The sequence below is a fragment of the Panicum virgatum genome, chromosome 2K (assembly GCF_016808335.1).
Source record: "Panicum virgatum strain AP13 chromosome 2K, P.virgatum_v5, whole genome shotgun sequence".
Lineage (NCBI taxonomy): Eukaryota > Viridiplantae > Streptophyta > Magnoliopsida > Poales > Poaceae > Panicum > Panicum virgatum.
In genome coordinates, this window is record NC_053137.1 from 51,874,121 (window position 1) to 52,013,606 (window position 139,486).

Sequence of the window (139,486 nt, forward strand, 5' to 3'; positions counted from 1 at the left end):
CACAACATGCACCGGCCGCTATATATTCCGCTTCCGCGGTGGACAAGGCCACGGAATTTTGCTTCTTACTTGACCAAGAAACTAGAGAACACCCAAGCAAGTGGCAACCCCCGGAGGTACTCTTGCGATCCACACGGCTTCCGGCAAAATCCGAATCCGAGTATCCCAAGAGATCTAAACTAGCGCCTTTGGGGTACCACAAGCCTATGCTAGGAGTGTGCTTGAGATACCGAAGGATCCTATTCACAGCCGAAAGGTGTGACTCCTTTGGGTTAGCTTGAAAGCGGGCACACAAGCACACACTAAACATTATATCGGGCCTAGATGCGGTAAGGTAAAGCAAAGACCCTATCATAGAACGATAGAGGGATTGATCAACCGGTTTACCGTCCACATCCAAGTCGAGATGCCCATTGGTTGCCATGGGTGTCTTGATTAGCTTGCACTCATCCATCTTGAACTTCTTCAAGATATCTTTAGTATACTTTTCTTGATGGATGAATGTCCCTTCCTTCATTTGTTTGACTTGAAAACCAAGGAAGAAGGTCAATTCGCCAATCATGGACATCTCGAATTCCCTAGACATCATGGTAGCAAACTCATGGCTTAGTAAATCATTAGTTGAGCCAAAGATAATATCGTCAACATAAATTTGACAAATGAAAAGATCCCCGTTGACGTCTTTTGTGAACAACGTGGTGTCCACCCTCCCGATCTTGAAGCCTTGCATGATTAGGAAGTCACGAAGCCTCTCATACCAAGCCCTTGGAGCTTGTTTGAGCCCATAGAGTGCCTTGTGCAACCTATAAACATGGTTAGGATTCCTCGGATCTTCAAACCCGGGAGGTTGCTCAACATAAACAAGTTCGTTAATAACGCCATTTAAGAATGCACTTTTCACATCCATTTGATATAACTTAATGTTATGATGTGAAGAGTAAGCAAGAAGGATACGGATAGCTTCAAGTCTTGCGACCGGAGCAAAAGTTTCACCAAAATCCAAACCTTCGACTTGAGAAAACCCTTTTGCCACAAGTCTTGCTTTGTTGCGTACCACCACCCCATGTTCATCTTGCTTGTTCCGAAAGACCCACTTGGTGCCGATGATGTTCTTGTCTTTTGGAGGAGCTTCGAGGACCCAAACTTCATTGCGGGTGAAGTTGTTCAATTCTTCTTGCATGGCCATCACCCAATCCGAGTCCTCAAGCGCTTCCTCTATGCTAGTGGGTTCAATACAAGAAACAAACGAGTGATATTCGCAAAATGAAGCATGTTTAGAGCGAGTTCTTACTCCCTTTGATGGACTACCAATGATTTGACCAATTGGATGATCCTTGGAGATGCGACCATGCTTCACTAGCGGTACTTGCGTTGATGCTTGTTGGGGTGGATCATGAGTGACTTGTGCTTGTGGTGGAACACTTTGCTCTTCTTGTTCTTGAACTTGGGGTGTTGGCGTTGGCACATCTTCTTGAGGTTGTGTATCATCTTTTTCTTGATCTTCATCCACTTGGGGCGCCGTGGAGGTGCTTGGTGTAGATGAGGAAGGTCCTCCCCCTTGATCATTGTCTTCATGCACCTCTTCCGGCTTGATATCCCCAATGGACATATTCTTCAAAGCTTCATCAATCTCCTCATCACCTACATTCTCATAGCCAACAACCTCCTCTTGGGAGCCATTAGATTCATCAAACTCCACATCACATGTTTCTTCAACTATCCCGGAGGTTTGATTGAATACTCTATATGCTTTGGAGTTTGATGCATAACCAAGAAAGAAACCTTCATCACATCTACTTTCAAACTTACCGAGCCTTTTCTTCTTATAGATGAAGCATTTGCAACCAAAGACTCGAAAGTATGATATATTTGGTTTCTTCCCGGTGATGAGCTCATATGGAGTTTTCTTGAGGAGTCGGTGAGGATATACTCGGTTTGATGCATGACACGCCGTGTTGATTGCTTCCGCCCAAAACTTCTCGGACGTGCCATAATCATCCAACATTGCTCTAGCTAGGGTGATGAGAGTCTTGTTCTTTCTTTCCACCACTCCATTTTGTTGAGGCGTGTAGGTGGCGGAAAACTCATGCTTGATGCCCTCTTCATCGCACCATTCTTCAATCTTCATGTTCTTGAACTCGGTGCCGTTGTCACTCCGGATCTTCACAATTGGGGAGTTGTACTCCCTTTGAGCTCTTCTTGCAAAGGTCTTGAAGATTTCCGGAGTTTCACCCTTATCGCCTAGAAACATAACCCAAGTGTAACGTGAAAAATCATCAACAATTACTAGGCAATAGAGGTTACCACCAATGCTCTTGTATGTAGTTGGACCAAAGAGATCCATGTGAAGTAGCTCGAGCGGCTTGGAGGTAGACAACATCGTCTTGATGGGATGATGTGTTGCAACTTGCTTCCCGGCTTGACATGCTTTACATAGCTTGTTCTTGTCAAACGTGACATCCTTCAAGCCGGTGATCATCCCTCTCTTGTGGGCTTTCTTGAGGTTGCTCATGCCAATATGAGCAATTCTTCTATGCCAAAGCCACCCAAGAGAAGACTTGGTGAAGAGGCATGTCATGGTGCTTGTTTGCTTTGAAGAGAAGTCCACTAAATAGATGTTGCCATGCCTAAACCCCGTGAATACCATTGACTTGTCTTCTTCAAGAGTTACTACAACACCATTCTTGTCAAATGTACACGTTAGTCCAAGGTCACACAATTGAGCAATAGAAATAAGATTAAAACTAAGTGCTTCTACAAACAAGACATTAGAAATTGATAAATCTTTAGAGATAGCTATTCTACCCAAACCTAAAACTTTTCCCCTTGAGTTATCACCATAGGTGACATGTTCATGATCGCCGGGGTCTTCAAGGGAGGTGAACATGCTATCATTGCCGGTCATATGTTGAGAGCAACCGCTATCAAGTACCCAATGTTTTCCACCGGCTTTGTAGTTCACCTACACACATGAGAATTCACTTTTGAGTTTTAGGAACCCAAACAAGCTTTGGGCCTTGCACATGTGTGACAAGAGCTTTTGGGACCCAAAGTTGCTTGGGGAGCTTCTTCTTTGACTCCTTAGTGAGTTTGCCAATGAATTTGGCCTTCACCTTACCCTTCACTTTACTCAAGAGAAAATGGTTATTTTCAAACATTGAAGAGTAATTCTTGGGTAATTTAGGAAGAGGACGTGATGGTAAAGTGCACTCCCTAGTGTGGTGCCCGGTGACTTGGCAATGTTGGCAATATGATCCAACTTCCTTGATGAAGCTAATCTTGATCTCCGGAGAAGGAGTAGTAGCTATGTTTGGCTCCGGAAATGAACCAAGACCTCTCTTGCCATAGTCACGGGCATTGTTGAAGAGAATCTCCTTGTGGATGTATTCTCCTCTTAAGAGCTTCTCCACACTACTCTTGAGGCTTGCAACTTGATCCATCAATTCCTTTTCCCTAGAAGGTGCAAGCTCGGGCAAAGCATTAGTAGCATTTGTATTAATGAGTAGGTCATCACATGAAGTAGAAGCATTGACCTTCTCAATAGTTTCATGAGCAAAGTTCTCAAGACTTGGGTCAATTGCTTCATAGGCAAATTCAAGTTCTTGATACTTGTGAGCCAACTCTCTATGCTCTTGTTTAAGCTTTTTGTGGCTCTCTTCAACTTGCTTAGCAAGTACAAGTGACTCATTGTGCTTTTTGAGCAAGTCATTGTACTTGCCAAGCAAATCGGAGTGGGCAAGCTCTAACTTGGCACGAGTGCTCTCAAGAACCTTGACTTTGCCCTTTTCCCTCTTGATGACGGATGTATACTCATTAATGAGGTTAGCAAACTCATTAGGGTCAAGCTCATCATCGCTATCATCTTCACTCTCACATACCTTAGAGTTACCTTTGGCCATGAGGCAGATTGGAGGTGGAGGTAGTGATGGTTCTTCATTTGTGAGGGCGATGGTGACTATGTCTTCTTCATCACTTGAATCTTCGCTTGATGAGACATCCGTCACCCACTCTTGTTTTTCCACCAAGAAGCTTCTCTTGGTGTGCCCTTTCTTCTTTGGGAAGAGCTTGGTCTTCTTGTCATGGCTCTTTTTCTTCCCAAGTCTCTTGTTTTTGTTCTTCCTTTCTTCTTCTTCATCATCGCTTGAATCATGGCGATGCTTGCTCTTGTGATCCTTGTTTCTTTTGTCCGGCTTGGGGCAATTTGGACGGATGTGACCTTTTTCTCCACAATTGTAGCAAATTTTGTTCTTGACATCCATTGGCCGGAACATTCCCTTTTTAGAGTCAAAGTTGAACCCCTTCTTGTTGATCTTGTCATTCAAGCGGGTGAACTTTCTCATCATAAGAGCAAGCTCTCCATCATCTTCAACATCGGATGAGCTTTCATGATGATCATCTTCTTCATTGTTTGAGCTTGAATCTTGCTTGATCATCTTGAGCTTGCGGGCTTTGTTTGCCTTGGTCTTTAGAGCAATTGATTTGCTTGAAGTTGGCTCTTCGGACATACCAAGGATACTCATCTCATGAGCGCGAATTTCGCCCACAAGTTCTCCTACTTCCATTGTGTCAAGATTCTCCTTTTGAAGCATAGCATTGATGATGTTATACTTGGGCTTCGGGAGGAGCATGAGAATCTTGCGATTGATGGAGGCACTGTCAATTTTGGATATTTCAAGTGCATTAATGTCCTTGACAATGACATTCAAGCGAGAGTACATATCATTGCAATTTTCATGAGCTAGCATTTTAAAAGAATCATACTTAGCTCTAAACAAGTGATATTTTTGTTCACGGACTTTTGTGGAGCCTTCATGAATTTCAATTAGTTCTTTCCATATATCACTTGCTAAGTCCATGCCATTAACTCTAGCAAAGACTTCCTCACTAATGGCTTCGAAAATTGCATTTCTAGCCTTAGCATTCCATTTTAATTGTTCGGTGGTGGGAGTTCCGGTGAACCCGGTCTTAGTCGCCAACCATACTTCGGGGGCAATCACATCAAGGTATGCGGCCATGCGAACTTTCCAATAGGCAAAGTTCTTGCCCTCGAAGTGAGGCGGCGAACCACCCATCTTGGCCATAGCTCTAGGCGGTGAAGCCTAATGATCCAAATGAGCAACGAGGCTCTGATACCAATTGTAAGGATCGATGGACCAAGAGGGGGGGTGAATTGGGCCTTTTTCAAATTCTAAAACAGAGTAAAGCAACCTTAACCTATGCAATGCTAGTAGGGCACCAATTCACCAACCGGATAACTAAGCTTCTAACACAAGCTAAGAGAGCTAAAACAAAGTAAAGCCTAGCAAGGTAGAGCTAAGTTATGATCTCTAAGTCAAGCACATGAGTAAATTGCATGAAAGAAAATGCTTGAATAAAAGGAATGGACAAGAGACAACCGGATTTTTTCCCGTGGTATCGATGTGTTGCCACACACCCCTAATCCACGTTGTGACACTCACAAAGAGTATTGTCACCTCCCAAGTCACCGAGACGAGGGCGCTCACTAAGAGTCTCCGTTCACCATCCCGGCGTGGTGGAGATCAAGCCACGTACAATCTTCTTCTCCGGGCTCCCACAATCCTTGGCAAGCTCCGCGAGAAACACCTCGATCACCAAGATCGCCTAGGTGATGCCAATCACCAAGAGTAACAAGCTAAGGCCTTCACTTGAGCAAGAACCGATCACCAAGAACGGATGCACACTAGCTTCTCTCTACTCAAGTCCTTAATCTTGCTTCTTGATTGATTGAAAGCACAAGTATGTGAATGATGAAGCTCAAGGTGGCTCTTGACTATGGTATGAGTGTTTGGATGTTGCCTGGTGTCAAGAGTGGGCGAAATGACCCATTGGAGGGGTATATATAGGCAGCTCACACAAATAGAGCCGTTGGAGAAAAGCTGCCAGAAAACTGCGTAGCGCCGGTTAATCCGACGTACCCCCCATTGTCATCGTCGGTTTAACCGGTGAATGTAAACTGCCTCTTCTGAAAACTAGCCGTTACAACTGGGGCAGATTAACCGACGTAGCATCGGTTTAACCGGTGAGTGTAGTTGTCCACTGAACCACTGAAAAACCAAGTCTCTGGACAACTGTACCGACGTTAACTCAAACCTATCGTCGGTTTAACCGGTGAGTACAACTTTTAAATTCCTCTGAAAAACCATCTCACTGGTCAATTGCACCGACGTCTTGATTCAAACAGCGTCGGTTAATCCGGTGAATAGAACTTGAATTTCCCTGGAAAAACCAACTCTGGACCAATGCACCGACGTTAAATTAAAACACGTCGGTTTAACCAGTGTATTGAATTTGTCCAGACTCTGCTGACTTCGTTTAACCGACGTATGGAAAATTGAGAGCGTCGGTTAAACCGGTGTATAGACTTTTTCTGATTTTGTCTTTTCTGATTTGAGTCTTGAATGAAATCCAAATATTCTTGAGATATAGTTTGAGAACCACTTATTTGAACTTCTAGAAACCTGAGTGACCATAGTGTGCATCCATTTTCAAATGACCATGTCCATGCTCAAGTTACTAAGCTTTAACCCCTCTTAATAGTGCGATCACTACAAAACTATAAAACCTATACTAACCTAAGTGTCCTTCTCAACCTTGTGACACTTAGGACTAGAAAGATCCTTAGCCTTGACATAAAATTGAGTTGAATACCAAGATCGCCTTTTTGAATAATGAAATTGAGGGGCCTCTTTTGACATATGACCAAATGAGCGATAATGATCTATTAAGCTGCACAAACTCATTAGTCACAATGATGGTTGTCATTAATCACCGAAACATACCTTGAGGGCCTAGATGCTTACAACCGGTAAGCTAATTACCTGATTTGCAACGATACTTTGAATTGCGACCCGCTACTCTGGGAGTGGGATGATGGCGGGTGTTGGAGTGTATATTGCCTCCGGGTTCTCCGGGAGTTCGTCGTGAGGGGCCCTTCACCCGTGTTTTGGCAGGCGTGATTCAGACGTCATGGTAAAGTGGGGAACGGATGACGTGTGTGACCCGACGGGGTTTACGCGTGTCGTGTGAGTTAGGTTCACCTTGCAAGGTTAAATCGGATCGATTTGCCGTCTCTCTCGGTTAAGAGAACCTTGGTCACTTCGTCACATCGTAGTAAAGGATGGACTGAGAATGGAATGAAGACGTTTGAATTGTGTTTTACTAGAGGTTTAATGTAATCAACCATGTATGCTCTAGATACTTAAGCTAATTTAGTTAATACTTGATATACTAAATGGAGCTAAAATATTGAAAGTAAGGATTCACCGCTAGCAGCCTTTCAGCAAAAGAACTCCAGAGCCAAAAAGCTTTGCATGTCTAGTTATTGGGCAATGGATACCCAGATTCGGGTAAGCCTTGCTGAGTATTAGTATACTCAGGATTGTCGTTGTAACCCTTCTGAGCAGGTTGTGTCCCCGCTGACTTCGAGGAGGTCTGTGCGTCCTGGATTGGACAACCGCTTCCTCCTGGTTGGACCGTCGAGTGGGTCCCGTCTTCTCCGTAAAGTTTGGGCCAGTTGGCAGCACATCGTGGGCAAGATGTGAGGCCCACTTTTATCGTCGCTCGTAGTACCTTATTGTATTTCGAACTCGGTTTTAACTTTCGCTGTGTTTGAACTCTGTTGTTTGTATTCAAAACTTTTATGTAAAACCCATGTTGTAAATTAATTTGAGAATCTCTGTATGCTTGTGTCACATGTGCTCGTCTTCGTGCGAGTCTTCTAGTGCAAATGTGATCCTGGAGTATAGTAGTTTAATCTGGAATTACCCGACGGACTGCCGGATTACACCGTTTTAAGTGCGTGGTAACTTGATTATTCATTAAGATGATAGTTAGCGCACTTAAGCCGGTTTAATTTAGGCGGGTCTGCTACAGTAATGGTCCCTACTCCCACCCCTCTTTGTTTCGGGGCCTGCCCTGTTATTCGGGAGGGGGGATCTGCATCCGTCCTTGTTTTTAACGGGGCGGATCCTGTCGGATCCCTGCCTCCACGGTAAACTTTGCCATCGTGACTCGGGGTTGGCGTTCGGTTCTTCAGTTCGGTTGTTTGATTTTGAAAAATATCGGTCCTTAGAAAATAGGAACCGACTGGTTCCAAAAAAAATTTGGGAACCGAGTATTTCGATTCTCGGTTATTTCGGTTTGGTTTCTATTCTAATCGAACTAACTGATTTTTTTAACCAGAAGCTAAGATAACAAGAAAAATATACATGTTCTATAGCAAATTTAGATAATACTTCCTCTATTTTAAAGAATAATAAGTGAGGAGGGAACAATAACAACATAGCAAGAGAAATACATAGCAATTGAAGTATGATACATCACATTTAATACTAAATATACTCTTACAAAATGCAAGGTTTATATAATTTGGTTCTTTCGGTTAATTTGGTTACTTGAGAGTAGGAATAAAAAAAATTGTTATTTCGGTTCCATGATTTTTGGAACCGAATAGGGAACCAAATTTTCCAGTTTCAATTTCAATTAGATTTTCGGTTCTCGGTTAATTATGCCGACCCTGAATCCTGACGCAAGGCCAAGTCTTGAGATTTTTTTAACCTTTTTTTCAAATATGTATGTGGATCGGGATTGATTTGTAAATGATTCTTTTGTGGTTATGATTGATTTTTTGTTGCAATTTTGGAGTAGTTGGAATCGGAGAAGAAGGCGCGTGCTCAAATGATTTGAATTTTTTGTAAAAAATCACGTTGGTCCCAGTGGCGGAGGCAGGATGGGGGACAAGGAGGGGCTGAATCAATGGAGATGTTAATTTGCATGAAGATTTAATGGTGATTTAAGGCTTTTGCTACAGTATTTTAAAGGTAACTAGTTGCTCTTAGGCTTAGTTTGGCAGCAGGCGTTGATTATCCCTGGGAAGAAAGCCCCTTTGTGGGAATTTCCTTGGACGTTGGAATCCCCCTCCATCCACAGGGACGATATCCCCCACAGGGGAAATTACCCTGCTGCCGTTTGGAAGCTAAATGCTCTGTTTATTGGCATTTGCTTTATTTTTGCCGGTGCGTTACAATAGAGAAACTGTGGGCATCATATTACTGGTCCATGTAAGCAACATTTTATCAGGAGATAAATGAATAACTGAACATTCTTGGGGTATTCCAAGGCCGATGCATATGAGTGCATCTCAGATACGAGTACAACAAATGTGCAGATTAGAGAACTAGGGAACTATGCGGTATCACAGACCATCTTTATTTAGTTCAGAGCTAAATAAAGTCATCAACTGAACATCGCGAAGGCACAAAGCTCCTCCTGTTTGTGCACATACAATCTTCAGCTATCATAATTGTAGCGGTCACGGTGGGCAAGTGCTCCTCTTTCTCTGCACTGTTTGCAGCAAGTGCTCTACAAAGTAACACAAAGAAATTTCACATTAGTTAAATAAGCACCGGTGAAAGAATTAATGACACAATGCTTCAAACCACCAGCATGCATGTCAACATTACGTTTCTAAACACATAATCTAATGGTTATGCATTCAAATAATCAAAACACTAAAAATTTAAAGCATGAACCCCTATTGCTATATCATGGTCCTGTGGTCCACATGGACAACAAATCAGTGAGAGTTAGAAACTCTTCTGCATGTTGCTAGTCACTCATTATCCATCCCCTACTTGCACTGTTTGTATTAGGGAAAATTCATGTCCATTCCTATTCATATGTTTATCACATCAGAGAGAAATTCTGTTCATTGAAAAAGATTTGTACTATGTCAAAAATGCGGTGAATTTTCAGACACCCCTTGTTTCTATTTATTTTCTGCAAACAGTGAGATGCAGACCACAAGAGATGTTCCTTAAAGACCTAATCAATGTCTTAGATCATCAGTCATTGGGTACTTGATCCATCAGCCATCTTATGTATGCCTTATGTGTTTTACAAGTTTTTAAAGTTGCATAGACTAAAGATTTAATCAAGCTAAAGCCTACCTACAATTTCACTCAGGATGCATATTTTTGAACTCAAATCAAGGACAGAGTAGCTGAAACAACTAAACCGCTTTCCAAGTAACAGATCAATCACCAAAACGATCCAGATCCTACGACAAGAAGAGCCGACATATATAATGATCACAACTATATATAATGATCAGGCAAACAATTTTTCCCTAATCCTTTTGTGACAAACTGACATTAGTGATTCAGAAAAGATTTCACACAAATCTGGGAGAAATAAATTAAACTTGTTGGTCAGTTTACCATCTATTAGGAGCGATTAATCTTATATGATGACTACACATACTAAGAAAAAAATAAAGTAACTAGGCTCTCTGGTGAGGGAGATAAGATGCTGCCTGCACTTTGGTTGTGTGGGGGAGGAAACTAAACACACACAGGCATCAGGAACAAATAGCTAGGCAAGCATATGCTGTCTAGACATATATAACTAGCTAGCTACTCAAACAAAGAGTATGCCTGCAGTCTTTAATTTGTTGCATTGGATGCATGGCACCCTGGAGATCGTTGAACTTCCAGTTATTCAGGAATCAACAGGAATGCACTAAACAATGAGTTATGCATTGTTCTTATGGCACAAACATAGTTCATATATATGTAGCATATGCATCGTGAGATCTGCTTTTCAAGTGGCTGCTTGGATAATTGTCAGTTTGCTTTACCTGTTACAAGCGCCGATCTGGGAGGGTCAGGGAGGATGGAGAGAAGCCTGCGTATCAGATCGCCCACTCCCTATGTTGAATCCACGCCAGGATCTCCTCTGCTTCTTGCCGTGAAGCTTCTGGCCGCGAATTTTCTTCAGCAAGATGTACAAGAAAAGATGTGAGGATGGGAGAAACCCTAGCATGAGGGGCAAGGAGATGCGGGGGGGATGAGGACAGGAGAATCACCTGCGAAGGGAGGAGGCGACTGCAGGGACACCGGCAGAGGAGGCTGTCGTCGCGAGGTTGGAGCCTTGGAGGAGGAGATCAGGCGGCGGCGGCACTCCCGCTCGACCTCGGGGAGTCGAGCGAGCGAGATGAGGACGGGGACTGCTCCCCGATGTGTGTAGGCCAGGCACGATTCCGCGGGGATATTGGGCTCACCCGGGCTGGAAATCCCCACGCAGTGGACTTCCAAAGGCGCATGCTGGACTCCGCGGGGGTGAATTCCGCGTGGGCTGCTGGCGCGGGGAATCGACGGGGATCCTTGCGGGGAAGTGGGCTTACAAACTAAGCCTTAGGGGGGCTGGAGCCCCCCTTTGGTCCGCCACTAGTTGGTCCTGTTGCATAGTCGTTGGAATAAAAAAATCTGCTACATATATAGTCCCGGATACGTAGTGCCGGCAACAACCGGAACAGAAGCCGTTCCCAACCAGGACTAGACTTTCGTAGGATTCTGTACTAGTGTCCAACACATACTCATTCGAATGTACAAATGTATTTGAGAAACTCCCCGTGAAACGCATGCCCCGACCTATACAGATCGTCCTTACATTTTGAGACCCCTGCTTTCCAGCAAAGAAAACGGCTTCGGTTCCGGTTCCCTAGCTCGACAGAGACAGACAATCATTGATCGGCGATTGCGAGCAAGATCTCCCGGCTTCAAAAAGAAGAAAGCATCAAAACCCTCAAAGGCACGCCGTACGTGTTCAGTTGCCACAGCAGCACGGGGAGCACGTGTGATTCGGTGCAGCTAGATCCAGCGCGCGATCCGATTCGCTCTGAATTCGCGCTTTTTTTTTTTTGAGAAATCGCTCTGAATTCGTGCTGACGAGACGATCAGCAAAGCCCACGCACACAGAGAGGCAAAAATAAATTAATCCAGTCACGGCCCACGGGCAGCGCGATCGAGCCCACAGCATCGGGCATGGATCACACGGAAGCAGCCAAGAAAAATCTAAAAAAAACAAAAGCGACGCTTTTTTTTTGAATTGAAACAAAAGCGACGCCTTTATTAGCCGCGCGCTTTGGTTGTTAACGGTGGATTTGGAACTTGGGATCCGGGGGAGCCAATCTTCACACTGGGGCAGGTGCTCCTTGTTGCCTGGTTTTGGAGTTCTTATTCTGAAAGAACTTAATTACCTAACTGGAATGCTAGCTTTCTCCGTATCCTTTTCCATCTTTTAATTTCTTGCCCTGCATGGAGAGCTTTTTGGTTTGCTTCCACTCCTAAAAGCTCTGTTCTTAATTATTGGAGTATTGGAGTGCTTACTCGACATAGCAATTGATGTCTCCAAAGTGTTCTAATTCATGCTGCTTTGAGCTGTTAAAAGCAGGCTTGATCTTGACATGATGAACGAATAAAGCTGCACAGTTCAGTGTAAGTGTATAGTGCCCACCTAGCTGCTGATGCCTATATATACCTTCATGCTGCATCAAGTCAAGGGCTATACCACCGAAACCTACTCATGCCAGTAACTCTTGCTGCATCTCACGATCTACTCATGCCAAGCTTGAGCCACTGCAGATCATCAGAAATCATCCTTGATAAGCGCCTTCATCATCGGCGGCTCTCATCATGTCTAAGATGAGGATGTGCAAGGCCCCCGAGCTGCTGAAGAAGGCGGCTACCGTGTTCAAGAGCAAGACTGAAGCCCTAAGAACGAAGCTCGCCGTCCTGGCCTCGCTCCGCCGCAAGATGGCGGCGGTCCGTGCAATTTCTCGCCGGATCCATGCGCTGGTGTCGTCGGACCGAGAGAAGCAGGCTAGGTTGGAGTACGGAGACGGGGCACTCGTCTCGCGCACGGTGGCGACGACAGGGATCCTCCAGGGGCAAGCTGATCATGGACATGATGATGGTGTCATTGACCTATCTGAGGTGGCGATGTTCGAGGAAGATGATGATCATGGATACCTTGACTGGACGCACTCACTGTTCAACGACAGTTGTTATAACGACGATGAGGATGACAACGGTCATGATGATGATCTTGATGTGCTCGGCGAGCCCTCGGTCATCGATGTCATCAGGAGCTACCGGGAGGTGGAAGGTTTGGAGTTCAACATGGATGATGAGATTGATCAAGCTTGTGACATGTTCATAAGGAGATTCCGGAAGCGGATGAATAGGAGCTTTTAGTGATCTTTGTTTTCTGTAAGGATGAAAAGAGTGCTATTGACAAATTGAGTGACAGTAGAAGGTGGGTGAAATATATATATATATATATATATATATATATATATATATATATATATATATATATATATATATATATATATATATACTGTTTGAGTGGCAATAGTTGTACTACCAGAAAAAAATAAAACACATTAATTAAGCTGTCAGGGTCTCCTACCTGACCCCACTTCATCTCTGATTCGCTACCTGGAACCACACAAGAACAATGCAGAAAAATTGCTCAAAAGTTTTTTTATTGCTCAAAAAAGAATAATGCAGAAAAAATGAGATAATTTCATTATTATTATTATATATCTATTTTTTTGGAATTAAGGGTGTATTTTAGTTTATAGTAACTGATGTACCAGTCCATGCATCTAGCTCCTTTCTTTACTGATTATTACTTCATTATTTTATTTTACCGTGTCTAGTTCTTTGATGTTTCATATTTGTGGATTTCCACATAATAATGACCTCTTTGTGCATGAATTGCATGTGAAAACTGGCTTCCATCCTCGGAGAGATATACATTAATCTTTAGGCAAAATCCGCAGCTCGTTTTCATTCACTACTACAAAAACGTTGATTTGTCCCGGTTGGGAAACCGCTGTTGTCCCGGTTTCCCAACCGGGAACGCCTGTCCGGGACAAAAGGGGGTGCCCTTTTGTCCCGGTTGTGGCAACCGGGACAAAAGAGGACCTTTTGTCCCGGTTGGTAACACCAACCGGGACAAAAGGTGCAGCCAGCGCACGTGGCTGGCGCACCCTTTTGTCCCGGTTGGTGTTACCAACCGGGACAAAAGGTCTCTTTTTTTTTCATGTTTTTCTTTTCTCAATTCTTTTTCTATTTCAATTATACTTTTGCATTTCAATAAAACTTATGTATTGGAATTCAGTGTGTATGATCTCCACTAATATATACATATATATATAGTTACTTATATAATATTTGTCCTAGATAGTTTTCATATATAAATTAATTCACTTATATATATATGTATACACATATCTATACATGTGAATTCCTTTACATATGAAAATGTCTAGGACCAATATTATATAAATATATATATATACACATATATATTATTGGAGTGCTTATATATATAATACATACATACTCCATCATATTTGCATAGGTATATTCGTTCTTAATTACATAGTAGAATTTGCCTTTTGGAAATTTAATACATACATACATACTCATAAATAGAAATTTAATACATAGACACACATATATATTTACATAGTTATATTCGTTCTTAATTACATATATACGCGTATATTGTCATATTTACTGTGATTGTCAATATTAGATATTCCATCATAGTAGAATTCGCCTTTTGGATCGAGGACTTGCTCAACAATAAATCCGGAGAATTGTTCTTGAATCGCCATAACCTTTTCCTCCGGTATGAGTTTATCGCGCATCTCCCCGACCTATGGAAAAAGGGGATAATTAATTTCGACTAATTAAAATACGAGTTCAAATATTAACAAGTTTTTTTACTTACTTCCTCCTCCCAATCTGTCCAGCCCTTTGGAGGACCTACCAGACCATGGATGTTCTCGCATACATAGTATGCGCACAATACAGTGCCTGGTTTCTGCCTCATACACTTTAAGAGAGAAGAAATTATCAGGTATTTACATGAATATATAATAAAACTAATGAATCGTGCAACGAATCATCCAAGCGCGTACCGGAAAATCTGTCTTGATCTTCAATTCCTTGTCAAATTTGCCTGGATGATTTTTAGCGAATTCTTTCCAAACCCTGTGCATGATTAGAACAATTATAGTCAAGTAACAAAGTGATTCAAATTATCGGTCATGGACGGAGTAGTGGTAGAATTACCTTTTCATCATGTTAAGAAGATTTTCGTATTGTTCTGGAGGTCTCCTCAATGAGTCCATAACCACGAGTAGGCTCTTCTCGGGAATTATGACAATTAGGATCCAGTGTTCACTGCAAGATTATACGGAGGCAGTTCTTGGTAGTTAAGGTTTAAACAATTCGATTACAGAATAGAAAGAGTTAGACGGAAGGAATCACTCACGCAAAGTTGTAAGGAAACAATATCATTTGCTTGTTGTGATAAACGCTTATGTACTTGAACAACATTTGGAATATCTCATCGGTATTGTCGCGTAGAAGCCTCCAATTACAAGTAATTGGGTCGATGAAGCCGAGGTGAGAGTATCCCTTTCTTCTGCAAGTATGTATCTCCATTCTACATGATACCGAATAAATCAAGAGATCAGTATGTTGAGATCATGCAAAACAATACGTAAGGAGAGTAAAATACTTACAGAACCCACAAGGCGACCATAGAGATGTCGAGGGCCTCCTGATGGAATAGTTGGTAAATTTCTTCCCAGTTTATCCATAGAATGGCCTCCCCCCGTAAGAAATCGTCATCTTTAATCTTTGCGCCCTACATGAAGATGCAATCGGCCATCGCACGCATGTAGTGCTGGTGCAGCTTATACATTTGCGTTGGAAGCACAGACACTACTTCGGGGGGTACAAGAGTTTTGCCGATCTCAAACGTCCATTTGACGACCACATCGGCCTTTGGAATATCTTCTCCCCCTGCAATCTGAGCGGCCGTCAGGTTTGATTCTTTCAAAAATGTAACAAAGTCTTGTTCTTGCGTCGTCTGTCCCACTACGAGAGGCTCTATTGATTGTTTCTTTTGGGCTCCGAGCTGTGGAACGTCGGACGACGACGACTTTGATTGTCTCTTCTTTTTCTCAGTAGTTTTGATAATTGTGCGTTCGTAGTCTGAAGGGGGGTCTCTCGGAATGAATTTTCTCTTATTTGCTTCGCACATTCCCTTAAAAAATTTCAAATCTATCGGATTTATCACTTTCTCGGGCTCCGGCTTCGGCTTCGGCTTGAAGTGCTCTTTAACTCTTTCTTGAGTTATCCGATCGCATTCTTCAAGGCTCATGTCCCAGGGTTTAATAGGAGCCTCCTTGGTTTTCTTCTTCTTTTCCTTCTTCTTTGGAGGCTCCCTAGCCGGTGCAGCTACCTTCTTTGCCGGCGGCCGTTTCTGCTTCTTTGCCGGCGGCGGAGGGGGTGACCATGGAGGCGACGGTGACGCTTGAGTGTTCATCGGCGCATGAGATGATGGTGATGGAGAATGTGCCGGTGAACCTTGCCGAGACAGTGCTGCCCTTGGGGAGTTTTGCGGAGATGCCGGTCTTGGAGAGGCATGCTGAGATGCCGGTCTTGGTGTTTGATCATCCGACTTTAGGACAATGTAGCGCTTATCCCATAGGATGTAGCCATGAATGGCTTCTGCTAGTGTCCTCTCCCCATCGCCTCCAGGAATATCAAGCTCGAGCGTCTCCCAACCCTGGCACACCTGCTCCACGCCAACTCTTGTGTATCTAGGCGGAATTTGCTGCCCGTGGTACACGTCGCCTGGTTCGGTTGGCATGGCGGTACCGTACGCAACAGTGAACATTAAGTTCTTAACGGCAGTCTGCAGGTCACAAGGTGTCCGGTGGGTGATCTCATCCACTGGAAATCGCTGCGGGGCCGACGCTTCAACTGCGGCCTGGATCCCCGTGGGCTCGGCAGCGGCGACGTCTGTGGAAGCGCAGCTACTTTTCCACTGAGACAGGTGATCGGCTGCGACACTAGGCTCTGGAGGCAACGTTTGCGCTTGCTGTTGCTGGCTCATTGCTACGGCCACTTGGCGTTGTACCTCTTCCTCCAGTCTTTGATCGTGTGACATGAGCCGTTCCTCTAGCCTTCGCAGGTGCTCCCGCTCATCATTCTTTCTTCTTTGCCGGCTTCTATATGAATCAATGTAATCCCTGAACCCATACTTCCACGGAACCACGCCTTTGCCTCTTGTGCGGCCCGGATGCTCTGGATTCCCAAGGGCGTAAGTCAGCTCGTCCCTCTCTCTATCTGGCTGGAATGTTCCCTCGGCCGCTGCTTGTATGGCCTCCTGTAGTCTCTGGGCTGCTCGCTGGATGTTTGGCCCATAGATGCAGTCACCAGTCATTGGGTCCAAGCTTCCCCCGTGACCATAAAACCAGGTCCTTGACCTTTCAGGCCAGTTCATGGTCGCAGGTCGGATGCCTCTGTCAAGCAGATCCTGCTCCATCTTCTCCCATTTGGGTACTGCAAGCTTGTAGCCTCCTTGGCCTAGAGTGTGATGGTACACTTTCTTCGAGGCGTTGTCTTTGGCCTTCTGCACCTTTTGAAGCCCAAGCTCTGAAGACTTGTATTCCACAAATGCATCCCAGTGACCCCTGAGCTTTTCGAGCTCGCCGGTAAATACGGGTGTGGTCCCGGTCTTGATATATTTCTTCGTCAAAATTTTCTTGAATGATCGCAGTTGTTCGGCCATCTTACTCAGGGTCCAGCGCTTGCATATCTCTTCGGATTCAGCTGGAACCGTGAAGTTTTTCTTAAGCTCCCGCCAGCACCATTCTTTTTCTCTTTCGGGTACCGCATCCCGTTCCTCGCTTGGATTGGAAGCTTTCCAGAGCCTAAAGCTGATCGGGATGTGGTCCCTGACAATACATCCGGATTGTCTTATGAATTTTTTGGCGGCAGCTTCTGGAGCGATCGGTTCGCCATCTGGACCAACTTCCGTTATAATGAACCGCCCTTCCAGTTTTTTTGTTGGGCCTCGCTTCGTCTTTTTCTGCTGCGACGATGATCCAGACGGCTATAAAAAAAACATTCATAGTATTCATATAGATTCAGATGAAAATATGATTGTCACTACAAATAAGTATAGTTTTGATATGTACATTAGCACTTTGTTCAGCAGCAGCGTCATCCTGAATAGATGGTGCCTCAATTCCATCACCGGACATATTCAAATATATGTCGGTATTGCTGCCATCATCAGCTTGTTCAGCGACATCTCCTTGACCTTCGCCAATCATATTCAACAGGAACTGTTCGTCTTCCGCGTCTGTGTGTCGCGGGTCCATCGTAACTAAAATATGAATACAAATAAAACCCTTAAAAATTATCTAAATAATCCACTCCAGAAATTTGCGGCTAGGGATAGGCGGAGGGCCGAGGGCCGAAGGCGAAGGGCTCAAAGCCGAGGGCCGGAGGCACACTGGGGCGAACGCGGAGCGGGGGGGACGTGGGCTCAGGGCGAGCTATGAGCACAGCTCAGGCTCCTCATCCCATGCTGCAGAGAGCTTATCAACACTGTTTGGACCAGAAGCCCAGCCAGGCAATAATGTAAATGGACACATCAAGAATGAGATGAAAACAACTCGCCTTCTAGTCCGCTGAAGAAGGTGTTAATAGTAAGGTCATGTTTAGTTCTCAAAAATCTTTAAGATTCACCGTCACATCAAATTTTTAACACATGTATGAAGTATTAAATGGAGTTTAAAAAATAACTAATTGCATAGCTTAGCTGTAAATAACGAGATGAATCTTCTGAGCCTAATTAGTTCATGATTGAACACTAGTTACCAAATAAAAACGAAAATATTATAGTAGCCAAACCCAAAAAAAAATTGGAAACTAAACACGCCCTAAATTTTATAGATTTACATATATCTTTACAATATGAAAAAAAATACACTCTAAAAACCTTTTTTTAGGAACTACACATTCATTTTTTTCTCTCCAACGTTTCTTTAATTTAGAAACTACACTCTCAGTATGTTTTAAGGGGTTGGTCCACTCGATAGAATCAGCTCAAACAATATATGAGAGGAGACCAACATTAAAAAGAAAATCTCAACAGAAAGCTCTTCTCTGCTTGTGTTATGATTTTCTCTTCTTTCTTTCCTCCCTTATTGATCCCTGCACGAATCTTTAAAAAAAAACAAAATTGATCCTTGCACGCATAGTCGATAGATCAGTACCCTTGCTAAAATTCTAAACCTTCAGGAAGCAGATTTGTTTACAAAAATACATTCTTTGTGGGACAAAATACATATAATTAAAGCAATACTAATTATACTCTCTCCATGTCAAAATACATCACTATATTCATACTCAAATCAAACGAACTCCCGATCTGTAAAAGAACAGAAGAATACCCACGCACACAACAGGGCGGCGGCGCGGCGGCGTGCAGTGGAGGCCGCCGACGAGGGCGTGCGCGCGGAGTGGAGGCCGGGGGCGGCGCTCGCAGGGACGACGGCGCTCGGTGACGTGGGCTCGCGCGGCGGGGCTCTGGGCGGCGACGTCGACGCGGCGGTGCTCGGGGAGCTCGAGCGGTGGGGGGAGCAGGGGAACGGACGGCGGGAGGGAGGAAGGGCGAAGGAGGGAGGGAGCTAGGAAATATATGGGGGGGGCCTTTTGTCCCGGGTGAAGCCACCACCCGGGACAAAATGACCTTTTGTCCCGGGTGGTGGCTTCACCCGGGACAAAAGGCCCCCCCTTTTGTCCCGGGTGAATCCACCACCCGGGACAAAAGGACCTTTTGTCCCGGGTGGTGGATTCACCCGGGACAAAAGGGGTTTTTGGGCGGGCCGGGAAAATTCCCAGCCCGCGGCCCACCTTTAGTCCCGGGTGGATCTACCACCCGGGACAAAAGGGGCCCGTTTTCCCTCGTTCCCGCCTAATGTTATGTTTGTTTTTGTTTCTTTTAACTTCTCTTTTAAAATTGGCTTTCATTTGTTAATTCAGTTAATAAAATTATGATTCCAAAAATTATGGAACAAAATTTCTTATCTCTATATAAACTTGATACACGCAACAAAAATAATTAATTTTCATTCAAGTGATTGGGTCAATGAAATATCTAACTTTTTTGAAATCATATTTGTTATTTTGACCATGCAAAAATATATTAGGTGAAATTTTTTTTCAAACTGTTGCTTTTCGATAGAAAGTGGATTCTATCACGATATTAACATTTAAAAAGTGAATTTTAGATAAAATTAAGCAATTTCATGATATTAATGAGTAGTGTGTGTGAGTTTGAGAGATAGTGTGTGTTAGTGAGATTGTGTGTGTTAGTGAAAGAGTATAGTGTGTTAATGTGAATGTAATTTCATGAAATAAATAAAATTAGTTGAGTAATCCATTATTGAATGAAAATTATAATTGAGTCTAGTAATTAAGTGAAAAATATATAAAATAATATAAAGAACACATAAAATATAATTGTACAGTACATATATAATAAAAGTATTCGAATTGCGATTATGTTTTTATACAATAATATAAAATGATTCAAGTACATGAAGGATTAGCGGTAACAGACTTTCTCTTCACAAATGTCCCTTGATTATGATCACGGCGCAAGTATGGAGCATCATCATTGGCTAGCAGGATGCATGGATCAGCATTTACTTCGAAAGGTGGAATGGCAACAAAATTATTATATTCTTCTGAAAAGTCTGTCTTGTCCTCCACTCCAACGATGTTTCTCTTTCCTGATAGAACTATGTGTCGCTTAGGCTCATCCTTTTGCTTGTTGATCCCCTTCTTTGGCTTGCTGGACATGTCCTTAATGTAGAAAACCTGAGCGACATCCTGGGCTAGGACAAATGGCTCGTCTCTATACCCAAGATTGTTGAGATCAACTATTGTCATCCCATACTCATCTTTTGTTACCCCTCCTCCAGATAGCTTAACCCATTGGCAACGAAATAGAGGCACCTTGAAATTGGGACCGTAATCCAGCTCCCATATCTCTTCAATGTAGCCGTAATATGTGTCTTTTTTTCCATTATTGTCCGTGGCATCCATACGAACACCGCTGTTTTGGTTGGTACTCTTTTTATCTTGGGCTATCGTATAAAATGTGTTTCCATTTATCTCGTACCCTTGGTATGTTAAGATATTCCAAGATGGTCCCCTAGCCAATAAGAACAGTTGTTCACTTATATCCATGTTATGCATTAGATGCTTCCGCAACCAGCTACAGAAAGTGTTCATGTGCTCACGTGTAATCCATGCCTCAGACTTTTCCGGGAAATTGGAGAGCAGAATTTTCTTGTGTTCCTCGATATATGGGTCAACCAAGGATGATTGTTGAAGAACCGTATAATGCGCTTTCTTGAATGAGAAATCATCTGTGCAGACATAAGATTTCTTTCCTAATGTACCCTTTCCAGATAGTCTCCCCTCATATCGCGATTCAGGGACTCCAATCAGTTTAAGGTCATCAATAAAGTCAACACAAAAGTCAATGACCTCCTCAGTTCCGTAGGCACTGGCGATGCTTCCTTCTGGACGAGCTCTATTACGAACACATTTCTTGAGTACCCCCATGAACCTTTCGAATGGGAACATGTTGTGTAGAAATACTGGTCCGAGAATATAATTCTCTTGGACAAGGTGCACTAGAAGATGTGTCATGATGTTGAAGAAAGATGGTGGAAATATCAGCTCAAAGCCAACAAGACATTGCACCACATCGTTTTGCAGCTTTATCAAATTCTCCGGGTCAATTATCTTCTGAGAAACTGCGTTGAGGAAGGCACATATCTTCACGATGGTTAACCGGACGTTATCAGGCAGAATCCCCCGCAGCACAACCGGAAGAAGTTCGGTCATAAGCACATGGCAGTCATGGGACTTGAGATTTGTAAATTTCTTCTCTGCCAAATTTAAGATTCCTTTTATATTGGATGAGTATCCAGATGGAACCTTTATACTGCTCAAGCAGTCAAACATGGTTTCTTTCTCTTCCTTGCTAAGAGTATAGCTGGCAGGACTTAAGTATTGTCGTCCATTATCTCGCTGTTGTGGATGTAAGGCATCTCGTTCTTCCATACGTTGCAATTCTTGACGTGCTTCTACTGTATCTTTTGTCTTTCCGTACACTCCCAAGAATGCTATCAGGTTGACGCAAAAATTCTTCGTGAGGTGCATCACATCAATTGCATGACGAACATCTAAGACTTCCCAATATGGTAGCTCCCAAAATATAGATTTCTTCTTCCACATGGGCGCCATTCCATTTTCGTTCGGAACAGGTTGGCTACCAGATCCCTTTCCAAAAACAACTTCTAGATCTTTTACCATGTTGAAGACGTCTTTACCACTACGGTGCATCGGTTTTGTTCGGTGGTCCGCTTGGCCTTTGAAATGCTTGCCCTTCTTTCGTACCGCATGCCTGATGGGAAGAAACCGACGATGACCCATGTATACAACCTTCTTACAGTGAGTCAACCATATATTATCGGTATCATCTAAACAGTGTGTGCATGCTTTGTATCCCTTGTTCGAATGTCCTGACAAGTTACTAAGAGCAGGCCAGTCATTGATCGTTACGAACAGCAATGCTCGTAGGTTGAAGTTTTCCTGTTTGTATTCATCCCACATCCGTACACCTTCATCGCCCCAGAGCAATAAGAGTTCTTCGACCAATGGTCTTAGGTACACATCAATGTCATTTCCGGGCTGCTTTGGACCCGGGATAAGCACTGGCATCATGATGAACTTTCGTTTCATGCAGAGCCATGGTGGAAGATTGTACAGACAAAGAGTCACAGGCCAAGTGCTATGACCACTGCTCATCTCACCAAAAGGATTCATGCCATCCGTACTCAAACCGAACCTTATGTTTCTCGCATCCAAATCAAATTTAGGGTACGTTCTATCTATTTTTCTCCACTGCGACCCATCAGCGGGGTGTCTCAACATCGAGTCTTTCTTGCGTTCCTCTTTGTGCCATCGCATCAACTTAGCATTATCTTTATTTCTAAACAGACGCTTCAAACGTGGTATTATAGGCAAATACCACATGACCTTCGCAGGAACTCTCTTCCGGGGAGGCTCTCCCTCGACATCTCCAGGATCATCTTTTCTAATCTTGTAACGCAATGCACTGCATACGGGACATGCATCCAAATTCTCGTACTCGCCTCGGTAGAGGATGCAGTCGTTGGGGCATGCATGTATCTTTTGCACTTCCAGTCCCAAAGGGCAAACAAGTTGTTTGGCTTCATACGTTGTGGCAGGCAATTCATTGTCCTTAGGAAGCATTTTTTTAACAAGTTTGAGTAATTCACCAAATCCCTTGTCGGATACACCATTTGTCGCCTTCCATTGCAGCAACTCCAAGGTGGTGCCAAGTTTCTTAAATCCATTTTGACAATCTGGGTACAACAACTTATGGTGGTCCTCTAACAACTTCTGGAACTTCAACCTCTCCGTTTCACTCTCACAGTCTGCCTGCACATTGTGCAATGCTTGCCCCAGATCGTCGCTGGGATCATTTTCTGCTACATCTACTTCGGGCTCTTCCATGGGAATATCGTCATCGAATGCACCGATTCCAGCATTCCCGGGAAAGTGGTCGTCAAAATCTTCTTCTTCATTGTCTTCCATGGTAACCCCCTGTTCTCCGTGCTTCGTCCAACAAACATACTTTTTCATGAAACCATTTGCGAAAATGTGGCTGTGTAGGATTCTTGAAGATGAGTAATCCTTGTTATTGTTGCAATGAACACACGGGCAGCACATAAAACCATTCTGCTTGTTTGCCTCAGCCACAGACAAAAAATAATGCAGGCCATCAATGAATTCTTTCGAACGTCGGTCAGCATTGTACATCCATTGCCGGTCCATCTGCATTTTAAATAAATCGATTTGAATTCTTTACACGTATCGAATAAATAAAATATATCAAACCTAAATTAAACTAAATGTAACATAACATGAATAATTAAAAGATATGCAATATCTATCATACATCTTGATTAATTAAAAGGGGTACTTAATCCATTACAGAACTTAACAAAGGAGTACTATACATGAAATTTAAAAATTCGGTCAACAACACATAGGTTTTCAACCGTCCTTGCGTTGGAACGCAGAATGTTCTAACGGATTTCTTGCTGGCGCAGAATAAGATGGCGGAGCTGAAACCTCCGAGTTTGGTGGTGACGAACCGTAACGCCGCAATAAATCCTCAAGATCAAACGGAGGTTCCTCGCCCCTTGCCATGCATTCTCTATATTCTTTTTCCAAATAACGGAGCGCTGCCCTATGAAAAGCACTAGGTTTTTTGGACCGACGACCTACTCGAGTTGTGCCCTTCTCTCCAGAAGGACAACGATCACCCCCACCGGCGCCACTCCCTCCAGCTGTTGAAGCCATATTTTACTGAAAAATACCTTTATTTTCCACAAAATTATAAATTCTTACCATTACAAAGCAAAAATTATTTACTATTACAATTACAATGATCAGATTAATAACTCTTGCAAATAACAATGAAATTATATAAAAAAAGACAAAATGTATCATTAATCCTCAAGAAATCTCTAATTAATTGAAAGAAATCTCTATAACTTCTAATTACTTTGACACCCTTCAGTTCCAGGAGTACACTCTTTTCAATATCCAGAAACCCTCTAGAAGAAAAATAAACCTTTATTTCTGAAAATGTATATGTCAGTAACCTCAACCCTGCGGTGATGACACTGCCTTTCGGGGGGACACGGTGCGGTACAAGGATGTCACCAATCGGCTAGTCGCAGCACCAACATTTACGATTAATAGGCACAGCACTTGGCACAGGCAGCATGCTCGTTCATATGCTCTCAGTACAACAACGGCATGCTGACTGCGTCAAATGCTGTCTTCTTATCAATCGGAAGTGCTGGTGATGCGACCAACCGATTTGCGACGTCCTTATAGCGCATCGTGTATCCCTGAAAGGTAGTGCCATCACCGTTGGATGGAGATTAACGACGTATACTTGTTTCGAAATAAAGATTTTTTTAGCTTCTAGATGGTTTCAATGTGAGCCTGATTAAATACATCACTAGAGTGTCAAAATAATCCATTCATAATACAAAAAATTCTATAATATACTCATTTCATTAATTCATTCACGAATAAAAAAATCAACTATCCACAATATGGTCATATATACAAGTACATCACATGAAGTATCTACACTCATTCTAAAAATTTCTACTATCCATATACTCATCTAAATCTAAAAGAAAATTACGCCTACATATGCAATCTAGCTAGCAAAATAATGTCCAAGAAATGAGCTAGCTACACATTTTCTCTATTTCTAAAGTATGAAATGAGCTATACAAGCCAAGGAAGAAGAGAAAAACAAGCCCCAAACCTTTAGAGCAGATGGATGGACGGGGAATCAAAGATCTTCACAAATGTGGTGAAGAAATGAGCAAAACTCCTCTATCCCGAGCCAAGAACAGAGAAAACAAGTGAGCTGAATGGCTCGGGCGGGGGGAGAGGGAAGGGGATAAGGGGCGCAAGGCCTTTTGTCCCGGTTGGAGGCACGAACCGGGACAAAAGGGGGGACTTTTGTCCCGGTTGGTGGTTCCAACCGGGACAAAAGGCTATGCGGGCCTTTTGTCCCGGTTGGAACCACCAACCGGGACAAAAGGCTCCCATTTTGTCCCGGTTGGTGTCTCCAACCGGGACAAAAGGCCCCCGTCCCCCCCGCTGGCCCGGCTAGCCGTTGGACCCGGGACAAAAGCCACCTATTGTCCCGGGCCCAAAGGCTGCCGGGACAAATGGCCAGGAACAAAGGCCTGTTTTGTAGTAGTGATTTCAGCCATTTGACAAAATAAACATAATTCCGCTCGTCAGCTTTAATGTATGTACTTTGATAAAGCTGTACGTACTGAAAATGTATGTACTTTAACAGGCTGATTTGACTACTTGGTCAGCTTTAAACTTCCAGTGACCCCATGATGGTACTGCAGCTCAACCCCAAAGCAGCAGGAAGTGCTTGACACACTAATGTGGTGATAGGTAAGTTGCTACAATCATTCATTTATTTAGTTCAAAAGGGCTTATAAAGTTTAATGCGAAACAATGGAGCATTACACCGACGATTAGCACTAATCGGGACAATTACAAAAAGAGATTAGTACTATATATATGATGACCGAATGTTCATCAATTAATAAGTGCAGTATACCCAAGGGTTCATACTGCATAAAATCTCATCATGATCGTCATAAAACATATCAAACACACGGCATTCAGAGATAGATGCATTTTTGGAGACGGCGCCATCATCAGTTTTCTTGCAGTAGTTCATCTTTCAAATGCTAAGCCCCCATATTATAGTAACTGAAATCAAAGTAGTAAGGGGTACGGTCGCCCTACAAGTGATCAAAAGCAAACTCTAGGTGGATTGGAGTATTATTTTTCATATGAAATCCTTGCTTCTGTCAAAGAAACGTTCTGGACAGGGATTATACTACAGCTGAAAGGCCACGGTCATGCGAATGATAATAATGGTGTACTCATCCAAATAAAGTTGCAAACAACAAACTCGATCTGTACAGTTATATATCTGTCCTTCTTCAGGGCAACATATATAGCTCTGTTGCGGAAAAACGGCTTTGCATTGGTGCAGTGACTGCCACTGGCCGCCCCGGATTTTCATGTACTCTTACTAGTACCGACGACGCGATTGACACCAATGTTTCCCACGTACGTTTGCATGCATGACACCTCAGAATTTCAAAACAAATCTAGCACCAGAGGAATCAATCCACCGTAAGAGATCACTGGCGATGCTTAGCGACCGTGTTGTGGTCTCCTAATAATGCAACTACTTAGAGCATGTCATATAATTTAGACTGCTGGCTACAAATAATTGATATGTTGTATTGAGCTAATAGTATAGCTAGCCAGCTCATACATGAACCGTACAGACGTGCTTATTCAGCCATTAGATCCTACTGAAACATATACCGACCTTAAGCAACATAGAGTTGTTCATTGTAATATCTAGTGAACGAACAAGTTATGTTGAGGCAGCAACAATGACACATAGCACCATGACAATGGATAACTAAGCATTACAGTAGTTCTATGAAAAAACATTAATCTGCATTAGCCAAAATACTGCAAATAAGGTCTTCGGCATACAGGCCGTTAGTTATAGATCTAAATGTATGTTGATAAAGGCACGACGACACCGTAGCTGGATCTTTGGTTCAAAGGAGAAGCCAACCCATTTGCATCAATTGTCACCAGAAATACTGCAAGTTGAAAAGTACCAAAATTAATACATCAGATCATAAGGATACTGATAACTGATATGAAAAAGGAAAAAAAATGATGATACATCTTTTCGCTATGGACATTGGGTATTTGGTTATTATCACAAGATGTACTTGGCATGTAATAAGTAATCCGATCACAGACAAACAACACCATGGATGTGGTGACCAAATTAATTGTATGGATGCCCTAAAATATGTTGGATTCAGCGGAGCATCTAGGTTCAACAAAAATTAGTACTTTACCAATAAAAAGCAATAGGTTATAAGCAAAGCTTTTCAGTTAATGAAGATAACACATTCTATTGGAGAATGCATACCTGCAAGTAGAACCAGCTGCAATCACTATATCATGGCAAGGTCCTGAAATAAAATATATGTATGATATCATGTTGATGCTCTGTTATTATTAATTGGAAAAAGGAAGGAATCGAAACATGCAAGCAAGCAGCGCTGTTTGACTGGTGAGTATGGAATTATCCGGTGGCAAGTGTGCGCGGTGTGCCTGAGGTGGCGATTGGGCACAGCGGCCCTGACAAGGTGAGGCCTAGCCTTATTGCTCTGGTCTGACATATTGCACAAACGTTACTACAAAAATGATTTTTAAGGACTCCTTTCCTTCTTCTTTTTTGCACATGCGGTTTGCAATGGCTACCTAGCAAAGTAGCATAATGGTCAGGGACCATGCCTTAGAAAATGTGGGTAAATCTTAGGGTCAATAGTGGGATGGAACTAACCGCTACTATTATGACTTAAGTCAATCATCTTAGATATACTATAATATACATGTTTACTACTCCCTCCGTCCCACAAAGATTGTTCGCTTAGAAAATTTTAGACATATTACTAGCAGTGAAAAATGACAATGTTACCCCTATTAACAATAGGGGTTGTGATTGAAGATCATGCTATTTTTTGGTTCCCTAGATCATCAATAAATGCAAATGCATTGGAACCAGAAAAGTAACATCTACTTAAACTTTTGATTGGCTCTATGCTCTTCTCAATGCAATTATTTCTTGATATTTGATATTGCTTTAATTCGATAGATTTTACTACAATCTAAACGAACAGTCTTTGTGGGACAAATTTTGAAGCCTAAACAAACGGTCTTTGCGGGACGGAGAGAGTATGTATAGGTGTACTACTATTATGTATATGTGATGAACATTAGTGTCTTGTATTGTTCATTGACATATAAGATGGTGATGGCAAGTTAGTTTTATATATTGAATCACTGTTACACAAGTTAGTTTTAATATCAAATTGGTGGGTACCATTTTCTCTTAACCTCGCTACCTAGAGGTAGTTCTTAATTAACAGTTGATCACCTTTCGCACTTGCCACTAGAAATATGTTTCCGTAGGCTATTGCATGGTTTCCGGTGAAAATGACGCATTTCCGCGTACCATTTTAACCATTGTCTAAAATAATTTTTCTAGTAGTGAGTGTGCTGGTATTATGGCAATGAACAATTGTGCATGCTCATTGGCTCACAGTCGAATGGAAACTGGGATAAGAATATAATTAAAGAAAACTTAATGAAAAAGGTATGATTATTTAAATTATTGTGTTCTCAATGATGCATCACCAAATGGCAGAAGGTTCTAAGCATAGCTGGTGTGGAAAACCTGCCTTTGGGGTAGGGACAGGACTACGGAGTTTATTTATTGCAGACAATGGTGGAACTATCTATGATTTCTAGATATTAGAGCCACAACCTTAGGTCAAGCTTTTTTTTGTAAAGAAAAACAAGGACAAGTTTTGTTGTGGCCACAACAGTTTGCCAAATTTTTCTATATGTTCTATGGCACAACTGCACAAACCAAGCATCTTGTGTATAAAACCACTTGAAGCCAGTACAATGATATTGTAGCAAAAGTAAAGCAGAAAGGCACAACCAAGTTGATGCTTGAACAACATAAACGGCACATCTATATACTAGATAAGCAGTAAAGCAAATCTCAAAAAAAAAGATAAGCAGTAAAGCACACGGCCAAATAAGAAATGAAATGTACTTGTGTAGCAGGAGAGTACAATAAGATATTAATGATTTAGGCCGCATCAATATGTAATCCTATTATGGGTGTGTTTAGATCCCCAAACTCCTCCAAACTTTCCATCACATCGAAATCACATCGAAACATTAAATATAGCAAATGACCCATGCATGGAGTACTAAATGTAGGTAAATAAAAAAACTAATTGCATAGTTTTGATGTACGTTGCGAGACGAATCTTTTGAGCCTAATTAGGTCATGGTAGGACAATATTTACCACAAACAAACGAAAAGTGATACAGTGTGCTACAGTGTCCGATGTGACCTTTTCTACCCGTTTTCCAAGGATCTAAACACAGCCTATAACTCCAGTCAAATAGACCTGACACTCGGCCATCCCTGTCTGTAATCTGTCCCCCCTTGGCAAATTAGGAAGTTTAAGCGCAGGGCAAGTTTAGTACTTTGCTAGTTGAGCTTTTGTTTGATTGCTTTTATTCGTCGTGCATATGTAACTTTCAAAAGGTGTTGTGTTGGGTGTGCTACTTCATTTCTCTATTCTTAACCTAACGATATACACAACTATTCTGCGTATTAAAAAAACACAGAAATATTATTTAATGAGAAAGCAGAGGCAACATTTCAACCCCTAGTAGTCTGTAAAATGCAAACATAGTACCACAGCTAACTGAAAGTCTGAAAGTAAACAGACATATAGTTTGCCTTTTAAATTCAGAACACGCACATCATATATGAATAATCAACAGCACTCTAATGGTCCGTACCTCAACAAGGCTGAACGACGTCTCAATCATATTCTGATTCGGGATCATAGGCAAGAAATTCCTCCATGCAACGAGCAACAAGATCCGGATCCAGAGCAGACAGGGCAGCAGATATCTTCACCGACTGATGAAGTTCAGATACCGGGACAAAGGTGTAATTGCAGAGGAGCTGAACGACCGTGAAAGGTGGAGAAACCTCCGGGGAAAGTGTAATCGGATTGAAGGAGTCTATGGCTTCACCGGCCCACACTTCTATCAAATCCTTGAGGCTGTAGACTCCGATCTTGAACAATAGTTCGTCCTCGACGACGTCGACGTAGTAGATGCAGTTGGCTTCAACAGAAGGGAACTTTTCAGCATCGACAGCCAGGCACCTGCAATCCCCCACGAAGAGGGCACGGCTGCCCAAATCCTTCACTGGTTCGAGCGTATCGCTCCTGGCGTCGAACTTGAAGACTTCGATGCGACGAGGCATCTTGAAGACCAACAGCATTTCTCTTGCAGATTCCACAAAGAAGCAGCGGTTCTTCTCTAGTGCTTCCGGTCCAGGAAAACAGTCCCTGATCGGCTTAGATGCCACGTCAAGGATCTTGTTGGCCGCAGGAACAAGAAGCGACCGCAACGATCCACCCTCATGAACGGCAGCGTAGATGCCGCCTCGGAGGGCCATCTTGGTTGCAGGAAAAATGAAGCGTTCGCCCTTGGGCTCCATGAAACTTTCGCTGTCTGGATCAGCAACGGCGATCGAACCACCGGATTCGTCAGGCTCAGAGACGAGGATGAGCGTCGGCGGCGAAGAGCCGACGACATGAGCAGCGACCATGCTATGTGACGGCGCAGGCTCCTCGAAGCGGAGCAAGGAGCCCGTGAAAGGGTTGAGGAGGCGCGCGGCGTGCGGAAAGCCTCTCTCGGCGAGCACCACCGAGCCGCCGGCGGCGCCGGCGATGACGAAGTACCTGCGGACCAGCGGCAGGTCCCTGCGGACGAAGCGGCCGGTGGCGACGTTGACGAAGAGGCGCGCGTCGGTCTGGTGGACCTCGTCGAGCATGGCCCACTGGCGCGGCAGGAAGCGCGGGTCACGCGGGCTGCCCCTGGGGTCGGCGGTGGAGGAGCACCAGCTGCAGCAGACGGCGCGGAAGTCCATGTAGTAGTCGAGGTCGTCGGTGGCCAGGAGGCGGTCGGCAGCGCGGTTGATGAGGTCCCCCGGAGCAGTACTTCAACGACCACCCCGCCATTGCCGTCCGGTACGTGTGCACGGCTTGCTTCCGGGGAATTGGATTTGAGGCTTCTGAGCCGAGAGGATGCTGCTGAGTGTTCTCTCTCTCTCTCTCTCTCTCTCTCTCTCTCTCTCTCTCTCTCTCTCGTAAACCCATCGTCTGCAGCGGGATCGAGGAGCCGGAACTCCAAACGGCGTCGAGGAGGGCGGCGGCCATTACTGTTCCATTTCGTGGGAAAATGATATTTCGGCTTGCTTGTTTACTGCTCCCGAGTTTCACGGGAGTCGGATCCTTGAACTTCCGAGTAGTTGGGCCGCCTGTCCACCGTGCTTAAGTTTTTTCGATTGGGCCATGCCGTTTGTGGGCCTAAATCACTTGCCAGTCGAGCCCAAGTAACCCTTGTGATGATTTCCTTTGAAAAAAAATCTACTTTCCCTTCCCAACTATAAAATCATAAAAGCCTGGTTTTCGTCCATCAACTATAAAATCGGATATCTTGTCTCCCTCAACTATCAAAACCATTTACTTTACATCCCTCGATGGTTTCACAAGCGGTTTTGCATTTTTTTCATTAATTTTTGTTTCTTATCTCTTTTCTCACTCAATTGAGGTAGCAAACGTGGATCAAAAATCATGAAAATTAGCATAGCGGTAGAGAAGAGTACAAAAAATCCAATTTCAAAACTTTTTAAAGTTGGAATTCAAAAAATTGAAATTCAAAATTTTAGATAAAGAGATAAATCAAAATTCATTGAATTTTTAAAAGCATCAAGATGAGCTCCACCTTTGATTTAAACTGTATATTAGAGGCGCATCATCAGGGAATTTTTGTGTATATAGGCTCTCTAACAAAATTCTAAGTCTCTTATGAAGGGTCAAATCTGAGCCAAATTTGATTCCTTTTATGTATTTCACATAATTTAAAATCTACTCAAGAATATGCAAATTCTTGAGTAGATTTTAAATTATGTGAAAATTAAAGAAAAAGATAAAATTTGGCTCAAATTCGATCCTTCGTAATAAATTTCAAATTTGCTATAGAACCTATACTCACAAAAATTCTCTAATGAGTGTCATTCAAATTACTCATTAGAGAATTTCGTCAAAATAAAATGTGTCAGGCAGTTCAAATTTTATCAAAGATAGGTCATCTTGATGTCTTTAAAAATCAATGAAGTTTGAAGTTTTTTTCTTTCTTTAAAATTTTTAGTTTCAAATTTCTTTGAGTTTGAACTTCAAAAATCCGCAAAATTGGGTTCTTTGTACTCTCTTCTACCAGTATGCCAATTTTTATAAGTTTTGAACCACGTTTGCTATCTCAATTGAGTGAAAAAAGAGAGAAAGGAGAAAAAACTATGAAAAAAGAATGTAAAACCACTTGTAAAACCGTTGAGGGATGTAAAACAAACGGTATTGATAGTTGGGAAGACACTTGTAAAACCGTTGAGGGAGATATAACAAACAGTTTTGATAGTTTGGGGAGACTCTACACTCGGTTTTGTAGTTGAGAGACGAAAATCAAACTTTTGCGACGGTTTTTCTATATTTCCCTGACGGGTTTTGGTACACAGGAAAATTCCTGTTTCCAGTAGTGTGAGGGATGAAAAGTAAACTTTTTTTTTACCTTTGGTCACGTGGGCTTGTTTGGATTCACTTAAGTTAGCCAATTAACATTAACTGGGCTGAATCACTAATTGGATAGTTACTATTCAACTATTTAGAAGGATCTTATTAACTGGGTAAGCTGGCCTGGTCCACTTGAATCAGCACTGGGCTGGTGGTGGATCCAAAACAATGATCAATATACACGTAACTTGCTTAGTTCTTGGTAGCAGGTTATATATCACTACGAATTGCTATACATAGATGAATAGATGACCGCTTGAGCACGCATATCATGCCATTGGAACTGCCATTCGCATATACATTGGTCATTTTGGTAGTGCAAATATTCACACCCTACTTAGTATCATTGTAGCAAAAATCACTCCACTATATGGACAGCATTCTTCGAGTCAACCCCTTTTCACTGATGTAGACACTTCATAGCAAGCTAGTCGACGTCGAGTCAAACGTATCAAAGTGCTTGCATTATGCGACGGCTCCCAATTTATGAAAACATGGTAAATTGCTTAAGCAAATGCACACTACCGTGGTTTCTACGACATAGCTAGGGGATATTTGCAGCAAAGTGCCTTATGGGGATGACAAACTTGAAACGTAGTCCTTTAGCTGCCAAGTTTTGGGCCTCTTATTCCCCATTTTTATATTATGGCGAGTTGTGCAAGCATTTTGATAAATGTACACACCGCTAATGTTTGAAAAAGCTAATAGTCCTTATATTGAATTTTTTTTTGTGTGATCCATAACAAACGGGGTCTTCTAAAAGATGGTAAGTCACACTCTAAGTCGGCAATATTGATTTTTTTACACAACTAAGAGCAACTCCAAGGGAGAAGGTAAACCACTTTGTATCCATATCTCGCTCGGTATACCAGCCAAAAGGTCAATCCAATAGACTCGGTATATCGGTTCGCTCGGTATCCAACTCGGCATCTGGCGCAGCTCTCTCAGCAACGATGCCGAGGCAGAGCGTCTCGCCATCCGCCCTCCTAGGCCCGTTCGTGCACTCCCGCCTATGCCTCCTGGGCCCGCCCGCGCCATCGCCAACCTCATCGGAAGCCGCGTCGAGTTGTTGTCCTCCCCGGAAGCCATGACTGGAGCTTGAGCTCATGCCGCCATCGCCATCAAATTCCACCATGGTGTGGGGCCTACAACCAATTCCCTCCGACGGGAGCTTTGCGACGACATCCATGACCTCCCAAGAGCTCGCCTAGGCCTGCGTGGGCCCTAGTGACCTCGCACCCCTAGCTCCGCCGCTCACCCACGACCCCCCACCAATTTCGCGGTCTCCTCTTCATGGTGGTGCCGGTCCCACAGAAGCCGTCGGCCGGACACCGCCGGTTGGCTTGTTGCCTTGGCTCGGCCCCACGTGCAGAGAACAAAAAGAAGGGGTTAGGATGGAGCTGCGTGAAAAAAGAAAAATCCAAAGGAGAGGTATACGAAGAGCCAAATTTGCCTTGCCTGTTGGTTTCTCCACCCTTTGAAAAGTTAAACAACTAGCTAAACGGCTAGCTAAATGTGAATTTAGCAAGTGGGATTTACCTAGTCTTTTGGAGATGCTCTGCAAATATATATAGATCATAAACATGTTTTTGTAACAAACCTCTTTAATTATATTCCGTCGATCGATATTGACCCTGTACGTTAGATAGAGTGCTGTGGTGTTTTTCGGACTTTCTTCCTTGCTTTGTGTGGCCTCCTAGTCCCGCAACTATTTCAGCTCTTCCAAATCGTGATGGCGAAAACGTTCAGGCGCGTTGCGTGCATTACACCTACGTCGTGTTGATTCTCGGATCGGAGGAAGAGCCGGAAAGCGTCGCAGAAGTAGCAGAGGCGCCAGAGCTAGCGCCCCGAGTGGAGAAAGTTCGTTCACTGCTGGAAACGGGGATCGAGACAGGCTGCATGCAAAAGACTAGCCGCGCGCCGCCGCATCTCTGGCCGCCGCGCTAGCGGCACCGGCATGCAGTGCGCGCGGCGGGAGAGGAGCAGGTCCGGCCGTTTGCGTGCGAGGTAGGCGTGGCGGCGGACACGCAGCCGTGGAGTTGGTTCGTCCAACACCGCGTCGCAGTTGGGGGCTCGCGCGCCGACCGTTCGACGTTCTGCCAGGTGCGCAATTAGGCCCATCTTAATTTGTTTTCATATTATAAAATTGAGTCCGCGGTAATTGTGGGCCCCTTCGCTTACATGCAAATGGGCCTAATCATCACTGGCTACTGGGTACTACCGTACTGGGTAGTCGAGCCCATGCAAGCAAACCGCGTACCCCCGTCTTCCTACTTAGGTCACTGAGACCTCCACACCGCGCTAGCTGCTAGAAGGGAAGCGCGGCGCGCGTGCCCGAATCGTCGTCGTCAGGTCGGGACAGCCAGCGGGGGGCTATGGCAGTGGCGATGGACCTGGACGCCCCGGCGTCGCCGGAGGCGGAGCTGTGCTCGATCTGCCTGGACCCGGTGCCGGCGGCGCCGTCCCCCGGCGTGAGGTCCATCGCGCTGCTCCAGTGCGGCCACAAGTTCCACCTAGGTCCGTCAGGCGCCCTTTCTCGATCTCTCTTTCCCTCCCTCTCACACTTCTCGCGCCCTGTTCGACCTCCTGATCTGATCCTCGCGAGCTTTTTTTGGGGGTCGATGGGTCCGTACTTCAGCTGAAGTTTGAGCTCGAGCGGCCGGGGAAACTCTCCGCAGTCGATCGTGGGTGGGTTTGGGGGTTCATGGGGGGCAACCCTAGCTGTAGTAGCTACGGGTGCCGATTGCTACCATCGTGGGTCAGATCTCGCTCTCTGGGCACTGCTGCCTAGTGTTAGCGCGCGAGATGGTTTTAGGTTGGATGATTCTCGATCGGATCTCACAATCCTGAACTTCTTAAGCTACCTACGGCTGATGTTTAGTTCATACTTTCGGTAAAGCTTCTACGGATCGGAGAGCTAGCTTTCTTCTTTTTTTTTGAAGAATTGTGCTACACATCTGGCGACAGATTTTTGGATCCATTGAATTTTCATACTTACCAGCGGGAGACTATTTACAGCAAGTCGCTTCATCTCCAGCGGCGGCTATGTTAGTGTTAGATTCAGGTTAGGGTTTGGGGTTGTGAGGGTTGGGATTCGGGGGCTGCCTGCCGAAGGGGGATCGGAGGCCCGGGGCCGGGCGGTCACCGGCCTGCCAATAGATGCTGTATGTGTGCAGAACAGAGGTGTGGGGTAGCTGCTATCCGCAGTGGTGGTGGATTGCGATTAAGCGGAGCCGATGACAGAGGCGTCATGCTTCACCATATTAGCGTTGGAGTGGTCATGCCTGCTGCCAGAGCTAGTTGGTGCGATGGTGGAGGCAGAGAAGGAGGAGCTCGGCGGGAGATGAAGTTGGGGCAAAAGCGCCATGCATGCTAGTGAAAAGATGAGGGGGGGAGCAGCTGACAAGTGAAGAGAAGGATTAGGGTTAGAGCAAGTTTAATAACTGATTGTAAGCAGGCGGATGTCTACGTAGACCTGAGAGAAAAAAAAAGGAGAGAGAATGGAGCGGGCGTCTTGCAGTGCGCTCGCCTGAAGCCGGCTGAGAGGCGCTACCACCCCTGTTATTGGCTGAGAAGTGCTGCTATGCATTTAATGTTGCTAGGTCCGCCATACCGTGTGCCAGATCACCCTGTCTTGCAGCCGGCAGATTCATTAAACTTGCTCTTAGGGAAGCTCTAGCGTGCGTTCCAAGGAGATGTGATGATGTGAGAGAAACGGCTGGCACCTTGACTAAATGCTGGAGTGCGAGGGTGTGAAGCCAAAATGTGAAGCCAAAGTGGGTGGTGGGACCCTTTGAGGGAAGTGTTAGTTTGAAGCTTAGTGAGAGATCGAATAATAGACGAGAGGAGAGATAAGAGCTACTTGAGGTATTTTTTATACTCTATGGAGCCCACTTTGGAGAAGCTTGAAAAGAATTGGAAGTTTTGCACCTACAGAGTACAGACATGTCCGTCATAATACGCTGGTGCTACTATGTAGGCCCGCTCAAGGATCTTTTCCGACTTTGCCCCTAGGACTATATTTCCTTATATAAAGCATAGATAGATATGTGCCATGATTGGTATCTAATGTATGCATGAAAATATAATAGAATTCTTGTCTACAATCTTATTTAAGACCGGACGCTAACTTCTATTCACTTTTACTAGTACCTAGCATTGTATACATTATTCAATTCACATAGATATCTCAAAATGAGAGATGAAAACTTAAGAACGAGTTACCTAGCATTGTATACATTATTCAATTTCACATAGATATCTCAAAATGAGAGATGAAAACTTAAGAACGAGTTATGTCTTAGTATGAAATATGATATGATAATATGGATTTGTTGTAGTTGTAGGCTGTAGCAAGTGTCTTTGCAATACTTTGCACAACACAAATTCATCAACCTGCATGCAAATTTCACTTGTGCACAAATAAAACAGAGAGACATACTTCTCGCTCAAATGCGAGCTTTGGTTGCATTTAGTTTTGCTGATCTAATGTGAACCTATCTTTCTGTTTACTAGACTGCATTGGATCATTATTTAATGCAAAAGGAACAATGCAATGCCCAAATTGTCGGAATATTGAGGAAGGCAACTGGCTGAGTGCAAATACAATCCCGCCATCTACTGACTCTAATTCTGGTTTTGGTAACGGAGTGCCCAGTGAAACACATGAAGTTCTCATTGACCTTGTAAGTTAATGCTTGATAATTAATTCTTGTCTATGATAGAGATGTCAATTTATTCTCCTTAGATTAGCCTGTGAATATAATGAATGTTATTTTCCCGGAAGGTTTGACTTTCCGCCCTGCCATACTAAATGGGAAAGTATCAGTATAGTCATTTATAGGCCACTGCTATTCAAAATTTGGGAATGAAGTTCATAATTATTGTGTAAAATACATTCACTCTGTCAAACTCATGCATGCTTCAGTAGTGCCATTTTGTAGACCTGGGTTAATATTGAAGATATAGATGGGGCACGGTGTCTATGTCGAATAGGCAAATCTGTTTAATTTTTCCTTATATTTTTATGAACCCCATATCGACTATTATTCAAGTCATCATACAAATCCCATTCTTAAATTATGGGAAAGGGCATGCATGGAGTACATAGTTAACAAAAATATGGTTTCCACAATTTTAGATTTGTTAAAATCAGCATCTAGCATAATTTCTGTTATATGATTCTATGGTTTTAACATATGTTCCCTCACTGGTTTAGTCGCAGCAACCTACTGTTGATCTCCTAACAGTTGATAGAGCGCGTGCTATTGGGGAATCCATTGTGCTTCTCTCTGAACTTGTAAGTGATTACCTTATAATTAATTCTTGTCTATGACACAGCAAAATTTATCTACCAATTTATTTATTTTTCTCAAATTAGCTTCTGAATATAATGAATATTTTCCCTGCAAAGTTTGACTTCCACCCTGCAGCTACCCCTGCCATTACCTAAATGGGAAGCACCGGTCTACTATAATTTAGGCCACTGCTACATAGTTTGGGAGTGAATATCATAGTAGCTGTGTAAAACAGTTTTGCACATCATCTTTTTGTTTGGCAAGTGCAAGTCAAACGCATACATTCACTCCTGTCAACTATAGTGTGCTACTGTAGCAACATTTGTAGGCTGGGTTAAAATGAAGATTTGAATGGGTGTTTATGTCGAAATGGCAAATATGTTTAATTTTCCTTATGTTTTTATGGGCGCATATCTTCTATATATTGGTCTTATTACACAGTTAGCAAAAATACAATTTCACAACTTTAGACTTTTAAATCAGCATTTAGCTTAGTTTCACTTGTTATCTGATTATATGTTCTAACTTATCTTCCCTCATTTGATTTAGGCGCAGTCATCTAGCATTGATGGGTCCACACCACTGGATTCTGTGCTTCAGTCTGTGTTTCTGTAAGGATTTCTTCTGTACCTTTGTACACATAATTTCTAGAATAATTTCTTACATTAATGTTTCATCCAAGTATCACATTTACGTACACATATTATTCAGCTTCAAAGAATTTATGTTTGAAGTCATTGGATTCTGAAATGGTATATCTTTCTCTTTGTAGGGACGATGATGAGCTAGAACCAATTTCCTGTAAGTGTATTAGTAATCCCTTGACTAATCAAATCTTTTTTTATTATTATAATATTTTTTATATTCTTTCTCTTGTATGAAAACTGCACGGTTGAAGATGGCTCAAATTCTGAACCAATGCCATTTTATCATCAAACAACTGGCGTGGAAGGTTATCCAACTGCCGATTTGAGCAATATTCAAATTTTTTATGGAACTGAGTCAAGAATCACTGTGATAGATGAGGAGCCCTACCTAGGTATTGTTCCACTGCTCGATTTTGTCAGTCATCCCACAACCCCATTTGGGTTTGAGGTACCAAGATATGATGGTAGCAATCAGCGACATTCCACAGGGTATGCACTCCCATTACCTGTTCCATCATTATATTAAGTAGGGATAAGTCTATTTTACAACCTCGAACTAGTCAAGAAGTCCGTTTTTTAACCTCCAACTACGAAACCGGGTAACCTAGGCCCTCGAACTGGCAAAACCGTCCGAATCACCCCCTCGAGCACTGTAGCAAGCTGTTTCGAGGGCGGTTTGCTACAGTAACATTTTCGAATTTCTGGAATTTCACACCTCTCTCAATTAAATAAGAAAGAAAGCATAGTTAATATTGTCTAAAAATCATGATATTTTTTTGGGAGGTAGATAAAAAGACAAGGAATTTATTTTGGCTAGATGTAATACATTAAACATAATGAAATTTGAATTATAAAATTTTAAAAATGGGTAGAATTCAAAATTTCTTGAAGTTTTGGATTAGCTAAACCTTTGATAAAAATGAAATAAAAATATGATAATTCATAATTTTTTATTTAGTTTAATAAGGTATTTTTTATTGGCCCAAGTTTTTATGAAAGTTTTTGAATTCCTTCGCAATGCTCAAATTTAAATCAAATTTGATTCCTCAAATTTTAATTTATGAATTTTCTATAGAACTTGGGCCAATAAAAAGTACCTAACTAAACTAAATAAAAAATTATGAATTATCATATTTTTAATGCATTTTTATCATAGGTTTAGTTGACCTAAAAATTCAAGGAATTTTGAATTCTACCTATTTTTAAAATTTTATAATTCAAATTCCTTTTTGTCTATTGTAGCACATCTAGCCAAAATAGATTCCTTGTCTTTTGATCTAACTCCCAAAAAAATATCATGATTTTTAGACAATATTAACTATACTTTCTTTATTATTTAATTGAGAGAGGTGTGAAATTCCAGAAATTCGGAAATTTTACTGTAGCAAGTCCGCTTTTGGCTGAGCCAGGGTTGTTTTTCAAACGGTTTCATTAGTTGGAGGTGTAGGATGTCCGGTTTCGTAGTTCAATGGCCAAAATCGGACTAGCGTGATAGTTCAGAGTTGAAAAACAGACTTTTCCCTATTAAGTATTTGCTTCTATGATAAACTTTAAATTTAGTTGCATGTTTCTAGATATGTCAGCTATCATGGTGTTCTTAATATTTGTAATACTTTTGCACATAGCTATGCTAGAAAAACCTGCAAGGTATTAATAGGCATTTATCAATATGTAGAGCTTAAATTTTGCTCAGTTTGTTGGTTATCAGTCCTAATCCTAACTAGATAATCACACTGATTTAGAGGAAAGATAGTACAAGTCTAGTATGTTGTGGTGACCTATGCTGACATTAACCATTAAGTGTCTTCTCTATCAAACCAGTTTTCTTGCTAAGTTGTAAGTGCGTACGTCCAATGCAGGTCCACACCTCAAAGCGGGAGCAGTTCTGTTGCACCATTAAGGCCATCACCAGCTGTTACATCTGGAGGCCATGGTAATGGTCTGGGAGGTCATGTTGTTCAGCAGACAGTCCCTCCCTCCACACCAAGCTGTCCATACCCTCCAACCGGCAGATGGAACCAGCTGAGGGCTTTCTCAATCACATCTTCCATTGCATCATCAACGTTCTCAATCGCATCTTCCATTGCATCATCATACACAGGGGAGGATAGGGAGCCTCGCAACATTTCTCGTGCTAGGGCTGCAAATGTGCAAAACAATAACATTCCCAGTCGGGAGAATGCCTCTAGACGTGCTGATCAACGGTACCCGTACCCCTTGGGTTGGGATACCCAGTGGAGACCAAGTGCGGAGCGGGGCACTCTCAGCAATTCTCAATATAATCAAGGATTTAGTAGAAGATCAACCTCAGAGCTGCCGCTAGGATTTCCCTCAGAGAATGGTCATCCACCTTCTTCCTCAAGGAACGGTTATCCACCTCCCGGCAGGAGGCATCCATTTCTGTGATGACTGTTCAGCCAGAAGTTGAAAAAGAACTGCAGGTTCAGCATCAGGCTGTTATCATATCTTATGTACTCTATGTAACTTGTAGTTGTTGGTGTTGTTTTATCTGGCACCCTGTTCGCTGTTGAATGTGCAAGTACTGTATGGATACCGTGCTGGTTTAGAGTCATGATAGATCGTTCCGGTTGCTCCCAATATTACCTCAGACTGCTAAAACTCTTGATCAATGCATCAATGGTGCTGCGGGGGGTACCGTGTAGTGTTGTAACTTGTAAGGTCTGTTGTTTGTGGATTTGTGGTCGCTGAGGCCATGGGCTCAAGACTTTAAACTCCATAAAAATATGTTGTGGCTTGTCACTCCTTCCAACCTCATTTTTTTAGGCAATGGTGTTGTTGATGTTGAATCATCTCTATGCCAAAGAAATGCTGCTTTGTTTGGACATGTTTACATGAGAATAGTTGACGCTATGGTTTGGTGCATGTGAAGGGTATAGTCCACATCGAATGTGATCAGTGATTGTGGCCAAACCGGTACGATAAGCCACTCGAACTTCCTATCATAGGGTAGAAAAAGGGTGATGCTACGGTCAACTTTTATTACCAAAAAAACAATTTGTAGGAACATCCTGTCTTCTTTATAGGGGCAGATCAAAAATAACCCCCGCTCCTACAAAGCAAGCGGGAACACACACCCCTAGAAGTAGCATTTTAAGGGGCGGGTGATGGCACGGCCTACCCCTAAAAACGCATGTTCCATTCATCCTCGAGCTATATCTATTTCCTTTCATCTTTATTCTCTATTCTTATCTCTTTCCTTGCATCATTTGTATTCTCTCTCCACTTGTATCTTCCTAATTCTTCCCTTCCAGTAGCTGGGCACGACGGGCGCGCGGCAGCTCCAGCGACTTGGCCCCGGTGACAGGCGGAGCGCGGGGCGACGGGCTCCCCTTCTACTTGTGACAATCATCTGTATGAAAGGAGGTATGCAAATATGCAATGCAAAATGCCACAATATAGATCAAAATCCAAATCTTTGTATCAGTCATTTAAATTTAAGTCCATATGCAAAACAAGCAGGGAAATCTGTAGTTTCTTACAGCAACACAATGCATGCATCCCCTTTTTTGTGTGCATCACGCAGGGAAACATCAAACATGCACCAAACCATGTCGCCCTGCCATCCTAAAACCCTAAAAAATGTCGACAGTACTCAAATAAAGATCAAATTATTCAATTCATCCCGCATTTGTCCAACATATAAAAGGACTGTATGCCACCCAACTACACCGTGCTTACACGTACTAAATTCTTTCCACCTAGAGGGTGCTCATCAATAGTAACTCCCCTGTCACTAGAGTGTGCTGATCACTGGGAGTAAGCTCCGTCGGGCAGAGCCACCGGCCTGAGCTCGCCACCCCGGAGGAAGCTGGAGTACCACTTCGCCGAGTGCCTCTGATACCTTGTCCTTTCCGTCGAGTTGAAGTCGACACCGTAGACACCGAACCCGAGGCGGTAGCCGAATAGGTACTCGAACACGTCCAGGAATGACCACACGAAGTAACCCTGCACGTTTGATCCGTTCCTGTGCGCAAAAGAGAGCGATGAGATTTCAGAGCAAATTCGGCATCGATTTCAGATAGTTTCATGCTCTATCATATCAGTTTCAGTCTTTCAGAAGGCTTGCTTCATGACCGTCAGTTGCACAATTGAATGATACTGCTGTATCAGTACCTGATGGAATGAAGTGTGGCTTCAATGTAATCCTGCAAGAACTGTGACCTGAACTCGTCGTCGTAAGTGTTGGCGCCAGATGGGTCCGGCTGGCTGGCTGCTCCTGGTGGCCAGGATGAGTGTAACATATGAGTACATGCCATGAAACATTACGCATTTCATAGAAAAGTGTTTCAAGGTATCACTGTGCCCAAGTTACCATTTTCATGGATCATCACGGCAGGGTTCTTGTATTTCACTTGGAGATGCTTCAGCATTTTGTTCAGAGCCCAGGGGGTCGACGTCATAAAATCGTTCGTCAGCCCGAACGGGAACTGGTTATTTGACTTCAGGACTGGCACTGTAAAAATGAACTAGGCTATGCATTCTTCTCATTGTATTCTGAAGCATGATAATAAAAATAAAGGTCCTAAGATTCTTACTGTCGTATGCCACAGCCGCATCAAACATGTAATCTCTCAGTTTCTGATCCAGTCGGCTAAGATCAGCTTTCACGTAGACAACAATGTAGTGGTTAAATCCGACAAAATCAAAAGACCCCATCACTCTTTTCCTCTCTTCATCGGTGAAGGACGGTAGCCTGGACCCTACATTCTTCCTCATCACAGGAGGGTAGTCTCCATACACCATAGGATGCATGAACCTGTATTATGATTATGAACACCTGTCTGCATGTTGTGACACAATATAGTTGTTTGCATGAGAGTTGAGATTCAGAGAGAACCTAACCATCCAATGTGGAAGTCATTCATCCTTGCAGCTGCTGCTATGTCATCAGGAGTTTCCGTTGCAGGCTCATACCACCAACCAAGCAAAGTTAGCCCAATTCGTCCTCCTTGCTCAGCCTGAACAGAGAGGAACAAAACAAAACAAAACAAAACATCATGTCTGCAAAAATGCTTCATCCTAAAATAATGGCAGTTCTGCTATAAAAGGACATGGCAATAGCTCAAACCTGGTACTTCTCTCTATATAGGGACACTGCCGAGGCATGTGCAAGCAGAAGGTGGTGTGCTACTATGTATGGCTCTGTGGTGGAGTTGCCTTCCTCACAAGCTAAGCCAAATGGGTATGAGCATCGCCGTGGCGGGTTGATTCCTTGGTCGTATCCGCCAATTGGTTCAATGTTAGGCTCATTGACAGTGCTCCAGTACTTCACTCTGTCGCCAAAGTTCTTAAAGCACACATCTGCATACGCTGTGAAGTCCTCTCTGCACCAAAGTGACATAACCCGAAAGCTAATGTTACCTCATCTCTCATAGGTGTGGCTGCAGTAAGGTTAAGAGTAAGTAGGAGGCAATGAGACAGTACATGAATCTAGGACTAAGCAGTCCGTTGTACTCATCTTGAAGAGCCTGAGGAAGATCGAAATGATAGATCGTTACATGAGGTTGTATTCCTACATAAACAGTGAAAATTGCATCATATATTGCACGATTAGTTATTTTAGAAATAGATCAGATTGGTAAAATTATCGAAGATAAATACCGTAACTAAGGAGTTCATCTATTAGATTGTTGTAGTACTCCAGTCCCTTCGGATTGACAGCTCCTCGACCATCTAAGTGGGGGTTACAATGGAACAAACTTTTGAAAAAGGCATCACACAAAGGAAACAAATAGGCCAAAATTTCTGAAACAAACTTTCTAATATATGTAGCAGTTGAGTGGCTTTATTGATCCTGTATGTAAGGCAGGCCTTACCAGGAATAAGTCGAGGCCAGGCAATTGACATCCTGTATGCATCGACACCCATCTCATGCAAAAGCTTTACATCTTCCTGTCGTCAAACGTAAAAAACCCATGTCTGTTAGTTCTGAGGTTTTTCCATCTGAAAAATTGTTATGGAAGCACTTTGCTTGACAACTTACCTTGTACTTGTGGTACTGGTCTGCAGTTACATCGCCTGTCGCATTGTTAATAGAATAGCCTGTGAAATTTCAGCAAGATCTTGTTAGAATTAAGAAGCCAAAGTACATGATAGATTCGAATCACTGACCACCAAAGATAAAACTAACCTCCATGCGTGAATGTGTCCCAGATGCTAGGCTTCCTTCCATCCTCTGCAACTGCACCTTCAACCTGCACTAATCAGGCGACCAGTACAGTAAACATAAACTAGATCAGGTGACCAGCTCAGTAAACATAAACTAGTTCTTTAGGTGAAATAAAAATAGGTAATTAGATATTTTGTAGGAGTTGACAAGTGATTTTTGCTGTACTCACTCCAACTACTCGTCCAACCAGGACACTTACATATACTCTACTGTTAGAAAATTGATAGTTTTTCCCCAGAACAATACCATACTAGTAAAAGCATGGTGACTGGTTATTTAACCCAAAATAGTTTTTCCCCAGAACAATACCATAGTTTAAAAATCTTTATTTAACCCAAAATAGTGACTGGTGAGAAGTGAGAGCCGTAAACTCTAGCCCTGGTTATAGATGGCTAAATGGGCCGTGTCCAATGGACGACAATGAGGCCCAACACTAAAAAAATACGACACTAGCACGGCCCAGCCTAATGGCACAATGAGTCGGGCCGTGCTTGGGCCGCAACCTCAGCACAAACTGTGCCGGTCCAAATACAACACGATTTTGTGCCTGGCACGATTTGGTCCGTTAGTGGCCCATAAACTTCCCCACTCAAACCTAATCCCCATCTCCCCCTCCCTCCACTCCACCGGACTGCCACTCTCTCTTTCTCTCGCATGTTAAGCCTGTTCCCCACCCCTTCACTTTCCCCGCCGGCAGAGGGGCAGCGGCCAGCGCGCACAGGGCCACAAGCAGGGAACGGCCGGCGAGCATCGACCGACGCGCGGGGGCCGCGGGCAGGGGACGGCCGGTGAGCAATGCCCGGCGTGCGTGTGATCAACCGGCGAGCGCGGACGGCGGCCGACAGTGGCGGCGCGTGCTCGTGATGAACAGGAGGCGGCATGATAGGTGCGGGCCGACCATGCCATTTGTGCCGGCACGGCACGACCACGCACCCTTCATGTCATGCCTGGCCCGCGGCGGCAGCACAGAACCGTACCTCATGGTGTCTAGCCCAATCGGGTTAGTGCCATGTTGGACCATGCCGCTTTTCTGGCCATCTACTTCCTCCGTCTCATGAAAAGTGCAATTTTGAGCTTGAAAAAAATTCCACAAATAGTGCAATTCTAGAGATTGGATCTCAATTACCTACCTAATTAAGTGGTTAGATTTGAATTGCATGTCAAAACTAACTATATGTGGCAAACAATTGAGGGCATGAGAGTCTTTTCACGCCACCACTAATATGTCTGAAAAATTTAGAATCGCAGTCTTTATGAGACGGAGGGAGTATAGCTTTGGTTGGATTGCACTTCTCGGTAAAACTCTTGCCCTGTGAAAGGGCGGTAAGCACCGACAGCTGTGGCCTGTGCCCATTGTTTCTTATGGCCTCGTGGGAGCACGGCTCTGGACCTCTGGTGGGAACGTGGTGACCTCCGAGGCACTGACGTGCTAGATGACAAGGGACAAGTAGAGTACGGGTTCTACCAACGGAGAGCAGCAGTCAGGCAAATGTCCCGGTCAGATTGCAGCAACTGAATCTACGCATCTAGAAGGAGCACGGGCTCTTGTTTCACAAGGAGCCAGCGCTGCGATCAGATTAGTTTGTTAATTAAAAGAGAGCAGATGGGAGATTGAGTGAATGGACTTTCTGCCGCCGGCTGCTTTGCTCGATGAAAACGAAGGGCGGTATAAACTAGTTTATCTGTTGTTCGCCTACTAGTTCAGAAAACAAATCGTCAGAGCACAAATCAAAGCCCTACTCCAGGTCCACCACATGAATGGTAACCAAGAGAGAGGGGAAAAGAGAAAAAAGCAGGGGGGAAAGAGAAAAAAGAGAAAAAAAAAGGACTTGGGCCGTGCTATTTTTGGGCGGGCCGCGGCACGATCATTTGGTACGACCCAAAGCACAGCACGACACGAAATGTTTTGGGTCGTGTCGGCACGATACGAACACGAGGGCCGTGCCGTGCCTAGGATCTCAGCACGACGGTCTGTATGGCACGACTCGCATTTTGAGCCGTGTTTGGGCCGGCACGGCACGAAAACAGCCCGTCGGTCAGTATGTAGCCCCTTGTTCTGTTATGACAGTTAATCTTCCTTTCTAATTAACAGCAATCATGAAAAAAAATATTATTCATTCAAAAAAATCATGTATCGATGCATATAAATCCAATTGCAAGTATCCGGAAGGCCGTGCTTGGGCCGGTACGGCACGAAGGCGTGCCGGCGTGCTATGGGCCGTGCTTGGCCGATCGTGCCTAAAAAAATCTAGACCCGATATGGCACGAGGCACGAGAGGGCCGGGCCGGGCCGGCATGGCCCAAGTCCCAGCTCTATCCAGGACAATTCTCCATGTAACCTCACGGTTTTCAGGTTCCATGATGTTTGCTTTTCCCTGGGTTATTGTGTGACATCGGAAAGGTTCCTTCAGTTCGGACGGAGGCACCGACCGGTTACTGGGCATGGCAACATTCCAACGAAGACAGTGACTGGATGACTGGTCGTAGTGCGGTAGTGGTTGAATAGGAGGAAGTAATTTTGATACGGCATTGCGTACCACAGCATTTGATGGACGCTTGTGTGTGTGTGTGTGTGTGTATACACTAAAGAAAAAACAATTGACAAATGTGCGGGACGAGAATGTCACAAACTGCAATTAAACCGCCATCGGGGGTAGATTTTGTTTCGGATCAGGTAGGACAATTGCGCTAGAAGAATGGTAACATGTGACCATCTGCAGAATTTAGGCATGCGTTGCGTTGGCATCGACGTACGCCTGAAAGCAAAGCTGCTAGATCGTATCGAACCCAAAACAAAACCCCTCCTCGACTACGGACTAACCCCCTCGATCCTCATGATCATGAACACCCAATCCCGTATTAACGAAATCGTAGCGGGTTTGCCGTCCTCCTAGCTTGCTGGTGCAGTTAGGGGTGCAGAATCGGTCAGGGGTGAAGCCAGATCAAAATAGCGCCCGGGTCTTGTCTGTTGCGAGTCAGGGTCTTTCTCTTCGAAGAACAGTGCAGCACTGTGTTTTCTATAGAGTTTCTACAAATCCATCGGGCTCGGCGGACCCCAATAACAAAGAGCAGCTCCGCCCCTGAAATTGGTGCAACTCAAATTCTTTTTAGTTCAAATATTTGTACTATATTTTTTAAAAAAATAATAGGATTTTATTTTGGAGAAGTAGTACAAATAATTGAAGATAGGAGGGGGAGTGGAGGTGATTACACCCCTACGTGCAGTGGTGCTGGGGGGTTTTGTTTCTGACGCAAACGAGCTTTCATATAAGTGACTACTCAGATCACTGCTTCGTATTTACTCCCTCCGTTCCAAATTATAAGATATCTCAAGAATCTTGAAGAGTCAAAGTAATATCAAGTTTGACCAAAATTATAGAGAGAAATATAAAAATATATGATATTAAAGTGATGTACTATAAAAATATAACTAATAAAGAATCTAATAGTACTTAGTTTATATAATAAATGTCATTATTTTATTATATAAATTCGGTCAAATATAGAAAACTTTGACTCTCCAAAATTGTTGGAATGTCTTATAATTTGGAATGGAGGGAGTACTGTATAGAGCAGATTGATTCCGCTTGCTACGCGCGCTCTCTCCGAGCAATCGGCTAAGAAATCGCTACTTGGATAGCCTCATCCCAGGATTGGGTGGCGGCTAACAAGCCACGGATTAAACGGTTAACACTAGCACACATCCGCCATGGGGACCGGATAGATCATAGGCTATGGCCTACAGGAAGCTTGCGGCCTGCGCAGCGTACCTGGTAGGCCGAGGAGCCGACGCCGAAGACGAACCCCGGGGGGAAGTCGGCCCGGGTGACCGCCTCCGCGTCCGGCAGGAGGAGGACGACGAGGAGGAGAGCAGCGCAGCCGAGCGCCTTCCCCATGGTGCTCAGCCGAGTCAAGTCCAAGCGCGCGCCGCCGGCCGGCCTCGTGTCCCTCTCTTCGGCCGGCCGCGCGGGGCGGACGGGTTTTATACGCGGCGACGGCCGGGGCCCCGGGCCGGCCGTCCTCCTCGGTGGCAAATTGTCCAGTTCCCGTGCGGACGTCGTCGCTGACATCCGAGGCGCGACGGCCACCGTGTCGCTCTGACGACACGGCCCCGCCGCGTTGGAAGGAGAGGCGGCAGCCGCGAGCTGCTGCCGTGCCCGGGGCGCGGCACGTGGGGACGCCGGGCGTCGCCGTCCCTCCGGCCTCCCACTCTTTCACCGTGTTCGGCTCTAGCCTACAGTATTTCTCTCTCACACTACTCCAGCTCCAGCCTCCAGTTACCAGCCAGATAACAGTATTTTTCTCCTACACCACTCCAGCTCCAGCTTTCAGCTCCAACATGCCGAACACGGTGTTTGCGTACGTGATGCGTTCGGCCGGCTCGGGCCCGCCCCGTGTGGCCGTGTGCTGTGCCGGCGACATGATGCTTCGGCGCGGCGCGGACTGCCGTCACGCGTTCCCTCAGGCTACTACCGGCCACATGCTGATTTCCGCCGCTAAATCTTCCAGTTCCAGCGCCTGCTTTTTTATGAAATAAATTCCAGCGCCTGCTATAGCCTGGACATGGAGGTCATCGTCCAGCGCGTCCCTGTGCAGTGCACGCACAGGGGACGACTGGCAGTTGGGGACTGGGCGTGCGCGGCGCCCCCGGTCTCTTCGAGAGACGGAGATACTCAGCTCGGATCGGCAACCATGTCCGGCTCGTGGCCTCTCCTTTTTCTGACCGGGACTTTGCTCGTTTCATCCATTTTGCATCTACAAAGACGGACGCGGAGCACAAATTTCCCACGCTCAGCTCCGCTACGCCTACGGCCTAGTACCACCACGGGAATGCGTCGCATCCGGCCCGGCTAGCTGCCTGGTTTTTCAACCAGGACACGTGTGGATCAAGTAGTCCACGACAAAAATCGTGACTTCACTGGTGACTACTCCGCCGCGATCTCAAGTCTCGATCCACGCAAAGTCGGAAACAGGAAGAACAAATTCGATCAACCTTTTACTTATTTCATTATTTATTTGCAGCTTCATCAATGGCTGACGGTTCATGCGCGCGTAGTTAGTACAGTTCCAACCCAGCGGGTAGCACCTGACACGTCATCATCGGACGTGGTGCGTGCCGCTACACGAATCTTTTTATTCTCGACCCGTCTCGAGTGGCCTCCCTGTCGTCCTTTCCACAGTATCTTCGACGATGACTCCTCACGCAGCGGCGTACGGCCGCCTGGCGGGAAGAGCCGGCGGCGGCGGCCGGAGCTCGCCGCCGCGGAGGAAGCCGGCGTACCAGCGCGCGGAGCTCCGCGCGTACCGCGTGCGCGCCGCGGCGGCCATGTCCACCCCACACAGCCCGAAGCGCAGCCTGTAGGCGAAGAGGAACTCGAACACGTCCAGGAACGACCACACGAAGTATCCCCGCGCGTCCGACCCGTTCCTGCACGCACCGCGCCACGATTAGCTCCCCACATCCCTCTTCTTCAGAAAAAAAAAAAGAATGCGGCAACGAAGAACACGTCTGAACTGGCACGCACCGTATGGACTGGTAGAGCACCTCCAGGTAGCTCTGCAGGAACTCGGACCTGAACTCGTCGTCGTACTCGATGGCGCCCGCCGTGCCGTCCGGGGCGTCTCCTATCCCTGAACCACCGTGCAACAACGCCAACACCCCGTACAGTTCAGCCAGTCGCATTCAGTCATGTGTACTGGGAGGTTTTCTTGCGCCTACCATTTTCATGGATGACGACGGGAGGGTTGCCGTACTTCACCTTCAGGTGCTCCAGCAGCTTCCCCAGCGCCCATGGCGGAGACTCGATGCGGCCCTGCACACGCCAATATCGGTGTCAGTGTCGCATCTGCTGGAAACTTTTTGTACACCCACTCCTTGGCATGTACTACCTCCGTGATGGCCTCGAGTGGATCTGCATCATGAGAGCAAGAAATGGTTCGGTTCAGCTACGCAATGCAGCAACTCTCTTCGTCGGACTAAGGACCAACAGGGAGTCGGGAACCGTTGCTCCGCGGAGACAAACATGTGCGCATGAATCGGACAGGGGTTCAGGGCTCGTTACCCTGGACGGCCGCATCAACGTAGTAGTCCCTCGGTCTCTGTCCGGAATCCTCCTCCTCCCCGGCCGACCGGACTCGTAGGATGAGGTAGTGGTTGAAGCCGACGAAGTCGAAGGCCCCGCGCACCGCCGCCGACTCCTCCGCGGATAGACGCGGCAGCCGGTCGCCCACCCTGCTCCTCATAACCGGCGGGTAGTCCCCGAACACCAACGGGTGCATGAACCTGTTTCACTTTCCACATGGTGGTGAATTTTCTTCTGTGGTGCTGTAACTGTAAGTCTGCAATGAACTGCAAGCTGCCCAGTGCTAGCAGAATCAGATAACAGAGTTTCAGAGCTACGGGCGGACCATCCGATGTGAAAGTCGTTCATCCTCGACGCAGCAGCTGCATCCTGTGACGTGTTGGTGGCAGGCTCGTGCCACCAGCCCAGCAGAGTGATCCCTACCTGGCCTCCTTGAATTGGCTGTATAACGATCAGTTCGAAGTTCAGGTATCATTCGTGTGTTCAGTCATTCTTGGCAGGTGTGATGTGTCGGAGTTCAGACAGTGAAAAGCCTATCTGAAGAGAGATACCTCGTACTTGATCCTGTACAGGGACACTGCGGAGGCGTGTGCGAGGAGGAGGTGGTGCGCGGCGATGTACGGCTCCGTCGACGAGTTGCCGCCGGTGCAGTTCTCGCCGAAGGGATAGGAGCAGCGCCGCGGCGGCTGGGATCCGTTGTCGTAGCCGCCGATGGGCTCTATGTTGGGCTCGTTGACGGTGACCCAGTGCTTCACCCTGTCCCCGAAGTTCTTGAAGCAGGCTTCTGCAAACGCGGTGTAATCTTCTCTGCAACACATGTAAAAGCAATTTTCAGCGCAACCATGATCTGAACTTTGTGATGGCCAGATTTGTTTCAGGAGGTGCGAACGTTTTTTTTTTTATTGATGAAAACGAGGCCTGAAGATTGCCCTTACACGAATCTGGGGCTGAGGAGTCCACCGTATTCATCTTGAAGGACCTGAGGAAGATCAAAATGGTAGATGGTGACATGAGGTTCAATCCCTACAAACAATGACAGGAAATGGAGCCGGATTAGTCAGAACAGTCAGAAAAGCAAATTGATTTTTTCAGGAAAAGAAGCCGACAAAATAGCAAGTAAATGTTGGGCGGTCAGTACTTCAGTCTTACGACAGAAGTGTTGCAGGGCATTCCATAGCTATAAAAGAGCAAAAATGTACCGTGCAGTATCAGTTCATCTATGAGATTGTTGTAGTATTCCAAAGCTTTTGGGTTGATCTCTCCTCTTCCATCTACACAATGTGGTATCAGTAAGGAATATATTAGTACTGCACTTTTTGGAAAATAACATTACTACTCTGTTTGTATTTACCAGGAATAAGCCTGGGCCAAGCAATTGAGAATCTGTACGCATCTAAACCCATCAGATGCATAAGCTTTACGTCTTCCTGACATCGAATCAGACTCGAAACTTTGGTTAATCAAAGATCGCAATATAACTGAACTTTTTACTACAGACGCACGCTACAAACCTTGTAGTGGTGATACTGATCTGCTGAAACATCTGCAGTGGATCCATCGTACGAGTAACCTATCATTTACACACAAAATTCAAAACCTTCAAGCTCGAGCATGATTTGAAGCACAGCACAAAGCCTGTAATTCTTCGAAGTATATTAGCAGTTATGTAAAGAAAATAAATCATCTGGATCGATCATGTACCTTCACCCAGCACAAAGCCTGTAATTCTTCGAAGTATATTAGCAGTTATGTAAAGAAAATAAATCATCTGGATCGATCATTTACCTTCATGGGTGAAGGTGTCCCAAATGCTGGGTGCCCTTCCATCCTCTGCAGCTGCCCCTTCCACCTACAGTATGCTCAAAATTTAGCTCTCAAGCACAAAATTACCGGAAGTGAAAGTTTTTTTTTATAGGACTACTTGACCCATTCTACATGAAAATGATAGGAACTCTTGGAATACTCCAAATCATGCATGAGTATCCGTCCAACATGCGTTAGTTTTGGTGGCACGGTCTTAGTCGAGTCGAAAAAAATAGGTAAGCCAAATCACAAATCAGAACTTCCCACTGAATATCCCCCTCGCATCACAAATTCAGCAGAACAGCATCGAGAACGTCCACTGATTCGACGGAGCTGGACTTCACATTTGCAGAATTGGAGTCTGAACATACGGCGGCGGTACCTGGAAAGCCGATGAGCCGGCGCCGAAAACGAACCCCTCGGGGAAGTCGCGCCGGGTGATCGCGGAGGCGCTCCTTGGCACGACTACGCCGCCGGCGATGACGGCGAGCAAGAAGAAGAGCAGCCGCGGCTCCCGGTGCGCTCGGCTTCGCCGGAGCACGGAGAAGCTGCTGAGCGGCGGCGCCATGCCTCTGCTCTGCGGGGAGCAAGCGACCGGCTGGCTGCTCCCGCCGCGCGGTGGTGGTGAGTGGTGACCAGTGACCACGAGCGAGGGTGGGTGAGGACTTGTGCTATTCACTGACGTGATTCCATGGATCCTCTGGTCGCTGCTAATTCTCCGCCGCGTCGCTGTCGTTCACTTTCGCTGATGAGGACACCGCGCGAGCAAGAGCGGTCGCGGAATCTCTCGGGAAGCCGGGAAGCTCAGCTGAGCAAACGAACAAAGGGGTCGCTGCTTCACGGCGGTCATGAACGAGAACGACGTTGGCGGAGGCTGGCGTACGGGCTGAACAGCTGGGCCCAACTTCTGATACCTAGGCCTGGGCCAGTACATGGCAGCGTCAGTATGTCAGTTTCACGAGAGGCGATCTGTTTGCGTCGGCTGGAAACTCTCTTCACACCGACTCCTTGGCATGTACGTACTACATCCGTGATGGCCTCCGCGGATCTGCATCAGGAGAGCACAAAATGGTTCGATTCAGCTATGCAATATGTTGAAAAATCCTTCTCATGGTGGGGACAAATAAAGAGAGTAGATGCTCATTGTGAGTAGCCCCATCTGTAAGAGAAATATAGAAAAATCTAGTGTGCTGCTTTAAAAAAAAAGAAAAAGCCTCTGAAATAGAGAGAGAGAGGGAGCTACGAGATTTCAAAACAGAGCCTCCAAAAGGAAAAGAAAAGAGAGGGAAGAAGAAGGAGATTGAAGAGGAGATCTTGCAAGGGAGCAAAAGGGATTCGTTCTCAAGGTTGTGAAGCTTCAGATCCACATCTTTGGTGTCTCCAATCTGTCGTTCCACCATTCTTTGTGAGGTCCTTCTATACTCAAGCTTGCAGCTCTAAATCTTGTTGCTGTCCAAGATAGTGAATTTTGATGTATGTGAGCCTCTAGTGCTATCTACATACAAACTTATTGTAATCTCACAAGCATATAGTGGAAGAAGATTTAGCTGGCTTGGTCCCGTCGTTTTCCCCTAATTTGGGGGCTTTCCACGTTAAATCTGATGTCTTTTGGTTGATTTGATGCTACTGCGATTTTCTCTATAATATGTATAATGCATATGTTGCTCTATGTGAATAGGTTGACATCATGGCTGATTTCGCTGCCACTAACATGTTGTGTTAGTGAGGTTTTCCCAAGACAATACGACAACTTTCTCTTCGTCAGACGACTAACAGGGGACTGTTGCTTTGCTGAGACAACATGCGCGCATGAACCGGACAGGGGTTCAGGGTTTGTTACTCTGGATGGCCGCATCTACGATCGGACTCGTAGGATGAGGCAGTGGTTGAAGCTGACCAAGTCGAAGGACCGGCGCACTGCCGCTGACTCCTCTGCCCATAGACGCGGCAGCAGGTCGCCTACCCTACTCCTCCTCATCACCGGCGGGTAATCCCGAAACAACAACAGATGCATGAACCTGTTTCAATTCCACATGGAGGATTGGTGGTTTGATTTTTTTAATAGTAAGTAGTATGTGTTGTCTATCTTTTGTTATTCCTATAGTGATCTACATGCCTAAAAGAAAGTTGGGTTTACTGAAATAGTCTTCTTCTGCAATCTGCATACATCGTGTATGACGAAACGATGGCCATTGCTGAATGCTACTGACCAAGACAAGGTGAATGTGGTCCTGGAGAGCTAAAGGCATGGCTGAGCTCCTCAAGACCTGGCAGCACCCTAGTTTCTGACATCGTTGAAATATGAACTTTGTTGAATGCCTAATGTTGTTGATCCCTTAACACATAAGTTTATATTAGGGTTGTGATCTAGCTCCTTTTATATTCGTACAGAGTTGTGAAACTGATCTATCCAATTATATTAGTTGTAAAGAACTATTCACATTCAATAATAACAGAGATATCACAGATTGCTTGGCGCTTGATGATTGTTGTTTTGTTTGCAAATTTTGTAGGTCATAATTACTCTATTATCACATTATGGTTGAGTGCTCTATTTATGTCCGTGAGTCCCTCTAGGTCTCAAGAACTGGTACTAGTCTATATAATTTCAGTACATATTATCTTGAATGCACATACCGTGCACGAAAACCTCAATTAGAATCCCAAACAAACCGAACACATTAAGGGGGTGTTTAGTAGGTGAAAAAGTTTGAGTTTTGGTACTGGAGCACATTTCGTTGTTATTTGGCAACTAATGTCTAATTATATACTAATTAGGTTTAAAAGATTTGTCTCGTCCTAATCAGTTAAACTGTGTAATTAGTTATTTTTTTCAACTACATTTAATGGTCCATACATGTGTCTGAAGATTCGATGTGACAGGTATTATAAAAAAAAGTTTGGGAACTAAACACCGAGAGAGAGAGGGGGGGTTAAACAGAGGAAGATAGTTATTCATGGTTTGGGTGACTTGTCCATGCTTCACTGGATGAAGTTATTTAACCATTATATAAAGAAACATGAGAGGGAAGACACCAAGAAGAGTGAAGAAGAAAGAGGAGGTGCATGGTTGCATCAAGTCTGCAGGAAGCACCAATTGAACGTTGAGGAGTATGAGCCGAAAGAAGATTGGATCATGTCACATGGATAAGAAGGCTCGGAATGGCAGAGCGCATAAGATTCAAGGGCAATGATACACAATGATCTAGTTGCCGAAGATAAGTATGCATTGAGGGAGAGTGTTGGAAATAACAATGTGTACTTGAGAAGGTTCTAGAATAATTTGAAAAATAGCAAGAGAGAGGAGTTGTCATGTTGAATGGCAGGACAAGAATTCTTTACAATTAGATATTTTGCATAGTTGGATAAGAATGAGAAAAATTTCAGAGTTACATATTTCGTAAAGAAGAGTATGAAAGTTGCCACATGGCAACACCACAACACCCATGAGCACCTATAAATATAGAGATGCTCCCATCCCCTCTTACCATACCAAGGCATAAGAGGTCTCAAGTAGATAGTAGTATAGTAGCTATGCAGTGTAGTTTTGTTATGAACTTATGACAGGGTAGCGAAATAAAGAGCACAAGAGTTTTATGTGGTACCATGTTATAGTGAATAAAGAGTCGAGTTTTCTTGTATAGACTTAGTCTCCCACGTTTTGGTGTCTAGGTGAAAGTCTACTTGATGTAGTGTGGGTATAGGGTCCGCAGAAGAGGTGGTATTACACTACTTTGCTACCGCTTCTCAAAGGTCGGTGTTATCAGGATCACCAATTTCTCAATAGAAGCAAAGGAACAAAATTCCAACCAATATTGCAACCCACCAACGAACACAACTAGGCAAAGCTGAAAACACAATTACAAGGCATCGAAAATAATGACCCGCCCGCCCTAACAGTTCCCTGAACACAAAGCATAAGCAAAACATATAGAAATCCCATACATAGATTTCCCCAACATTCAGTGAAAATTAGACAACACATTTCCTTGTTAGATTTCACAAGCATATAAGTTTTAGCCATCAATTTTTAAACACCACAAATGCCCATAGTGATTATAGTGCATCCATCAATTTCAAAGACTAATCAAGATTTACTTATGGCCATATTTTTTAAGGCGTAATATTCATCCACTCTAGCCTGTAGATACATAAATTTAGACTCACAAGTAGACTTATCTCCATTGATGTTACAAAATAATAGCAATATTAAATATCATTAATATAAAAAGTGTGTGCAATAGTATAATTTGTTATTTTGATGTCTAACCGAATAGAAAGTGGTATGGTAATCTTTCCAGCGTCCAAATGCCGCATTCCAATTATACCCTTATTGAGTCCACCCATCACCTTGTTATCACCTGGATTCAAAGTACAAGAATCAGTTAAACCAATCGAAAGCATGACATATGGTAAAGAAAGAAAAAAAGTGTACGGTTCATACCAAGAACAATATCAGATGCCGCGATATGGGAATCTTGTCATTCTCTATTTTGAACTTGAATCTAACTCTGAAATATAATAGGACCAGTTTAAGATAGTCTCATATAAAAATGACACAAATGAGCTAGCGAAAAAAAGGGCAAAGGCACCTTTATGAACAATCGGATATGAAATTTCAACCATAGATTAACTTGCCGCGACCTTGTCATTCTCTTCCATAACCTTCGATCCCATCTCAGCTCTTGGATTTTAGCCCCTACCATTTCTCTCCTCAATATTATTAATTTTGTTTCATAAAATTTTGAAGGTACAAATGTAATCCTCTTAAAGTTTAAGCTTGTGGCTTCACTTTCTTTCTCATTGATTGGATTGGTTGCGGGCTTATCATCTACATCATAAATATAAGGTGCGGCATATATAAGGTTGGACGAAAAACTTGTCGCTCGTTAGCTCGCTCGGCTCGGCTCATTAGTGGCTCGGCTTGGCTCGGCTTGTTAAAAAATATTAACGAGCCGAGCCAAGGTTTTAGCTCGGTCTGTTATCGAGCCAGCTCGAGCCGGCTCGCGAGCCGCTCGCGAGCCGAAACGAGCCGCTCATTTGAATTTGAAGTGTTAATCTTTTATGCTCATATGTATTGGCTATGCATATTGTATGTGTTATATGTGTGTTGGGCACTTAATATTTGACTGGTTTGCTTAGTGATGGTTGCATACTTGAAAGTTATATTTCTACATATATTCATACATTCATTTTGCTAGCTGGTGGCTTGCTCTGGCAGCTGGCTGTTGTTTTTTCGAGCCGGCTCGCGAACCAAACGAGTCAGCTCGAGCTGAAAAACAAGCCGAGCAGAGCCAGCCTTTTAGCTGAGCTTGTTAACGAGCTGAGTCGAGCCGAGCCAAGCCGGCTCGATAGCCAGCCTTAGGCATATATAATAACACATATGGAAAGTTGTTATCAAATATATCATATAGCTCTTGAAATCACTTTACCTTCATGTGGACGGAGAAGAGATTCTTTCTTCTCTATCTAGGGATGCAAGTTAGATATATTTTGGGTCACTAGGTCGACCCAAAAATTGATAAAATAAACTAGAATCATTGTGTACCTACTTGCAACTTATCTCTATCAAATCAAAGCCGATGCTGAGTAAGCGTGGGCAAAATTTATTGCTTGGACTATATATTGACGTTCAATTTTGATTGGGCATGGTGAAAAATGGATTTTGCAGCACATCGATGGATCATTTTAGTATGCATCTACACTCAACAGCCTATCATTTGACACAAGTACCACATTCTGAGGACATGTAGACTGAGATTATTTGTAGATTTTGATCTATGCAATTTCAAAAAAAACTAATCACGAATTCATTTACCCAACAGACTTCAACACTTTGTTATTGGGCACTATGGCGGAACTCTAGATATCTTCATTCCCAAATAATTCATTTGGATATGCTACAGCAAAATAAGCTTTATGTTCTATGACACTGCAAAATATCTGCTTAGTAAAAGTGCCCGATACATTTATCATATGCATTGTGTGGTCCCGTTTTCCATTTTAGCTCCAATGTGTTCTGTTCCAGAACACCTTGTCCGGAAATGATATACTTTGTGGCATCGTTTAGGTTCTGCATTGTACTATTTAGCCCTCCAAAATCCAACTCCCAACATGACGACTTATGCATGACTCTCATTTGGGTTTTCTTCATTTTCTGCATTTCTGATTTATCTGCCGAGTGCTGACTGATTGGCATTCCTTCGGCCATAACAAATTGATGAAATGACAAAAGCCTTATACACCACTGTAATTAACAGTTTTTTTGTGAAATCATGCAACCATCAGAATGTGAAATCACCTCTGACAGATAAATGGCATGTTTAAGTGACCAAGGATGAAGGGATTTTCTTATCTACACTGTCCCATGTTAATTGTGATTATCTTGCCTCCATCATTGATTTTCCATTATAAGAATTAGATTGAGGTATAGGAATTCAGATCAAGCTATTGCAGTGTCCTTCCAGCTTCAGTTATTTTGTTTTCCATTTGGTATAATCTAGACAAAATCAATTCGGTCATTGTAGCAAAAATCATGTGCTTGGCTACATGTAATTGTACTTAAGCATGTTGTTCATAGCTTACGGACTTGAATGTCATAACCAAATAAAAATTGCATTATGTTCATAATTATATCACTTGTAGTGTGATAGCTGGGTGCCTGAGGCTATCCACACTCATCCTCCTCTAAAAGAATATTTCTAGTCTGGTCATCAAAATTTTCTTCTCTATATAGAATTTTTCTGCACCCATCCATCCTCTAAATCTCTCCTCTATACCAACTACCAGCTAGGGGACCGTTCAAATTTAAGCAGAGGATCGGTTGTAACTTTTCTTGCGAGTTTCCTTAGCCCGCGTCAGAATTTTCTATCTTTTTTACCCCCGCCCCGCCCCCTCCCCTCCCGTTCTCTTTCTCCCCCCACCCGAGCGCCGCCGCCCGCAGCTCCTCCTCCCCTCTCCGCTCGCCCGCGCGCTGGCCACCACTCCCTTCGTCCGTGCCGGCCGCGGCGGCGGAGCTCCCGCTTGCGCGCGCGCCGGCCGCGGTGGCGGAGCAGGGCCGCCTCCCTCCAACCTGGCTCACTGGCGCTCCTCCGTCCTCCCTCCGTGGGCCCGCGACACATCCTCCCTCCTCCTCCCTTCTCCCTCCTCTCTCCGCTGCGAGCTCCGCGCCGGCCGAGCGGAGGCACGAGCCTGGCGACCGGAGCCGCGGGCCTGCGCCACCCTCACGCATGGCGGCGAGCAGGGCGAGTAGGGCTGCACGCGAGCTTCCTGCATCGGCGGCCTCCTCGACCTCCCCGGTGGGCCTCCATGGCGGCGGCGCAGCACGGCTCCCCTCCTCCCTCATCCTCCCTCACGGTCGGCAGGCTCGGCTCCAACGCGGCGCGGCTCCCCTCCACCCTCCTCCCTCGCGGGTGCCCCCCCCTCTCCCTCTCTCCTCTGGCCTCGCCCGGCGGCGCGATGGGCGGAGCTCGACCACGGCCCCCCAGCAGCGCAGCGGGCGGAGCGGCGGCCATGGCGTGGCGGCCGGCCGAACCACGGCGCACGGCGGGGCAGTAGCGGGACGGAGCGGAGCGGCAGTGCGCGTGAGGGAGACGACAGGTTGCGTGCCCGGCGGCGGAGGCAGCGTCCAGCACCGTGGGAGGAGGTGCGGAGCAGAGGTGGCATCTCCTCGTGGCGGCGGAGGTCATCCAGCACGTGCGCGCGCCGGCCGGGGCCACGGAACTCCAGCACGGCGGGCGGGACGGCGGCGGCGGGGTGGGCTGCTGGCCCCACGAGCTGACGTAGGCGTGTAGAGGAGGTTCTCTATCCCTCTGAATTTGCAATCGGGATTCCCTGACTTACTGAAGGCAAGTCAGAGAACACTGTAGCAGTGACTTTGTGTATTTCCGGCCGTCCGATCCGAGATGGATGGCCAGGATTGATTGCTACAGTGTAAAACCGGAAAGTTGGACCCCTGAATTTGGAGGAAACCGGGAGAAACTCAATGGTGGAGGATGCTTTGGAGTACCCAGTTGCAGCTCCACCCTCCTCTGTTTGCGTCCTTCAAGATCCTTTAGAGGAAGCCGGTGCGAGTAACCTGAGGCCCGTGTAATAGCTGGGAGGACGGCGGCGGGGCGATTGACCCGATTCCCGCTGCTACCGCGTGGCCTATGGGGAGAAGAAGCGTTGACAGCCTCGGCGCGGCCGAGTTTGTGAATGTGGTGGTGCATGGTAGTGAGGAGGCGGCGTGGTGGTCGCGCGGCGCACGGGGCAGCCACATTCGGGCTCGACGCGCGGGCGAGACGTGTGATTTACCGCACTGACTAGCGCCTCCCACCCTCGCCATAATAGCTCGGCGGTAGGCCTACAACGAAGCCCCATTCTCCAACTCCTCTGCTCCCTTCCCGCAGCCTGAGCGCCGCTAGGCGGCAGGCCTGCAACGAGGTGGGGGAGGCAGATCCGGTCTCACCTAAGGTGCAGGCGCGTCGGCGGGATCAGGGGCGACAGCTACGGCTCACGGGTGCAGGCGGTGTGCTGAGACTCATCAGAACAAATCAATTCGAATCCCAATCGAAAACCGGATAATAATACCACGCAGCCATGACACGGGTTGCATGTAGAGTTTCTTTTAAAAAATTAGTGGTCTCATATAAATATAGATAAAATTTATATTACTCGTAGCAACGAAACAATATACTAATAAATTGAAATAAGCTGAAAGCACACAACCCAAATCATATTGATCGAGATACGAACGGTCTAGATTTCCAAGCAGTCTTGGGAGACCCCCGATGTGATGTCATCCGACCAATGGGAGGCGCCCCAACACCGGATCTCCGGGCCCACTTGCCGTAGCCTTTCTAAAGTCCTCCCTGACAATCATTAAATTAGCAAACAAGTGCCACTCCAGATGGAAATCAGGCCGCAATTAGAAAAATTGAAAGTCTATGTACTTAAGCGAAAATATGTTCCCGATGCATATAAATCCAGGAACCAACCCCCACGATTTCGAAAATTCGATCACAAACTCCCCCTTTCCGGCTTTCCCTGCTGCTGTTGCTGCTGCTCCTCCACCTCTGGAAGCATCGATCTCTCTCTCGAGCCATGGCGAAGGCAAGGGCACACTCGTCGAAGCGAACCACCCATCACCTCCTACTCGCGGTTTCCCTCTCTGTTTGCGTTCTCCTCCCGCTGCTCTTGCCGGCGGCGGCAACCGCCGCGGTGGCGGTGGCGGAGGGGGATGGGGAGATCAAGTCGGCGCTGGGGGCCGGGAGGCAGTGGGTGACCGGGAAGGACGAGGTGAATCTGGTTGCGGAGGGGGATACTGCTCGAGTCGGTTCGGTGGAGGAGGACGAATTCGCTGGTGGCTTCGGCTCCCTCGACAGCATGCTGCAGTGGGCTATCGGTACGGGAATCCCAAACCCCCTAAATTCTGCTGTACAGTCTTTCGATTTTCTTTGGGAATTTAAAGTTTTGCAGGAAAAGGTCGGGCCAGTTGATAATTGATGTTGCATTTGTGTTTGTAGAGTTTGGTTGGGTTTGAGCGTATAAAGACAACTCTGTATTTTGCTGAATGTTTCTGGTCTTTGTGGGGCAGGAAATTCTGATCCGGAGAAGCTGAAGGAGGAGGCAGCTGATGTGCAGAAATTGTCTGCAGATGAGCTGCTGAAGCGGCGTCAGGAGATCAAGGTAATAAACGCTGCTTCACTGCGTCAGTATTCTGACTTCTGTTAATTTATTATCAGCTTTGTGGTGTGATATTCCATCATCCTATTTATTTTGTAGTTGTTTGTATGCTTGGGCAGTACACATAAGAGTTTGGTTTGATCATGATCTTGATTACTTGTGCTGTTTTGGAGCGCTCTGCTTTACTATACAGCTCGTACATCTAGCAGGTGAATTAGTACTTCAGTGCCTGGAGCTGGGGACATGCTTTTGCGCTTGTTCTATCATTTGGACTTCCAGAGTGGAAAAAACTTATTCCTGCAGTGCCCCAAGTTATTATGATGTTCTTGTTATAGTTGTAGACTTCACAAGGTTTGAATTTTGCTCCACACATTGTAACTGTTATTAGCCAAAGAAAAGATAAATCTATTGTGTATGCGTTCTTTCAGTAGTCAGAGAGCTGGTCCTCTATTTAGTTGAAAGGCAAAGGTTAAAACTTTGTTATACACTACACTGAATGTATTTTCTTGCAGGAGTTGATGGAGAAGTTAAAGATGCCATCAGACGCTGACTTAATGAAAATTGCAATTGCTGACTTAAAAAACTCTTCCATTTCTCTGGAGGATCGCCAGCGTGCATTGCAGGAACTTTTAGTTCTTGTTGAGCCCATTGACAATGCTAATGGTAAGTCTGCTCCTTTTTTAGTTCATCTGTATGCTACTTACTGCTATGCTATGCACATCAACAAAAATATCTTCTTATATCCACTGGAAACTGAGTCATCTAAGTCAACACCTTTAGAGTCTAGGCTGCTGACATAATGTAGCCACTGTTTTACTACTTGTATTGGTTGTATTCCTAAAATGCTCAATGCTTGAAGTGTATGTACAGTTCACCACTTTGAAAAATACCGAAGGCATTGTTTGAAGTGCTCACTTGTGTTTCTGTAAACCTCTCAGCATAAAACTGTATAACCATGCAACTATAGCTTGCAAAGATTTCTCTTCCAGAAAAGAAAATAGCGTGTGACAGCTTGTGAACTCTTGTGTCCTGTTTGATATTTGTTAGTTTACTTTTTTCTAAGATTTTCTGAAACTCTGTTGTTCTTGCATATGCTCAGATCTTGACAAACTTGGGGGTCTTCTTCCTGTGATTCAAGAGCTTAATAATGCAAATGAAGAAATACGGACCACCTCTGCATGGGTCCTTGGTACAGCCAGTCAGAATAATGCACTTGTACAAAACCAGGTAATCGCATTAACCAAGAATGAGCATTCTGATTCCACTTTTGTGCCTTTTGTAGTCAGGGAATGTGCATCATTATTCATTATCCTGTCCATGTCCTGTAAATACATTTTTTTCTTAGCTAGCCTTGCAGATTCTGATTTGTTTGGTTAGTTGCCAACAAAACTTTGCGACGCCAAATGGTGAGGCACCCCATAGTTTCTTAGGTGAAGTTTGGCAAAGTGTGGCAACGTGTGCAGGACAAACAAAACCAGTGTTACTGTAATTTAGCCTTACAACTTAATTACATGTGCTCCAATATGATGTTTACCCTGTGTAGCATACCATTTCATGCATGCGATTGTGAGTGCTTTCCTTTTTAATATATTTTATCTGTAACGTGATCAGTGGATTTCTTATTAACAATTGTTTCCGTCGTGTTTCTGGTCAGAGCACAGTTGAAGTACTTTGATCAGTTCTTTCTGTTCTAGTTATGCAGTATGCCCCGATAATATGCTTAGCCATGCTAATGCTGACCCCTTCACCCTTGGCTAGATCCTCGGTTATGGAGCTTTGGTGAGGTTGGTGAAGATGGGGTATTCGACATCTACAGAAGAAGCTGCAAAAGCATTATATGCTATATCTGCTTTGATCAGAAACAATGTAAATGGTCAAGAGGCATTCCATTCAGAAAATGGGGGTTCAATGTTGCAGGTAACAACCTTTTTTCGACTCAGAATATGGACACAGAATTGGTTCACGTCTGACAACTTTGCCTGTTTTGCAGCACATATTGGTGAGCAACAGTATTGATGTTAGGCTACAGAAGAAAGCAGTGTTTTTAGTAACAGATCTGGCAGACTTTCAGCTAAATTCTGGAAACCCACAATTTCCTTTCTTAAGTGACCGCCTTTTCTTGAAGTCAATGGTTGATATGTTGTCAAACTTTGACCTAGATCTTCATGAAAAGGTATGGTTGGAGCTGCCTCCAGTTCCTATTATCGTGAACATGCTTGCTGCTACCATTATTAAGCGGTTAGCATTTTTCATGACAATTTTACTTTTGCATAATAATATTGCCATTTCCCTAAAAAGAAGTTTATCATTTTTTGGAAGACAATAATCTTAGCGGTACATGCTTGGACATGCATTTTTAGTGATGCAAAGATAAAATCTTGTCATTGAATATATGGATATGTAATTTCGGAGTTATTGCCATAGATGCATATGTTACTACACTAGTACCTTCAGCATTTTGGACACGTAATTTAGTTTTACAAGCTTATACACACAACTTATTTATTTATTAGTTTGTCATGCCATTCTCCTTCATTGAGTTTTGGCTCAAGCAGTCATGCATATCTGAAAAATCTGATTTGGAAGGTCTAGGTTGCAACATGTTTCATTGTTCAGATATGGGAGTGGCTGCTACACTTCACACGAGCTTTACACTGTCTATAAAAACTAGCTCGCTGGACCTACCTAGTAAATTGATCTGATCCTTCCTGTGCAGGTCTTGTTGGCCATTAAGAGTCTGCTGAAACTTTCCTCAACTGATGTGGAGGATTTTGAGTTCTATGACCTCGAGGGTGTTCTGCTCAGACTAGGGGTACAGTTGGAGGATTTGACACCAGAGGATCAAAAGGAGTTCGCTGCGGAGGTTGATGGCCTTCGAAGGGAAGTTCAGACGCTCTTCCAACAGAAGCTCAAGCAGGTGCATAGTTGACCTTGTACCTTAGACCGAAGTCCAGCAATTTGCTAAGTTAACTTGCATTTCTTCTGCTAACGACCAGGGTAAAGCGACTGCGACATGATATTTGGAAAGCCACCAGAAGATTTGCCCTTTTGGATGCAGTATAATCCATCATTTTTTGTGGGATTCTAATGTTACAGACTTACAGTTAGATGGGCAGGTTTGGGTCCCCTTTTCTTGCAGTATTCAGGAATGACCAGTCGGAGTCGGAGGGGCGGGAGGAATGTCAGGTAGTAATGTCGTGGTGTTGTAGTATATGATGGACATGATAGGTTTTTGGATTGTTGGAAAAATAGACAACTGTAAGTTTAAATTCCGAACTAGATTTATCATGACGAGAATTAAACCTAGCATGCATGACTCTAACATACTAGACAGTACGTATATCATAAACATGATCTCAGAAAACATGATAATGAAACAGATTTGATCACAAAATACGTATTGTGCGGGAGCCGCCGGGAAGACGAAAGGCGCAGACGAGACGAAGATGGTCCTTCGAACAAAGCGCAGCAACCGGCGTTGCAGACGACGGTACGCCGCAGCTCCTGACTTGGACGGAGGACGAGCCGTGGCGAAGAAGATGAGCAGTCGCGCTTAGTGCTTCCCAAAAACCTTATTCGCCCTCTCCCGGTGCAGGATCACAAGAGCGAGCGGTTCCGGAGACCTGCTCTCCCGTTCGCCGGTGCACGCCGGCGCTTGGGATGGAGAAGACTAGGTGACGGCGCAGCAACGAGAGGAGGCAAAACCCTAACTCAGATTAGATCTTCTTATGAATTCCCAAATCTTGGGGACTCCACGTATAGCGATCTATGGTTCACTTTTTCCATGAGGGAGATGGTCCGTATTTAAAGGAAGAAAAACCCCTTACACCCTCGTCCATTAGCAATACGGGACTAATAGATGGTGTACCTCCTCTTAGCGCTAATGGGCCTTTGAGATTTATTAGGATTATTTATATGGGCCAAGCCCATAAATCTAACAATCCCCCACCAGATCTCAAATACCTGTAGCAGCACCGCCCAAATTAAACTGGCTTAAGTGCGCTAACCATCATCTTAATACTTAATCAAGTTACTGTACACTTAAGACGGTGTAATCTGACAGGCTGTCGGGTAAATCCTGATTAAACTATTGTACTCTAGGATCACAATGGCACTAGTAGACCCGTACGAAGATGAGCACAGGTGATACCAGCATACAGAAATTTTCAAATTAATTTACAACACAGGTTTTACATAAAAGCTTTTAAGTACAAACGACAGAGTTCAAAACACAGGGGAAGTTTAAAACTGAGTTCGAAATACAATACGATAACCACGACGACGATACAAGGTGAGCTCCACATCCTGCCCACCGATGTGATGCCAACCTGCTCGATCTTCACGGGGAAGATGGGGACCACTCGACGGTCCAACCTGGAGGAAGCGGTTGTCCAATCCAGGACGCACATACCTCCTCGAAGTCAGCGGGAACGCAACCTGCTTAAAAGGGTTACAACAACAACCCTGAGTATACTAATACTCAGCAAGGCTTACCCGACTTTGGGTATACTTAGCCCATTACCTAGACATGCAAAGCTTTTTGGCTCTGGAGTTCTTTTGCTGAAAGGCGGCTAGAAGTGAATCCTTACTTTTAATATTTTAGCTCCATTTAGTACCGCGAGTATTAACTAAATTCGCCTAAACATCTAGAGCACACATGGTGGATCAAATTATTATCCTTCAGTAACTCACCAACCAACCTTTTCCATTTCGTTCTCATTTCACTTTCTTACTACGATGTGACAAAGTGACCAAGGTTCTCTTAACCGAGAGAGACGGCGAATCGATCCGATTTAACCTTGCAAGGTGGACCTAACTCACACGACACGTGAAAACCCCGTCGGGCCACACACGTCGACTGTTCCCATCTTCACCCCGACGTCTGAATCACGCCTGCCAAAACCCGGGTGAAGGGTCCCTCACAGCGATCTCCCGGAGAACCCGGAGGCGACATACATTCCAACACCCGCTATCATCCCACTCCCAGAATAGCAGGTCGCGATTCAAAGTATCGTTGCAAGTCAGGTAATTAGCTTACCGGTTTCGACTACCTCTGTCGTGGGGATTCTAGGGGTACCCACAGCCGGGTGGCGGAACGCACCCGCCTATTCCCAGTGAGGGAGTACTCGGGGAAGAACTAGGCGATGAGGCTGAATCTACGCTGGGATAAGGACTCAAGAACACACGATTTAGAGTGGTTCGGGCCGCCGGAGCGTAATACCCTACGTCCACTGTGAGATGTATTGTTCTTGGTTGTGTGTATGAACCTATCCTCTGCTGGCCTTGGCTCTTGCTCAGCCTGAGGTTTTCTAGCGGCGTCCCCCCCTTTTATAGATCAAGGGGGAGCGGATACATAGGGCGTTGATGCCCCGACAGGTGGGCCCAACGTGACTGTGGCTACAGTGGTAGCGAATCTTTACTGCTGCTCTCCTGACTCAGGGGGGTCTTTTCTTGTCCCGTCAACTAGGCGCCCGTTGGAGTAGCGTAGCTTGCGGCGCGGCCTGCTGAGGCTATTATGTAGCGTCATAATGGGCGAAGCTGAGCCGTCGTATCCATCTGGTAGACGCAGTATGGGCGGCGCCGGCGGCTCCACTGCCTTAGTAATATGCGATCAATAGTATCCCCTGGTCAATGAAACGCCTCAACTTCTGTCATATCAATGCAGACGTTCACCTACTGCAATAAATGCAATGGTGGGTGAACGTTGGTATGGAAACCCAAACGGCCATGTCTGGCAGACACGTGGCGGCCCCGGACCACCCCGACGCGGGGCGTCGATCTCTTCCCTTAGCGTGGGGCCCGGTTATTATACAGGGGTCCGGGACCCCATGAGGGGTCCGGGACCCTGCGGGGGTCCGGTCTCCTCGGGGAGGTCCGGAGCCCCGACTGCTTGCGCACGAGTTCCTGCCTTTTCCGGGACACGTGGTGTCTCCGGACCTTTCCCAACTGAGGATCGGCCCAGGCCGCTGCTGGGAGAACAGGATTCCGGACCGCAGGGGTCCGGCTGTTTGGATGTAGTTAAGGATAACTACAAGATCCTTGCCTAGACACAGCAAGAGGGGGTACCCCAGTCCTGGGGTACCGACAACCTCCTACTTCCGGCATGTGGTTAGTACTGTTCAAACTCGGTTAGCACGGCCAACAACAGTACGGTCCTCAATCGACACAGGCGGAGGCTTACTTTCCATCCACTCCATATCCATAACTAAATCCATCTCCGCCCGGTCTCCATTTATCCTTTCTTTTTCTCAAAGATTCATTCTCCACTAACTTTTTCATAAGAACAAGACCTATCTCTCTCGCGAGTGACATGAATCACTCGGCTTCTACCGGGTTCCTAATTAGCAAGCAGTTCTAACGGTGCCTACATACTAGTAGAGACCCAAAGGTACCTATGAGAAGCATGCATACTAGGGTTTCATTCAACTCCTAGAAACTTAAATGCACAATATTTAAATAATAACGTTGAATACTGAAAATAGAGGTTATGCTCCGGGCTTGCCTTGCAGGTCAGCGGGGTCAGCAACTTCTTCGCAAGAGGGCTCGCCTGCGTCTTCATGCTGCTCTCCCACCTGCGGCTCCTGGATCGGCTCGGCAATCAGCTCGTAGGCGGCTTCGTTCGCGGCGTCTACACGTATGAAAAAGAATGTCATGCAATAATTAGGACACAGAGCAATGCATGGGTGCTTATGATGCGATTCCAAAGTTTAACTCATTTTAGCCTGAAGTGTTTCCTTCAAAACAACAACGACTAAACTTGCTTAGGGTAGCATGGATTAAAACAGAGGCTTGCTTTGCTAAGGTTGCACATGCATGAAATAAAAATCAAATAACCACAAATAAAACAGAAAAGAGCAATAGCTAGGGCAATTTAAAAGCAAAAACTTAACTTGCATACATGCTCTAGGAACAAAAATTTACCAACTTAACGTGATATTGATAAAACATGCCATCTATTTTTTCCAACATTTATTGCTGCTAACAAAGCATTTAAATAACCCTAGCAAGGTAAACAAAACATAAATAGATCTACACAAAAGTGCACAACACCAGCACATGAAATTTTTACAGTCGATTACACATGTAAGGAGTAAGCCACTGCGAATTTTTCATAATTTTTAGAGCAACATAACAACTGGTATTAATTAAACTAGATTAATCACAAACCAAAATATTAATAGGGGTAACAGTGACATAATTCATGCTTGAGTATTTCTCCTCTGAAGATCTCGATTTTAGAAACCTAACAAAATTTGTTTGGCATTTTTCGCATTTTTCCGTGAATTTCTAAGCAATTATGAAATTTCAGCCGAGATAACTAAAAGGAAAAACATTAAAAAGGGGGGCTGACAGCCGGGCCCCACTTGCCAGTGGGCGCCGGCCCAGCTGCCTTCCCCCTTGCCTTCTTCGCCCGCTCGGGCCAAGGCCGGCGCACGGCCAGGCCAACCGCGGCGGCGCGGCTCCCGCCGGCGGTGGCCGGCCGGCGGCGCGGCTAGGCCGAGCCGCGGCCAGGGCAGGTCGAGGGTCAGGGGTGTGCGTGGGGAGGCGCAGAGGGAGGGGCGCGTGCGCGTGGAGGCCCACGGCTGTGCAAGCCAGGGCGCGCGGCGGCGCTCGGTGTTCCGGCCCGGCCACGGCCGACCGGTGGCGGAGGCGGGGTGCGCCCGCGACCTGGGGCTCAGGCGGCCCTGGGGCGCGCGGTGGTGGCGCGCGGCCCCGCGCAGGAAGGCCTGGCGGCGTGCGCGGGCGACGCACAGCGCATCCGCGGCGGCGCGGCGGCCAATCGGCGGCGGTGGCGGCGGATTTGCTCGGGGAGATGGTCGGGGAGGATGAGGGGGTTGCGGGGGAGCTCACCGTGCACCCGATTTGGGCGGAGAAGGGTCGGAGGAGGGAGCTCGACGGAGATGGCGAAGCTCGACGGAGCGACAATGGCGGACGGCGGTCTGCGTCTCGATTTCGGCCGGCATTGGGGCTCGGCCGAGCTCGTGGAGGGGCGGAGTGGGTTCGGGGCGAGGTGCAGTGGCTTGGGGCGCGAAGAATCGAGGTGGGACGGCGAGGAACGGCCGGCGCGGCATTGACGGCGAGCTCTGCTCGTCTTGGCTCCGTGTGAGCGCAAGGAATGGAGAAAGGAAGGACGGAACTGGAAGCTTCTCGGGACCACGCGAGGAGAAGAGCGGCGTCAAGCGCGATGGCCGACGCGTGGAAGCTCGCTGCCGGCCACAGTCGCCGGTATGGCATCGGGCGTCTACAGGAGAAGCACTGGAGAGCACAGTGAACTCATTTGACGATTTTTGACTCGATTTTGACCAGTTGAAACTCCAAATTTCATATAGAAACTTGGAATTAGGTCAAAATAGAAGTTGTAGAGCAAAAGAAGAGCTTCAACTTTTGTTTTGGGCGAAAGTTGATTTGAGGCTCGGATCGGTGAGAAAAACGAGATCGAAAACGGCTAAGTAGACGTTTACTATGCGAATGCAATTAGCGCTAATGACAAACTTGAGTCCACGATTAGCGAGCACGATTAACACAGGGGTGTTATAATACCCATTTATAGATTTTGTCTGTTTCTCACTACTGTTTGATATACCAGTGTTTTAGTGAGGACTGTTAAGTTGAACTCTCACCTAGAGCTCTAAGCTACACTTTTCCACAACTTTAACAATAGACTACGCCTTGAATTGCAAGTTTGGTGCGAACAAGTTTCACTCAAAGTCATAACCAGTATATGGCTTCTAGTAGCCTTCTCCGCGGGTGGAGCATATACGTCGTACTCCCTGGTCTCTTCATGAGTTTACTAGAGATCACCCAAATCTCACAGACTGCGACGTTAGACAGTCAGACTCCTATAGGTGTGTTCTTTCAAGAATGCTCTATAGGACAGCACCTTTGCTCATTAGAGCCAACAGAAACACATTGGCAAATAGCCAACCTGCCTTACAACAACTGAGAGTATTGCATCTTTTCTTAGAGAGGGTTTAACCATTACTCTCCTCAGTTCACCATCAGTTTGTTCTCCCCAAGTCCTAATTCACGGGATCTCCGATCATATAGGTTGGGTTACCACTGTGGCAACTTATACGGGTCTCATACCCATCTCTCTTGATGCACTATCTATCACATTCCATGATAATCCTTTTGTAAAGGGATCTGCCAGGTTTTTGTCTGTTTGAATATAAGTCACACTTATCACTCCGGAGTTTCTCAACTTCCTGACAGACTTCAGTCGTCTTTTAACATGTCTTGATGACTTTGCATTATCCTTAGCACTATTCACTTTGATTATCACCGTTTGATTGTCACAGTTCATAAGGAAGGCCGGCACTGGTTTCTCAACCACAGGCAAGTCCATCAAGAGCTCACGCAGCCACTCTGCCTCAACAGTGGCTGTGTACAAAGCAGTAAGTTCTGCTTCCATGGTTGACTGCGTCAAAATGGTCTGTTTGCAAGACCTCCATGATATCGCACCACCTCCAAGGGTAAACACATACCCACTCGTGGCATATAGCTCATCAGCGTCAGATATCCAGTTTGAATCATTATATCCCTCAAGCACAGCATAGTGCCCAGAATAGTGAATCACATAACTCATAGTACCTGCTAGATAACGCATAACCCTTTCAAGTGCATGTCAATGATCAGTACCCGGATTTGACATGAGCCTGCTCAATTTGCTCATAGCAAAAGATATGTCGGGTCTCATTGCGCTAGCTAAGTACATGAGTGAACCAATAATCTGCGAATATCTCAGTTGATCTTTGGCAATTTTCCTGTTCTTTCTCAACATCACACTAGGGTCATAAGGTGTTGGAGAATGCTTGCTGTCGATATAGTCAAAACGGCTCAAGACCTTTTCCACATAATGGGATTGTGAAAAAAGTAATCCCATTCTCAACCTTAATAAGCTTGATGTTAAGGATAACATCAGCTTCTCCTAGATCCTTCATATCAAAGCTCTTTGAAAGAAAGGACTTGACCTCATTGATCACATCAATGTTTGTGTCAAAGATCAGTATGTCGTCCACATACAAGCATAATATCACTCCTCCACCCCCACCATAGCGATAGTACACACATCTATCAGCCTCATTAATAACAAAGCCCGCAGAAGTTAAAGTTCTGTCGAACTTCTCATGCCATTGCTTAGGTGCTTGTTTCAACCCATACAAAGACTTCAAAAGCTTACACACCTTGTTTTCTTGACCTTTCATTACAAATCCATCAGGCTGATCCATGTAGATCTCCTTATCCAACTCTCCATTTAGGAAAGCTGTCTTAACATCCATCTGATGAATGATAAGACCATATGAGGCAGCCAAGGAAATTAATGCTCGAATAGTGGTCAATCTAGCGACAGGTGAATAAGTATCAAAGAAGTCTTCGCCTTCCTTTTGTGTGTACTCTTTAGCAACAAGCCGAGCCTTATACTTGTCAATAGTACCGTCAGGCTTAAGCTTCTTCTTGAATATCCACTTACATCCTACTGGCTTGCAACCATAGGGTCGTTCAGTGAGCTCTCATGTTCCATTAGAAAGAATTGAGTCCATCTCACTTTGGATTGCTTCTTTCCAATCATCTGCATCTGAGATGCATATGCCTCTGCAATGGACGTGGGAGTATTGTCCACAAGGTACACAGTGAAATCGTCACCAAAGGATTTTACAATCCTTTGTCGCTTTCTCCTTCTAGGAACTTCACTGTCATCCTTCTCTAGGACATGCTCATTTTCATCGGATTATTCAGAAGACTCGATAGGTACTGCAGGTTGAGGAGTTATCTCTATCGAAAATCTAGAATTGCTATGCATATCTTTCATAGGAAAAATATTCTCAAAAAATGTTGCATCACGAGATTCCATAATAGTATCAACATGCACATCTGGTATCTCAGATTTAACCACTAAGAATCTATAAGCAATGTTCCTCTGAGCATATCCTAGAAAGACACAATCCACTGTCTTAGGTCCCAACTTGTGCTTCTTTGGAATAGGCACATTAACTTTCGCTAAGCACCCCCACGTGCGCAGATAAGAAAGTGATGGTTTTCTCCCATTCCACATCTCATATGGAGTTTGATCTTGATTCTTGTTTGGAACTTTATTCAAGACATGACACGAAGTCAATACAGCCTCCCCCCACCATGTCTTAGAAAGACCAGCTGTGTCTAACATGGAGTTAACCAAGTCAATCACCGTGCAGTTTTTCCTCTCGGCAATCCCGTTTGATTCGGGAGAATAGGGAGGCGTCCTCTCATGAATAATTCCATGCTCCTCACAGAATTCATCAAATATTTTGGGAAAATACTCGCCACCACGATTTGACCTTAGACGCTTGATCTTTCTCTCTAGTTGATTCTCAACTTTAGCTTTATAGATTTTAAAGTAGTCTAACGCTTCGTCCTTAGTTCGCAACAAATAAACATAGCAAAATCTAGTCGCATCGTCAATTAACGTCATGAAGTATCTTTTCCCACCTTTTGTCAACACACCATTCATCTCACATAGATCAGAATATATGAGTTCTAGAGGTGACAAGTGTCTCTCCTCAGCAGCCTTGTGAGGCTTCCGAAGTTGCTTTGATTGCACACAACTATGGCACTTAGAACCTTTAGCAATGGTGAATTTCGGAATTAAACACATGCTGGAAAGTCGAGACATCAAACCAAAATTAACATGACATAAACGTGAATGCCAAACACTCGCATCATCGCTAATGTTGCCACAAATATGGTTCACCGACTTATTACAAAATTCAGCAAGAGAAAAGTGGAACAAGCCTCCGCAATCATAGCCTTTACCAACGAATTGTCCATGTTTCGACACGATAAATTTATTGGACTCTAACACTACCTTAAACCCGTCCTTGCATAGGACTGACCCGCTGACCAGATTCTTGTTGATAGTGGGCACATGCTGCACGTTCCTTAGCTGCACGATCTTCCCCGAAGTAAACTTCACATCTACCGTGTCAACACCATGAACAGAAGCATGTGAACCGTTCCCCGTCAGCACGGAGAAGTCATGGACGGTCTGGTAAGAAGAAAACATAGAGATATCAACACACACATGAACATTAGCACCCGTATCAAGCCACCAACTCGTGGATTGAAAAACTGAAAAAACTGTAGGTAAATTACCGTACCCATCTCCAGTGTTGCTTATGGTCACCATGTTGACATCCTTGGACTCATTTGCTTTCTTGGCCCTGCGGTCTGCCCGATCTGGGCACTCCTTGAAGAAGTGTCCAAACTTACCACATGCATAGCACTTTTCCAAAGCCTTGTTCTTCTTAGGCTTGTTGTTCCCTTTGTTCTTGCCATGTGGGAACTTTTGGACCAGGTTGGCGCTGGACTGGCTTTGATCTCCTTTCTCAGGCACGTCCTTCTTCCGAGCCTTCTCCTCAACATCAAGAGTCGCTATCAGATTTTCAACTGATATCTCATGTCTCTTGTGTTTTAGAGTTGTGGCGAAGTTACTCCACTGGGAAGGCAACTTTGCAATAATGCATCCAGCCACAAACTTGTCGGGAATAGGACACTTAAGGAGATCAAGATCCTTGACAATGCACTGCACCTCATGCGCCTGTTCCACCACAGAACGGTTATTCACCATCCTGTAGTCATGGAAACTCTCCATGAGGTACAGTTCATTGCCCGCATCTGTTGCATCATACTTTGCAACCAGAGCATCCCACAACGTCTTCGCCTATGTCTCATCAATATACACACGGACTAATCTGTCTGATAGATTGCTAATGATACATCCGACAAAGAGATTATTGGCCTCATCGTACTTCTTCTGCTCTTCAGCAGTAAGTACGCCCTCAGGCTTGCCAAGTCTCATGTCCCAGATGTGCATAGCAGTAAACCAGAGGCGAACCTTGGACTTCCAGATCTTAAAGTTCACGCCAGTAAATTTTTTTGGCCTCAGTGACTCAGCGAAACCAGCCATTGTTAAATCAACAGATTGCATATAATAAGGTTTTTGGATTGTTGGAAAAATAGACAACTGTAAGTTTAAATTCCGAACTAGATTTATCATGACGAGAATTAAACTTAGCATGCATGACTCTAACATACTAGACAGTACGTATATCATAAACATGATCTCAGAAAACATGATTATGAAACAGATCTGATCACAAAATACGTACTGTGCGGGAGCCGCCGGGAAGACGAAAGGCGCAGACGAGACAAAGACGGTCCTTCGAATGGAGCGCAGCAACCGGCGTTGCAGACGACGGTACGCCGCAGCTCCTGACTTGGACGGAGGACGAGCCGTGGCAAAGAAGATGAGCAGTCGCGCTTAGCGCTTCCAAAAACCTTATTCGCTCTCTCCCGGTGTAGGATCACAAGAGCGAGCGGTTTCGGAGACCTGCTCTCCCGTTCGCCGGTGCACGCCGGCGCTCGGGATGGAGAAGACTACGGTGGCGGCGCAGCAACGAGAAGAGGCAAAACCCTAACTCAGATTAGATCTTCTTACGAATTCCCAAACATTGGGGACTCCACGTATAGCGATCTATGGTTCACTTTTTCCATGAGGGAGGTGGTTCGTATTTAAAGGGAGAAAAACCCCCTTACACCATCGTCCATTAGCAATACAGGACTAATAGATGATGTACCTTTGAAATTTATTAGGATTATTTATATGGGCCAAACCCATAAATCTAACAACTCCTAGGCACGTGCTCATGACTTCATTTTGGCAAACTAATTATCATTCTCACAACGTTCTGTAATACGGGCACTGCAGTGAAGCAATTTTTCCGTGTGCCGTTGCAGCTTCAGCTTGCTTTTGAGGCCAGTTGAATTTTATGTTGATCATATTCATATCTTCTCCGAGCTTGTGACGAAACTAAATTGAGACCTGTGTAAATGTCTTAAAAGAAGGCGGAGTACTATGTAGCTTCAGTTTGCTGTTGCACACGTATGCAATATTGTAGCCAGGATCCAGGAGTGCTGGGACAGAACAGCCACTTGGTCCTTATCGTGCTGACAAGAATCCGAGTGCTCGGCGATAATGTTTCACACGTGCGACGAATAGTACATGTGGAGTGCACTGTGCACGGTGTGTTAATACGTTCCGCAAGGGAGCCCATTTCTCATGCACGCGCCCTAGCGGACTGTCGTGCTTCGTGCTCGGATTTTAACCATTGTTTGAGACTTTGAGTCGCACCAACAATTAGCAGTCCCCATGCTATGATGCTGAAGTTGTTCGGCCGGAAATCCTCTACAGCCGTTCGCTATATATGCACAAATGGCAGCTCCATCCGTTGGTCTCCTATTGCTCGAGTAAACAAGCCACCATGATCAGGCTGAAAGTTAGCAGCACCTTTAGTAGTAAGTAGTATCTCCGTAACAGCCTGCCAAGCACATGCGGTTCTCCGGTCAACTTAACTAACCCACACACCTGCATCGATCACCATCAACAACAAGTGCGCAGATCAGATGGCCCTAAAAAAAAGATGGCCACGGCCTTATCGCTTCCCTTCCCGGCGCCCATCCGCGCGCGCCACCTTTTCCACGCCAGGCAGCTCGTGGACCATGACCGTCCGGCGACCGTGACCGCCGTAGATCAGACAGACAGACACGGCCACACGGGCGACCTCCGCCAAAATCGCAGCCCTACCCCGATCCACCGCTGCTGCCTTCCCACCCAAAATCTCGCGGCCCCTGACCAACCCGGGCAAAATCCCCGCGCCGCTTCACGCCGCAGCAGCCTCGCGCGGCACCCACCCACCCCCCGTCCGTTCCCCACCGCGAAAGCCCCCAAAACTCGGGTCGCGCGCGGCGAGCTCACGCGCCACGCCTCGCCCCGCCCCGCGCCGCGCGGCGAGCCGAACGGAAAGGTACGGAGGTAGGTGGCTGGCCTCGCGCGGCCGCTGGGTTGCCCCTCCCCTCCCCCTCCTCTCTTTCCCGGCCGGGGCCCTTTTCTACGGCTCCGCCCTCCGCGTCCCCGCACCCACCACCCCGAGAGAACCGAACACCCCCGCTCCCAACGCTTGTGCGCCAGACGCATTCCCAGGTCAAACCGAAACCGAGCGCATGGAGGCCGCGGCGGCGACCGCTCTCCCGTTCGCGGCGGCGGCGGCGGCGGCCGTCGTCTCCGCGCGGGGCGGGTGCACGGCGGTGGTGGCGGCAGGGTGCGCCGCGCGACCCCGGGCGAGGCCGAGGCAGGGGCGGTGGCGGTGGCGGGGCGCGTCCGTGGTGGCGAAGATGGAGGGCGGGCAGGGGAAGGGGGTGCCCACCACCAACTACGTGGTGCCGCTCGACAAGGCCACCGGGATGACGCGCCCGCTCGTGGAGATCCTGCGGGACCTCAACAAGCGCGTCCCCGACAAGATCATCGACCCCGAGACCAACGCCGTCCACTGGTGAGTTGCTAGTGGGATGCCCGTCCGTTGATTGTTCGCTTTGATTTCGCTGCGCGCTCTGGTCGCTAGCTGCTCGTTTTAGAGGAGAAATAATGCGCGATCCGTTGCTCTCTGGGAGGATTTTAACGATTCGATACGCAAAGCATCTCCGCGAATTTGTAGCTGTTTAGCTTTTAGACTGAATTGTGCCGCTGATCCAACACGATTGATGGGATGGAACAGCTTTGTATTGAATGGACACGGTGAAATGTCAAGGTTCCCAGCTGTGGCATTAATTCGATCGGTTTAAAAGCCTCCTCATCAATTACGAGGGGTGTTCGTTCTCGCTACTTCCTTCTAAGGGCACATTTGATCAGGTTGATGCGATGGTATTGATTTCTGCTGTTTTATTGATACGTTCAATATCCATTCAAATTGTTTATCAGATGTTACTTGTGTAACCTGTTGTTCCGATAAGTTTTTTTTTCCAGAAAACATGTACAGAGTCAATTGTCAATTGTTTCTTATGTTGATTGAGTTCTGACTTTCGGACAAGCTGACCTGTTCTGTTAATTTAAAAGGGAGGTAGTTATGACCTTGGAATGTGTAAAATGGATAGAGTTATATGGTTCCATGTTGGCATGTATGTCATGTATTGTCACATCAACCTTTTGGTAAAAGAAACTTTTGGGTTTAGTCTTAGGAAAACATTTCTTCGTGGTATCAAATTTTATGCATAATGATAAGTTAACTGATTTTGTGGCTTGTTTTGGAGTTGACTTGCTATCTTAAATGTATCAGTTTTTTTTCTTACTTTCATTGAAGAAATTTTTAATATGGTGCCATATAACGATATATGCCTAATAATTCTGCCAAAAACAGAAATTCAGTTTGATGTTAACTATCTTTGTTGGTGCAAAAGTAGTTTGTGATTAAAGTGGGTAGATTGCCAGTAGTGTTGGTATGCGGCATGCAGTTCTGCCTATTCATCTTGGTCTTGGTCAACTATGTCTAGCCATCTAAGATCTATTGAGCCAATAAAATAAAATGGAATATGATTTTACTTTATTCCATTTTCATAACGCAGGGATGAAGTGTTGGTATTATGTAGACTAGAACCCCATTCTCCATGCTGGCCATGCACAGGATTGCATCGTAGCGTTTCTTCTATCATGATTGTGCATTTGCTGGATGAAAAAAATTACTTTGATTATCAACACTGCCTCTATTCTCTTGATAAGCAAGGCATTAGGCATACATCCTTGATTAAGATGACACTGAACTTGTCTGTTTCATATTTGGGGATTGCTCACCGCACCTGCCACGGTACTATTCAAAAATAAATTAAGATGACACTGTACTATTCAAAAATAAATTAACACCTGACATTAATTGTACTAAATATTAACATAAGCAAGACTTCTCTATTTACATACAAGGAGTGTTTTACTTATTTTAAGGGTCTGACAGAGAAATATATGTGATGTCTATCTCTTAAGTAATATTTGGGAAAAATTCCTCACATGCCATTGGTTAAACCCTAAGGCTGACCACAGCGGAGGGAGCAAGAGCAAATTTGTTCCCTCCTCGTTTCCCACGCCCTCTCTGTCTACAGTGCCAAACAGTGCATCTACAGTGTCAAACAGTATATTTGCTCCTTCATTTCCTCCTTCCACTGTGGACGGTCTAAATCCCTTATATGCCACTAATATTTACTGTGAACTGGTATGCAAAAACGTGCTGAACTCAAGGATATTGATATCATTTGCCTTTTTTTTTTGATGTAATATCATTTGCCTTTTGTTATGTAGGTATCATGCCAACAGGATGCTTAGCTTTTATGCACCAGGTGAGTTTTCTTTAGGATCTGAAACTGTTTTATGCATTGTTTTTCAGTGAACAGCTTTTTTAGAAAAAAAAATGACCCCTACTGGATGCTGGCTTAACAGTATTTTTCTGGTGCTCCCATAGGGTTAGTGTTTTTCTTCAAGCCTGCATTTTCGATGCATGTTCTTGTTAGTATGCTAAAAAATTTCGTTTTCAACTATTGAAGGCGCAAACAACCGGTTTATACCATGCCACACCTGTTTCAAACAACTTGAAGATAGCTTGACTCACTTCGCTGACATTGCAGACATGAAATGCTTTACCTACTAAGTCATTGTTTCTCAGAACTACTCTAAAAGGAAGATGTTAAGATGTTTTATATGCATTTCTGTTGGATATCTGAACTGTTATGGCAGAAGGTAGTCAAATAAAAAATATCTGCAATTCAAATAATTGTACATTTGTTTAGCTAGGTGGTACTTTCTTACATAAAGCACCGCTCTGTGTTCAGAGAAATCACCGATGATTCCTATCTTCAGGTTGGTGCGGAGAAGTTCGTGATGTTATTTATTCTGAGAATGGAACTGTAACCGTTGTCTATAGAGTGATACTGAAAGGAACTGATGGAGAGGTATCATTTCTCACCTTTTCTCTATGGAGTACTTGTTGGTTCTGCACAAATCGTCCTTCATTGTGGTTGTGTCATGCTGTTGCAAACTAAAAGTGGCACTTTCTTGGAACTATACAGTTCATACCAACTGCATCACCTTTTTTGTTTCTTAACTAGGATATGTAGAACAACCATCTTTATCAACTAGTGGACTCATGGTTATATCTCTGGGGGTGTAGGCATACAGAGATGCCACAGGAACATCACAGGTCCATGAGGGCCGCAGGGAAGACGCTGTTGCAGCCGCGGAGGAAGAAGCATTCTGCAAAGCCTGCGCACGCTTCGGTTTTGGACTGTACCTGTACCACCAGGATGATATGCATCACGAGGATCACTTCCATTGAGGCTCATTCCACTACCGGAGCTGCTCACAAGTCGCCAAATGCTTAGGATATGCTCCTGGAGAACTTCGTGTCCAGTAAATTTTTTGTTCTTTGTGCAGTACTGTATTCGTACCACAAGCGACTAGGCGTGCTTCCACCTGAATGTGAATGTAGATAGTTGTGGTACTAGGCGTTGCTTCCACCTGAATGTGAATGTAGATACGAAGAAAGCCTGTAACTTGTTTCTATTCCTGCCTTTGTTGCTAAGAGAGTTGATGGCCCGATGCCATCCTGCAAGAACCTGTCCAGATAGGAAACTATTAAGGAAATTCTGGTGTTACTTGATTGTTGTATTGCTCCAGCTCATGCAGCGTAGGTAAAGTACATGATGATACGTAGTTAGTTTTGTAATTCAGATATCTGCTATACTGTATTTGTATTTATTAGATACAGTACAAATGAATTATGAACGTCTGGACATGTCTGGAAATCATTTTTGTTTCTAGATTTATCATCATCATCATTACTACTACTACTACTCTTATTATAACTACTACTACTACTATTATTATTTCACTCGAGGATAGGGGCAGGAGCTCTTTGTTGTCGTGTACTGCCTATGCGAGCATTTTTAGGTTATTTCAATATGGTTTAGTCCTCTTAGGAAGCACATTGCTGTACTTATCCTTCTTTTCATTTTTATTTTTTAATAAAAAGATACATAAATAAGTTTTCTTGAGAGTTTAGGCAACAAAGGTTGTGAGAGCAAGAAAGAGCGCTAAGATCATTCTTTAGTTTCAGAAGAGTCTTCCTTTGAAATCGTAAAAAAGGAAGATATTTTCTCACATTGGAGTATTTGTTTTACCAACTTAAATCTTTTTAGATGACGTGACACTTCTGGTATTTGTGAAATGAAACTTACCACACTCGCACGCTAAAATGAATGCACGCATCTCTTACCGATAGCAAAACCTAAGATCCGAGGCACACGCGCAACCCACTGGCAGACGCGCAACAGGTACATGCACTTCGAGCCATTTAGTCAGCTACCCACAATAAAAAATATAGAAATAAGAGCATCTCTAGCAGTTTGGCAAATCAAGTTGTCATCTTTGATTTTTGGCAAAAACGTTAAAAATATTCCTCCAACAGTTTGTCAAAAGAATTGGCAATTTTTGGCAAGTTGGGAAAAACCAGCCTCCAGCGCGTAAATATACCCGCGTGGCGCGCGGTTGGCATCGTGGTTTCTAGTCAGGTGGGAGGGTGAAAAAAAAATAAATAACAGAGAAGGGTTCCTGATTTAAGTTTTCAAGAGGTGGAAGGGCATAAATATAATTTTGTTTCTCTCTCAGGGTTCCTGATGTAAGTTAGATTTGGATTTGGCAAGTGAATTATGCCAAACTGTTGGAGATAAGCTCTTTTTTTTACTTGGCATATTTTTTTAGAAGTTGGCAAAACACAAGATATGCCAAGTAAAATATGACAAACTCTTGAAGATGCTCTAACATAACTGAAAAGGCAAACGGTTGTGCTATCGATTTCCTTAATTCTCATATATCCATAACCAAACCTTGATAATCATAAATGTACCACTAGAGCTCATGCTAACCAATATAGCACTCTCCTATATGGCACTTTGACGAGCAATATATATGATAAATTATTTCAGATGCAAGTTATATAATACAAAAGTACTATTCATAATGAATCAAATAACACCAACCTCGTGTTAGTTAATCTGTATAAATTTAAATATTACTAGTTAAAGTTTGAAATTCTGACTTAAAGGCAAATTCAGATAAACTTATACCTTCATGTTTAAAAAGGAGAAAAAAGGAAGTGTTTTTTTATATAGAGAAAAGAGAGGACCTCTGAACAAGCAAGTCAGGAAAAAAAACTGATGGATTTTGGGCTTTTGGGCCCATTTAGGTCTGGAACACTCTGGACCGGTACGATAGACCGAGCCGGAAAGTCCAGAACCCTCCACAACAAACGAGCGATTTTTTTATTTTTTTATTTTTATTTTCGTTTTTTACAAAAATATATTTTCGATTTAGAAATTTACAGGAATATACTCCGGCGGCCCGGCAGCGGGGCGGCCGGGGCTTATCCGCAAAAAAAATGACAAAAAATTGCAGACAGGTTCCTGGGGCCGGTCGCCCAGCAGCGGGGCGGCCGGCCCCCCAACCCTATATAAGGTGTTGGCTGCCCCCTCACCCCCTCATTTGCCTTACTAGAAATCCAGAAAAAAAAACGAAAAGAGAGGGAGGGAGGGAGAGGCAAAGCGGCGAAACCCTGTCGGATTTTCAAGCAGGGGACTTTAGGTAAATAAAATTTTCTACATTTTATAAATAGATTATGTTGTAATTATTTTTTTGAAACAGTAGATTAGCAATCAGTTCAATTATTGTTAGGAGTGATTAGTGGTACATTTAGATGCAGTTACTTGTAGTGATTAGCGTTGATATAGTATATTTAGTGTTAGATTTAGTATTAGAAAATACTAGAAAATTGTTAGAGAAGTATTAGAAAGTCTTAAAAATTGGAAGATAATATTAGAAAATTTTAGAAAATGTTAGAAAATTTTAGAAAATGTTAGAAAATTATAGAAAATGTTAGAAATTTTTTAGAAAATGTTAGAAAATAGTTCAGCAATCAGTTTAATTATTATTATGAGTGATTAGTGGTACATTTAGGTGTAGTTACTGTTAATGATTAGCGTTGATATAGTATATTAGCAATCTGATTGCTCACTTGTGATTGCCAGGCTCAACACCATGGCATCCTCAGGATCCACCTACATTCCATGGAATAAGGTGACGGAAACAGTCCCCCAGGGAGTCAAGGTGCCTATGTGTTTTTGTGGATCCTTGTGCAAACTAATGAAATAAAGGGTTTTGGGGGACGACTTTGGTAAGAGATTCTTCATGTGCGAGAATTACGAGTACGACCCGCCCAAGCATTACGGCAAGGACCGAGCAAAGGTACTACAAAACACTATCAGAATTTGTCACTTTCAGATCTAGTAATGACTTCTAACATGATTTGGGGAAAGACTCCACCGCCTCTATGTGATTTCGTGCAGTTGTTAGACACCGAGCAATCTCAGCATGATAAGGACCACGTGGAGCGTCAAATAAGGTGGGCTGCACAAAGGTGGCAACGAATGCTGCATGAAGAACAGATGGAGGAGAAGCGCAAGAAAAAACAGGAAGAGATTTAGAAGAGGATTGCAGAAGTGGAACGTCAGAAGGCAGAGGAACGTGAAGCTGTTAGGGAGAGAAAGCGAGAGAGGGCCCGCCGTGCTAAGGAAGCAGTGTCTGAAGCTATTAGGAAGGGAAAATACCCCCGGTGCACTCAGTAAAGCACCACCATGTAATCCCGGCATTTTACATTTTCTAAGGCATGTTAGTTTTACTCACAACACGAGGTTATCGTGTTGCACATGCCATGTTTTTCATTGTTCAAGTATCTAGTAGTACGAACGCCTTAGGCCTCTGCTTTGTAATCGTAGCATTGTTTATAAAACTGTGTTGCAAACCGAAAATTTATGATTCGTAACTACTCTTCTATTTTCAGTACACTACATCCAGTGAGCAATATAATTGAACCAACCTACACATTTAGAACTACAACCAAGAAATCTTACTACACAAATACCTTCGTAATATTACATGGTACAATCTTGTGCAAATACATATCCATACACAACGAAATGTAATTATGACATACAGATCGGAATACATATCCATACATCTAGTTCAAATACATATGCACACATAACGAAATCTAGACGCGACGGGCTCCAAAATCCGGAGGCAATCCATCGGTGGGATTTCCAGAAGATCCAACCTCAGCACCAGCATTATCTTCTTGCATTTTAGGGCACTTTTTGTAAGTGTGACCATCTGCTCCACACAGGTTGCATCCTTTTTTTTTCTTTCCTGCCTCAGACTCATCCATTCTGTTACGGATACGAAGTGTCTGCCGTCGACCTACCCCTCTCCTAGCATCTAGATTGGGAATGTACATTGGAGAGATATTTGGTGTAGTGAATGATCCTAGACTGCCTATGCCATATATCTCATGGCCCCAAGTGTGCACAGCAGTTTCTTTTCTGTAATATTGTGAAACAAAAACCCCAGGATCCAACCCAGATTCTGAACATGCCGCAATGATATGTGAGCATGGTAAGTGAATAAGATGTGGCTTTTTACATCTGCAAAAAACCTTGTCTTCCGACGTTATCAAGCAATCCTGAACGACCCTTTGTCTGCGGACACCCTGCCCTGTCCTGTCCTTGCATGAAACCTCAAACCTTTGATCCTTTGTGCCCATGGAGACCGCTCTGTGATATTGAGACTTTTCAATCTTTTCTTTCATGTAGTTAGTGATCCTTTTACAAAAGATCACTCCTGGATCATTAAGTAAGACAGCAGCTGCCTGGTACCGCTCTCTGAAGTACCTTGTGCATCCGTACATGATGAACTCAACTATGCCAACAAGAGGAAATCCACGAACATGACGCATTACCATATTGTAACACTCTGCGTGGTTGGTTATCTCGATCCCATATCGACGACCACCAGTGTCGCATAGAATTGACCACTTCTCCTTAGGTGCATCCTTAATCCACTGTGTGAAAGGTCCGCCGCCGAAACGTCTCCGGCTGGAGGTTGAGGCCTGTTCCTTTAGCAGCTCGGCGCATATGTTATCTAGCACCTGCCACAATGCATCAAACTTCCGCTGCTGATTCTGAGTGCACAATCTCTTGAACAAATTCATAAGTTCCTTATTTTTGAAGTGCTCATAAAAGTTTGCACACATATGCCTTATGCACCACCTACTCACAACATCTGGCCATAGAGGAGGCTGTCCTCGACTTTCTTCATGTAGTTGTCTTATTACTGCTAGAAGACCAGCATGTCTGTCACTGATGAGGCAAACATCAGGCCTTCCAACAACAACGTGAATCTTCACACGTTCAAAGAACCAGTACCAGCCCTCTGTGTTTTCATTCTCAACAAAAGCAAAGGCGATGGGAACCACCTGCTTGTTGCAATCAACTCCGATCGCTGTCAATATTGTCCCCTTATATCTTCCTGTCAAGAATGTGCCGTCAATACATAGAACAGGAAGACAATACATAAATGCCCTCACACATGCACCAAGGCAGAAGAAAGCACGAAGCAGAAACCCAGGTCCCCCATCTAAACTCGGTACAATGTAGGTATCAGCCGCGCTTACAAGATTTCTCTGCACAATTACTAACAGCATGTAAGGCAGGTTATCATATGATGCCTCATATGTGCCAAATCTCATCTCAAACACCTTTTATTTTGCCCGCCAAGTCTTTGTATAGCTGATTTTGTATTGAAAACGGTCGTCGATGTCCCTAATTATCAATTTTGGCTCATAATCAATTTTGTCCAGAATCACCCCATACATCTTCTTGGCAACGAAAGTGGATGTGATATTACGGTGAGTTTGAGCAACAACAGTTAATCTACATGTACGTGGTGTAATAATTGAACACTCCCAGTGTGTCTTGTACTTGCCCTTGTAGGCATGTACTCGCCATGTACAATCGCCATTGACACACTTCACCTCATATTCTTTGCTGCTAGACTTCACAACTCTGAATTCCTTACTCAAGGATATAGCCCAAAGCTTCACAACATCTTTCACAGCTTCAATGCTAGGATACTTTCCACCCTGCACAACCTCATTCTCTCTGTATTCGTACTCATTACTCCTAATATCATGTATCACTGGATTTCCAAAACCCTTGCCTCGCAATTCACCTAGTAACGGGTAGTCCTCATCGTCTGATGAGTCCCCACATTTTTTCATCATTCGAGCCTCTTGGTCTTCATTCTGTACAGCTTCCACTATTCCAGGTAACCACTCCCCCTCATCAGCTAAACCTTGCGGCTCAGGTTGAATGACATGCACGTTCTGATCTTCTTTTTCTTCTACCTGATCAGCTATACCTTGCGGCTCAGGTTCTGTGACATGCATGTTCTAATCTTCATTTTCTTGTTGCACTACTTGGTTCATATGAGATGATATACTTGTTGATCCTTCACCGAAATAGGCTGCCTTCTGGTGAATCTGAATTAGCATTGCAAGAGGCCACCCGCGGTCAAGAGCTGCTTGCATGTAAGTCCGCCATTCTTCGGTGTTTGCTATAAGCATCAATTCCCAGAAATTCCCTTCAGTTCCCCAATTTGTCACAGTCTGAACGGTTAGGAAATGAGTCTTTGAATTCACATTGAATATCTCGTGAAGCAATTTGCGTATGGAACCAAAACTCCTCTCTAAGAGTTTATCTATTCCGCACTATCTTCGTTCAAAAGCTGATAGATCTACTCCATACGCATCATGAGAAATATATACGTCACCATAATGAACTTAAAAACGAAGCTTGCTCGACATATCTGGATACACAATCATGATATTAAATTGATTGCTATTCTATTGTTTCAACAAAAATAATTACAACAAAAATAATTGCTCGACATATCTGGACACACAATCATGCTATTTGTAAAGCGTAGAAGAATTTTGATTACCTGCAGTCGCCGGCTCGAAAATCCGGCAGAGCTTCGCCTCTCTTCCTCCCTCTCTTTTTTTCTTAGTTTCTGGAATTTTAGTGATGCAAATGAGGGGTGGGGGATCAGGCAACCCTTATATAGGGGTGGGAGAGCCGGCCGCCCAGCAGCCGGCCGGCCAGGAGGCCGGCCGCCCCGCTGCCAGGCGACCGGCCCCCAGGGACCAGTTTGCAATTTTTTGCCGTCTTTTTTTTTACGGCTCCGCCCGGCTGCCGGGCGGCCAGGTATTCCTGTAAAAAACGAAAATAAAAAAAATAAAAAAACCGCCAACAAACGATCACGCGGCCGTAAAAACGGTCAGCCCGTCACGCACGCGTCCACCAGGCTGACACGCTCCAACGAACCGGACCCAAAAATCGGAGAAGGAAAACAGCGCGACGCAACCGACCCTACCGCTAACCGCTATAGACGCGAAGCATCGCTGCGGAATCTAAACCGCGTTCCATCCCGATCTCATTCAATCGCTGCTGATTCGCGAGTCTTCGTCTTCGGCCGGCTATCGATCGAGGGACGCGGCGGAGGGAATCGGAGCGGGGAGAGGGAAGGAGAGGAGGGGGAGAAGATGGCGGAGAACCCGCAGCTGTTCGGGAACGGGATGCCCGTCCCGTTCTACGGCGAGATGTTCGTCCTCGCCCGCGACGGCGTCGAGTTCCACGTCGACAAGATCCCATCGTAAGTATCCTCCCACCAGCTGATCTCTTGATGTCGCAGGATGTTCTGGTTCCCCGGTGGGGATTTGGGGATTACCGGACTAGGTTTAGGTTGTTAGGGTGGAAACTTAGGGGGAGGTGGAGTTGTCCCAAAATCCAGGATGTTGCGGGACGTTCACGCTACAGGTGGCTGTGCGGCCCGGCCGGAATTTAGTCCTCGGTAGGGGTTTTTCGCCGGGCAAGTAAACAAAATCTGGTTGGTTGGTATTTTTCACCGATATATGATTTGCAGGGTTCGCAAATAGATGTAAACTCGAATATGATTTCTACAACTTATTGTATTTCGTTATTTAGAGAATTTTGTAGTGCCAGGCGGGTAGAACAGTTAAATGAGAAAAGGGGAATTGTGGCCTAATCATGTATGGTTGGTTGATATTTAAGTTACTCTTTCAAAGACTACAACAGAACTAGAAAAAATGTAGTAGAACAGACATTTTTTACCATTTGTGAGGTTGATCATAATTTATCACCTCATCGCTCAATGGCTACTATGGTTGTGACTTGATAGATGGATTTGTTCTTTGGATAAGGCTTAAACTTATGCTTGTATTGTAAGCTTTTATCTTTTTAATCACTGCTCTGGCAAACAGATATTCAATGTTTTCTTATTATTTCTTCTCTCAAACAGAGCTCCTGGCGGTCAAGTGAAGACAAAAGGAACAATTTACCTGTCTAATATAAGGATGGTGTTTGTTGCCAACAAGCCTGTTGGTAACTTCTTTGCTTTTGATATGCCCCTGGTAAGTAGTTCCATTCAAAAAGTTGGTTCTTTGCATCTGCTTACATAGTTTGGACAAAATGTAAGGGTGAAAGCACAAAGCCGAAAAGGGTAGAAAAAAGGAAGAAAAAACTGCAATGGCACCTAATCAAAGCTGTTGCCAAACCATGATATGGAAACTAACAACAACCAGCATTCAAATTGTACTCCTTCTATTCTCTGTTAACTTGTAGTTTTAGACAATGACTTCATGTCCATTTCGAATCTACCTGTATCATTTTTGTGCTACAAATAGAAATGACTTCTGGGTTTTCTCTGGATTAAGGGATAAAGGGGATCGGAATAACATGTGGGCTAGTATTAGCCCTCCATTGGGAGTGGGTGGTTTGAGTTTAACATGTGGGCAAGGTTTTGATCAAGCAACAAGCATTCATAAGTGGTGCTAAAATATTATGCTGTTTCTCAAATGTTTGGTGGACTTCACTGGACGGCATTGTTTATCTAGCAGTGCAGCGTGTGACTTTAGCATATGTTTTTTAATGCAAATTTTAGTTGGTATGGTACTTTTTTTTAGCAAAGTTAATAAAGTGAACTTATTATTCCTTTCTTAGCTTATAATTTGGTTTAAGTTGAGCTTGTGGGTTGGCTGTTTTTGCCCCCCCCCCCCCCCCCCCCCCAAATTTTCTAGCAGCTTGGGAAATGTTGTTTACTGACATAGTGGTTTATATGATGATTTTTAGTCGTCGTGTTATTGTCCCATCTATCATGGTTCTCAACAGATTTAGTTAGGTGCTCAAAGTGCCGTTACAGTTCCTTTTCCCCCCAGGTGTTTTTCCCTGATTCAGGGTTACATTACATGTTGTTGGGACACTGTAAGAGCTGGTCTATTCACAATATCAATCTGAATGCTTTTGCTTGCTTTGACTCTGCAGTTGTTTGTGCACGGTGAGAAGTTCAATCAGCCCATATTCCACTGCAACAACATTTCTGGATATGTTGAACCAGTGAGTATTATGCTTGGCAAAAAAATATTGTGCATCTGACACTTGATTACTAACATTAAATGTTGCAACGCAGGTTGTTCCAGACAACCAGAACAGGGCCCTGTACTCAACTCACACCTTCAAGATCTTGTTCAAGGAAGGCGGCTGTGGTACTTTCGTCCCTCTCTTCCTGAACCTGGTTGCGTCTGTGCGACGCTACAACCAGTTTGAAGCCCAGTCTGCGGCTAACATGGCACCACGTGTGGACCCTCTGCAAGCTGCACAGACTCCTGTTGATGAAATGATGCGTCATGCGTGAGTGCTTGAATCTAGCAAATCTGTTCTGTTTTGCCCTTGGTTATCGATTTATCCGCTGTGAACTCAGTTGTTGATGGATATGTGCAGGTATGTTGACCCGAATGATCCTACCAAGATCTTCCTGCAGCAACCAGCGCCAGAATCCCAGCTCAGGAGGAGGAACTACCACGGCCCAGCTGATAGCGCGTAGAGACATTTGGCTGGATTACCAAAACTCATGCTCAATTAACAACTGTGTGCATTTGAGCATTTCAACCATCCTGCATTCCAACTGACTTCCTTTCGGGTGCGCCGTGCCCTATGACTTTGTACCGTACATAATGTTGCGACTTGTGAGATGTCTCAATAAGTGGTGTACATAGTGGCATGTTGAATGTTATTATTACTGGTGGATATTGTTGCTGGTGTTCAATGTTTCTGTGAAAATATCATTTTAGTGCCCTGTGAGTGGCATGTTGAAATATTATTACTGTGAGTGACATAGCGCCCTGTGAGTGGCATGTTGAAATATTATTACTGGTGTTCAGTGTTTCTGTGAAAATATCATATTAGTTCATTACTTGTTGGATTGATCAACCATTTCTTCTGAATGAACCGCAAGACCCGTTGTGACTCTGGTAGCTGCATGATCAAACAAACTAGACACATTTGTGGGGTCATTACCGACGATCTTCGATGCGAACTCATCAGCTGATAGTGCTGGGACTGGGAGTCTTCGCGAACGCCTCCCATTTCTGTAGCTCCCTGTACGTTCATCGGCCAGTTCGTCTCTTTGCCCTGACGTGGCGGCGCAGCAGGTGAGCTGCTCGCCGGCTCCATTCGCTCCGTCGCGCCGCCTGCAAGGCTGTTGGCACCGTGTCTCTGCGCGGCTGTGAGCCTGTGACTGTGACGCGGCTCGCGTGGTCTTTTTGCCAAAGCGGGCTGGGCCCAGATGGCCAGATCACGATTTTTTTTTTGAAAAGTACCAGATCACGATTGTCCTGCGCGCGATCCGTTACTCGATGGAACAAGCCTGTGCGATCACAAGCCCGTACGATCGCGGAACCATCTGACCCGTCGTCTCGGTGAACGAACGGCCTTGATCCGCAGCCCAAATATGACAATTACAATTTCGCTGTGAGATAAATAACCATCCAGGCCTAGATAGAGCAAATAAAAAAAAATTGTCCTCATCAGTCCTCGCCTTGTCGCCCAGCTCACCAGGGTTTTCCTCTCCGAGTCCTCGCCTCATCCGACCTCGTCTCCCTCGCGAGCATCGCCCTCGCGCCGTTCCGGCCGGTTCCGCCATGGCTTCCGGTAACTGCTTACCCCCGAGCGCCCCTCCGTCCGGCTCTTTCCTCGCCGCCCGCTCCCCGCGGTTCCCGCCGTTTTTCTGTTGCGGCGCTTTGTTTATCCGCGTTGTCTGGCGATCCGTGTGTGATTCCCTGGCTCGCTTCCTGCCGCTAGATCCGCACAGCGGGCTAGCGTTTGCTAGGCTGTTGCTCTGTGTGGGGGTGTTTGGTTCGTATGGTTGGGTTTAGATCGATGCGGTGGGGGCGGAATTTTAGGGGATGACACTGCTGGGTTGGGGAATTGAAGTTGTGTGCTTAATCAGTGAGGAGTGAGGGCAGTTGAGGTGTTGTGGTGGATTTGGGATTTATCGTGGCGCATATGGGTGGCGAATTTTGAATTCCATGAATCGGTTTTTTTACACTGCTGCTATTTTGTTCTTCTTCACTGGTTGCTTTACGAATAATGAGTGGTTTGTTAGATGGTGTATAGAGAGAAACTTATCAGTAGTGCTTAGTGACGAGAAAGTTTCCCCTAATGCTTATATCCTTGAGCTCAATACAGGCCTTGTTGCTTTTTTTTTAAAAAAAGGCCTAATTGGGAGAAAATATTGAACCGTTCTGCTGTTACTCGATGCACCTTGGAGTTCTTTTCCTGGTGAACTATTAATATGTGTACATTAATTTGTTTGCGACTAGGATAGAAGTAATGGTTGTGTGCTTATTGTCTCCTTTGGATAATTCTGTGGTCTCTGATATTCTCATTAATGGTGAACCCAAATCTTTCAGACAGGAGCAAAACTTCGAAACCAGAGAAGCTGTCCGCAGCAGCGGGTGCCAGCCTCCCCAATCCTTTTGATTTTTCTTCTATGAGTGGCTTGCTCAATGTGAGCTCTCTCACTATTGTGTTAATTTGTTTTTTATTAAGATACTGATGTTGTGCAATAATCTTTATTAAATATTATGCTTATCATGTGCAGGATCCAGCAATAAGAGAGATGGCAGAGCAAATTGCAAGTGACCCTGTGTTCAACCAGATGGCTGAACAGCTTCAGAAAAGTGCTCAGGGTGCTGGTGAACAGGGCATCCCTGCACTGGATCCTCAACAGTACATGGAAACAATGCAACAAGTCATGCAAAATCCTCAGTTTGTGTCAATGGCAGAGCGTCTTGGGAATGCTCTTATGCAGGTAACGAAGCATCGATTTCCCCAATTGTTGCCAGGTTTATTCCCGTATAATGATTTCCCTCGTCTTCTTTCCTTCTGTGATAGGATCCTGCTATGTCCAGTATGCTTGAGAACTTGAGTAGTCCAGCTCATAAGGAGCAGTTTGAAGAGCGAATGGCTCGTATCAAGGAAGATCCATCCTTGAAGCCAATCCTTGATGAGATAGAGAATGGTGGTCCATCTGCAATGATGAAGTAGGTGTTATTACTGTTGTATGCTAGTTGTGAGATCAGATTATGGCCTTCAAATTGCTGATATAGTTCTCTCTAATAAATTTAGGTACTGGAATGACCCTGAGGTTCTTAAAAAGATTGGCCAGGCAATGGGAGTTAACCTTCCAGGAGATTCTAGTGCTTCCACTGAACTCTCTGGACCTGAAGAAACTGAGGAAGAAGGTGGTTATGATGATGAGTCCATTGTTCATCACACTGCCAGTGTTGGTGATGCAGAGGTAATAGACAGATGGCTTTAAAATCTGAATTCTACAAGACTACAAGAGTTACATCAATATCAATGTTGGGGCCTCTGTTTTCTCTAGACAGTTTTGTGCCATATTTGGTTTCTTGCTCTTATAGATCTTGAGTCACCTTTTTCAAAAGTGAACCATCAAACTTTTCAGGGATGAAGGCAACTTGCAAATTAGGCTTCATTCCTTCAATTAGTTTGAATCTGGGAATTTTTTATTATTAGATAAAATTTGTTCCTTCTGTTTCACATTAGAAAAATATGTGGTTAAATCGTGAGTAGACTTCTCATTGGATACCACTGTTTGGTCCCATTTGGAATGGAGGAACTCTATAAGATTTTTTAGAGGGATTCTACCGATTCATGCAGATCTCCCCATTTATGTTTTTTTTGCGAATGTACATTTTTCCTTAGCTTTGCACATTATGTGAATTTACCTTTTATTTTTCCTGAGGAATCTGTTAAACATTTGTACAATTTTGATGAAATAATAGGGTCTGAAGAAAGCTTTAGATGGTGGAGCAGACAAAGATGAAGAGGATGCTGAGGGAAGAAGGGCCTTGCATTTTGCATGTGGCTATGGCGAGGTAAGTGAATCTATTTAGCTTCTTAACCTGAAATATATTATGTAACCTATACCATTATACAACTGGATTCATTTTTTAGTAATTTATTACAAGTAATTTGAACATTCCATGAGTTGATCAAAAGACCTGGTTTGGTTCACATTTTTTCCCAGGAAAGATTTTCCTTATGCTACCAAATTGTTTTATTTTGTATTATGTAATTTATTCATTTATGCAAAGGCTTTGGTGCAAGGAATTTCCTGGAATACTTTGATACCTGGTTGTGGGCTTGTGGCACTTCTCTGCGGACTATTGTACATAATTTAGACACATATCTGTCTTGTGCTTAAGGGCCACATGTGATGTGAATATTTCATGGATAGAATTAGGTCCCGGTGCGAGATCACAAATACAGACTGGAGCCTGCTGTAGTGCTGCATTTCTTTTTGTTTATTTGCATCTTTTAGATATCTTGATTAGTGGCAACTAATTAATGTTCTATATATTAGTTGAAGTGTGCAGAAATCCTTCTGGAGGCTGGTGCTGCAGTTGACGCCCTGGATAAGAACAAAAACACTCCGTTGCATTACGCAGCTGGGTATGGTCGGAAGGAATGCGTGGATCTTCTGTTAAAGCATGGTGCTGCTGTGTAAGTTCAAAAGGCTAATCCCTTAATTCTTCTAACCTAAGCAATCCCAACCCCTCGTTTGTGTTTAACTTGTTGAAACGGTCGCAGCACGCTCCAGAATCTGGATGGTAAGACCCCCATCGAGGTTGCCAGGCTCAACAATCAGGATGAGGTTCTCAAGTTGCTGGAGAAGGACGCATTCCTATAAGAACCCCTGGGCTAAAGCGCATCAACTTGTCAAACTATTGGCTTCAACATTGGTTCATTTTGGTTCGGAGTGGTCGTGCATAACTTGTGAATTTGATGGTTTTTTTCATGGCGATGCCCCGCATTTCAACTGGTCCATGTGTTGCAGTGTAAGAAGTGCCCGGGCTTTGTTCGTGTTCCTCCATATGGAGTTTCACAGTTGCTACAGGAATTGATTGCAAAGTCAATTTGAAGGCTATTTCTTCTTTTACCGAGTGCTTTTTGTGAAAAAAAAAGGCCGGCAGTCGTATCGTATAGCCCCCGGATTAATGTCCGCGCTTGAAATGGGCAACAGTTCTAAGCAAGTTTGGTGAAATGGTACATTATTTGTGTGTTACGTATCTGTACCTTTTTCGTGATCCTAGCCTCTACAAGTTGGTGAAAAGTTGTTAGTTTTGGTACTGTAGTATATTTTTGTTGTTATTTGATAAATAATGTCAAATCATGAACTAATTAGGTTTAAAATATTCATTTCATGTTAATCAGTTAGACTGTATAATTAGTTATTTTTTAACTGTATTTAATGTTCTATGTGATGTTACTGTAGAAATTTTTTTGAGAAGTCCTTACACTGGACGGCACCGGCATGCCGATGGCAACGGGTCTATCCTCTTTTCACAAAAAAAAGGTCGATCCGTAATGACAGCAACCTGCGCTACATCGACAGCCGCCTGCCCGTCCGTCACTTCGTTGCATGGATTTCTTCGGAAAAAAAAACCTTCGGATGTGTTTAGTTTGCGAAAAGTTTGTGAAAAAATTGTTGTACCACGTTTCGGTTTTATTTGGTAACTGTTGTTTAACTATGGAGTAATTAGTCTCAAAAAATTCGTCTTGTCATTTACAACCAAATTGTGCAATTACTTATATTTTTTAACTACATTTAATACTCCATGCATGGATCGTAAGATTCGATGTGATGTGCGTCAGTGAAAAATTTTGGAAACTTTTCGCGGAACTAAACACAGCCTTCTTTGCATGGCATTGGCCAAATAGCTAGGACAAGCAAGCAGCAGCACTTTTTTTTTGAAAACTACTCCCTCCATTCTTAAATTATTGTTGCTTTCGCTTTTCGAGAAATAATTTTAATTAATTTTATATAAAAAAATATTAATATTTATGATACATAATTGATATCATTAGATAGATTTTTTAATTTAGTTTTTTAATAAATTTATTTGAAAATACAAATATTGCTCGTATTTTTTATAAATCAAATCAAACTTGTGTCACGTACATCGAAAATGATATTTAAAAAGAGACAGAGGGAGGAAGTACTAGTAGCAAGCAGCAGCACTAGCTACCCTGCCTCTCTGAACTCTGAAGACGTCCCAGGCTCCCGGCTTTGCATCTCCACATGGGGATGGCTGCGGCGACGGCTGACCGCTGCCTCTTGCGCCGTAGCCCGTAGGAAAGCCAGCCAAGCGGGTCAGGTGACAGTCAGCCATGGGCAAGGTCAGTAGGCGACGAGCCTAGAACTAGAAAAGAGAGGAGTGGCAAATTTGGGTCGTGTTTAGATGTTTTGCAAAAAAAATTTGTGATGGAATCTTACTAATTTGAAGTATTAAATGAAGTCTATTTATAAAATTTTTGCACAGATGGGTTGTAAATCGCGAGACGAATCTAATGATGCTAATTAATCCATGATTTATTAATAATTAGCGGATGATTACTGTAGCATCACTGTTGCAAATCATAGATTAAGTAGCCTCATTAGATTCGTCTCGCGATTTACAGCCCATCTATAAAAAAAAGTTTTGTAAATAGACTTCATTTAGTACTCCATGCATGTATCGAAATATTCGATGTGATATTTTTTTTTTTTGCGTTTACAGGGTGGGAAATGTGACAGGGATATAGCTCGCAGATCGGCAGATGGAAGGAAATCGTTGACCTCTCTCGAGCTCATCGACGTTGAAAGCTTTTGAATTGAAACCACCGATGGCCACGCAACGAGAGAACTAGCAGCTGCGAGCTCTGGGACACCGTGTGAATTACTGCTACCGGTAGCGCCAAGTCAGCAGCGGAGAAGAGGAACCAGAAGCTGACTCCCGGGTGGCCGGTGCCGATCCGAATATCCGGTCCCTCCTGCAGCGTCCCACTGGCGGGTGGGCCCCAAGGCCACGTCAGCATCCGCCTCTCTTCCTCCTCCCCTTCGTACAGCGTGCCGGCGTTACAGGAAACCGCCGGAATATTCCTGACGGATCCGCACGCGGTCCTCGTGGTGTAGCGTCGCAACCTGTTCCAGCAGCGACACTGACGCTAGGCCCCGACACGTACCGGCCCGACATGTCAGTCAGCGGCTCGGCGCGCTCTCGGACGCCCTCGCGCCAGCGTCCGATCGAAGATCAACGGACGCGATTGCTCAGCTCCCCCCGCGCCGGCCATCCCACTCCCACCCACTCGCTGTCCCTCCTCCGTCGCGCCCCGCCCCGCCCCGCCCGAGCGGCTGACCGACCGGGGCGGCGAAACCGAGCCGGGCCCGTGGTCCACGGCAGAGCTCGCTCGAGAAGCCTCCGCCCCTCAGCTCACCCGTCACCGCTCCAGCCCACCCCCGAGGCGCGTCCCCATTAATACCGCGCCCGCGCGCACTCCACCCCGCGCTCTCGCTCCCCATGCACGCCTCGCCTCGCCCTCGCCGCGCGCGGTCTGCCAGTGCCGGTGCCAGCCATGCTCCTCGGCGCGGCGCTCCGGCTCCGGCTCCGCGTGCTCCGCCGCCGCCTCCGGGGCCGACGGCGCCGCGGGCGCTCCCGTGGGGGGAGAGCGGCGGCGGAGGGCGGGAGCCCGTGCTGCTGGTGTCCGGGATGGGCGGGTCGGTGCTGCACGCGCGCCGGCGGTCCAGCCCCAAGTTCGACCTCCGGGTCTGGGTGCGCATCCTCTTCGCCAACCTCTGAAAGTAGATTAGGGTAATACTCGCATAACCTTGATTAGTGACAAACAGTGTGTACATATAGTCCACATGGGGAGCCGGCATCGGCAGGCCCATGCGCCTTTGGTTTACATTCTAACACACCCCGCAGTCAGAACTGGGAGCACCGCGAACATTAAGACTGGACCTAAACTCTGTAAACACCGACGTAGGAAGACCTTTGGTGAAGATGTCTGCATACTGGGAGGTTGTAGGAACATGCAAGATGCGAACTTCTCCAAGGGCGACGCGTTCACGAACGAAGTGTAGGTCAATCTCCACATGCTTTGTGCGTTGGTGCTGAACTAGGTTGGTGGAGAGGTAAACTGCATTGATATTGTCACAGTAAACAATGGTGGTTCGGCGAAGAGGGCAGCGAAGCTCACCAAGAAGCTGGCGTAGCCAGCAAGCTTCAGCGACGCCATTGGCCACGGCGCGATACTCGGCCTCAGCACTCGAGCGGGACACCGTTGCCTGACGCTTGGAAGACCAGGACACAAGATTATCCCCAAGGAACACGGCATACCCGGAGGTAGAGCGACTAGTATCTGGGCATCCAGCCCAATCAGCATCGGAGTAAACCGTGAGGTCCAGTGGTGCACTCTGGGAGAGATGAAGGCCGAGGTCATGACTGCCTTGTAAGTACCGTAGGATCCGCTTCATAGCTGCAAGGTGATGCTCTCTGGGGTCGTGCATAAACAGGCACACTTGCTGAACAGCAAAGGCGATATCTGGACGAGTAAAGGTGAGGTACTGCAAGGCACCAGCAATGCTGCGGTAGTGGGTGGGATCAGTCACAGACGTACCATCAGCAGACAACTTGGAGTGAGTATCCACGGGAGTACTGCACGGCTTGCAGTCACGCATGCCCGCCCTGTCCAGAATATCCAACAAATACTGCCGCTGAGAGAGGAATAAACCATCTGCACGACGCTCAACAGAAACACCCAAAAAATGATGAAGTGGACCCATGTCAGTCATAGAGAATTCCTGGCAAAGAGCGGAGATTATCTGCTGAAGGAAACTCTGTGACGACGCTGTGAGCACAATATCATCAACATAAAGTAGGAGATAAGCCACCTCGGTGCCGCGGTGATAAATAAAGAGCGAGGCATCAGACTTGCCCTCCACAAAGCCAAGAGAGGTGATATAGGATGCAAATCGATTGCGCCAAGCACGAGGAGCCTGCTTCAAACCGTATAAGGAGCGGTTGAGTCTGCAGACATGATCCGGCCGTGAAGAATCAACAAACCCGGAGGGCTGTGCACAGTACATTGTCTCTGTCAAGGTGCCATGAAGAAATGCATTCTTGACATCAAGTTGGTGCATAGGCCAAGACCGGGAGAGAGCCAAACTGAGAACCACACGGATGATAGCAGGCTTCACAACCGGGTTGAAGGTCTCATCATAATCAATCCCAGGGCGTTGAGTAAAACCACGGAGGACCCAACGAGCCTTGTAGCGATCAAGAGTACCATCTGACAAGAACTTATGGCGAAAAACCCATTTACCAGTGACAATGTTGACGCCAAGAGGGCGAGGCACCAAGGTCCAGGTGTCGTTGGACTGGAGGGCGTCGAACTCGGACTGCATGGCGGCACGCCAGTGCGGGTCAGCAAGAGCCGATCGGCATGACACTGGTAGCGGAGAGAGAGTGGCTGCACTGAGGTTGAGACGATCAACCGGCTGTGCGAAACCGGACTTGCCCCGTGTACGCATGCTGTGGGCGTTGGAGACCGGCTCGATGGCAACCGGAGCAGTAGCGGTGGTGCGTCGTGTACCGCTGGCAGCAGCCTGCGAGGCAGGGGCAGCGGTACGGGACGGGTCCGGGCACCGCTGGCAACAACCTGAGACGAACCGTCAGCAGGGGCAGCAGTACCAGACCGGTCGCCGAGGGGAGGGGGCGACGTGCGTGCCCCTCCGGGCTGTGGCGGCGAGGTGCCACTAGCCTGAGGTGGCTCGGGCAGATCAGCCACAGCGGTGCCTAAGGTACCTGCACGAACAGCACTAGACCCAGGGGCAAAGTGGTGTAGTCATCATCGCTCAAAAAAGTTAGGGTGCCAGGATCAGGGGGTGTGGTGGACATGTCCGCAAAGGGGAACGACGACTCGTCGAACACAACATAGCGAGAAATGATGATCCTATTTGAGTGAAGATCAAGGCACCTATACCCTTTGTGATCTGCGGAGTAACCAAGGAAGACACATAGGGATGAGCGAGGAGAGAGTTTGTGGGGAGCTGTGGATGATAGGTTAGGGTAACAGGCACATCAAAAAACACAAAGATGATCGTAGGTTGGAGGCGTGCCATGGAGAGCGAAGAAGGGAGTGCGGCTGTCTAGTGTCTTAGTGGGGTGATGGTTAAGAAGATAGGTGGCGGTGTGTAAAGTGTCAGCCCAGTAAGAGGGAGGTAGACTAGCTTGAAAAAGGAGAGAGTGAATGATGTTGTTGATGGTGCGAAGGATGCGTTCAGCTCTACCATTTTGTTGTGAGGTCTGAGGTGTAGGGACACGACATGCGAAGAATGGCGCCATGGGTGAGGAGGAACGTGCGGGACGAAGAGTGATCAAACTCACGGCCATTGTCACACAGGACGGCCTTGATGGAGGCGCCAAATTGCGTGCGTGCATAAGCGAAGAAATTGGACAGGACCTCAAACGTCTCAGATTTGAGACGAAGGGGAAAATTCCAAGCGAAATGGGTGCAGTCATCAAGAATAACAAGATAATATTTATAACCCGATGCACTAACAATAGGTGACGTCCAAAGATCACAGTGAATTAAATCGAAAGGTTTCGATGCACGACTGTTTGACATGCTGAAAGGAAGGCGTACATGGCGACCTAATTGACAGGCATGACATAGAGGTTCAGCAGTGCTTTTATTACATTGGATAGCTTTGGAGGTAACTAGTTTGGAGAGAGCATCATGGCCGAGATGACCGAGACGACGGTGCCAGAGGGTGTTGGAGGCAGCGGTGGCTGTGAGGGCAGTGGTGCTGGTGGCCGGTGGAAGAAACAGGTATAGATCACCCGAACTATTGCACCTGGCGATCACGCTCCGAGTTTGAAGATCCTTCACAGAAAGGCCGAATGGGTCAAACTCAATGGAACAATTATTATCAGTGGTAAAGCGACGAACGGAAATCAAATTCTTAATAATGCCAGGGCTGACTAAAACATTAGAAAGAATAAGAGACCGATGTGGCGTGATAAAAGAGGAGGACCCGGTGGAGGTAACAGGAAGAAGGGCGCCGTTACCGACGATGATAGAAGGAGGACAGGAGGAGGATGGGAGAAGGTGAGTATACCAGTGTTATTTGCCATGTGTGATCCAACCCACGAGTCGACGTACCACTCCGCTTGAGAAGGCGGCGGAGTGAGGGACATGGTGCTGAAATTGTCGATCAGCGATTGCTGGTTCCACGATCCGCCGGCCATCGGTGTCCAGGAGGACTGCTGCTGCGACGGTGCAGCAGGGTAGGACGCCGTGGGTGTGGTCGCACCCCCGTAGTTGAAGCTGGGAGGGGCGTCGTATGTGCCGTGGTGCGGCATGTAGGACCCCGGCGACGGCGTGTAGTAGGGTTGCGGGATGGCGGTGAACGCCGCTGGATGCTGGAACGGCCAGGGTGGTGGGCGGAACGCAGACCCGGAGGGAGCGTCGGCGTTGTAGGGGTGAAGCCACAGCTGCACGGTGCCCGCCCACGGGTTGGGAATGGGGGCGAGCGGCGGTGGGGGACCAGGACGAAGCCCGCCCTGCCCGCCGGTGGCACCCTGACCGCTGGTGGCGCCCGGACCGCCATGTCCGCCCTGATGAGGGGCGGCGTTCTTGCCGTTGCGACCGCGGCGGCGGTTGTTGTTGCGCTGGCCGCCGCCTTGTGCCCTGCCGGAGGGAGCACCTGAGCCGCCGGAGGAACCGCCAGAGGACGGCGCGACGTAGAGGGCAGGCGGGACATCATCAGCGGTGGTGTTGTTGATGTCGAGCTCCTCGAGAAGAAGATGGGTACGGGCCTGATCAAACATTGGGAAGGGGCGCTGCAGCCTGAGGTTGGACACCATCGGCTTGAGCTTCCCGTTCAGCCCACGGAGCAAGGTCAGCACCAAGCTCTGGTCGCCAACGGGGTCACCGAACTCGGCGAGGGCGCTCGCCATAGTCTCCAGCCGCCGGCAATAGTTGGTGATGGAGAGGGCGCCTTGCTTGAACGACCGAAACTCCGCAGAGAGGACGAGAGCGCGCGACTCCCGCTGGCCGAGGAACTCGTTGTCGAGGACGGCCCAAGCGACGCGAGCGGAGGGATCCCGGAGCATGACCTGCTGCTGCAGATCGGCGGTGATGGTGCCGTAGATCCACGTGAGAACAGTGCAGTCCATCTGCACCCACGCAGATCGCTCCGGGTAGGCGGCGTCGGAGAGGACGTGGTCGGTGAGGGCGTACTTCCCGAGGATGACGAGGAATAGTTTCCGCCAGCGATCATAGTTGTTGGCGGCACGATCAAGGGTGATGAGGATCATCACCTTGATGTTGACAACGGCGATGGCTTCGGCGTGGACGGCGGCGTGCTTGGCCTCGAGGGCGTCGAGGGCAGCCTCGCGATCGGCGGCAGCCTTGGCGGCGGCCTCGCGCTGGAGACGCTCGGCCTCAGCGGCGCGCTCGCGCTCGATGCGCTGGGCGTTGTCTTCAGGAGGGGCCATGGCACGCGGGGTAGAGGAAGGCCGGCGAGAGGACTCGGCGACGGCAGGGAGGGCCGGCGAGAGATCTCGGCGCCGGCGGCTGCAGAATTAGCGGAAGCGGAGAGGTCGTGGAAACGAACCGTCTCGTGATACCATGAAAGTAGATTAGGGTAATACTCGCATAACCTTGATTAGTGACAAACAGTGTGTACATATAGTCCACATGGGGAGCCGGCATCGGCAGGCCCATGGGCCTTTGGTTTACATTCTAACAACCTCGACTTCAAGAAGTACCTCTGGTCGCTCTACAACGCCGACACCGGTGGGTTACTGGGTTGCCCGCTCGAGCTGTGCCACCACATGGGGTGCCCTTTCAGGTGGCGCCTGAATCGAGCTGGGGACTTGGGGAGTGGTTCTCTGAAGCGTGCTTCCGGTTGTTTGTTCCTGCGCAGGGTACGTGGAGCCGTTGGACGACGACGTGGAGATTGTCGTGCCGGAGGACGATCACGGGCTGTACGCCATCGACGTTCTCGATCCTTCCTGGGTGAGCTCTCGTGTGCTGGTTCAATGGAAGATTGAAAACGTGATTAGTTAGTCGGGGTGTTAAAGAAAGTGGTCTTTTTCTTGGTTTGTAAGCATGGTATATACTTTTTTGAAACCGGAGGATTGGGATATTTTGAGCGAGTCGTTTCTCACTCGTCATTGGTTATTGGTATGAATAGGAAGGGGACAGGATGAACTGGCCACATAGAGGAACTAGTGATCGTTATCAATGCTGTAAGGAACCCTTTTTGATCCTTTCTCCTTTTTGAAAGGACAGGAACAGACAATTGCTAGATATATACTGTAAACTGCATTTGGATTGTGGACAGATAAAGATAACAATTTTTCTGTGTGTAGTAATGTGTAAACTAACAGGATTCAGGTTAACAACCCATGAACTTTATAAAATTTATTTAAAAATCTATTTTGGAAGTTGTAGTGCATTCAATCATGCTTTTGGTGCCTAAAGTATTAGCAAACTTCCCAGAGACAAGCAACCTGGTAGCAGCAACTTGAGTAGTTAGACAATACTAGTCATGCATTGCTCATGAAGGCATAACTACATTGAAGCAACTGATGAGATTGATACAAATGTTATATATTTGCTCATGAACAAAACTTGAAACTGCTTATAAGACCTCTGGAGGGAAAAAGGTTAACATAATCTCACATTCTATGGGTGGATTGCTAGTACGCTGCTTCATGTCTATGAATCATGATGTGAGTTTTCATGTTTGGTATGTCATTTTACTTCTGGCATAAAACTCCATTTCTCAGTTCCCCCCATTTTCTAGGTATTCTCAAAGTATGTAAACAAATGGATTTGCATTGCTTGTCCATTTCAAGGTACTTATTTGATCTTTTAGTCAATTTCCTCTATTATTGCTGTTGTTTTACAGAATTGTGTTTTATATTAGTAATTTTTTATCTCTGCAGGTGCCCCAGGATGTATCAATGATTCCCTGCTTACTGGACTGCAGTTTGTTTATGGTTTTGAGAGCTTCTTTTTTGTTTCAAGATGGGCAATGCACCAACTGGTAATTTCTTGCCATGCTTTTTCACACAATGTTTTCACCATGTTCTAGGCCTCTACAAACTTTTTACTTGTCTTTTCCTCCCTTTTTAAGTTTGTCCCAATTATATGCAGCTTGTTGAATGCCCGTCTATCTATGAAATGTTGCCAAATCTGAACTTCAATTGGAAGGAAAAACCAACTATTCAGGTTTGGCGTAAGAACCCTGAAAAGGATGGAGCGGTGGAGCTAGTTCAATATGAAGCAAGTGATTGTGTATCCTTTTTCGAAAAAGCATTAAGGAACAATGAGGTAGATTTTAACATAAAGATGATTTTTGGGTAGTGTTGTTTCTGACAATTGTTAATACATAATAAAGTGACTTTGATACCAAGGTTAAGAATCACTCAGATAGGTATTAAATTCTTTTTTTCTAGAACACGCAGGAGAACTGCGTATCTTTGTATTAAGAAGAAAAGGTAGTCCAATTACGATAGGTATTAAATTCATGTGCATGACTCTATGCAGGCAGCTCTTCTAGCATGGGTGACTCTTTAACTTCATTCTGTTTTCTTGTGGATCTGTAGCTCACGTATAACGGGAAGAAAGTAGCACTTCCATTTAATATGTCAGTTTTCAAATGGGCCACTGAGACTCGCCGAATTCTAGACAATGCTGAACTACCAGATACTGTGAGTTTTTACAACATATATGGGAGATCTTATGACACTCCATATGATGTATGGTAAGTATTATGATGGCAGATGATACTAATATCATGCAGCTTTTCTTACTGCTCTAGATTTTATTCTGAAATTCATCATTCTTTATTTGAACTACTCGTAGGCTTGTAGGTTATCGATGTATGAGGTTAAGGTAGAGAAACTTTAGCATCTGACATGAATTGGGATTTTAATCTAGTAATCTATAAACATTGAATATGATTTGAAGAAACGAGGAAGTTTCTTGTCAATCTTTTGTTTAAAGAGATATGCGACCATTCTTTTATTAAAAAAAAAGAGATATGCGACCATTCTAGATCCAAAGATGGAGATCCAGATAACATTTTGTTTTGTGAGGATACTTCTTACTTCAGATTTTTTTAGGTGAAAATACTTTACTGACGAGTCTGATAACTGATACATGCGATCCTGTTCTTCTGTCTCTAAATACATTATTTCTATTTTCGCACAGCTATGGCTCTGAAAGCTCCCCGATCGGAGATTTGTCAGAAGTGTGTCACACAGTGGTACTGTACCCTCTTGCTTGAAAGTTTAAACTCATCAGGCTCTAGTTGTATACCTTCAATGGCTGTTCACAGTAATATGAAACCGGGACGTCCTCTTTTCAGCCAGCATACACGTATGTGGATGGAGATTGCACAGTTCCTATTGAATCTGCAATGGTAAGTTGATAACCATCCTAGACCGTGCCAGTGCCATGAGTATGCAAAGCACTGCATTCCTTGTTTTGTTAAAGACGCATAGTACTGCATGAACCTGTAAAAATGCTAGACAAAAATGTCAAAAGTGAAATAGTAGCAGTTTCAGGTATACACCAAGGTTGCACAAGAGCAGTATACACACCCCAGTGCCAGGAGTAAACACATCCCAGTAGTAGTTCATATTCTTTCAAGTGCCTTTTAGTTCATTTGGATAGCATAGCTCATGCAGTCTTGCTCAACTTCATCAGTGATCAGTCACAGAAGCTAGTTTTCAAAAAAAGATCAGTCACAGAAGCAGCTTCACAGCTTTCCATGTATTGTGCTTGACAGGCTGATGGGTTCGCGGCGAAAGAAAGAGTCGGCGTCGAGGCCGACCACCGTGGCCTGCTGTCGGATGAGAACGTATTTGAGCTTCTCAAGAAATGGCTCGGTGCGAGCGAGAAGGCGCCGCGGCGTTGCCTGTCTAGAAAACCCAGAGTGGTGGACCTGAGCTCCTAATCGTTGTCGCCTTGTCGACATCATCGCAATCTCTTTCAATGGGGACTGTTATTTTGGCCCTTTCCCTTGAAGAGATTATGAGACACAAATTCTGGGGATTGTATGTATTTGTCTGCATGATGCAAGTCTTTGCAGGGACAAAGGGGTGATGACCCCTATACACGATGTATCGTTGCCAGGCATGTCTTTTCAAGCCAAACGGCACGCCGCACGCATATTCACCGCGCCCTTCAACGCTGGAGCGTGGCGAAGCAATAACGAAATCGAGCATGGTTTCCAAAGCATTCTGGATTTGGGTTGAGCATTCCTGTATATGCATGACAGTCGGATGCATTTGGTTACCGCTGTCATCCGTATTCTTTTTTTTTTTTTGCGAGGACACTGCATTTCATAACGAAGCGCATATTCAAGATCCACTCGCCGTCCTAGCTAGGAGTAGAAATCCTACTGTAGGATCGACGTCAACCTCATCGTGGACTAATTCAATGATGAGGTCAGTGATGACGTAGACAAAGAACAAAGAATAACCTCAGCCCGTCAGCCTAGAAACGTGTTCTTTGTCTGACCGGTAAAAGCGCAGGAAATTATTTAAAAAATCCTCGTTAGGTAGCCTGGAGCCCAGCACTAATTCAGTTTCGATGTTGCATCTGCCATGGCAGCAACCCCGTTGTTCTTGGTGAAAAGGCACGGTCGCCCTCTCCCTCGAGGAGCCATTGATGGCGGAGATAGTAGGAACGGCGGTGGCAACCGAGGCGGTGAGCAGAATATCATCGATCCTCTCCGGCGACAAAGCCAGCCACGAGATGTAACACACGGGAACTAGCTACGAGGTCTGCTCTGGTATTTCTCAAGTTTCGGATACAAGGAAGTGGACTCGCCGGAGTACTCGAGCCGAAGCTCGCCGCCGCCAGTGCCGTCGAGTTCCAAATCAAGTTTTCCCTTTCCGCACGAAAGAGTATATAAGCAGAATACAGACCGAGCGACAGCTGCGGTCGCCCGTTTCATGGGCCTACCACTACTTGGTCCAGTTTGGTCCGGCAACGCGAGTGTTGGGCTTCTTCTCCCTCATGGGCCTTGGCGATGCTTTGATCAGGTTCGTGACATTCTTCCCTCCTTGAGAAACGGCTTGACCGCAAGCCGTTGTAGATGGTAGCAAATGGCGTACCTGGTCTTCATCTTCCCAGGTGGCAAGTTCTGGTGGCCAGCCAGCCCATTGGATCAACAGCTGAGAGATGGTGCGGCGTCCCTTGTTCTTCAGACGGCGATCAAGAATGCATTCCGGTTCCTGCATCGAAGTAGTGTCTGGTGGTAGAGTAGAAGAAACAAGTGTAGTGTTACCTATGGCTCTCTTCAGTAATGAAACATGGAACACAGGATGAACGGAGCTGTGCTCTGGTAGCTTCAGTTTATATGCAACGGAACCAATCTTACTCTCCACTTCATAGGGGCCAAAGTAGCGAAAAGATAGCTTGTGATTTGCCCTCGGAGCCACAGATGTCTGAACATAAGGTTGCAATTTGAGCCATACTCGATCCCCCACAGCAAAAGATCGCTCAGAACGCTTCTTGTCAGCCTGTTGTTTCATGCGGTGCTGCACTCTTGTCAACTGCCATTTCAGAATGTCAGCAATCTGGTCACGTTCCTTGAGCCAAGCTTCCAAGTCAGAATTGGTACAGACAGGAACTCCCGTGATGCCAAAGTGGCGTGGTTCTTGACCATAGAGTATTTCAAACGGTGACTTGGTCAGTGAAGAGTGATAGTTGGTATTGTACCAGAATTCAGCGAGTGATAGCCATTTTGACCACTGGGAAGGGCACGCTTGAATAAAACAGCGAAGATAAGCTTCAACACTCTGATTTACTCTTTCAGTTTGACCATCCGTTTGAGGATGATAGGCTGAGCTCATCCTTAGTTCAGTACCAGAAAGACGAAATAATTCTTGCCATAAAAGACTAGTAAAAACCTTGTCTCTGTCAGAGATGATGGCCTGAGGCATACCATGTAACTTGTAAATGTTGTCCAGAAACAGCTGAGCAACCTTGAGAGCTGTGAAAGGATGCTTCAATTTGATGAAATGTGAGTACTTGGAGAACTTGTCCACTACAACCAGAATGCAGTTGAAGGAAAGAGAGGGTGGTAAACCTTCAATGAAATCTAGTGATACTATTTGCCATGCTTGGTCAGGAACAGCTAGAGGCTGAAGCAACCCTGGATAATGGACTCTCTCAGTTTTGGCCTGTTGACAAATAGAACATGATGCAACAAAAGCTTGAATATGTTTCTTCATTTGTGGCCAGCTGAAAAGCTTTTTAATTCTGGTGTAAGTAACTAGGAACCCAGAATGTCCTCCAATGGGACTGGAGTGGAGGGCATGCATCACTTGCTGCTGTAATGATTCAGAGTGACCCAACCAAATTCTGTCCTTGAATCTGATGATTCCACGGACCAATTTGAATTGACCTTGTTCAGGATGAACTGCAAGTCCAGACAGAAGTTCACTGGCCTGGTGGCTGTCAGCATAGCTAGCTTGGAGGTCTTGTAACCATGCAGGTTGGGCAGTAGAAATAGCTAGAATTTCGCTAGTAGGGGAAACCGGGAGTCGAGATATAGCATCAGCAGCATTGTTTGTGGAACCCTTTTTGTAACAGATCTTGTATTGCAAACCCATTAGTTTGGTGAGAGCCTTTTGCTGCCAGTAAGTGTTAAGCCTTTGATCATCCAGATGAATCAAGCTTCTCTGATCAGTCTGAATAATAAATTCAGCAGGTTGTAAATAGGACCTCCAATGATCGACAGCCATGAGTATTGCCAAGCTCTCCTTCTCATATGTAGACAGTCCTTGATTCTTGGGGCCCAATGCCTTGCTTACATAAGCTATTGGGTGACCATTTTGTTGCAACACGGCCCCAATACCCTTGTCAGAGGCGTCAGTCTCTACCACAAACGGTTGATTGAAATCTGGCAGTGCTAACACAGGTGCAGAAATTAGTGCTGATTTTAAAGCCTGGAAAGACTGCTCAGTAATAGTTGTCCAAGCAAAGGTTTGCCCCTTTTTCAAAAGCTCTGTGAGAGGTTTAGCCAACAATCCAAAGTTCCTTACAAATCTTCTGTAGTACCCAGCTAGACCCAAAAAGCTCCTAACCTCCTTGACTGAAGTAGGGGTAGGCCAATCTTGAACTATGGAGACCTTCTTTGGGTCTGTAGCAACCCCTGATGGACTGATAACATGCCCTAGGTAATTGAGTTGTTGCTTAGCAAAAGAGCACTTGGACAATCTGACCTTAAAGTGATGTTCCCTCAAAAGATCAAACACTTGTTTTACATGCTGCCTATGCTCTGAGAGAGTCTTACTGTAAATGAGTATATCATCAATGAATACCACCACACACTTCCTTAATAAGGGAGCAAGAATATGATTCATGATAGCTTGGAATGTAGCTGGTGCCCCTGTCAAACCATATGGCATGACCTTGTACTCATAGTGCCCAAAATGAGTTTGGAAAGCAGTCTTATGCCTGTCTGATTCTGCCACTAATATCTGATGGAAACCAGACCTGAGGTCCAAAGTAGTGAACCATTGAGCACCAAACAATTCCTCAAATAATTCTTCTATGATTGGCAGAGGAAATTTGTTTTTGATTGTATAGGCATTTAGCCTCCTAAAGTCAACACATAGCCTCCATTCTCCTGTCTTCTTCTTTACCAACAAAACTGGTGAGGCATAAGGACTGTTACTAGCTTGAATCCAGTTATTCTTCAGCAACTGGGCAACTTGTTTTTCGATTTCATCCTTTTGGAACGGTGTGTATCTATAGGGCCTCAAACGAAATGGCTGTGTTCCAGAAAGGAGGGGTATAGTATGATCCTTTGGTCTGCTGGGAGGTACACCAGTGGGTTCAGTAAAAACATCTGAGTACTGAGAAAGGATTGCTTGAAGCTCTGGAGGTATCTGCTCATTGGTGATGTTTTCTTCCATGGCATAAAGATGCACAATGCACCAAATCTCATCTTGCTTGTGCAAAGCAACCAATTGATCACCATTTATGACTTGACATTTTCCATCAAACTCCTGGATACCAGAAAACTTAAGGTTCCTCCCTTGATGACTGAATGAAAACCATTTTTCTGCCCACTGTACTTGCATTGGGCTGTGCTGTTCCAACCAATCCATGCCTAGGATAACATCATAACACTTCAGTGGCAGGATTTTAAAGGAAGTGGTTAACTGAGTCCCCTGCAAAAGCCAAGGACAATCTTTCACCTCATGAGTACAAAGTAGTATCCCACCATCAGCAACTTGCACCTTTACTGGATGTTTCAGTTGTCTTCTATATGGCAAGAGAGCAGCCATCTGCTCACTAATAAAACTGTGAGAACTTCCTGAGTCAAGTAACACTAAAGCCTTGTGCCGGAGTATGGATGCCTGAAGCTTAATTGTCTTGCCAGAATTGATACCAGTAGCAGCATATGCAGATAGTGCCATAAGATCATCCCCTGAATCAGATTCTGCACCTTGAGAACTGAGTGTTGGAGATTCATCACCTTCTGAAAACATTTGCCACAACTCCTCTACCACATGAAGAGAGACAGATTCTGGGCAATGGTGCTGAGGCCCCCATTTGTTTCCACACTTGTAACACAGCCCTTTGGCTTTCCTATAGGCCATCAATGCTGCTATCTTCTCACTCTGAGGTTTGCTCTTGGGTGTAGCAGAAAGCTTCTTGTCTTCTAGTTGTGCCTGATCAGCCTGTTTGATAGGTACAGACTGGCCCCAAGACTTGGACATTGGTTTCCCAGAGGTATATGCTTCAAATCGTTTCACCTCTTTGCTTGAACTTCCCAGCAGAACTTCTTCCTGCAAAATAGCCAAGGAGCTAGCAGTATCGAGATCCTTTGGCCTATGAACTAATACAACTGCTTTGATATCATTCCTCAAACCATCTACAAACCTACTGGTTATCACAGAAGGATTAAAACCAGGATCATGGGCAAGGAGTTGATGCACAATTTCATCAAAGATTTCGATATATTCAGAAACTGACCCAGACTGCCTGACATGGAAAAATTGCCTAATCACCAGATTCAATTGATCTCTCTGAAAGCGATCTACGACAGCCTTACTCAGATTTTCCCAACTCAATTTCCTGATATCTAATTCTATGGATTGCATCCAAAAGGCAGCAGAACCACTAAAGTACATGGTTGCTAACTTGACCCAATTTTCATAAGGTACATCACAGATATCAAAGTAATTCTCACATCGCTTGACCCAGATTTTGGGGTTAGAACCATCAAATTTAGGAAACTCTAGTTGCGGCAATGTGTGTCCAAAATTACTGGGCTGAGAGAAAGTGGAAATTCCTCCAGAATCGAATCCGCGAAAGGGAACAGGTGAAACAAAGGATGATTGGATCGCACCTTTGACCGGAGCTGGCACTAGGGTTGTGACAACCCCAGCGCCCACACTCCGGTGGTTCTTGTCTTCACGGTGGCCATTAGGCCCGAGCGCCTCTGCGTCAGCAGCAGCTCCCAGATGGGCAGGAGCAGGCGCCCTCGAGGAACTGGGATCTTCCTCCACTTCCTTCTTCTTCGGGATCTCATGGATGAAGAGGTCGATCTTCTGCTTCAGATCGTACACCGAGTTCTGGAGATCTGTTACCCTGTCCTCCATGCCCGGCTTCCAAGTGATCAGAGAGTTCTGCTCCTCAGTGTTCTGCTTGATCGTCAGCTGCATCTCCTCGATCTTCCGGTTCATCTCCTCCGTCTTGGTGTTGGTATGGTCCATCTTCTTCCCCAACTCCTCCAACTTCTGGAGAACGGTGGCGAGATCGGACGGCGGCGCCATCGCTCCTGCTTTGACTTGGAACCGGGTGAGATGGGAGTGGATTGGATCCAGGATTGGATCACGGAGGTGGAAGTGGATCTAGGCTCTGGATACCAATTTGTAACACACGGGAACTAGCTACGAGGTCTGCTCTGGTATTTCTCAAGTTTCGGATACAAGGAAGTGGACTCGCCGGAGTACTCGAGCCGAAGCTCGCCGCCGCCAGTGCCGTCGAGTTCCAAATCAAGTTTTCCCTTTCCGCACGAAAGAGTATATAAGCAGAATACAGACCGAGCGACAGCTGCGGTCGCCCGTTTCATGGGCCTACCACTACTTGGTCCAGTTTGGTCCGGCAACGCGAGTGTCGGGCTTCTTCTCCCTCATGGGCCTTGGCGATGCTTTGATCAGGTTCGTGACACGAGAGCGCCGAGGGCAGGGCCGAGAGGCTCGAGATGGCGGTGCTCAAGATCCGCAGCGTCGTCGCCGTCTCGGAGGACCTCCACATCTCCCACCCGCCGCTGCTGCAGTGGAAGGCGAAGCTCAAGCGCGTCGCCGAGGAAGGCGACGGCCTGCTGCACGCGCAGTACAAGAAGCAAGCGTTGGGGTGCGATCGCGTCAGCGATGATCCAGCAGCAGCAGCAGGTACCTCGATCTCCCGGTACTTGATCCAAGCGGCCAGACGTCTCGCTCCGTTTCGCCGCAAGGAGGCCGAGCTGGACGACGTCACGCTGCGGAGATTCGAGAGGTTCGCCGACGGCGCGGACAGCTTCTTCAGGCTGGTCGAGTCCGGCGGCCGCCCCAAGGGGTCCATGTTCTTGCCGTCGCTGACCTGGTCCTTGCTCGCCGGCGAGTCGATGGAGTTCTCGATCCGAAGGGGGAGCGGCGGCGGCGACGACCTCGTCATGCTGTGGCCGTGGCCGGATACGGGTGTCGAGGATGACGGGCTGGTGGCGTGCCTCGCCGTGTCACGCGAGGACGAGGCTATGTGGGAGAAGAACCTGAAGATGTGCGTCGTGTTCCGGCTGTCGGAAGCATCGGACATTCTGGCCATCGCCGTGGGCTGCTTGGAGCTCCTGCCGCCCCAATTCGACGCTGCAGGAGTAGCCCTCCGGAGGCTGTTAACTGAAACAATTGGGCAAAGAGGTGACAGCTCCAGCCTTTCGGAAAGATCGAGATGGTGCCGTCGACACATTCAGAGTCACAGCCGTAATGATCGTGAGCCATCATCTACGGGTGATGAGCACAGAGGCACTGGAATTGGAACATTACGACCCCATCAGGTGCTTCAGCTTACTGCTGCTTGTTATGCCTCACCATCCATTGCTGGATCACTGTCGTGTCCTGTGAAGGCTGGCGTTCCTCTTAAGCTGGTGTACCGTGTGTCTCCCTACTTCTTGCCTGAGAAGCATTCGAACCAATTCGAGCTGGTTGAGCAAGATGATGCCAGGAAGCTGCTGCCCACAGTTACAGATGGTTTCTATGATGGTCGAGGACAACCGGCGGTGACCTGCGGAAGGCAGATCTGGTGCCCACAAAGCTCGATGTATTGCAAGGTTGCTCCAGAGATTTCAAAGCCGTTGACGATGGCGCAGGCGTCCCTGATGGAAAGTTCTGGTGCCCCTAGCAGGAGGAGAAGCAGGGGCGGAGCCAGGATTTGATTATTGGGGGGGGGGGGGGGGGGGGGCAAGCAGTGATTGGGGGGGGGGGCAAAAGTCTTGCCGCAGGCTGCCACTGGGGTAAGTTCCACCTTTGATAATAGTGCTATAATGGTGCTACGGGATCATTGGGGGGGGGGGGGGGGCGTCTCCGCCCCTGAGGAGAAGGATGGCCAAAACAAAATCTCAGTCTGTTTCTTTTTTGAAATAAACCTCAGTCTGTTTCAAGGTCGCGAAAAAGATTGCAAAACCTGAACAAGTGAACAAGGAAGTTGCATTGCATGACCTTTTTTTGTCCCAACTGTATGGCTTATTTAGGGAGTTCTACTATGTCTTTTATTTCTGACAAAGTAGTACGCCTGTAATCTCTTGACTGTCAAGTGTCAAACGCATACACTGACTAGTTATGTCATTGCAAAAGTATCAATAAGAATGTAATACAGCGATGTGCGTACTCATCTTGGACACTGATACAATCTCCAAAACATATACTCATGATACAATATACAGGAACAATAATCCGTAGTGGCTCATGTTTCATTTTTTCGTAGCGTATGACGACTGATAATATCACAATAACGTAAGCTTAGTACTAGAGTGGGATTGCTGCATTACTTATTGAAATCAACTACCATCAATGGACTGATGTGCTATGTCTAAAGTATTTTTAATTCACGATTAAAAAAATAGTTAATTCAAAGAACATGACAGCACTGATTGCAAAAACATAACCCCACCATTTTTTTTGCAAAAATTAAGGGGGGTTTTGTGAAAATTATAAGGATCGTATATTAATTGGGAAGCCGTTTTGGCTTCCAATTTCTGAGCTACACCCTACAGGTTAAGAAAATGTATGCGAGCGAGCCAAACAGTTAAGCATACGTGGATTCAGATACCCTGCAGTTCTGCGTAGGGGATTAAATTCAGGATTAAATTCAGAAGGACAAATGCTACTGATATTCCATAAATTTCTGTAGAGTGTAGAATGGCTAAATGGCATATGGCTTTTCATTGCTGTTAGCTTGTTAATGTCTGGAAGATCATCTTTAGCGCTTTCTTTATTTTTCCTAACAAACTTGTCCCCAATCTTATACCTCAAACTTATTTTTTTTTGCAGGCAAGGTATACCAGAGATGTGGAACCCCGAATCCAGACCATACAAATTGATCACTTTATGCTAACTCTTAAGACAGAAAACGGCCTAGAAGATTAATGAAAACGGCCTTCACTTTCTACTGACCCTGAATACTGAAAATTCACAGGTCCTTGATCATCCAGATTCCAGATGCAATGCATGATATCATGAACAAAAAACAATATTTAGCTCCTTTAATGTTAACTAATACATTTTCATTTCGTGCTTATGAAAATTATAGAATCAGCAAGAAAGCATGCTATGCAATGTATTTGTCCTAGCTACTCGCCCTTTTTCTTTCCTCACATCTGATAGCAAAAGAATATCACGCTTGACAACCGTGTATGTGTTCCATTACAGGTTCAGTTTGGTAGACAGTTGCCTACTACGTTGAGGCAGTAGCAGCTGCTGCAAACTCCTTGTTGGACGATGGCCTGTCGTCTCCGACACCAGGAACTTGTGCTGTGCGGTTTACCGTTGCAGCCTCCTCGTCCCCGGCCCCTGTAACCTGTGCAGTCTCTTCAGCAATCTGCTTTGAGCCCCTGCTTGCAGCAGTTTTTTAAGTGGTGAGTATTGACACCAGTACAGTATCATAGCTATGCAGCTATCCATGTTCAGAGAACAGAAAACTGGAAAGGCACAGTACTTGTATGAGTAGATGACAAGGCCAATTGCTGTGCCGGCAAAAGCTACGAAGTACATCCAGTCAACCTGCACATGGGCAGAGTTTGCTTCCACCAGATCAGTTTATGAATGGTTATTGTGAATTGATATGAATAAATGGAGAAAGAAATCCATGTGGTCATACCTTCTCATGGTAAGCAAAGATACGGATTAAAACAGCCCACATGTCGGAGGTTAGTAGTGAGAGATTTAGCATGGTTGCACCACATATCTGTAAAAATCAAATGCTCATATGTTCTGTAAATTTATTCAGGACAATCATGAATTAGTCTGCAAGAGGACAGTGGTTTCTACCTTGAGTATAATCGGTACTGTTGAGTAGAACAAGAACATTGCCACTGCGAATCCTATGAAGGGAAGAATCTGGAAGATAAAAATACATAGTCAAAAAATGAATCATGACCGACAAGGTGAATTAACGGAACATGGTTGCTCATAAATAATTCATTAGAGTGTAGAGAGGGAAAGGTACTTACCGCACCAGCATTCCAGTGGGTCGACCTGAGCTCTTGTCGTTCAAGTATGCTTCTGTAGCATTGTCAAGGAAATGGAATATGGGAGTATATTTCTTGCCTCTGATGTGTAAAGTTGAAATTAAGTCAGTTTGGTATATGATCAAAAGAATTTCTTATTCCCAAGTTCCTTATTTTGACCTAACCACAACCACAAATGGTTCAAAATTCTGGGCTGCATTTAAAAGGGAGGCTCACTGTTACAGTATTGTTGGTTGAATCGATCATCGCATACCACTGGTTGAGCCTTCATTTCATGCTGAACCAATTTATCTGTAAATGGTTTGTATATCAACCAAAAAAAATGAACCACTAAGAATCTGGCAGGCAAGGGGTGATTTAGCTAAATCTGACAGTCACTAGAAATCGTATGTTTTGTTTTGCTTGTAGTAGAAGTGCCGCAGAATACTGTGAAGAAAGGAAATTAGCAATTACTGCATGAGATCAAGTCTTTTCTCTCCTTTTTTCAGAAGCTAAAGGATACATCTGTATACCACTTATAATTGCTCCAAAAACACCAAGCATTGCCATCACCTCGGCTCTGTTGCTTTTCTTGACAAAATACTCCTGAAATTTTTTAGACAGAAATATTTGAAGTTTCCATCTATATATTTCTGTTTTATGTCAAAGACAAGAGATGTTTAACAACAAATTGCAGCAATAATTATCATAGCTCGATGAATAAACATATTAGTCTCATAAACATGGAAAAAATACTAGAAATGACCAATCATGCATATCCTAGCAAGTGTCATCCAAATGATAAATATGCTAAAGGAGAATGGTAGTGTTCATTGAACAAAGATAGGTGCAGTTGCTTCTTACCTCAGTCACATTACTGATGGCATAAAGCATGGATCCTCCAATAACAAGCAAATCACCTTTCAAGGGGTTGGGTCCTTCTGCAAGACATTCCAAAAGTGTGACGTAAAAATGAATTACACAATATGCTCATACTTTGTGATAAATTCAGCAGCAGTTTTTATCCATCTGTCATGTCCTAGGCTTCTTGGATCAGGTATGCGCTGCTAAGACCACAAAAAACTGAGTGCTGAAGAACCAAAGTAAATTGAAGATATTGAGTAGAAAATCTTTATCTGAGCTAACGATGCATCAAAGTGTAACTTTGTCAGAACGTCCATATTTAGCAATAATGAAGCATATTCTTACTTGCTCGGTCAGAGGCATGCGCATCAGAAAACACTACCAGTACAAGGCCTGCCACACAAACTCCAACGCCGATGAACTTCCTTAACCCATACTTTGTCTTCAAGAAGATCCAAGTGAGCACAATGACACATGGAATTGACCAGCAATCCAGGAGCATCACACTTGTCAAGGATGTGTACTGATAAGCCTTCACAACTGTTGGGGTGGGAGAAGCAATTCAATTTAGCATATACCCAAGAAAAAAGAAACAAACTCCAGTTAGAACTTGATTTCCTAATTTACTTTCGCTAATGGTAACTGCATACCGATGTAGTTGGCCTCCACATCGATGATGCCAAACAGCAAGTAGTAGTACCACTTAATCTACAGAAACAAGACATAGAAAACATTTGAGGTTTTCCTTTTGACTTTGGTAGAAAATTTCACATTACTTTATCACCACATAAACACCGTGGTGACAAACAGCCTGAGCAACTTGTAAAGGACAGAATAAGAATGCGCATAAAATCCTTGCTAACATATAGAGACTAGCCATTTGTTCTGGTTAGCAGGGCAAGATGCTTTATACATGCAATGTACATGCATCAATCATACAAGAAGAGAAACAGTACAACACAAACTACTGGTCCAAGTCCAAGGGAATAATTTAAAGGTTGGGGATGTGCTAAAACCCCCTAATAGCATCTCAACCTTTTATTCAAACAGCATTTCAACTAAAAAGATTATTCTGCTTCCTGAAAACCTAAAAATAGCATCGCAACTGGTGATCACAGCTTTTTAGCCTGTAAAATACTTCATTACTTTCAGTCTGTTATTTTTCATTCTGTAATATGAATTTCTCTAGAGCATAAGAGCTGAAGAACAGTTCATGTTTTTTTATTAGTTTCCATTTCCCCAGATGAATAATTTAACCAAATTAGTCTTTAGACACCTCTCTGGGTGGAAAAGCAGCACCCCCGACATACCGTCAAATGTCGCCTTTTGTATATCAGTGTCCCACCAAAAACAAGTGCAAGAAGGATGTAATTCAGCAGTGACTGTGAAGTAGGTGCATTGACACCTGAAAGAAAAAAAATAAACCCTCGTGATTCAGTCTTGTCTCCATAATTCCCGGTTGTCCCAATTCAGTCTTTCCTTCATCTGAACATGGTACTCTTTGTAACGTTTACTTTCATGAACACACAACGAAACGAGACAAACTTGCATTGGCGGTTGAATCCACTGGAGTCAAATGCCAGTTTCTTAGCCGAACAAAGCTTGAAGAACTTGTCAAGTAAAATCGCGGCACAATTGAAGGCACAACTAAAAATAAAAACACAGCCTTTTCTGTTCAGAGCGATAACAAAATCCAGTATTTTTGCGAGTCCGGTGCTCCCGCCAAGAACTCGAGGGAGACAAGTTACAGAGGGCGCCATCGGCGGAGTACGGGAACAGCGCAGACGGCGGCGGCGGCGAAACGTACCTCGGCGGGCGAGCTCGGACGAGGAAAAGCCGGTGGAGGTGATGAGCAGGGAGACGAATTGGCCCAGCGCGAGCCCCACGAACACCTCCCGCCGCAGCCACCTCGGCGGCGGCGCCATTGCTTGCTTCTCTCCTCTGTGTGGTTGCACCCCCCCCCCCCCCCCTGCTAGACGCCAACGTCGCCGTCCGAAGTGTGCGTGATGGCGATTGGCGAACGCGAACAAACCAGCGACGCCGTGTCCGTGTGCAATTATTTACATCTTTTTTATGTGCACCAGCTGGTCAGCGTCGATGCTTGTGGGCCCCGGCGCCGATTGATGCCGGCTGATTTAGTTTAGACCGGTATCTTTTTGGGCGATGCAACTCGAGCCTGTTTGCAGGGTTCTGACCCGATCTTGGATTGCTAAAAGGGAATTAGTTCAATTTTCTTGAATGAATCGAGTTGTAGAAATAAAACTTGGCTACTTCAAATTATAGAGTCTACATTGTTCAACGATCCTAATTCTCCAATTAGAAGCGCTGAGCCCATCCTAGGACTTCTTCTTTTTTTCTTTCACACCTCATAGATTTTCAAACCCTAAAATTTTCTGGAGAGTGGGATGCACCAATCTTGTGTACAGCAAGGTGCATGGTGGTGGAGAAAGGTGGGAGCCGTATTAGTGGTGGAAGAGGTGGATTAGTTCTAATATGGCGAAAGAGTTAGCTGATCGAAAAGGAATGTGCATGCAAGAGAAAGTGAGGCGTTGGGTGTCATCGCGAGAACAAGAAACTAGCGTGGTAGTTTTCCTTTTTTTACTGTGCGTATGTAACAAAAAACTAATCCAAACTGTGGATTAGTTGTGTACCTGAATTTTTTTTATCTATTAATAGAATGACACGCCGCTCTCCTATGTGTTCGAAAAAAAAGAAAGAAAAGGAAGAAAGAATAAAATGGACGCACCTCTTCATTGCTTTTCAAGGTGGCAAAGATTTAACACTTAAAATTCAAGTCGATGCCACTCGCCAATCTTGAATGATTGTATCTCTTTGTTTATTATCGTTTTAGGTTCACGTTGCATAGAATCCCACACTAGTTGTTTTGTGGTAATTCGATATCTTGTTCTACTACTACCCCAGCCGGGCTTTTGTTCTTAGTTTAAAGAAGTATATCTTGATGTCTACATGTGCCTCTTTTCTCTTTCACCGTTTTTTGTTTCCCTATTTTTGTCTTCTTCACTTTCGAAAGAATTCGGTATGATGGCTCCAACCGTATTTCATTAAAAGGAAGCAATTGGCTTCTCAATCGAGAAAACCCCTGAATCCTGGCCGCGCCAGCAAGGGAAATTTTGTTACCCACAGATAAAAATTCGCACCACGCGAGGTTCAAACCTCAGACCTGCGGGGTGCCGCCGGAGTGCTTCAACCAGTTGGTCTAGCATCCTGTGGCTGTCTTCTTCAATTTCACAGCTCAGCTGAAAATATCCGGCATCAGTCGAGCTTATATCTAAGCACTGCACCATTGTCCTTAATAATCAACTTTGAGAACTTTCTCCTACAGTCTTACATCAGTAATGTAATGGAGAATACGACCATAGACAGCTATTTGCGTTAATTTATCATCCATGGCGTCACGTATGAGCTCTTCAAGTGATGCAGATATCTTTGTTTTCATTAATTATATTGTTATTGGGCATTGACAATGATTAGCTGAGGATGGAGTGAACTGTATGCTGCAAGTGTACTGTATTTATTTCAAGAGGAGTACTAATTTTTTTTGGACAGTAAGAAATGGTTATTTGACCTTGGAACTACATTTGCTGTTGTTTAATGCAGCATCATTGTACAGGACCTCTGTTCTTGCACGTTAACGAAATGGGGAAAAAAGCAAGTGATGGACGTTTTGTTACAAATTCATGCTTTGTAGTACGTTGTACCTTGTGGATAGAGAATTAGAGATGCATGATAGGCACCCTCAGTCAGGGGCGAAGCCAGACGAGAGAGTCGCCGGGGTCGGATGGCGGGGTCGACCACATGGTTAAATAGTGCTAAACAGTAATCTTCCATTGATTTGATCAAATTTCGTCGGGGTCCGGCGACCTCGACAGCTACGCGCAGCTCCGCCATTGCCCTCAGTCCCTCCGGCCTCCGCCGGCGTCACACAGTGTAAACTGTTGACCGGATTTTCATCGTTTCACCAAATTTCTTAATAGCCCTGTTGGCACAGACTATGAGATGGACACCAAATTAGTTAGTCCTTGTACTACGGAAAACCAAGTTGTCCTTTTCATCGATATGAAATTAGGGCATCTTCCATTTGATAAGAGGCATGAATTGGCCAATGGGTTTTGTTCCCATCATGTCAACGTACTGTGTTGCCATTGCAAAAGTAAACAAAATGGGGATGCCAATAGTTTGGTTGGCTAACCAAAATGTGGTCAGGACAAAACATGGACAAATCCATAAATTTTGGTACTCATTCGGTTAAATTACAAAAAGTAGCCTACCTAACCAAGTGTTATTCTAAACTAGCCAATGTTTTGGTAAAAAAGATCAGCATGCCCACGTTTTGACATGCAACGAACCAAGCATGTCCTATGGATTTGTTCGCTTCCAAAATATTGACATGCCAAAATGTGGGCAAACTTTTAAATTTTTTGACACTCATTTGGTTGAAGGCTAAAAAAGCATCCCACTAACCAAGTACTATTCTAAACTTTCTAAGATTTTGATAAAAAAAACTGACATGGCTATATTTTAACATGCTCATATTTTGGCATGGCAACAATATACATCAGGATATAAAAAAAAATTTGCATCCAACAAGCAGGCCCTAGTCCGAACAGGCCTGGGAGTGGGGATGTCAATCCTGTGGGCTGGGGGATATACATCAGGAGGGCCCAAACCATGTTATTAGTCCAGCCCGACGCGGCCCAACTACATTCCGGACGACCGACGAGCCCAGCCCAAACTCCGGCGTCCGCAGTCTTTCTCGCCGTGAACGCCGGCGTCCCACCTCCTTGTCGGCGTGGACGCCGTCGGCGGGTAGGCCACCGCCCACCGTCCCCTCCCCTCCCTGAAACCGAGTCTCACCCCAGGCTCCGCCGAGGACAAGCGCTGTCCGCAGTGACACACCAACCAACGCAAGCATCTCTCCTGCGCCGCCCGCCTTCCCCAGGAGCAACCGGAACGACATCCGGTCGCTTCGGCCGGGTCGCATCGCATCGCATCGTCGAGCCGTGATCCTCTTCTCCAGTTCCCCTCAACGGTAATGTGCCTTCTCCGGCCCCAATTCCTTGCGATCCTCCCGCTTTTTCTCGGGAGGGATACTCCTTATGGGTATCGCTACGATTCAATCAGTGCTGGCGATTCGGTATCGTTGCGGCGGTGTCGAGCGGTGAGCGCGCCCCGGCGGTTGAGGCCGGGGGACGCACGGTTCAAAGCTAACGTTGCGCCGCTAGGCGGTTGAGTTTCCTAGACGCGTTGCGTGGCGTATTGTAGATGGAAACTTGGAATGGACGCTGGGATGTGTGTGAGGTCACTGCCAGGTACTAGAGAGAGCTGGACCAATCTGTTAGTTATTTGAGCACGCATTATCAGAGCACCGAAGTGCACTTTGCTGTGTGGGTAATTTCTTGATGCGTTGGTTGGTTTGATCAGACTCGCTCTCCATATCATCACTGCAAGCTCAAGTGTTGAATAATATTAGTGTTTATCATTCTTTATGTATTGCATTTATCTATGTAGATGTAGATGCCATTTTTACAAGTTATCTGCTATATTTGTTTCGTTCCGTGGTTGAACATTGATTTGCTTGGTTAATTTGATATCCATTATATCCCTTGGTGGATCTTACATTGATTTTCTTTCGTTCCTTAACTCTATTTTAATGTCAGAGTCCTGTAATTCTTTCCCTTTTCTAATCTTACTTTAAGGTCTCCATGGTCCCATTTGTATATGCCATCACGAGGAATATCTGGATATGCAATCCTTGTTCTCTTGACAAAAAAAGAAAATCTTCCACAGCAATTTAAGTTTATAAGGCCTTCAGAACTGCAGATTTTGTGTCTGCAAGGCTCAGGGAAAAAACCCAGGAGGAGAACCCACCATGCAGGTTTATACTTGAATTTTAGAACACTAATAGGCAGGATGGTCACGTCCATGGCCTCCTTCATTATGCTTCGGAAAACCACCAAGCAGATTTATAGTTTGAATATTTTTTTGATACTTGAACTTTGGAACACCATTTTTTTTCCAACTGAACACCTTTCCTCATAATTGCTAATATCAACATCGTAATATTTTATTGAGGCCTAGTGACATAAGAAGATAACCTCCAAATGCTAGTTTGTTTCATATGATATAAGTCGATTACTCTAGTGCTTAACTGTCAACTAACATCTCATATGTTTTCAACTGTTTTATATGGATATCAGATTCTGAATTGTGAATGCTTCTTCCTTGTTGTAGATGTTTTTCTGTATCTGTACTTCAGCTTGATCCCAGAAACCTGTTAAACCACCCATAAAATATTGTTAAGAGTTGGTAATGTCCAAAGGAACTATTCTCCTAGAACAACATGCCTGATTTCTCATATAAGTAAACAGAGGGAGAGTTGTTGATATTAATGGTGAATTTCTGTGTGCCTCTTTCTTGCATATGCCAGTGCTGTGGAACATTTTTCTTATTTCTACTGCTTGTATTGTGTGTCTATTTTTTTTACAGGTGGTATCACTTGTTTCTTGAAATAGCCGTTGTCTGGAGGGGTGACCAAGCATAATTGTTCACCACTAAATGGGTAGAGCCTTTTCTTTTTGTATATATGCAATGAGTTGTATAGCTAAAAACACCACTTAAGTTACATAGCTTGATTGTGGCCTACAGAACATTAGGAAAGCTTGATTGTGGCCTACAGAACATTAGGAAAGTACACTCATCTCGTAAAATGCATATGTTCCAAACCAAGGAAATTAAGCTCTAAATCTGTTTACTATATTATTGGAAGCAAATTATTTCTGTTAGATTTAGAGTATTCCTCTTCTAAATTTATTACATCAACCTTTGTAGATTTTGTGCTTGTGTCGGATTAGATGTTATTAATGACTACTTTTTTGAAAGATCATCATTAAAAACTAATGGCTCAACTATTGTCATGGTTTCTACTAGAAAGAGGGCCCTTTTGGATTTTGTATGACTTAGTGTCTAACATCTACAGTTGTATTATTTTAAAATGGAAAGTTCTGTCCTACCTTCTGCCACCAACACCGCTCTCCTTTTGGCAGTTGAAGTATAATGCAGCAACTGGTGCTCCGAGATTGTAGATTGCTGAGAAGTCTCTGATGTTGAAATTTTGCCGCCATCCTGGTGCATAAACTGTCTGTCGTGCTTGCTGTTTGAATAACACAAAAACAATTCGATGAATTCCAGCAGGCGGCCTTGGGCTTTCGTAGGGAACTATTTCATTGCCTGAAAAAGTTTGTATTCCTTATTAGAAAGCTTACTGTAATTTCAATTTTTAAGGTGAAGGCTACCTATAACCATTCTACAGTACTGACTTTTCTAACTGTTCCCACGCCCTCCCCCACCCACACACGCACAAATAGCCTGTGGCGATGGAGTTATTGCTACCTATAGCATAAACCCTTGTATCATCCAGAGCTGCACATATATTATCGAGAGGTGGAATGTTCCCATTATTAACCATACATGAAAAGGGAGATAAAGGGATAAAGTATGATCAACTATGAATCATAAATTCGCAAAATGCATTCGGTCTATTATGATTATGATGGTAATTTTGTGATTTGTTCAAAGTTTACTTAAAACTTTCTTGCAGTCTTGAATGATTAACAAAGAAGTCTGTCTATCTGGTGGCCTAAGAAGAACAGAACTTGGTGAGCCTATCAAAAGACTGTGCTGCTAGATTTGCATGTGTTACTAAAGATACGTTTATGAATCCAGTGATATTGCATGACTTAGAAGAAGTCCTTGATGCAGTTCTCAAAAAAAGTCGCAGCACTAGTATTTTGCGAGAACTAATAACTATAATTTGTGGGATTAGCTGGCAGCTTCTTGAAGGGGACCCTGAACCAGAAAGCAATTTGGCAACCTTATGATCTCGTATTTAATCTGAACACTAATTTCTTTCCATATTTTATTTTTGTCTGGAAATGGAAGTTCTAACTTCTAATGTTTAAAGTTCTTAGGATGTCCCGCAGATTTAATATACAACTGTGTCCCATATTTCTATGGGCCCACACAGAAGATGCCAATTGTCGAGCATTGTATATTGTCAAGCAGTGAAGCAGGTAACGATATCAACATCCATCTACTTGATTTCCTGTAGAAGTCTTGCCACACTGACTTAAGTGATATAGTGGGACCCACAGTAAATAACATGATCTCAGATACTCAACTTGAGGCGCTGTTGGGCAGATAACAACCGTCCAACTGCTTAACCTGCATCAAAATAGGTGAAGTCACACATTAGAGTGGGGCTCATCCCCTCTCTCTAAGGTGCTTTACATTTGATTCATAGGTATGCATTATTAAAATGATTCAGTATAGTTTAGTCTTCAATAAAATTACCCAATCCTATTCTTCTCAATCCCTGAATGGTGCTAAATTCACCTAGCATGCACGTGGCAGTGTGGCACAGATATTTCTTGATGCCAATTTCGGATTCTGGTATGTAACATGACACCACTTGCAACTGGCAGGGGACTATTTAGACAACTATCGAGTTGATGTTAGTTCGGTACAAAATTTTGGAATTTACTATATGTCCATGCACACATCTTTCTTCAAAATTTGGACACTGGTACTGCTAAGCATGGATGTCAGGTACAAGAACACAAGCATGGAACAAGATATACATGTATAAAGGTTCTATTGTAAATGCTTTACATACCATCTTTAAAATGTAATTTATGTAACCATTTGCTCACCAAAATATCGTCAAAGCCTTTATCTCTTTGCTAAGTTCGTACAGTTATTGGTCAAACTCAAACGTGTTACATTGCACTAATTACTCTTCCATAGTTATTTCCTTTTCTATTATCAAATGTTTTGCTGTTTGACATAGATTTGACTGACCACATGATTTTGTTCATTGCCAAGAGCAAGGTGCTGGTGAAATGTTTACATTAAGTGGAAGATTACACAGGTTATGTATATTTGATTGTGACAGAAAGTGAATCTTGAGTTTGCCTTTTGTGTTACTGTAAAAATAATGTTTAAGACCTAGTCCTCAGAAAGAAATGTTTGAAGAGCTGTGTCTTAAATGCTAATTCAGTAAGAAGAGGCTAGATAATGTGGTACCCACCAAAACGTATGTCTCTTGCCTCTGGTATATCTGTCACCAACCTGTAGAAAACAGACAATAAGAAAAGATACAAGGGCCCCACCTTTAGATCTTTAATCCACATTACAATCACTAATGTACAATGCAGATAATTAAGTAATTAACTTTTTAAAACTAAATTAAGCACATAACTATGAAAACCATACATGAATCAGGAGATTAATATTGATGTATGCAGTTAGTTGAGCGTTCGTATCAAGAACAGGTGAGGTGAACATTCACATATCACACTCATAAACGTAATCTATTCTATGAGTTTTTCATTTATATTCTGACGGTTGATTCTTAATAGCAAGTAGCAATCTAGAATTTGATCAATTAACCAAACAAGAAACTTCATTTCTGCAAATGGCTATCTTCTATTATGTTACATTGGACCATCATATTAGAAGTTTATAAATTGATACCTTCTGCCAGTTCGGTCAACTTTTAGATACTCCTAGGCACAGATTTCGTAGTTTATAACTTTTCTAGATAATCCTAACCAGTAACCACAATTCTCGAGCTTATAGTCTGATAGTCTCCTTGTAAAGTTGTAATTAAACATCTATAATTGTCAGTTGAGCATGGTAAGTATTGTTCTAGCAATATATGTCAGTGGTACAGAGTATAAGTAATAGTGATATACCACTTGGCTTTTTTGATGAATTTTCTCTTAACTCTAGTCTCGCCCCCCCCCCCCCCGGTGGTTCAGACTATCAATATAAGTATATAACCTTTGCATGCATGCATATGTGAAATTTTCCACGTCAATCTTGTAACTAATGCCTTATTTTATTAAATACTATGACAATTTACCTTGCTATGTTTGATAATTGTAACAACTGAGAATGATGATCTTAAAGTAGCCAGGTTAGAATGTGTGGTCCATTACTGTTTTTTCTCTAATATATCTATCCATGAAGTAATGAATTGACAGTTTTTTCTATGATGCCTTTTCAGTTACCTTGTCCAAGCCTAATTTGTAAAATATCTTGACGAATTTAGAAACTATTGTAATGATATAAGATGCACTGTTATTTATTTTATTTCCAAGCTACAGATATCAACTTAACTGGAAACTAATAATTGTTGACAATAAACACAGTGAACAAAGAGATTTAGATTAAGTGAACTACAGTGATAGGGAAAAAAACTATGCTATCGCAGAAATTGTGCTTTCTTACCCAATAGCATACACAACAAGATTTCTTCAGATGTTGATGGATGGAAAAGAAACACCCCCCTCCTTTTTCGAGAGGGTTGCATCCAATCCTGCAGGTTGTCTAGGTAAGGGGTTCTTGAACTACAAACGTAAAAAAAATGTGGTTTGCTTGGAAGGTGGCACTATCCAGAGTTTAAAAAAGAACCAATGCAACATTGAACTTGAATAATAAATATAATAAGCTCTCACCATTGTAGATATTCCCTGTACTCTGGTTTGCTTGGACTTGGTGCATCAGGATCCACCATAACCTTAGAAGAGGTAACTTTGTTTAGCATTTGTATATTGATATATCGAGTTACATGTGTTATAAAGGAGCTGAGACTTAATTCTACATCACAAATGAGACACAAGAGAGTACTTTTGGTGACCTTACTGGTTGGTGTTAAAAAAAAAACAAAACCAGCCATAAGTTGTGATAAAACTCGAAGTTCCTAAGCACCTCTAGCCATGTGTCTCTGAGCAAGAAAGAATCGTAAGGGTGTGAGAGTAATTTATCTTGTGTGCAACTTTTCTTAGTTCTTTTTTTTTACCACGAAGGCTAGGCTTGAAATATGTGGTACAGTCCAATGACAGTACAGTTTTTTAAATTCTGCCCATGTTTATTCAGTAGACTGTTTGTAGGCAGCAACTTGACAGAGCGCCACGCAACGAATGTACTTGTAAGGCCTTATCCTATCCGATATCCTTGTACCAGAGAGCACATACAAGATAGGGTGCAGAAGCATATTCTAAAATAGCATGCAGGATACATGGACTTGATCATCAGCAAAAGGATTCTATGTGTTTTTTGTATAACCAACAAATACCATCCGATGGGATTCTCTGTATTTGTTCTCGCAACACTCAGTGCAACCTAATCAATAATTCATAGATCGTTGAAAGTGAGATGTATTTACACAAATCAACATTTGTGCAAGTTTATTGCTTATTTAAGTAGAACAGCATCTCTATGTTGTATATTTTTTTTCTGAAGGAGAAAGAAACGTATAAATAATAAATTAGTAAGTGTTTGATGTGCATGTATTACTCTAAGAACTCCTCTAGTTATATTAAGCGTTACCTCTTCTTACATTAGAGTAATATTTTTAGTTGAACCTTTTCTTGGAATTAAAGTCATGTTCATCTTACCTAATGCAATGCAGAAAACACCTGCACACTACATATCATGATCCAACAATCTATTATATGGTCACTTACAAGAGTGTAAAGCTTTGCTTGGTCGTGGCCTTCAATCTCAACATGTGGTGCATTGAGCACTGCTGATGCTCGTAGTCCAGTTCCATTTGTGATCTCCTTGTCACCATAATTAATCCTCATTGTTGCTGACTTAACAAAAGGATCCAACACATCACCAATTACCTGGCTCAATGCCAAAGGATCCCTGCCTCGTGACATAGTTCAGTATTATAAATGAGCTGGCGACTATGGAAGAGAGCTTTGTTGATGTTCAACTGAGGTGGAAACTACAGTATGGTGGAAGGGCTATCAAACGATGTTTTTCCTGTGGGAAGAACAGAGCAGTCCTTCGTAAATTTATATTAGTTGTGAAGCATCCACTTTATGTTCACAACATTCCATTGAGCACTATAAGGAGATGGAATCTTACTTTCCATATTATATTATCATTTTCACTTATAGTTGCTTCTTTGCTGCATGGACATGTAGAGCACCTATCAACCTCCAGATGGCCTAGTTGTAGGTGAAGCTGTACGATCTTTGTGAATGATATAATATGGTCAGTTTTTCATGCATATATTCTCCAAAGATCTGGAGGTATGCTTAAAGCTCCAAGAGTTAGCCTCCCCTGCATGGCGCCTTGCCGGGGCTTGGCCAAAGGCTCACGATGAGTCATTTCATGTTCAACGATACTACTCTGAGTGGTGAGCACATAGCTGGAGAAAGATTCTTTGGATCAACATCACAATGCAGCAGTACGAAACCTGGGGAGGTAGGAGCCGGTCATTGGCAATTTTCATTCTTCTCTTTATTTGCTTTTCCTTGATGGCAGTTGGAGTATCTAGTACTTCACTCGTCACCTTCCCTGGATCTGCTCTACAAGACCATCATTGGTGGTTCATTTCTACATGACATTCCTATTCTTTCTCATACTTATGTTTACATTTTCATACAATTGTCATGCATTCACTTCTTGCTACATCATCCCTTGTCCACAGAATACAGCTGTTCGCATGTACAGAACTATTCGAACCAAACAAGAACCAGAGAAGCATCTCCTGGCTTGAGTGGGCGCATCAATGTTTTGATATCATAATTCCAGGTTCGCCACGGCATTTAAAATCTCCTTGCGAGAAGAAATTAAACTTTTGATGGCACTAATGGCCATTTAGAATTTCCAAGGGGTATAGAGTCATATCTTAATATGGAGCTTGCATTCAAGATCTTCCAGCCAGAACATCACATTCTGCTTCTGCTCTCCACATATGCGTCAATATCTGCAACTGCCATAAATGATCCATGCAGATTTGCTGCTTCTTTTTTTTCAGCACGGAATAAAAGGTGAGGACCACTGCCTTATACATTCTGTACCTTGTACTCTACTCTCTACTTGAAAACAACATCCTCTACCTTATACTCCACTTTGTCGTAAGTTTCATAATATGTACTCCGTACTGTCCTAGGCTTGTTTCACCTTTTCTAAATGACATATAAGACTATATGCTGGAGTGTAAGCAACAAATATAATGAATATCAGTTACATGCATTAGGGTACTCATTTTGTTCCAGAAGTCATAGCTGCATACCGTGCAAATTAGTTTTTACTATTTGACTTGTATTAGATAACTATTACTTTGCACGTGTACTTCAGAAAAGTTGCTTGAAGACATGCAAGTGTACAGTGAGAGCACAAAACACTTTTGGAAGGAATATACCCAACTTCTAACGATCATCTTGGAATAAAGGTATTGTCTTGCAGATCAGATGGGCATCTCCACAAGGACATTGCAAGCAGAAAGGTAGTGGATCAGCTTTGGATTTTTAAAGTTCTTTCATCGCAAGGGGGAAAAGGCACCAGGGAATTTCCCCGCACTGCAAACAGCCTACACCCAGCTTCTGTGGATGAACTCTTGTCATGCCAGCCGTTGGTGCTGCCTCTCCTCTCTCTAGACTGTTCGCCAGCCAGCTGAAAACGGCGTCGAAGTCAGATCACTTCTATGTGAGAGCTGAGTTTGTTCTATTGATGGGCAACCTTATCATTTTGAAAATCTGCATCTAAAAGATTCTGTGTAGAGGTTATAGCACACTCTTATAATTTCAGGAGCTATAATGGCTAATGCTGGAGTCATTGGGGCTCTATGCTTGCTGTCTGCCAATTACTTGCTACGACTTTACAAGATTGATTTTCAGCACTGGGGGTTGGATGATTGGCGTCACCACTTCATCATATTAATTCAACCAGTTTGAACAAAATGTGCAATGCTTCTCCGAGGTAAGACCCTTGTAATGCATACGTGAGCCAGATTGCTTATACGTCCTTCTTTGCAATTGCAGGGCTTGTTAAGACTGGTGGCCCGTGGCTTGGAACGTGAGACACGAACCTCAAATTGAATGGATTGATGAGAACATTTTGGGACTTGCTTGGAGCGACTTGAACGTCTACAGTCGGCAGCAGAATGATTTTGGACGTGTGCGTGTGAAGACAAGATGTCGTTTGGACGCTGGTACTGTGTACAGGCTAAAGTGAACAACACATGTGGCGCCAAGCATCCAAAGCTAACGTCTGATAGAATGTTGATTTTCTGTAGCAAGAACAATGCATCCATACGTTGATGTGACGCCAAAGTGGAAAGAGGTGAGTCGGTGACAGATGCTATCTTGCACAATTCCCATGCGGAGCTATTATCCAGACCGGGTGGATTCGGCCCGACCACTGAACCACACCCACACCTCCTTGGGCCTGTTGGACTGAATTGGCACGACAACGTTTGGGCGTAGCTTTCTTTTCTGGTATTTCCCCGTGTCTTTCCTTGGTTGCACTTGTCAAGAAGAACCTGCGAAATTGTACATGTGCGTCCCCAAACTATATCTATACCTATTTCTAAAACGAGTAAAATTTCCACCTAAATTTTTAGTTTGGTCCGTATTATATTATTGACATGTGGGCCTTAGCCTACCCCATATATAAATCGGACAAGCTCTCCGTCCACGACTCGATCACGTAGATTCCTATAAATTAACGTATGAATAACTGCACATATCCGATACATATATCAACTTTATTCATAACAATGTACGGGCATATTTGCCTATCTCTATCTATATCTCTACTATTCTTTATACCTATTTCTCTATCTAAAAGTAAAGAAGGAAATTTTCTGCCTGGTTAGTTTAGTTTTCGTCCGTCAACTCTTTCAGTTTTGGTCCGTGGGCTTCACGGTCCCATCTGGTCCGTCTTCAACCCGTGCCTGTTGCCACGACAGCCTTCCCTAAGCCCGCAATGGAGCCACGCACGACCATGATCCATTTCTGACGCGGACTCCGCTTCCGTTACCGAGAGCTACGATCACACGTAAATATATAATCCACGCAGCGGCCAATCACAAGAAGGCCCGGAGCGAGCAGCGCTCGTGTCGCCGTCTTCAGACAATAATCACAAGAAGGCCCGGAGCGAGCAGCGATCGTGTCGCCGTCTTCAGCGTCGTCATACATCCTGACAGCTGATTGGAGGAAGAAGCGAGGTCGGAGGTGGGAGGGAGCATTATTAGCAGCTCAGGGCTAAGGAAGATCGCGAGCAATGTGCTACTTTGTGGTCTCGAGCTGCAGTTGATGTGTGCCGGAGAGGAGGACCACGGCTTGCTGTGTGCTGCACTACTGCTTCGGGTGGAAGATAGAGCAGAGAAGGAAGGAGGTGACTACGTGAGTGTAACACCTCAGGTGTTAATTACCTGTCATTAAGGCTAATTACGACCGTTAGCACCACAAACCAATGGAGGGAAACTTTTTAACAAGTCTGGGCCAGTTCAGCCCGGACCGGTCTGACCGGTATAGGCGACCGGTCTGACCGGTCGAACCCGAGTTGGCAGATTTGGACCCCACAGCATTTAAATCACACTCTCTCTTCTCCCCACCATCTCCCTCACCCTCCCCGTGCTCAGCCCGAGCTCAGGCTCTCCCCCTCTCATTTCTCCCCCAAACCCTAGAATCCGAATCACTCCCTTCCCACTTGATCCAAGGTTGAAGGAAGATTCAATCGGCGTGGAGGATCATCAACTCCCTGTGTTCCTTCCTTGAGTCGCTTGGATTCAAGTTCTTGGTGTAAGGGAGAGCTCACCTCAAGGTAAACAAGGGTTTGGCTCGATCTCTCGTTCTAAATGGTTGTAATCGATTCCCTCCGGTCAAATACGTCCTAGTGTATCCCTGAACTAGATCATAGAAGGGTTTTAGAATTGGTGGACGATTTTCGCCGCGTCTTGGATTCTAGCTTCTGTTCTGGTTGGGACCGGTCTGACCGGTCGGAGGGACTGGTCTGACCGGTGATGCGGCTGGGTTAGTGTGACCGGTCGGATGGGCCGGTCTGACCGATGGGGGTTGGCTGAGAGGGTGTAAAGTCGGGGTAGTGGGTACAATCGGTTAGAAATTATTTTGGCTATTAGTTGCTAGTAATTTTTATAAGTCATGCACGCATTCTCATGTCATATGCATATGCATACGTGTAGCAGCCGCGGCGGAGGAGGTCGTATACGAGGTGGTTGCGGAGCCACAGGAGCCGCAGGGGCAAGCCCCGCAGGAGGAGGTTCGTGGGGAGTCGGCCCAAGGCCCAACTCACCCCAGTGTTGAGCAGCAGACGCAAGGCAAACCCCGGAGCACAACCTATTAATTTAAATTATGACAATATATATATATATATCTATTACTTGTGCATTACGTATAGAAATTGGTTGAAACCCTAGTTGCATGATCTCTATGTTTCCTTGAGTTTATACTAGTATGATAGGACGATAGTAATGCTATGCTTCAGAGTTCTCGATAGAAGTCGAGTGACTTCTTGTCACTCGCGAGATATAGGATATATAGAAGTCGAGTAATATCCAGTTACTCGCGAGATATAGGTTATGTCCACTGATATTATAGTACCTGAGTTATTGAAATGGAGATGGAGATGTGAGACCGGGCGGGGATGATGTATAGGTATGGCCGCAGGACAGGGTTCCTGGGTGCCTTAGCCCCGTCTGAGTCGATTAAGGACCGGTCGTTGTCGGCAGTGCTGATCGGGGATTGAATTGTACTAACAGCACGCCGGGAGTAGGAGGTAGTCGAAACCGGTAAGCCGAGTACTGCCTTGCTTCGAAAGTACAGAACTTCTACCCACCCCTTAGGGCGAGTCGAGTGGCCGCGGAGAATCGTGATGCATATGTTTACTTTTGGTGGTCTCTCGTAGGGCTCGGCTGACTATATGCAGGTGGGGCGGTTCTGTAGTTCGAGGCAGTGAGGGGAATGGTTGTCATGTATAGTCCGACGGGGCAAATACGTGCCGTGTTGGTTAGGTCCACCTTGCAAGATTAAATCGGATCGATTCGCCGTGTCTCGCGGTTATGAGGGCCTTGATCTCTTTGCTGCATCGTAGCAAAATGTTAGAATGTGAGTTTTATATATATATATATATATATATATATATATATATATATATATATATATATATATATATAATATTGAGCATATGGAATTATTTTTGCTTGCCTTACCATGATTGCTATAGTGGGTCTATGCAAATAATAGATGTGAGTTAATTTACATAGAAAACTAGAGCTAAAATAATGAAAGTAAGGAATTACTTTAGTCAATCTTTCTGCAAAATAACCACCAGCCAAATGCCGTGCATTTCTAGATATGTGGGCTAAGATATACCCACTGGTCGGGTAAGCCTGACTGAGTATTAGTATACTCAGGGTTTATTGCCACAATTATTATTTCAGGACATCCGGACGTCGATTTCTGTCCCTGCTGCGTTAAATTTGTCCGCAGAGATGCAGAGGGGTGGGAAGTGATGGAGCGATACCCTTAGGTTAGGGTGTTGTCGAGTTGTACACTTGAGACCGGTCTGACCGGTGGAGTCGGCAGGTAGTGCCGACTGGTACGACCGGTTGGTAGAACCGGTCTGACCGGTCTTGAAAGAGCAGAACTGATGGAAGCTAAAGTAGTTGTAGGATCTTTTAGATTCGAACTTCAGTCACATCTATTGTAAAGTTTTGTAAATTATTTATGTATTTGAACTCAGCTTGTAAACTTAATGTTACGTGTCGTGATCACTATTGTATTTTTAAGTAATGTGTCGTGTTTGTACCATCCGCGCTCGCCTTCGCGTGTGACTACCGGTGTTGTTTCGATCGGGCCGTAAGTTGAGAAAGGATCGCCAAATTAAGCCGTTAAGCTAATGCGCCCGATGTCTTCAAATGACGGCCATTACGCTTAATTAGAGTTTTAATTTGGCGGTTCCGTCACAGTGAGTAGCGGCGCGGCAGGGAGGAAAATGAGCGGATGGGTGAGGGTAGTTTAGGTATAAATATATAACTTATATATACTTAGTGTTAGGTTAGATTGACGTTGGATGGACCAAAATTTGGTCTAAAATAAATTAAGTTCAAAAAAATTGGTGCAAATGATTTGTAATATTTGTATGATTTGAAACATATTCATTCAAAGAACCAACAAAATTAGGTTCATTTGGATTGTGTATACTCAATCTGCACCCGGATAGGATAAATAGATGGTCGAAAATTGAAATTGACTATTACCTCAAATAGCAAGGTCTAAGTTGAGGTATTGAGTTTGAACTCTACCCGAGAGAATAAGTTCGGACTTTGAGATGATAAGGGAAATTGATAAGGGACTCAACGTTTAATATTGAAAGAGAATTTGTATCGAATGATTATATAGGAATAATTGTTTTGATTATTATGAACTAGGTTTGAGTTTAAACCGCACATATCTACACTATTTTTAAAGCAAGCAATAATTCTGCGGTCCTTCAATTGAAATCATAATCGGAACTTGAATAAATCAATCGATCGGAACCCGAACAAATAAATTCGAATCCCAATCAGAACCCGGACAATCAATACCTCATATGGTCACGGCACGACTTGTACATGGAGTGAAAGAGTACAAAATTGGTGGTCTCACATAGATCTGAGTAAAATTTATATTACCCGTAGCAACACATGGACACTATGCTAGTAAACTATATACGAGTTTCAACGACGAATTCCAGCTCTTTTCGTTTCTTGTTCCTCCACCCGACGGCTAAATTATATGCTAATCTTTATTTGAGGGCTACATCTGGTTTGTTCCTGATGCATATTTGCCTGAAAATGTCCTCAGCCAGCACCAATTGCCATCTCCACCCAAATCATGTGCTCTTCTACCGGATCTTCTCCTTCCCCTGCCAAGGCATGCCAGCGTGTTAATAGCCACCTTAAGTCCATAACGCACAGCCCGGACGGCACGTCAGGCAGCTTGCAAAAGATCGGCCGTCCAGGACGTGCCTGGCACCCGGAGAGGCCGAAAGGCTCCCATCCCAGAAGGTAAAATAGGCAATGTTGTCCTTGAACTTTTGCTTTTGGGTCAAATTGATCCCTGAACTTTTAGAAAGGCTAATTTGGTCCTCAAACTCTTGCTGGAGGGTTCAATCTCATCCTCCAGCTCGGACGGACATCCATGTTGGCAGGCGAACTTAGCACCCTGCCAGCTTAGGATTCAGGCTCCTGTTGAAATGACCAATCTACCCCATGCTCGTTTGGACAGAGAACCGCATCTAGGCTCTCCATTGCCAGGCTGCTCCTGCTCTCCATAGCTGACAATGTTTTAGGTGCAAAGTATAGATACACATGCATTTTAGCTGAAAAAGTAGAGATACACATGCACGAAAATTGACACAATATTTCAGGCCCAAAGTAGCAGATGCTGACACAAATATTTCAGGCTCCAATTACAAGATGCTGAATCCCCTCCAATCCAAACAACCTAGGAGAAGGTTGCTGGGAGGGGGCGGCGACCAGCCATGGGGGCCGACCAGAGAGCTCGATGGGAGGGGGCGGTGAGCTGCGAGGAGGCTGGTCAGGGGTGGCGCATGCTGGGAGGGGACGGCGAGCCAGCTGGCTGGGAGGAGGCTGGTCAGGGGCGGTGCGCTGGCTGTGGATGGCGAGCTGGCGGGCTGGGAGGGGGCGGTGAGTGCTGCGAGCGGCAGCGACTGGAGAGAGTTCGATGTGGTCTGTCCAAACGAACACAGGGTAGATTGATCATTTCAACAGGAGCTTGAACCCTAAGCTGTCAGGGTGCTGAGTTGGCCTGCCAACGTGGATGTCCAGCTCGGATGGAAGATGAGATTGAACCCTCCGGCAAGAGTTTGAGGACCAAATTGACCTTTCTAAAAGTTCAAGGACTAATTTGATCTAAGAGCAAAAGTTCAAGGAGGACATTGCCTGTTTTGCCATCCCAGAACTCGCTGAAGCTGTCGCCGCCGGGGCAAGAAACACCAGCGGGGGGCAAGGCGGGCAGGTACGGAGCGGGCGTGCACAAGCGAAGCAACCGCCGAGGCGGAGGAGCGGCGGGCGGAATAGAGAAAAGGGGGGGGGGGGGGGCAGAAAAGGCCAAAGGCGTAGTGCGCAGGTAGTTAAGTCTGGTAAACGCGGGCGGCGCACGGCACGGCACGGCACGCGTCCGCGCTGTCGCGCGCGCGCGGCCCCGGAACGGAACGGCCTGCCTCTGCCTCATACCGTCATACGGAACGGAAGACCGGAAGGCCAGCCACCTCCGCGACCGTCTCCGCCCCCACGCCACCGAAGCGATCCGGGCCGGGGCGCCGCAACCAAACCCCACCAGCCCGCACGAGATCATTTCGCCAGCTCATCCGCCACCGCCCTCCCCCACCTCTCCCCGCTCCGCTCCGCTCCGCTCCCGCGTCTCCTCCACCTCCTCGTCGTCCTCTTCGCGCCCGCCCGGGGGATCGAGCCCGCCGTCGACCCGTCTCAGGTGAGCCCCCTCCGCTCTCCCTCCTTCCCTTCGTCTCGCTGGGTGCGGACGTGGGGGTTGTTCCGCTGGGGAGTTTGGCTGTGGCGGTGGCGCGACGGTCTGCTCTGGCCGGCTGTGGCGCCCGGTAGGTTTGGGCGCGCGGCGCCGCCGTGCTGGCATCTGGTCTCTGCGTCGGGTGTTGGCGGGGTAGAGGGCGGCAGGCGCGGCGGGGCTGAAGATGTTCTCCGATGCGATGCCTCGAGGGTCCGGATGGCTCAATTCCGACCCGATTCGGTTTGCGCGCGTCGCTAGGTTCGCGGCTCGAGTTCGGGACGCGCGGCCGCGCGGGGCGCGCTGTGGGGATGGCGCGCGCGGGGGGGTTTGGCGGTAGAGTCTGGTGCGGGAGCTGTGTTTGTCCCGATTTGCGTTTCCGTGCTGCTGCTGTCGTTTGGAATCGATAGATATTTGAAAATGTGATATAACATTCTGACTTATGAATGCCACCATACAAATACATGTGGTTGTACTTGTACCTGGGTATCTCTAGCGCTGCTTCGTTAAGCCACCTTGTACATGGATCTGCTTATTGATCAGGATGTGGAAACATAACTTTAGCAGTTCGTTACGGTTGTGTGATCACCTTGAATGAGGGTAATCATTCACTTAAACCAGGAGTGTTTGGTAAAACTGGATGCCAGCCTAGAGCTCCCTTGTCCAGTCAATGGAAGTAAAAGTTGCCTTATAAGCCCCGTGCAGAAGGGCACACTATTTTTTCATTTGAATGTTCTCATGTAATTGAAGTGATACTCTTAGTTGAAACTGTGTATGGTGGCTAACTTTTTCTCTGTTGTTTACATTGAAGGCATACAAGCAAGGAGAAGTCAACAGGGAGGTCATTATGCGCCGGTGGTTTTGCTGCACGCAGTTTCATGCATCATACCGTGAACATGAAAATGAACTCCCCATCAGTCCAGATGAGAAAGAAGGTACTGCCTTCTTCCTTCTTTTTACCTTGTCCTTCTTGTGTTAAATTGTTGACCTTCAAGGTTATCGGTACAGATCCTATGTTCTCAGAAGATTAGAAATGATTTTTGTGGAAACTGAATTTACCAGATTCATATATCACTGTCTTGGATTCTTCAGAAGCATGTTCGGTATTTTCAGTAAATTTTGTGCCAAAATGTTGACATTTCGTTCATGCCAAATAGTATCATTTCCTGTGAGGCAAATTTCAGGATGTTAAGTATGAACTATCATACACTAGTGTTCTCTGAACAACCAATCTATAGGAAAATGGATTGTATCCACCTAATCTGACCTTTTTTAAAAAAAATATAAAAATATTATTTTCAAATTATGGACCATTATGATCTTTCTGTTTCAAATGAAGACATTGATAAGAAACTATATTTATTTTTGGAAGTGATAAAAAAATGTTGAAAATGGGGGTGTGCTTCGCTGTTCTTTATGCCTGTTGTGCTTTGGCTGCTGGGGACTAAAGTTATTTGTCATTACATGGCTATCAGGAAATGGTTTTGCTGCCAATAGCAATCCTATCAAAGCACCACCTCCTATTGAAGTCCCTGAATTATCATTTGAAGAACTGAAAGAAAAGACCGACAATTTTGGATCAAAGGCTTTGATTGGCGAGGGATCATATGGAAGAGTGTATTACGCTATTCTGGACAGCGAAAAACATGTTGCTGTTAAAAAGCTTGATGCTTCAACAGACCCTGAACTTGACAATGAGTTTCTGACACAGGTTTGGTTAATGGTTCTACAGTTATGTGCACGCCTTACTAGTTATTATATTCTGTACTGTTTGTTCTATCTGTATTAAGCTTTTATTATTGACCATATACTGTATCCTCATCTTCTATGTAGGTATCCATTGCCTCAAAGCTAAAACATGATAATTTTGTGGAAATGCTTGGATATTGTGTGGAAGGAAATCAGCGTTTAGTGGCCTATGAATTTGCTACAATGGGTTCTCTACATGATATTTTGCATGGTATGAATGTTACTGTGTCCCAGTAAATTCATGTAGGCTCTCCAATATTACTCACATAGTTACTTAAGGTTTTAAGTCATTCGCATGCTTCTTTCATAGCACATCATTCTCCAAACAATTCGTATGCAATAATGGTCTGATATGTTTTGCTTTTTCTCGTTTTTGTCATACAAAAGGAAGAAAGGGCGTACCAGGTGCACAGCCTGGCCCAGCACTTGACTGGATGCAGCGGGTTAAGATTGCTATAGATGCTGCTAAAGGGCTAGAGTATCTTCATGAAAAGGTGCAGCCTTCGATAGTCCACCGGGATATACGGTCTAGCAATGTTCTTCTGTTTGAGGACTACAAAGCAAAAATTGCAGATTTCAACCTTTCAAATCAGTCTCCAGATATGGCTGCTCGTTTGCATTCTACTCGTGTCCTTGGAACCTTCGGCTACCATGCTCCCGAGTAATTTTTCAACTCAATTCTTAACCATTATTTGGGCTTCTCGGTTAATTATACCAAGCAATCTTCTAAATTTATCTTTGTTAACAATGCAGGTATGCCATGACAGGCCAGCTAACTCAGAAAAGTGATGTGTATAGCTTTGGAGTTGTGCTTTTAGAGCTTCTAACAGGAAGGAAACCAGTAGATCATACAATGCCTAGAGGTCAGCAGAGTCTGGTTACATGGGTAAGCATTTAATTTAGTTCCTAATAAGGCAAATTCAACTTAAGAATTGTTGCAAAATACAGCTCGTGGTATGGGGTACAACTGTTCTGTTGATTAAACGAAAAAGGGAAATATTAGTACACAGAGGAACAACAAGAGTTGGCTCTGATTGGCTAAATTTTTCAAAAGACATTTCAAAATCTCATATTATACTGGTACTTGCACATATCTCTCAGAAACCAGTATTGTTCATTCTAATTGGAAACCACAACACTTCAATGTTTATTTTGATCTGTTGTCAATACCCTTTTTTTGTCACTCTGCCCTGTACTATGGTCTAAGGGTTATAACAAGCTATTTTTTAGGTGGTTAATAAGCTAGTAGCCCTGTCTTGTTTCTCGCTACTTAATATGGGAGATATAACCATCAAACATCCACACCTAATTTAGATAGTTTTTGGGTTAATTGGAGTTTTCTTTTGATTAAGTCAATTGCTTACTATATTCATGGGAAC

General features: G+C 44.9%; 12 protein-coding genes, 5 long non-coding RNA genes and 1 pseudogene across 19 annotated transcripts in view; 12 read left to right on the forward strand and 6 right to left on the reverse strand.

Annotated features, from left to right (window-relative positions):
• Positions 1–9,068: 9,068 nt before the first annotated feature.
• On the reverse strand, positions 9,069–11,163 carry LOC120696116. Its single transcript, XR_005684016.1, has 3 exons — positions 10,886–11,163; positions 10,658–10,791; positions 9,069–9,381 (listed from the first exon to the last, which is right to left on the reverse strand). It is a non-coding gene; the product is annotated as an uncharacterized LOC120696116 (long non-coding RNA).
• A 1,257-nt stretch (positions 11,164–12,420) lies between these two features.
• LOC120696117 lies at positions 12,421–13,130 on the forward strand (annotated as a pseudogene).
• A 7,185-nt stretch (positions 13,131–20,315) lies between these two features.
• LOC120696118 lies at positions 20,316–25,309 on the reverse strand (the record flags this gene model as incomplete). The annotated part of the gene is made up of 3 exons (XM_039979265.1): positions 21,948–25,309; positions 21,556–21,794; positions 20,316–21,291 (listed from the first exon to the last, which is right to left on the reverse strand). Coding segments are annotated over exons 1-3 (2,901 nt in total), but the record flags the coding sequence as incomplete, so codon positions are not given.
• Positions 25,310–35,076: 9,767 nt separating this feature from the next.
• LOC120695428 (E3 ubiquitin-protein ligase RFI2-like) lies at positions 35,077–38,601 on the forward strand. Its single transcript, XM_039978682.1, has 3 exons — positions 35,077–35,206; positions 37,205–37,374; positions 38,536–38,601. The coding sequence occupies exons 1-3, from the start codon at positions 35,077–35,079 to the stop codon at positions 38,599–38,601; spliced, it is 366 nt and encodes a 121-aa protein (XP_039834616.1).
• Positions 38,602–42,056: 3,455 nt separating this feature from the next.
• On the reverse strand, positions 42,057–48,806 carry LOC120683648 (beta-glucosidase 31-like). Its single transcript, XM_039965740.1, has 12 exons — positions 48,594–48,806; positions 44,785–44,848; positions 44,638–44,696; positions 44,471–44,546; positions 44,256–44,327; positions 44,079–44,166; positions 43,723–43,978; positions 43,497–43,612; positions 43,190–43,410; positions 42,967–43,107; positions 42,768–42,870; positions 42,057–42,618 (listed from the first exon to the last, which is right to left on the reverse strand). Exons 1-12 carry the CDS (start codon positions 48,717–48,719, stop codon positions 42,402–42,404), a joined length of 1,539 nt encoding a protein of 512 aa, XP_039821674.1. The 5' UTR covers positions 48,720–48,806; the 3' UTR covers positions 42,057–42,401.
• Positions 48,807–49,794: 988 nt separating this feature from the next.
• LOC120683656 (beta-glucosidase 32-like) lies at positions 49,795–53,346 on the reverse strand. Its single transcript, XM_039965749.1, has 13 exons — positions 53,092–53,346; positions 52,692–52,755; positions 52,418–52,476; positions 52,258–52,333; positions 52,106–52,177; positions 51,842–51,929; positions 51,458–51,713; positions 51,232–51,347; positions 50,886–51,106; positions 50,713–50,735; positions 50,543–50,636; positions 50,349–50,454; positions 49,795–50,251 (listed from the first exon to the last, which is right to left on the reverse strand). The coding sequence occupies exons 1-13, from the start codon at positions 53,275–53,277 to the stop codon at positions 50,023–50,025; spliced, it is 1,590 nt and encodes a 529-aa protein (XP_039821683.1). The 5' UTR covers positions 53,278–53,346; the 3' UTR covers positions 49,795–50,022.
• A 601-nt stretch (positions 53,347–53,947) lies between these two features.
• On the forward strand, positions 53,948–55,189 carry LOC120683674. The gene is made up of 2 exons (XR_005678877.1): positions 53,948–54,773; positions 54,855–55,189. It is a non-coding gene; the product is annotated as an uncharacterized LOC120683674 (long non-coding RNA).
• Positions 55,190–60,975: 5,786 nt separating this feature from the next.
• LOC120683665 (hsp70 nucleotide exchange factor FES1-like) lies at positions 60,976–65,681 on the forward strand. The gene is made up of 8 exons (XM_039965759.1): positions 60,976–62,094; positions 62,287–62,378; positions 62,888–63,038; positions 63,475–63,602; positions 64,134–64,292; positions 64,366–64,548; positions 65,092–65,292; positions 65,372–65,681. Exons 1-8 carry the CDS (start codon positions 61,794–61,796, stop codon positions 65,390–65,392), a joined length of 1,236 nt encoding a protein of 411 aa, XP_039821693.1. The 5' UTR covers positions 60,976–61,793; the 3' UTR covers positions 65,393–65,681.
• Positions 65,682–77,168: 11,487 nt separating this feature from the next.
• Positions 77,169–81,019, forward strand: LOC120683682 (DNA repair RAD52-like protein 2, chloroplastic). The gene is made up of 4 exons (XM_039965772.1): positions 77,169–77,740; positions 79,531–79,568; positions 80,086–80,177; positions 80,396–81,019. Exons 1-4 carry the CDS (start codon positions 77,412–77,414, stop codon positions 80,558–80,560), a joined length of 624 nt encoding a protein of 207 aa, XP_039821706.1. The 5' UTR covers positions 77,169–77,411; the 3' UTR covers positions 80,561–81,019.
• A 6,447-nt stretch (positions 81,020–87,466) lies between these two features.
• LOC120683691 (UPF0664 stress-induced protein C29B12.11c-like) lies at positions 87,467–90,423 on the forward strand. The gene is made up of 5 exons (XM_039965784.1): positions 87,467–87,825; positions 88,492–88,603; positions 89,514–89,585; positions 89,659–89,879; positions 89,970–90,423. Exons 1-5 carry the CDS (start codon positions 87,716–87,718, stop codon positions 90,070–90,072), a joined length of 618 nt encoding a protein of 205 aa, XP_039821718.1. The 5' UTR covers positions 87,467–87,715; the 3' UTR covers positions 90,073–90,423.
• Positions 90,424–91,015: 592 nt separating this feature from the next.
• Positions 91,016–94,496, forward strand: LOC120683700 (ankyrin repeat domain-containing protein 2A-like). Its single transcript, XM_039965796.1, has 8 exons — positions 91,016–91,178; positions 91,940–92,037; positions 92,131–92,340; positions 92,424–92,572; positions 92,658–92,829; positions 93,338–93,430; positions 93,919–94,058; positions 94,146–94,496. Exons 1-8 carry the CDS (start codon positions 91,169–91,171, stop codon positions 94,243–94,245), a joined length of 972 nt encoding a protein of 323 aa, XP_039821730.1. The 5' UTR covers positions 91,016–91,168; the 3' UTR covers positions 94,246–94,496.
• A 1,230-nt stretch (positions 94,497–95,726) lies between these two features.
• Positions 95,727–105,634, forward strand: LOC120695429 (phospholipase A(1) LCAT3-like). Its single transcript, XM_039978683.1, has 11 exons — positions 95,727–95,735; positions 96,116–96,125; positions 96,650–97,147; positions 102,310–102,401; positions 103,195–103,246; positions 103,337–103,437; positions 103,548–103,724; positions 104,000–104,157; positions 104,607–104,661; positions 104,764–104,817; positions 105,187–105,634. Exons 1-11 carry the CDS (start codon positions 95,727–95,729, stop codon positions 105,352–105,354), a joined length of 1,374 nt encoding a protein of 457 aa, XP_039834617.1. The 3' UTR covers positions 105,355–105,634.
• Positions 105,635–105,906: 272 nt separating this feature from the next.
• LOC120683719 lies at positions 105,907–112,847 on the forward strand. The gene is made up of 2 exons (XM_039965809.1): positions 105,907–106,159; positions 111,603–112,847. Exons 1-2 carry the CDS (start codon positions 106,071–106,073, stop codon positions 112,834–112,836), a joined length of 1,323 nt encoding a protein of 440 aa, XP_039821743.1. The 5' UTR covers positions 105,907–106,070; the 3' UTR covers positions 112,837–112,847.
• Positions 112,848–112,862: 15 nt separating this feature from the next.
• Positions 112,863–114,957, forward strand: LOC120683740. Its single transcript, XR_005678899.1, has 3 exons — positions 112,863–112,914; positions 113,951–114,095; positions 114,329–114,957. It is a non-coding gene; the product is annotated as an uncharacterized LOC120683740 (long non-coding RNA).
• Positions 114,120–118,027, reverse strand: LOC120683730 (solute carrier family 35 member F1-like). The gene is made up of 11 exons (XM_039965818.1): positions 117,797–118,027; positions 117,300–117,394; positions 116,640–116,697; positions 116,335–116,529; positions 115,990–116,066; positions 115,649–115,731; positions 115,129–115,180; positions 114,947–115,015; positions 114,777–114,863; positions 114,615–114,679; positions 114,120–114,510 (listed from the first exon to the last, which is right to left on the reverse strand). Exons 1-11 carry the CDS (start codon positions 117,912–117,914, stop codon positions 114,354–114,356), a joined length of 1,056 nt encoding a protein of 351 aa, XP_039821752.1. The 5' UTR covers positions 117,915–118,027; the 3' UTR covers positions 114,120–114,353.
• Positions 118,028–120,736: 2,709 nt separating this feature from the next.
• LOC120683756 lies at positions 120,737–130,431 on the forward strand. The gene is made up of 2 exons (XR_005678911.1): positions 120,737–128,858; positions 129,263–130,431. It is a non-coding gene; the product is annotated as an uncharacterized LOC120683756 (long non-coding RNA).
• On the reverse strand, positions 121,973–127,860 carry LOC120683747. Of its 2 annotated transcripts, XR_005678907.1 has the most exons (7): positions 127,539–127,860; positions 126,528–126,589; positions 126,301–126,419; positions 125,096–125,136; positions 124,188–124,230; positions 123,021–123,237; positions 121,973–122,281 (listed from the first exon to the last, which is right to left on the reverse strand). It is a non-coding gene; the product is annotated as an uncharacterized LOC120683747 (long non-coding RNA). The 2 variants fall into 2 exon arrangements; XR_005678904.1 differs by having other exon boundaries at positions 123,021–124,230; positions 125,096–126,419; positions 127,539–127,798.
• A 5,735-nt stretch (positions 130,432–136,166) lies between the features above and the next one.
• Positions 136,167–139,486, forward strand: part of LOC120683770 (PTI1-like tyrosine-protein kinase 3) — a 4,419-nt gene continuing 1,099 nt past the window's right edge. For both annotated transcript variants that reach the window (XM_039965852.1, XM_039965846.1), the window contains exons 1-6: positions 136,167–136,328; positions 137,170–137,293; positions 137,834–138,069; positions 138,192–138,318; positions 138,495–138,768; positions 138,861–138,993. In XM_039965852.1, the coding sequence (XP_039821786.1) occupies positions 137,206–137,293; positions 137,834–138,069; positions 138,192–138,318; positions 138,495–138,768; positions 138,861–138,993 (858 nt within the window). In that variant the 5' untranslated portion in view covers positions 136,167–136,328; positions 137,170–137,205. The remainder of the gene's footprint in view (positions 136,329–137,169; positions 137,294–137,833; positions 138,070–138,191; positions 138,319–138,494; positions 138,769–138,860; positions 138,994–139,486) is intronic.

Coding starts and splice junctions, on each gene's coding strand:
- LOC120695428 (XM_039978682.1), top strand. CDS start 35,077: ATGGACCTGGACGCCCCGGCGTCGCCGGAGGCGGAGCTGTGCTCGATC. Junction 35,207..37,204: donor CGGCCACAAGTTCCACCTAG/GTCCGTCAGGCG, acceptor TCTGTTTACTAG/ACTGCATTGGATCATTATTT. Junction 37,375..38,535: donor ATGAAGTTCTCATTGACCTT/GTAAGTTAATGC, acceptor CATTTGATTTAG/GCGCAGTCATCTAGCATTGA.
- LOC120683648 (XM_039965740.1), bottom strand. CDS start 48,719: ATGGGGAAGGCGCTCGGCTGCGCTGCTCTCCTCCTCGTCGTCCTCCTC. Junction 44,167..44,255: donor AGATGAACTCCTTAGTTACG/GTATTTATCTTC, acceptor CTGTTTATGTAG/GAATACAACCTCATGTAACG. Junction 43,108..43,189: donor TGCGGCTGTGGCATACGACA/GTAAGAATCTTA, acceptor TCATTTTTACAG/TGCCAGTCCTGAAGTCAAAT.
- LOC120683656 (XM_039965749.1), bottom strand. CDS start 53,277: ATGGCGCCGCCGCTCAGCAGCTTCTCCGTGCTCCGGCGAAGCCGAGCG. Junction 52,334..52,417: donor ATCAGTATCACCACTACAAG/GTTTGTAGCGTG, acceptor ATTCGATGTCAG/GAAGACGTAAAGCTTATGCA. Junction 51,107..51,231: donor AACGACTTTCACATCGGATG/GTCCGCCCGTAG, acceptor AAAGTGAAACAG/GTTCATGCACCCGTTGGTGT.
- LOC120683665 (XM_039965759.1), top strand. CDS start 61,794: ATGGCGAAGGCAAGGGCACACTCGTCGAAGCGAACCACCCATCACCTC. Junction 63,039..63,474: donor GCCCATTGACAATGCTAATG/GTAAGTCTGCTC, acceptor GCATATGCTCAG/ATCTTGACAAACTTGGGGGT. Junction 64,293..64,365: donor ATGGGGGTTCAATGTTGCAG/GTAACAACCTTT, acceptor CCTGTTTTGCAG/CACATATTGGTGAGCAACAG.
- LOC120683682 (XM_039965772.1), top strand. CDS start 77,412: ATGGAGGCCGCGGCGGCGACCGCTCTCCCGTTCGCGGCGGCGGCGGCG. Junction 77,741..79,530: donor GAGACCAACGCCGTCCACTG/GTGAGTTGCTAG, acceptor TTTGTTATGTAG/GTATCATGCCAACAGGATGC. Junction 80,178..80,395: donor TGAAAGGAACTGATGGAGAG/GTATCATTTCTC, acceptor CTGGGGGTGTAG/GCATACAGAGATGCCACAGG.
- LOC120683691 (XM_039965784.1), top strand. CDS start 87,716: ATGGCGGAGAACCCGCAGCTGTTCGGGAACGGGATGCCCGTCCCGTTC. Junction 87,826..88,491: donor CACGTCGACAAGATCCCATC/GTAAGTATCCTC, acceptor TCTCTCAAACAG/AGCTCCTGGCGGTCAAGTGA. Junction 88,604..89,513: donor TTGCTTTTGATATGCCCCTG/GTAAGTAGTTCC, acceptor TTGACTCTGCAG/TTGTTTGTGCACGGTGAGAA.
- LOC120683700 (XM_039965796.1), top strand. Junction 93,431..93,918: donor TTGCATGTGGCTATGGCGAG/GTAAGTGAATCT, acceptor TCTATATATTAG/TTGAAGTGTGCAGAAATCCT. Junction 94,059..94,145: donor TTAAAGCATGGTGCTGCTGT/GTAAGTTCAAAA, acceptor AAACGGTCGCAG/CACGCTCCAGAATCTGGATG.
- LOC120695429 (XM_039978683.1), top strand. Junction 103,725..103,999: donor AAGCATTAAGGAACAATGAG/GTAGATTTTAAC, acceptor GTGGATCTGTAG/CTCACGTATAACGGGAAGAA. Junction 104,158..104,606: donor GACACTCCATATGATGTATG/GTAAGTATTATG, acceptor ATTTTCGCACAG/CTATGGCTCTGAAAGCTCCC.
- LOC120683719 (XM_039965809.1), top strand. CDS start 106,071: ATGGCGGAGATAGTAGGAACGGCGGTGGCAACCGAGGCGGTGAGCAGA. Junction 106,160..111,602: donor GACAAAGCCAGCCACGAGAT/GTAACACACGGG, acceptor GTGACACGAGAG/CGCCGAGGGCAGGGCCGAGA.
- LOC120683730 (XM_039965818.1), bottom strand. CDS start 117,914: ATGGCGCCGCCGCCGAGGTGGCTGCGGCGGGAGGTGTTCGTGGGGCTC. Junction 117,395..117,796: donor GTCCGAGCTCGCCCGCCGAG/GTACGTTTCGCC, acceptor TTTTTCTTTCAG/GTGTCAATGCACCTACTTCA. Junction 115,016..115,128: donor CCCACTGGAATGCTGGTGCG/GTAAGTACCTTT, acceptor TTTATCTTCCAG/ATTCTTCCCTTCATAGGATT.